General features: G+C 48.2%; 4 protein-coding genes across 6 annotated transcripts in view; 2 read left to right on the plus strand and 2 right to left on the minus strand.

Annotated features, from left to right (window-relative positions):
* Positions 1 to 15,060: 15,060 nt before the first annotated feature.
* UCHL5 (ubiquitin C-terminal hydrolase L5) lies at positions 15,061 to 49,461 on the minus strand. Its single transcript, XM_038758427.1, has 11 exons — positions 49,313 to 49,461; positions 37,164 to 37,227; positions 33,865 to 33,970; positions 29,734 to 29,859; positions 29,584 to 29,645; positions 29,365 to 29,495; positions 25,828 to 25,891; positions 22,658 to 22,760; positions 20,100 to 20,213; positions 18,400 to 18,498; positions 15,061 to 15,542 (listed from the first exon to the last, which is right to left on the minus strand). Exons 1-11 carry the CDS (start codon positions 49,386 to 49,388, stop codon positions 15,498 to 15,500), a joined length of 990 nt encoding a protein of 329 aa, XP_038614355.1. The 5' UTR covers positions 49,389 to 49,461; the 3' UTR covers positions 15,061 to 15,497.
* Positions 49,462 to 49,546: 85 nt separating this feature from the next.
* Positions 49,547 to 73,959, plus strand: RO60 (Ro60, Y RNA binding protein). 3 transcript variants are annotated; one of them, XM_038757651.1, is made up of 9 exons: positions 49,547 to 49,636; positions 54,506 to 55,111; positions 60,679 to 60,899; positions 63,678 to 63,824; positions 64,821 to 64,958; positions 67,590 to 67,706; positions 68,824 to 68,937; positions 71,099 to 71,245; positions 72,275 to 73,959. In XM_038757651.1, the coding sequence occupies exons 2-9, from the start codon at positions 54,526 to 54,528 to the stop codon at positions 72,425 to 72,427; spliced, it is 1,623 nt and encodes a 540-aa protein (XP_038613579.1). In that variant the 5' UTR covers positions 49,547 to 49,636; positions 54,506 to 54,525; the 3' UTR covers positions 72,428 to 73,959. The 3 variants fall into 3 exon arrangements, with proteins under 3 accessions (XP_038613579.1, XP_038613581.1, XP_038613580.1); XM_038757652.1 differs by lacking the exon at positions 49,547 to 49,636 and adding an exon at positions 53,466 to 53,610; XM_038757653.1 differs by lacking the exon at positions 54,506 to 55,111 and having other exon boundaries at positions 49,559 to 49,636.
* Positions 73,960 to 85,297: 11,338 nt separating this feature from the next.
* On the minus strand, positions 85,298 to 95,131 carry GLRX2 (glutaredoxin 2). The gene is made up of 4 exons (XM_038758364.1): positions 95,049 to 95,131; positions 92,919 to 92,982; positions 88,296 to 88,472; positions 85,298 to 85,641 (listed from the first exon to the last, which is right to left on the minus strand). Exons 1-4 carry the CDS (start codon positions 95,102 to 95,104, stop codon positions 85,513 to 85,515), a joined length of 426 nt encoding a protein of 141 aa, XP_038614292.1. The 5' UTR covers positions 95,105 to 95,131; the 3' UTR covers positions 85,298 to 85,512.
* A 12,809-nt stretch (positions 95,132 to 107,940) lies between these two features.
* Positions 107,941 to 142,746, plus strand: part of CDC73 (cell division cycle 73) — a 127,493-nt gene continuing 92,687 nt past the window's right edge. The window contains exons 1-7 of the mRNA XM_038758425.1: positions 107,941 to 108,082; positions 126,629 to 126,734; positions 130,768 to 130,837; positions 132,243 to 132,305; positions 132,393 to 132,445; positions 137,015 to 137,103; positions 140,219 to 140,435. Coding sequence (XP_038614353.1) covers positions 107,952 to 108,082; positions 126,629 to 126,734; positions 130,768 to 130,837; positions 132,243 to 132,305; positions 132,393 to 132,445; positions 137,015 to 137,103; positions 140,219 to 140,435 — 729 coding nt within the window. The 5' untranslated portion in view covers positions 107,941 to 107,951. The remainder of the gene's footprint in view (positions 108,083 to 126,628; positions 126,735 to 130,767; positions 130,838 to 132,242; positions 132,306 to 132,392; positions 132,446 to 137,014; positions 137,104 to 140,218; positions 140,436 to 142,746) is intronic.

A 142,746-nucleotide genomic window follows, 5' to 3' on the forward strand; every position in this document is an offset into this window, starting at 1 on the left:
GACCTTATAATGTAATAGGGGATGAGGAAAGACAGAATCCCTGTCCACAGGGACCTTATAATGTAATAGGGGATGAGGAAAGACAGAATCCCTGTCCACAGGGACCTTATAATGTAATAGGGGACGTGGAAAGACAGAATCCCTGTCCACAGGGACCTTATAATCATCAATCGTTTTTATTGAGCGCTTACTATGTGCAGAGCACTGTACTAAGCACTTGGGAAGTACAAATTGGCAATATATAGAGACAGTCCCTACCCAACAGTGGGCTCGCAGTCTAAAAGGGGGAGACAGAACAAAACCAAACATACTAACAAAATAAAATAAATAGAATAGATATGTACAAGTAAAATAAATAGAGTAATAAATATGTACAAAAATATATACATATATACAGCTGCTGTGGGGAAGGGAAGGAGGTAGGATGGGGGGATGGAGAGGGGGACGAGGGGGAGACGGAGTAATAGGGTACGTGGAAAGACAGAATCCCTGTCCACAGGGACCTTGTAATGTAATAGGGGACACGGAAAGACAGAATCCCTGTCCACAGGGACCTTATAATGTAATAGGGGACGCGGAAAGACAGAATCCCTGTCCACAGGAACCTTACAATGTAATAGGGGACGAGGAAAGACAGAATCCCTGTCCACAGGGAACTTATAATGTAATAGGGGACGTGGAAAGACAGAATCCCTGTCCACAGGGACCTTATAATGTAATAGGGGACACGGAAAGACAGAATCCCTGTCCACAGGGACCTTATAATGTAATAGGGGACGCGGAAAGACAAATTGTATTCTGTCAGTCGGTGGTATTTACTGAGTGCTTACTGCGTGAGTGCTTACCTGATTATTCAATTGATGAGGCATGCCTTATAGCCCTGTCTGCCTCCACTGGCTTCCTGAAATGGCTCGCACTGGCCATAGCCTCTGGACTTAGAACAGTGCTTTTTGACATATAGTAAGCACGTAAATAAAATAATAACGGCCTCACTCTGCCCCCGACTTTTCCCACATTGAAGCGCGCTTTCAAATAGTGAGATGAGTAATTTGCATTTGTGAAGGGCAACGAGTATAGCGGTAGCATAATCCTTCAAACCAATAATGAAAGAAAAAAGTAATGCAGAAATTGGCTTATCGAAACAAATCGCCTCCGACGTGGATTAATAAATCCTACGAGCTGGCTGCAGTTTGACAGGAAAGGCAGGCAGATTAAGCAGAACAGACAAAACTGGCTCCCGAGTTAAATGGCTTTGGCATCATCTGCGGACATTTGCTTTTTGCAGCTGCCTACTTCGGCTTTACCGATGATTAGACGAATGGGAGATGGTCACCGGACTCAGCGTCACGCTCTACCTTTGCTTCACCACTGGATCCAAAATTAAACTATTCCTTGACTCCAAAGCAGAGCCGTACGCTGCCAGCAAACTGCCTTCAGTGGCTTTGTCCTGATTGAAGCCAGGAGGAGGACAGCTCTTTTCACAAGCGCCTTTGAATTCGTGCTGGAAAAAAAGTTCTCTTTTCAAAAAAGAAAAAACAAAAAGACGTTAGAGACATTAAAGGACTCAATTCCTTTGGCTCGAGAGGGTCTCCAAAACCTGTTTTCTCCTTGCAGTTCTCTGTCCCCCAGGCCCGTGCTTGCCTTGCTAGGCCTTACTGCTTCCCTTTTGGCCGGGTTGATGCTTCCTCTTCTGGGATTTCAGTGAAGAGAAGTGGAATGATAAACTAGCCCCATCCCACAAGGCAGAAAAATGGAACATTTTAACCAAGGTCCCCAGAATCCCCGCAAAGCCCCACAGAGACAGTGTTTCTCCCTCCCTTTCTCTTTCCCTCTCTCCCTGCCCTCCCAACTACTAGGAAGGACTACACATTCTCTGAAGCTCATACTCTATTCCATTTATTTCTACAAATCTATTCTATATATCTATTCTATTTATTTTATTTCTTAGTATGTTTGGTTTTGTTCTCTGTCTCCCCCTTTTAGACTGGGAGCCCACTGTTGGGTAGGGACTGTCTCTATATGTTGCCAACTTGTACTTCCCAAGCGCTCTGCACACAGTTAGCGCTCAATAAATACGATTGATGATGATGATGAAGCAAAATGACCAGAAATAACTTCCAATTTCTCTCCTTGGTCACATATTTTCAAAACCTCATATTAAATACAATGGCCACATCCTTGTGGGTTTTCCATTTTAAACTGTTTCTAACCATCCTCTTAATCTCTAAAGGCCCTCTTTTTTTTCCATTTTCTACACGCTGAGCCGAACCATTATTTTTCTAAGAGTTGGGAGAGGCTTCAATCAGTTATGAGAAAAAAGAAAAGAAAGTAGGGTAATTAATGTTTCACCGACTTACCCAACCAGTGAGTTTTCAGTGATAGGCTCTCTCCTTTAGAGGACAGAAAAGGAAACTCGAGGCAGTCACTTGGAGAAAATACTGTTTAGAGAACAATGCTTGGCACATATAAGTACCATAATTATATAAGTACCACAATTATTATTAGTGAGAGTCAGGATTGAGGCGCGGCAAGTAGGTTGGTGTAAAACCAACAGAGTTGAGTGGGTAAAAAAAACTAGATTTCTCAGGGTAGGACACTGCAATAATCCCTGGATTTCGAGGAAATTTTTACTTGGGGGAAACTGGGAGAATATGTTTGCATTCTCTCCAACGCCCGGGGGGAAAGAAGACAGCAGCGGAGAAGGAACTGTGGAAAAATTCTCTAGCCACAAGGCTTTGCAAAACCATTTGCCAGGCTGTTCGTGGAACCAGGAGATATTCATTCATTCATTCAATCGTATTTATTGAGCGCTTACTGTGTGCAGAGCACTGTACTAAGCGCTTGGGAACTACAAGCTGGCAACATTACAAGTTGGCAACCAGATATTTATGCTTTGTGTGCACAAAATCACCTCAGCTTGGAACTTCTGGGATTCTATTTCAGGCCTAAAAACACATGGCTGTCTCCAAGAGATAATCAATCAATCAATCAGTCGTATTTATTGAGCGCTTACTGTGTGCAGAGCACTGTACTAAGCGCTTGGGAAGTACAAGCTGGCAACATTACAAGTTGGCAACCAGATATTTATGCTTTGTGTGCACAAAATCACCTCAGCTTGGAACTTCTGGGATTCTATTTCAGGCCTAAAAACACATGGCTGTCTCCAAGAGATAATCAATCAATCAATCAGTCGTATTTATTGAGCACTTACTGTGTGCAGAGCACTGTACTAAGCGCTTGGGAAGTACAAGCTGGCAACATTACAAGTTGGCAACCAGATATTTATGCTTTGTGTGCACAAAATCACCTCAGCTTGGAACTTCTGGGATTCTATTTCAGGCCTAAAAACACATGGCTGTCTCCAAGAGATAATCAATCAATCAGTCGTATTTATTGAGCGCTTACTGTGTGCAGAGCACTGTACTAAGCGCTTGGGAAGTACAAGTTGGCAACATATAGAGACAGTCCCTACTCAACAGTGGGCTCACAGTCTAAAAGGGGGAGACAGAGAACAAAACCAAACAATACCAAAGATACAAACAATACCAAACATACAAACGAACATAAAACAAATGGAGAAAGCAATTCAACCCCACTAAATTTCAGAGGCCCCGTTACTCGATTCACCTAGCAAAACTCCACCTTTTCGGCACAATTAAGGTTCTTTCACACAGGGTGAGTTTGAGATTTTAATAAATCTGCTTAAACAACCCTTACCCTATTAAAAAAAAATCAATATTCTCCTTCAGGAAAACCTGTACTCTGGGGTTACGTGGATTCTGCTCCCATCAATCCATAAATCGTTCTTATTGAGTGCTGGCTGTGAGCCGAGCGCTGTCATTATTATTACGGCACTTGTTAAGGGCTTGCTATGTCCTAAGCGCTTGGAGTAGATACCGGGTAATCCAGTTGGACCCAGTCCCTTGCCCCATTTTACAGATGAGTTAACCGAGGCTCGGAGAAGTGAAGTGACCTGCCCAAGTTCACCCAGAAAACAAGATTAGAACCCACGTCCCCTGATTCCCAAGCCCGTGCTCTTGCTACTAGCCCATGCCGCTGTGTACTCGGCACTTGGGAGAGAATAATATAACCGAAATATCTCCGTAATAATATAATATAATAAGGAGAAGCAACGTGGCTCAGTGGCAACAGCCCGGGCATGGGTCCCTCCAATTGTCAGCTGTGTGACTTTGGGCAAGTCACTTCACTTCTCTGGGCCTCAGTTGCCTCATCTGGAAAATGGGGATGAAGACTGTGAGCCCCCCGTGGGACAACCTGATTACCTTGTAACCTCCCCAGCGCTTAGAACGGTGCTTTGCACATAGAAAGCGCTTAATAAATGCCATTAAAAAAAAAACCCAGGGCCAAACTGATCAACCAAACCATTCAGAGCAGCAGCATGGCTCAGTGGAAAAGAGCATGGATTTTGGAGTCAGAGGTCATGGGTTCAAGTCCCGGCTCTGCCAATTGTCAGCTGTGTGACTTTGGGTAAGTCGCTTAACTTCTCTGTGCCTCAGTTACCTCATCTGTAAAATGGGGATAAAGACTGTGAGCCCCCCGTGGGACAACCTGATCACCTTGTAACCTCCCCAGCGCTTAGAACAGTGATTTGCACATAGCAAGCGCTTAATAAATGCCATTAAAAAAAAAAAAAACCCAGGGCCAAACTGAACAACCAAAACCATTTAGAGAAGCAGCGTGGCTCAGTGGAAAAGAGCCCGGGCTTTGGAGTCAGAGGTCATGGGTTCAAGTCCCGGCTCCTCCAACTGTCAGCTGTGTGACTTTGGGCAAGTTGCTTAACTTCTCTGTGCCTCAGTTACCTCATCTGGAAAATGGGGATGAAGACTGTGAGCCCCCCGTGGGACAACCTGATCACCTTGTAACCTCCCCAGCGCTTAGAACGGTGCTTTGCACATAGCAAGCGCTTAATAAATGCCATTAAAAAAAAAAAAAACAGGGCCAAACTGATCAACCAAAACCATTTAGAGCAGCAGCGTGGCTCAGTGGAAAAGAGCCTGGGCTTTGGAGTCAGAGGTCGTGGGTTCAAGTCCCGGCTCCTCCAACTGTCAGCTGTGTGACTTTGGGCTTAACTTCTCTGTGCCTCAGTTACCTCATCTGGAAAATGGGGATGAAGACGGTGAGATCCCCGTGGGACAACCTGATCACCTTGTAACCTCCCCAGCGCTTAGAACAGCGATTTTAGACTGTGAGCCCACTGTTGGGTAGGGACTGTCTCTATAAGTTGCCAATGTGTACTTCCCAAGCGCTTAGTACAGTGCTCTGCACATAGTAAGCGCTCAATAAATACGATTGATGATGATTTGCACATAGCAAGCGCTTAATAAATGCCATTAAAAAAAAAAACCAGGGCCAAACTGATCAACCAAAACCATTTAGAGAAGCAGCGTGGCTCAGTGGAAAAGAGCCCGGGCTTTGGAGTCAGAGGTCGTGGGTTCAAGTCCCGGCTCCTCCAACTGTCAGCTGCGTGACTTTGGGCTTAACTTCTCTGTGCCTCAGTTACCTCATCTGTAAAATGGGGATGAAGACTGTGAGCCCCCCGTGGGACAACCTTTTCACCCTGTAACCTCCCCAGCGCTTAGAACAGTGATTTTAGACTGTGAGCCCACTGTTGGGTAGGGACTGTCTCTATAAGTTGCCAATGTGTACTTCCCAAGCGCTTAGTACAGTGCTCTGCACATAGTAAGCGCTCAATAAATATGATTGATGATGATTTGCACATAGCAAGCGCTTAATAAATGCCATTAAAAAAAACCCAGGGCCAAACTGATCAACCAAACCATTCAGAGCAGCAGTGTGGCTCAGTGGAAAAGAGCCCGGGCTTTGGAGTCAGAGGTCATGGGTTCAAGTCCCGGCTCCTCCAACTGTTAGCTGTGTGACTTTGGGCTTAACTTCTCTGTGCCTCAGTTACCTCATCTGTAAAATGGGGATGAAGACTGTGAGCCCCCCGTGGGACAACCTGATCACCCTGTAACCTCCCCAGCGCTTAGAACGGTGCTTTGCACATAGCAAGCGCTTAATAAATGCCATTAAAAAAAAAAAAAACAGGGCCAAACTGATCAACCAAAACCATTTAGAGCAGCAGCGTGGCTCAGTGGAAAAGAGCCCGGGCTTTGGAGTCAGAGGTCATGGGTTCAAGTCCCGGCTCCTCCAACTGTCAGCTGTGTGACTTTGGGCAAGTTGCTTAACTTCTCTGTGCCTCAGTTACCTCATCTGGAAAATGGGGATGAAGACTGTGAGCTCCCCGTGGGACAACCTTTTCGCCTTGTAACCTCCCCAGTGCTTAGAACAGTGCTTTGCACATAGTAAGCGCTTAACAAATGCCATTAAAAAAAAATCCAGGGCCAAACTGATCAACCAAAACCATTTAGAGCATCAGCGTGGCTCAGTGGAAAAGAGCCCGGGCTTTGGAGTCAGAGGTCATGGGTTCAAGTCCCGGCTCCTCCAACTGTCAGCTGTGTGACTTTGGGCTTAACTTCTCTGTGCCTCAGTTACCTCATCTGTAAAATGGGGATGAAGACTGTGAGCCCCCCGTGGGACAACCTTTTCACCCTGTAACCTCCCCAGCGCTTAGAACAGTGCTTTCCCTTTTAGACTGTGAGCCCACTGTTGGGTAGGGACCGTCTCTATATGTTGCCAATTTGTACTTCCCAAGCGCTTAGTACAGTGCTCTGCACATAGCAAGCGCTCAATAAATACGATTGATGATGATGATGATGATGATGCTTTGCACATAGTAAGCGTTTAACAAATGCCATCATTATTATTATTATTATTTATACGTGCGTATAATGTGCTAAAACAGAGGGGTAGAGCCGAGGTTGAGATTGCGCCCAGTCCCTGTCCCATGTGGGGTTCACGGACTTTCAGTGGCATCCTTCAGAAACAAGCCCAGAGAGGGGAAGCAGCTTGCCCAAGGTCACACAGCAGGCGAGCGGCAGAGGCGACACCCGAACTCAGGTCTTCGGCCTCGCCGGCCTGGGCTTTCCGGTACCCGGGGAAGTGACGCTGACCTCCCCGCTGGAAACAGTTCGCGGAGCTGAACAAAGATCGGTGCGACCGCAGAACGCCAGCGGGAATAAAGAAGCCCCTTTCGCAGGGATGTAGGTTCCGATAAACATTTATTTTCAACCGCATAAACATTTGCATCGCGTTGGTTTGCCAACAAATATTTGTTTTATTTTGTTAGTATGTTTGGTTCTGTTCTCTGTCTCCCCCTTCTAGACTGTGAGCCCGCTGTTGGGCAGGGACTGTCTCTATATGTTGCCAATTTGGACTTCCCGAGCGCTTAGTGCAGTGCTCTGCACACAGTAAGCGCTCAATAAATACGATTGATGATGAGGAACTGGTGCTCTTTGAGAAGCCTCTGTCTCCTGCAGGGAAAGGTCTTTCTGCTTTCGTGCTACTCCTAGTAATAACTGCGGTATTTATTAATAATAATAATAATGATGGCATTTATTAAGCGTTTACTATGTGCAAAGCACTGTTCTAAGCGCTGGGGCGGTTACAAGGTGATCAGGTTGTCCCTCAGGGGGCTCACGGTCTTCATCCCCATTTTACAGATGAGGGAACTGAGGCACAGACACAGCTGACAATGGGAGGGGCCGGGATTTGAACCCATGACCTCTGACTCCAAAGCCCGGGCTCTTTCCACTGAGCCACGCTGCTTCTCTAAGCGCTTTGTTAAGCGCTTACTATGTGCCAGGCCCTGTACTAAGTGCTGGGATGGATCATCATCAATCGTACTTATTGAGCGCTTACTATGTGCAGAGCACTGTACTAAGCGCTTGGGAAGTACAAATTGACACGGTCCCTGTCCCACGTGGGGCTCACTGTCTCAATCCCCATTTTACAGATGAGGGAACTGAGGCCCCGAGAATAATGATGATAATTCTGGTGTTTGTTAATCGTTTACAACAACAATAATAATAATAATAATAATAATAATAATAATAATAATAATAATGGGATCTGTTAAGTGCTTACTACGTGCCAAGCACTGTACTAAGCACTGCGGTGGAAACAAGCAAATCGGGTTGGACACAGTCCCTGTCCCACGTGGGGCTCACTGTCTCGATCCCCACTTTACAGATGAGGGAACTGAGGCCCGGAGAATAATAATGATAATTCTGGTATTTGTTAATCATTTACTATAATAATAATTATGGCATCTGTTAAGTGCTTACTATGTGCCAAGCACTGTACTAAGCACTGCGGTGGAAACAAGCAAATCGGGTTGGACACAGTCCCTGTCCCACGTGGGGCTCACTGTCTTAATCCCCACTTTACAGATGAGGGAACTGAGGCCCAGAGAATAGTAATGATAATTCTGGTATTTGTTAATCGTTTACTATAATAATAATAATAATAATGGCATCTAAGTGCTTACTATGTGCCAAGCACTGTGCTAAGCACTGCGGTGGAAACAAGCAAATCGGGTTGGACACAGTCCCTGTCCCACGTGGGGCTCACTGTCTCGATCCCCACTTTACAGATGAGGGAACTGAGGCCCGGAGAATAATAATGATAATTCTGGTATTCGTTAATCGTTTACTATAATAGTAATAATTATTATTATGGCATCTGTTAAGTGCTGTGTGCCAAGCACTGTACTAAGCACTGCGGTGGAAACAAGCAAATCGGGTTGGACACAGTCCCTGTCCCACGTGGGGCTCACTGTCTCGATCCCCACTTTACAGATGAGGGAACTGAGGCCCGGAGAATAATAATGATAATTCTGGTATTTGTTAATCGTTTACTATAATAATAATAATAATAATAATGGCATCTGTTAAGTGCTGTGTGCCAAGCACTGTACTAAGCACTGCGGTGGAAACAAGCAAATCGGGTTGGACACAGTCCCTGTCCCGCGTGGGGCTCACCGTCTCGATCCCCACTTTACAGATGAGGGAACTGAGGCCCTGAGAATAATAATGATAATTCTGGTATTTGTTAATCGTTTACTATAATAATAATAATAATGATAATGGCATCTGTTAAGCGCTTACTATGTGCCAAGCACTGTACTAAGCACTGCGGTGGAAACAAGCAAATCGGGTTGGACACAGTCCCTGTCCCACGTGGGGCTCACTGTCTCGATCCCCATTTTACAGATGTGGGAACTGAGGCCCAGAGAATAATAATGATAATTCTGGTATTTGTTAATCGTTTACTATAATAATAATAATGGCATCTGTTAAGCACTTACTACGTGCCAAGCACTGTACTAAGCACTGCGGTGGAAACAAGCAAATCGAGTTGGACACAGTCCCTGTCCCACGTGGGGCTCACTGTCTCGATCCCCACTTTACAGATGAGGGAACTGAGGCCCCGAGAATAATAATGATAATTCTGGTATTTGCTAATTGTTTACTATAATAATAATAATAATACTAATGGCATCTGTTAAGCGCTTACTACGTGCCAAGCACTGTACTAAGCACTGCGGTGGAAACAAGCAAATCGGGTTGGACACAGTCCCTGTCCCACGTGGGGCTCACTGTCTCGATCCCCACTTTACAGATGAGGGAACTGAGGCCTGGAGAATAATAATGATAATTCTGGTATTTGTTAATCGTTTACTATAATAGTAATAATAATTATGGCATCTGTTAAGTGCTCACTATGTGCCAAGCACTGTACTAAGCACTGCGGTGGAAACAAGCAAATCGGGCTGGACACAGTCCTTGGCTCAGGTGGAGCTCAGTCTCAATCCCCATTTTACAGATGAGACAACTGAGGCCCAGAGAAGTGAAGCGTCTTGCCCGAGGTCACACAGCAGACAAGTGGCGGAGCCGGGATCAGAACCCATGACCTTCTGATTCCAGGGCCTGTCCGTGCTCTATCATTCATTCACTCAATCGTATTTATTGAGCGCTTACTATGTGCAGAGCACTGTACTAAGCGCTTGGGAAGTACAAGCTGGCAACATCTAGAGACGGCCCCTACCCCACAACGGGCTCACAGTCGAGAAGGGGGAGAAAGACGACAAAACAAAACATGGGGTCAGGTGTCAAGTCATCAGAATAAATAGAGAATAAATAAATATATAGAGAAGCAGTGTGGCTCAGTGGAAAGAGCCCGGGCTTTGGAGTCAGAGGTCATGGGTTCGAATCCTGGCTACACCACATGTCTGCTGTGTGACCTTGGCCAAGTCACTTAAAGTCTCTGAGCCTCAGTTCCCTCACCTGTAAAATGGGGATTAAGACTGTGAGCCCCACGTGGGACAAACTGATCACTCTGTATCCCCCCAGCGCTTAGAACAGTGCTTTGCACATAGTAAGCGCTTAACAAATGCATAAATAAATAAATAAATAAATAAATAAATAAATAAATAAATAGAAGTAAAGCTAGATGCACATCACTGACAAAATAAGTAGAATAGTAAATATGTACAAGTAAAATAAATGGAGTGGTAAATCTGGACAAACATATATACAGGTGCTGTGGGGAGGGGACAAAATAAGTAGAATAGTAAATATGTACAAGTAAAATAAATGGAGTGATAAATCTGGACAAACATATATACAAGTGCTGTGGGGAGGGGAAGGAGGAGAGGAAAAAGGGGGCTCAGTGTGGGAAGGCCTCCTGGAGGAGGTGAGCTCTCAGTAGGGCTTTGAAGGGAGGAATCAATCAATCAATCGTATTTATTGAGCGCTTACTGTGTGCAGAGCACTGTACTAAGCGCTTGGGAAGTACAAGTTGGCGACATATAGAGACGGTCCCTACTCGACAGCGGGCTCACAGTCTAGAAGGGGGAGACAGAGAACAAAACCAAACGTACTAACAAAATAAAATAAATAGAATAGATATGTACAAGTAAAATAAATAGGGTAACAAATATGTACAGACATATATACGTATATACAGGTGCTGTGGGGAAGGGAAGGAGGTAAGGCCGGGGGGATGGAGAGGAGGACGAGGGGGAGAGGAAGGAAGGGGCTCAGTCTGGGCAGGCCTCCTGGAGGAGGTGAGCTCTCAGTAGGGCCTTGAAGGGAGGAAGAGAGCTAGCCCACTGTTGGGTAGGGACCGTCTCTATATGTTGCCAACTTGTACTTCCCAAGCGCTTAGTCCAGTGCTCTGCACACAGTAAGCGCTCAATAAATACGATTGATCGATTGATTGATTGGCCAGTGACCCCAATCAATGGTATCGACTGAGAGCTCACTGTGTGCGGAGCACTATCCAAAGCGCTTGGGAGAGCACGAATAGAACAACAGAGCCGATTCCAAACGCACTGTGAAGGTACAACTTCGAAGCTGTTCTCCAGCCCTTGCTCTAAAGGGCAAAAGAGAAATCCAAGCCAAGTCCGCTCTCATCATCAATCGTATTTATTGAGCGCTTACTGTGTGCAGAGCACTGGACTAAGCGCTTGGGAAGTACAAGTTGGCGACATATAGAGACGGTCCCTACCCAACAGCGGGCCCTCGAAACTAAGCGGTCGAGGCTTATCCTGAGGGTAGCCAAAGCCCCGGCTTTTGCTACGGAAGTTTCTCATCGCTTTGCGGCCAACAAATAGCTCGTTCTCTGAAACCAACTGGCTGCTCCTCCTCCTCCTCCTCATCAATCGTATTTATTGAGCGCTTACTATGTGCAGAGCACTGTACTAAGCGCTTGGGAAGTACAAATTGGCAACATACAGAGACGGTCCCTACCCAACAGTGGGCTCACAGTCTAAAAGGGGGAGACAGAGAACAAAACCAAACATACTAACAAAATAAAATAAATAGGATAGGTATGTACAAGTAAAATAGAGTAATAAATATGTACAAACATATATACAGGTGCTGTGGGGAAGGGAAGGAGGTAAGATGGGGGGATGGAGAGGGGGACGAGGGGGAGAGGAAGGAAGGGGCTCAGTCTGGGAAGGCCTCCTGGAGGAGGTGAGCTCTCAGCAGGGCCTTGAAGGGAGGAAGAGAGCGAGCTTGGAGGATGGGCAGAGGGAGGGCATTCCAGGCCCAGGGGAATTTTTGTGCTCCTAAAGGATCGGGAAAAAAAATAGCCTGGAAATATCTCCGTCCATTCAGTCGGGGCGGGAGTTGGGGCTCCTGAAGAAAGGACAGAAATGATATCGTAGGAAATGTTTCCACTTTTTCCCATCGCTGGCCGGTGTTAACGTGTGGAGACCGCAACCTTTTCGACTGTGAGCCCACTGTTGGGTAGGGACCGTCTCTAGATGTTGCCAACTTGGACTTCCCAGGCGCTTAGTACAGTGCTCTGCACACGGTAAGCGCTCAATATGATTGATTGATTATCAATCAATCGCTGTGACTCTCAAGCGTCAGGCCAGAAGGCAATTTCCCCGAGGGCTTAGGAGTACTGTTTTGAGGAGGGAGCATCGCCGAAAGGCTCCTGGCCCTTAGACTTGTGTTGCCAATTTGCACTTCCCAAGCGCTTAGTACAGTGCTCTGCACATAGTAAGCGCTCAATAAATACGATTGATTGATTGATTGGTTGATTGATTAGACGTAGGACGTGATGGAATTTTTGCCTGAAACTACAAAATCGCCTTTCCTCGGTGCTTTAAAAAAAAAACCAACATATTTAAGAGCCAAGTGCAAGCAGTTTACCAAGTGCTTTGAGCCCCACGTGGGACAGCCCCCCGATCTGCCTGTATCCACCCCAGCGCTTAGTACAGTGCTTGGCACACAGGAAGTGCTTCAGAAATACCACGTGAGCCCACCGTTGGGTAGGGACTGTCTCTATATGTTGCCAATCTGTACTTCCCAGGCGCTTAGTACAGTGCTCTGCACGTAGTAAGCGCTCAATAAATACGATTGATGATGATGATGATGATGATTAAGCGCTGTGATGACAGAGGATACAGTTGGACGCAGTTCCTGCCGCGCAAGGGGCTCACAGTCTCAATCCCCGTTTGACGGACGAGGTAACTGAGGCGCAGAGAAGTGACTTGCCCAGGGTAACACGGCAGACGAGCGGAGGAGCCGGATGCGGAATCCAGGCCTCTGAGTCCCGGGCCTCCCTGCTCTCCTTCCACGAGGCCGGGCGGCTTCTCCAAATCATCTTCGCGATTCCAACGTGTCGCCGGCTTGTACTTCCCAAGCGCTTAGTCCGGTGCTCTGCACACAGTAAGCGCTCAATAAATACGATTGATTGATTCCAAGACTGCTCCCAAGCGGGATCCGTCCGACCGTGACAGTCCCTTCCCGTTCTCCCAAAAGCCGGGAGCCGCATTTGGTGAAGGAAAACGGGGGCCGAGGCATTTAGCGTGTCGCTTCTCCTAACCGACCCCATTCCCTGACACACCTTCTAGCTGAAACGCTAGCCGGAACGGGGTGTCCTCCTCACCCCCACCCCTCTACTTAAAATTAGTTGTAATTTTAATTTATTTTACTTTATTAGTATGGTTTTGTTCTCTGTCTCCCCCTTCTAATCAATCAATTGTATTTATTGAGCGCTTACTGTGTGCAGAGCACTGTACTAAGCCCTTGGGAAGTCCAAGTTGGCAACATACAGAGACGGTCCCTACCCAACAGTGGGCTCACAGTCTAAAAGGGGGAGACAGAGAACAAAACCAAACATACTAACAAAGTAAAATAAATAAAATAGATATGTTCTAGATATTTCAGATAGATATTTTAGACTGTGAGCCCACTGTTGGGTCGGGACCGGCTCTCTATGTTGCCAACTTGTACTTCCCAAGCGCTTAGTCCAGTGCTCTGCCCACAGTAAGCGCTCAATAAATACGATTGATTGACTAGTAGCGATAGCCGTGAAAGCGTCACGATGGGTCTGAGGCTCCCGGGAACCGGAATAAACCTCACGTGAATAATTGTGCAATGGAAAATTCAACCGAGTTGTCTACGTTGTGCAAGCCGAGGAGGCCGACCTCAGCTTCGGTTGACTGCGTTTCTTCCCGTGGTCTGGGCCCCGCGTCTCGGAATAGCTGAACCGGGGGACTCGGAAGAGAAGATCCCACTGGAGGAACTTCGTGGTTGGCGGGAAAAATGAGCAACGCTCCGGCTCTGAAAACATTCCTGTCTCCCCCAAGATCCCTTCCTAAACCGCTCGCTCTCAACCGCTCAAAGAATCCTTTTGTTCCTTAGCTGTCCACAGTTGGGAAATATACAATCAGCCACACAAATAAAGTTCCCACCGTCGATGGCCATCCATCAGTGCCATCTACCGAGTGCTTACTGTGTACTAAGCGCTTGGAGGAATACAACACTGTTGGTAGACATATTCCCTGCCCACAAGGATCGATCTGCTTGAGATCTTATTGTACACTCCCAAGCGCTTTAGTACGGTACTCTGCACACAGTAAACACTCAACACCATTGTTTGAGCGATTGCAATCCACTGCATTTGTCACATTACACTTCCCCTTTTAGACTGTGAGCCCACTATTGGGTAGGGACTGTCTCTATATGTTGCCAAATTGGACTTCCCAAGCGCTTAGTACAGTGCTCTGCACACAGTAAGCGCTCAATAAATGCGATTGATGATGATTACACCTCAAGGAATGCACGACTTCTAAAACAGTGACCCGCACTGCGACATCTCCATCAATCCACGGTGTTAACTGAGCGCTTAAACGTGTAGAGCACCGTACTAGGCGCTTATCTTCTGAACTTACGGGATCATTTCGAGGAGCATTTTCTTTCGCTGTGACTCTCAAGTGTCAGGCCAAAAGGCAATTTCCCCGACGGCTTCGGGGTATTGTTTTGAGGAGGGAGCATCGCCGAAAGGCTCCCGGCCCTTAGACGTTAGGACGAGATGGAATTTTTGCCTGAAACTACAAAATCACCTTTCCCAGACACAAGACCCGAGGTATCCACAACAGTTATTCGACCAAAACCCTTGAAAAAACTTGGCCCACGTAAAATGGGATATTTACCCGCTCAGCTGACTGCGGCGGAAGCCCTGGAGACGATCTTATTATTTCAAGGGCTCGGGGACGAGAAGCAATTTTCAATCATCGGGGACAGAAAACTGGGAATACGATGCCACAAAATCCCGAAAGAGAAAGTAGAGAACTGAGAGAAGCGCTCTGGGAGTGATGAGAAGCAAAGAAGGCTCAACTGTTTTCCGTTAGATCTGACATTTTCTGTTTTATTATAAAATCTTCATCTTTAAACGTGGGACCAAAACAAAACAAAACAAAAAAAACTTAGAAGATAAATTAGGAGAACAACTGAGAGATACAGAATACCATCTTGAGGTCCATAGCGGTAGTTCCAGTTCCAGAAGTTATTTGGAATGCTGTCAAATAACTGAATTTGGTCAAACAACTCTAAACGTGACTTTTTATTTAGTAACGCGCTACATGCACATGATGCAGGTAGGGGAAGTGTTTGTATGAACCCATGCATTCGACACGAGACAGACCGTTACAATTGTCAAAAGGGCATTGAACCGGTTAAGATTTTACTGAAAATACTCTATAGTCGTTCCTTTTGTGTTCACGAAAATAAAACCAGAAGCAGAAATGTGCGCATCTCCCACCGGCGGAATCAACTTCACTTGGTTTCCTGAGCTTTCTTCGCGTTCTGTTTTTCTTTCGCCTAGAAGGTGGAAACGGCAGGTAACGGTTTCTGTAGCACAGGCTGGGCCGAATCAGAGCGAGAGCCTTCTTTTGTGGGAAACGTGGAACAACCTCCACTTTCACGGTTACTCTAAGGTTTGTAGCGACTGAAACCTCGAGACGTGGAAAAGCACAATCTGCCTTCAATCGGTGGTATTTATCGAGCGCTTACTGTGTGCAGAGGCCTGAGCGGAGCGCTTGAATTTCCGCCGATACCTCAAAGTCAACAGGGCCACAACAGAACTCTTCATCTCCCCACCCAAACCCCGTCCTTCCCCTGACCTTCCCACCACTGTAGACCACGCCACTATCCTCTCTGGCTCACGAGTCTGGGCGTTATCCTCGGCTCATTTCTCCCATTCAACCCACGCGTTCTATGTCACCGATCAGTTCTACCATCGCGATATCGCTAACATCCACCCTTTTCTCTCTGTACCAACTGCTATCACACTGATCCAAGCACTTATCCCATCCCACCTTGACTACTGTGTCAGCCTCCTCGCTGACCTCCCTCCCTATCTCTCCCCCATTCGATTCCGCACTTCATTCTTCTGCCCCTGCCCAGATTGTTTTTCTTAAAAAACACCTCGCTGATATACAACCACTACCAGCCCACACATTTTGCTCCTCAACCTCACCTATCTCACTGCCATCCCCCTGCAAACACTGGAACTCCCTCCTGCATCACATATGCAGACGATCGATCGCTCTCCTCACCTTCAAAGCCTTATTAAAAACCCCATCTCCCTCGAGAGGCCTAACCCCAACTAAGCCCTCATTTCCCCTTTTTGGGATGCCCTTGGGCACTCGACATTCGCTCCACCCTCGATCCCCCGGCAAATGCGCACCTGTCTGTAAATTATTTTCAAAGGTCTCTGTCCCCCCACTGGATGGTAAGCAGGGAACGTGTCTACCAGCTCTATTGTGCCGACTCTTCCAAGCATTTAGACAGCGCTCTGAACACAGTAAGTTGTAAGTAAAGATCATTATTGATGGTTTTACTCTTCAGAAGCACTTTTATTCTGCAAATATCGTACCCGGAGTACTGATAAAAAAAAACACACTAATCCTCCTCACGAAAAAATGAAAATGCCCGGAAGGGAGTCTGTTTAAACACCTCTGCATCAAACAGAACCCCCTTACCTTTGGCTGCACACTTTGCTCTCTCAACATCCAACCTACTCAGCGTATCTTGTTACCATTTATCTCGCCACGGACCGCTTGCCCGTATCCTGATTCCATCCTGTTCCTTCCTCCCTCTTCACATCCGACGGATGATCACTCTCTCCCCGCCTTCAAAGCCTTCCTATCATCACATCCCCAACCAAGCCCTCATTTCCTCTTCTCCCCCTCCCTTCTGCATCACCTTTCCACTGGAATTGCATTTTTTAGGAGAAGCAACAGGGCCCAGGGGCTACAGCACAGGCCTGCGAGTCAGGAGGTCAAGGGTTCTAATTCTGGCTCTGCCACTTGTCTGTTGTGTGACTCTGGGCAAGTCACTTCACTTCTCTAAGCCTCAGTTACCTCATCTGTAAATGGGGATTGAGGCTGCAAGCCCCACGGGGGGCAGGGACTGTGTCCAATCCTATTTGCTTATATTTGCCCCAGCGATTAGTACAGTGCCTGGCACATAGTAAGCACTTAACAAATACCACGACTATTACTATTATCATTCACCCCTCCCTCAGCACTTATGTCCGTATCCGTAATTTTCATAAATACCACCTCCTCCCGACTGATTTTTCGTCCCCCTCCATAGGGGATTCCCTATCGTCTCACCATTGTGACGCCACATTACCACTTTGGGGCTCGCTATTTGTCGCTGCGCTTTCAAGTAGGCAATCAACCGATCGGTGGTATTTACTGAACGCTTACCGTCTGCAGAGCACCGTACTGAGCGCTTGGGAGAGTACGACACGACATAACAGACGCAGTCCCTGCCCACAATGAGCTTACGGTCTAAAAACACATACAGGGCTTTGCTAACTCCGCTTTTTGAACAGTTCTTTGTCCTTTTTGGAAATTACGGCAAGGCCGTCTCCCCCGCTGGATGGAACATCCTTTATGGAAGGGGATCATGTCTGTGCCTGGCATATAGTAGGCGCTTAAAAAATACCATAATTATTATTCTACTACTGTACCCCCACGAGCTATAGTACCGAACACAAGTGCTCAATAAAGACTACTGCCTGATTTACTTCTTTCACAGGCTCATAAAGCACTGGTTTCCTGCTTTTCAGGGAATGTGTCTGTTATATTGTTCTCTCTCCGGCGTTTAGTACACTGCTGTGCGCACGGTATGTGCTCGGTAAATATGATTGACTGCTGTTAATCAACTGTTTTCCAAAACTATACATCTCAATAAATATGATTGACTGCTGTTAATCAACTGTTTTCCAAAACTATACATCTCAATAAAATATGATTGACTGCTGTTAATCAACTGTTTTCCAAAACTATACCTCTCAATAAATATGATTGACTGCTGTTAACTGTTTTCCAAAGCTATACATCTCAATAAATATGACTGACTGCTGTTAACTGTTTTCCAAAACTATACATCTCAATAAATATGATTGACTGCTGTTAATCAACTGTTTTCCAAAACTATACATCTCAATAAAATATGATTGACTGCTGTTAATCAACTGTTTTCCAAAGCTATACATCTCAATAAATATGACTGACTGCTGTTAACTGTTTTCCAAAGCTATACATCTCAATAAATATGACTGACTGCTGTTAACTGTTTTCCAAAACTACACATTTTAAGAGGAAAGGCTATAAAGCCACGCAGACTCTAGCTCCTTCAGCAGCGGCTCTCGTAAACTGCTTACCTTTTCTACCAGTGGTATTAACTGTTGATGTTCTGCTAAAGTCTTTAACAACTCCATGATGAAAGGCAGATAATTATGCTTCCTTCTGATATTTTCAATCTGAAAGTCAACCGGGAAAAAAACGTTCAAGGGAAAGTGTCGGTTCTGGGGAGCTCCCGGAAGGCGGTATTCTCTTTGGGCGAGGCGAGAACACAGAAGGAACAGCAAATTTTGCAATCACGGTCCATAAGCACGATTCACCTTGGACAGAACCACCCTGAGTGAAATCAGTCCCTGCCTGGAATCCAGACCTTCAATAAAATCAACGGCACAAAGGTCCCTTTCAAGATCACGGTTACTGCGGCCGTCGGGTTCTCACAATCCTAGTTTCGGGCAGGGCAACTGAACCAGAGAATCCACTACCACGCTCTTCAGATCAGGGGCCGGCACTGCACCATAATAAGTGGATTAAATAAAGCGAATGGCGCGATCACACACCAATGATCGCCAACCCATGGTCTCATTTTCAAAGTGACCGTACCTGAAGAGAGAGGTCACTGTCTACTGTCTAGCAGGCTCGGGAGGGAATGGCAGAAGACGGACCAGCCTAGACAAATGTTGGAATCAAGAGCGTGGAGGGAGGGTTGGGGGTTTGTGTGTTGTCTGTGTGTGTCGGGGGGTGGCTGAGGGTGGAAGCCCCCCAGGGTCAGAGCAGAAAGGGGGTACGAGTAGAAAAGAGAAGCAGGGTGGCCTAGTGAATAGAGCACAGGCCTGAGATCAGAAGGACCTGGGCCCTAATCCCAGTTCTGTGACCTTAGGCAAGTCCCTCCACTTCCTCTGGGCCTCAGTTCCTTCATGTGTAAAATTCCCCATTAGGACTGTGAGTCCCGTGTGGGACATGGACTGTGTACGACCCGGTTAGCTTCTACGAACCCCAGAATGTAGTGAAGTGCCCGGCACACGGTAAGTGATTAACCGCCGTTAAAAAAAAAAATACAAAAAGCCGACCAAAATCAGCAAGACACGGAGCGGTGGGATCGGAAGGGTTATAGAGAAAAGCGACTAATAGCTGTACGGAGAGGAACTGATGGACTGTGTGGGAATCAAAAGAAAAGATGGAACAGAAAAGCAGGAAAGGAAGAAGCAGTGTGGCCGGGTGGACGGAGCGTGGGCCTGGGATTCAAAAGGACCTGGGTTCTAATCCTAGCTCCGCTACTTGTCTGCTGTGTGACCTTAGGCAAGTTCCTTCACTTTTCTGGGCCTCACTGATCATCATCAATTGTATTTATTGAGCGCTTACTGTGTGCAGAGCACTATACTGATCTCATCTGTAAAATGGGGATTAAGAGTGTGAGCCTCATGTCGGGTAAGGACTGTGTCCAACCTTTTTAGCTTGTATCTCCCCCAGTGCTTAGAACAGTGCTTGGCACATAGTAAGCACTTAAATACCATTATTATTATTATCTTCCTGAAGCATCTCTCTTTTGTACTGACAAAAAGAAATAAGAAAACACAGAAAAGCCCCCAGCGAGATGAAGCTGTCCAGACCGTGGCCTCAACTTCTCCGAACAGGAATAATCCAGAAGAACGGGCCGGAAGAGGATTTTGTACATTTGTTTCCAGAGACCGGACAGCCCGAGTCTTGTGCCGTATTATCCATTTGCAATTAACCGAATGTTGACCTTTATTCTGCACGTGTAGGAATCAAACCAAAGGCATACCTTATATCTCTTTAGCTTCTGAATTTCTTCTTCAATTAGCATCTGATTTTTGGCAACTTCTGACTGAATAGAACTTAGCATATTACTGCTCTGATCTGTATCCATAGGCTCCTCCTTGGAGAGAAAAAAAAAAAAGCCACACACACCTATTGTTAGTTGCTTGATATAATAAAATCAATCAGCGGTATTTACTGAGTGCTCACTGTGCACAGAGAGAACTGTACCAAGTGCTTGGGAAAATATAATCAACAGAGCAGGCAGATGCAATCCCTACCCATGAAGAGTTTTAGAGTCTACAGGGCAAGACTGAATAACGTTAAGTGTATGAAAAGCACCATGGCCTAGAGTCGAAAGGTCCTGGGTTCTAATCCCGGCTCCGCCACTCGTCTGCTGTGTGACCTTGGGTGAGTCGCTTCACTTCTCTGGGCCTCTGGGGAGACAGTGAGCCCCACAAGGGGCAGGGACCGTATCCGAACCGAACCGTAACCACTTAGTTACGGTTAGTACAGTCAGTTAGTTAGTCAGTTAGTACTGAGCTTAGTACAGTCCATGGCACATAGTAAGCACTTAAAAGCCATCACTATGCACAGCCATTTAAATGCACAGCACATGTGTCATTACTAATGCCTCAATATTTTCAGTACTTTTTTTCTCATTTTCATTATTAACGCCTCAATATTTCCCCTTTCTAGCATGTGAGCCCGCTGTTGGGTAGGGACCGTCCCTATATGTTGCCGACTTGTACTTCCCAAGCGCTTAGTCCAGTGCTCTGCACACAGTCAGCGCTCAATAAATACGATTGAATGAATGAATGAATGAAAGTACAGACATAAGGCGCTTAGAAACACACTGCAGAAGTCAACCTGAGTTACACCCTCTGTTTTCATTTTCAAATCTACGACTTCTGAAAGCAAAAAAAAAACAAAACACGCTGGGCCTCATCAAAAAGGCATGGGGGGAGAAAAAAGAAAAGGCAGTTTTGCCAAAGTGCATCCACACCTGGAAAGCTGCATACAATTTCAGTCGTGGCATGTTCGGAAGGACAAGGAAAGGAAGACTGTGAGCCCACTGTTGGGTGGAGACTGTCTCTATATGTTGCCAACTTGTACTTCCCAAGCGCTTAGTACAGTGCTCTGCACACAGTAAGCGCTCAATAAATACGACTGATTGATTGATTGATTGAAGAGTGGAGAATAGTCAAGGAGAACGGAAGGATTGAGCAGTTTCCTTATGAGGCCAGCTTCAACTAAGACCCTTCAAGTCTGGGAAAAGGCAGGTCAAGAGAAGACAGGTTTGAAACGTACGGAATTATCAAGGTGTGGACAAAGTGAATGTGGGATTCTTCATGCATCCCACAGCCCCAAACCAAGGTGCTTTGCACATAGTAAGCGCTTAATAAATGCCATCATTATTATTATTGAAAATGGAAGATTCAGAGGGGGAGGTGGGAGGAAAGCAGGGAGCTGTAATCCAGCAATTTGCAACTATATTGAGTTCTTTATAAACCAATCAATCAGTCAGTGGTATTTATCGAGCGCTTACCGCGTGCGGCTGGGAGAGAACCGTGCAACCGCAGAAAGTGGGGCAGGCCCGAATATCCAACAGGTTCACAAAGGGGTCAGATCCATTCCAGGTTGACGGCTCAATCGTATTTACAGAGCACGTAATGGATGCAGAGCGCTGTTCTAAGCACTTGGGAGAGTACGTGCTACTAGAGGACCAAGTTTTGGAGGCCTGAGGTGCAATCAGAACCACGAGGATGGTGTCACGCTGTTCCTTGGAACAGTTCCTGCTGCTACTGATGAAAAATAAGACCGAATCTGGCTGGATCATTAGTCTGAAAAAAGGATGGATTTTTCTTTTCTTGGTGTAGTGATTCAAGATTCCTCTCCAACTGGAAAATGAACCGATACTCCGCTCAAAATGCTTATAGAGAAGCAGCGTGGCTCAGTGGAAAAGAGCCCGGGCTTTGGAGTCAGAGGTCGTGGGTTCAAATTCCGGCTCCACCACTTGTTAGCTGGGTGACCTTGGGCAAGTCACTTAACTTCTCTGGGCCTCAGTTACCTCATCTGGAAAATGGGGATTAAGACTGTGAGCCCCACGTGGGACAACCTGGTCACCTTGTAACCTCCCCAGCGCTTAGACCAGTGCTTTGTACATAGTAAGCGCTTAATAAATGCCATTATTATTATTATTATTATTATTATTATTCCTAGTTTAAGGAAATGGCTCTTTGATCCACATTACTTGCAGGCAAAACCTGCTCTACCCTTAAAAGAGAGAATTTTCAAGTGAGCAGAGACTGTGGTAAGTTCCCTTTCATGTGACAAGTGCAGTTTTAAGAATGATTACGTGACAGTCCTCGCCTAAAATATTATGCTGGCAAATATACAAAAGGACCCTTAAAACGCAGCGGAGGTTTAGAGACGTGAGCCCACACTTGAGCACCTCTACTCGACCCATACTAGGCGAGTAGATATTTTTTTCCCCCAGAAAATGACGAGATTTGCCAAATGATGATTCCTAAATCTTGGATAGCTCAAACACCGGAGACCAACCTCTGCAAGCTGCCTTTGTAATTCAGCTATTTTCTGTTCATATATCATTTTCCTGTCAGACACAATAGCCATCAAGTTAAATCGTATCTCGCCTTCACTGTACCTGAAAGAGAAGATTTGGTAGAATCAAGTCTTCGTTAGAAAACACCAACATGCATGGCTCATTCCACAACTGCATCTATAAGACACTCTTCTTCACTTACCCCAGTGCTTAGTACACGCTTAGTGCTTGGCTCAAACGTCACAAATTTGAAAATAAAAAGGCACTGAGCCTCCCCACTTGGGTGGAAAATGACAAGGCAGCTACTACTTAGGCAACTGGCACAATCTGACGTTTAAAAACTCCAGGCTTCAAAAGTAGGCTGAGCGCCTATACTCAACTGACTTTAAAAGAATTCATAGTATGTTGTTAAAATCATCCTAGACCTCGGTTCTGTACGGCACTTTCAGTCCCAAAGTGCTCTGATGTGAATTATTATTATACAGCCGTTGCCAGCGTTAAATTACCTGCGGTAACAAGCGTTGTTGGAAATAATTTTTATAAAGAATACGGTGGAGGGAGCCTCCCGACTTTCTCTTAAAAGCCTCACAGGGATCTAATGAGGTTTTAAAAAAGACCCCAATATAACTGAGAGATTAACAGCATTCCATAGGAGGGAAAAACAAAACGACTTATTTCATTCTCCAATAATTACTCCAATTTTTTATGGTATGAATTAAGCATTTACTACACGGCAGGCACTGTCCTAAGCGCTGGGGTAGTTACAGGATGATCAGGTTGGACACAGTCCACTTCCCACTGTACTAAGCGCTTAACGATGCCTGGGAAGACAGGAAGAAATCCTCGGCAGTGTAAGGAAAACAAGAAGGAAAAATTACCGGCACCTTTCCTTGACTATGCCTGCCGTGTGACCTTGGGCAAGGCACTTTTTCATGGCGACAATTTGCATTTAAAAGAAAAAAAAAAGGACATAAATGCCACTCAGCTTCAAAAGAAATGCTGCGATCAATGAAATGACACTGGTGGGGGCGAGTGAAACTGACACCTGGACTAAGTCGGAATTTGGTTACAATAGAAATTACTTCAAATTAGATTAGTGGTTTAATAATAATAATTAGGGCAGATGTGAAGCGCTTACTTTGTGCCAGGTGCTGTACTAAGCACTGGGGTGGCTATGAGCAAATCAGGTTGGACACAGTCCACGTCCCGCACGGGGCTCGCAGTCTTAATCCCGTATTACAGATGAGGGAACTGAGGCACGGGGAAGTGATGTGACATAATAATAATAATGATAGCGTTTATTAAGCGCTTGCTACGTGCGAAGCACTGTTCTAAGCGCCGGAGAGGTTACAAGGTGATCGGGTTGTCCCACGGCGGGCTCACGGCCTTAATCACTATTTTACAGATGAGGTAACTGAGGCACAGAGAAGTGACTTGCCCAGAGTCACACAGCTGGCAATTGGCGGGGTCGGGATTTGAACCCATGACCTCTGACTCCAAAGCCCGGGCTCTTTCCACTGAGCCACGCTGCTTCCCATGCTGCTGAAATGCCTTTAAGAAGTGCAATTGTGTTTTGGGCCACCTAAGCGAAAAAGGCCTTCTTTGCTATGAAACTAAATCTCTAATAGTTGGCTCGGTGGAAAATCAATCAATCAATCAATCAATCGTATTTATGGAGCGCTTACTGTGTGCAGGGAACTGTACTAAGCGCTTGGGAAGTACAAGTTGGCAACATATAGAGACAGTCCCTACCCGACAGTGGGCTCACAGTCTAGAAGGGGGAGCCAGAAAAAGCAGAGAAAAAGCCCGGGCTTTGGAGTCAGAGGTCACGGGTTCAAATCCCGGCCCCGCCACTTGTCAGCTGTGTGACTTGGGGCAGGTCACTTCACTTCTCTGGGCCTCAGTTACCTCACCTAGAAAATGGGGATTGAGACTGTGGGACAACCTGATCACCCTGTACCTTTCCCAGCGCTTAGAACCGCGCTTTACACATAGTAAGCGCTTCACGTCATTATTCTTATTATAATTATAACATTCTCTCTATATGGTTCATTCATTCCATCTTATTTATTGAGCACTTACTGTGTGCAGAGCACTGGACTGAGTGCTTGGGAGAGTACAATATAACAACAAATGGACACATTCCCTGCCGGCAACGAGCCGGCTCACAGTCTTTTACCTTACCACACCGGCTCCAATCTATCAATCCATCAATCAATCATATTTATGGAGAGCTTACTGTGTGCAGAGCACTGTACTAAGTGCTTGGGAAGTATAAGTTGGGAACATATAGAGACAGTCCCTACCCAACAGTGAGCTCACAGTCTAGAAGGGGGAGACGGAAAAAGCAGAAAAAGCAGAGAAAAAGCCCGGGCTTTGGAGTCAGAGGTCACGGGTTCAAATCCCGGCCCCGCCACTTGTCAGCTGTGTGACTTGGGGCAGGTCACTTCACTTCTCTGGGCCTCAGTTACCTCACCTAGAAAATGGGGATTGAGACTGTGGGACAACCTGATCACCCTGTACCTTTCCCAGCGCTTAGAACCGCGCTTTACACATAGTAAGCGCTTCATGCCATTATTCTTATTATAATTATCATATTCTCTCTATATGGTTCATCCATTCATTCCATCTTATTTATTGAGCACTTACGGTGTGCAGAGCACTGGACTGAGTGCTTGGGAGAGCACAATATAACAACGAATGGACACATTCCCTGCCCGCAACGAGCCGGCTCACAGTCTTCTACCTTACCACACCGGCTCCAATCAATCAATCAATCAATCAATCGTATTTACGGAGCACTTACTGTGTGCCGAGCACTGTAGTAAGCGCTTGGGAAGTACAAGTTGGCAACATAACGGTGGGGCAGGGAGCGACACGGAGCAGAGAGGGAGGGAGACGGAGGGGGAAGGAGGGGAGAGGACCGGTAGAAGAGCCCATCCCAGCCCTCGAGACCCCCATGGACCCTCCCCATCCCGCGGCCCGAAGGCCAAGACTTGGCCCCTGCTTCCCATCTCCGGGCCTTCCCCCCTTCAAGGAACCAGATTTTCCTTGGATTCCTCTGGATCTTCTCAGAGCTTTTCCACCCAAATACACAGCGGCATAAAAGCTCGGCCGCCACCTACGACGGACGACGAAGGAACGTCCCCCTCAGCCGTTGCGCCCTTACTTTTGGATTCTCTTCTCTATAACCGGCCTGACGGCACTGATCCAGTCGTCTTGATTACAAGCACCTAGAAAATAGTCGGAAAGGAGACATATCAATCAATCAATCAATCAATCGTATTTACCGAGCGCCTACTGCGTGCACGGCACTGGACTAAGTGCTTGGGAAGTACGAGTTGGCAACGTAGAGGGACAGTCCCTACCCAACGGTGGGCTCACGGTCTAAAATCAATATAAATTCAAAATTCAATTCAGTATCAAAATCGAGTATCAATTTGCAAGCCGGTTCCGATTGAAAATACGACACAAAGCAGGTAGCCTCTAGACCGTGATCTTGTTGTGGGCAGGAATGTGTCTGTTGTATCGTACTCCCCAGGCGCTTAGTACAGAGCTTTGCACTCGGTAAGCGCTCACTAAATACGATTAAACCTCTCTATGCTGGACGCTTAGTGGGCAGGAAACACACCTGTCCACCGTATTTTACTATACTCTCCCACGTGCTTAGCATGGTGCTTTGCACACGGTAAGCGCTCAATAAATACGATTAACTGATTGATATTTTAGCCCAGCCAACTGCCCACCTGAAGGAGTTCATTCATTCAGTCTCAATAAATACAATTAAATACAATTCATTCATTCAATCGTATTTTATTGAGCGCCTACTGCGTGCAGATCACTGTACTAAGCGCTTGGGAAGGACGAGTTGGCAACACAGAGAGACGGTCCCTGCCCAACTAGCGGTATAGTTTGTAGAGCTGGAAAACGGTTTAAAATCAGCCTTTAGAACAAGATAAACGGAACAGGATAAGCACCTACTCTCCAAATGGCCAAACTCTACTGTGTTTGAATCAATCAATCAATCCATCAATCGCATTTATTGAGCGCTTACTGTGTGCAGAGCACTGTACTAAGCGCTTGGGAAGTACAAGCCGGCAACACATAGAGACGGTCCCTACCCAACAGTGGGCTCACAGTCTAAAAGGGGGAGACAAAGAACAAAACCAAACATATTAACAAAGTAAAATAAATAGATCTGGACAAGTAAAATAAATAAAAAATAAAGTAATAAATATAGTTATTTATTTATTTATAAATAAATAAATAAAAATAGAGTAATAAATATGTAGGAACACATATGCCCCTGCCCTCAGAGCACCAGAGCGGGAATTTCCGAGCTGTGGCGAGGCGCTGGGCCTGCTGCTCTGTCCATTAAAAATATCTCGCTCCCTCCCACCCCTTGCATTGCAGCGGCCGCAGCCGGAGTGTGTGACGATGATAGGATTCCTAGGGAAGGAAGGGAGAGGGAAGGGATAATAGAGGCAGAGGGGCCAGGAAGCAAAACCAGGAATGCCTCTTCCCCCTCCATCGGAGCAGGAGGAGGAGCGGGAGAAGACACGACCCTCGTTTTACCGATGCAGCTCGGGAGGAGGAGACCGGATACTGGGAGCCCTGCTCCAGATCTCAGAAAATCAATCAATCAATCAATCAGCAGCGTGGCTCAGTGGAAAGAGCATGGGCTTTGGAGCCAGGGGTCATGGGTTCGAATCCTGGCTCCGCCACATGTCTGCTGTGTGACCTTGGGCAAGTCACTTAACTTCTCGGAGCCTCAGTTCCCTCATCAGTAAAATGGGGATTAAGACTGTGAGCCCCACGTGGGACAACCTGATCACCTTGTATCCCCCCCCAGCGCTTAGAACAGTGCTTTGCACATAGTAAGCGCTTAACAAATGCCATCATTATAATTATTATTATTATTATTAATCAATCGTATTTATCGAGCGCTTACTGCGTGCAGAGCGCTGCACCAAGCGCTTGGGAAGTACAAGCCGGCAGCGTATAGGGACGGTCCCTACCCAACAGTGGGCTCACTGTCTAAAAGGGGGAGACGGAGAACAAAACCAAACATACTCACAAAATAAAATAGAATAGATAGGTACAAGTAAAATAAATAAATAGATAAATGCCAGCTTGGAAAGCACTTAGTCCAGCGCTCTGCACAGAGCGAGGACTTGATAGACACAGCTGATAGTGAGTCTCTGCATCCAATCGGGATTTTAGTCCCATATGGGAACGGGACTGCGTCCGGCTTATCTTGTTTCTACCTCAGTGCTTAGCACAGCGCTCGGCCCGAAGTGATTGCCGACCTGCGTAATTAGGCGGCCCAATATCTCGACTCTATATAACTCTGAGCGATCCGTGGATTTGGTGGGAACAAGTATTTGAATCGCCAATAATGAATTTATCTTCAAACATAAAAACGCAGTCTAATCGTAACATCGACAGAAGGTCTAAATACCATAGCAGTCTGCAAAAAAAAATATCTACTGGAAAAAGAAAAAAAATCAAAAAAACCCCAACTACCTCCTTGATATACTAAACGCTCCTGCTAGAACATGCTTATTTGAGAGTGATTTTGAGAAAATGCAAGAACAGAGGGCATTGGTACAAGGAGGTGTCCATTAAATGGACAACTTTTAGACTGTGAGCCCACTGTTGGGTAGGGACTGTCTCTATGTGTTGCCAATTTGTACTTCCCAAGCGCTTAGTACAGTGCTCTGCATATAGTAAGCGCTCAATAAATACGATTGATTGATTGATTGATTAAATGGCTATATCTCCATTTAACAGTGCTTGGCACATAGTAAGCGCTTAATAAATGCCATCATTATTACCTAACATCCTCGCCAATCATAACGGCGAGATGCGTTAAGTGCTTACTCATTTTTTTATATCAATGTTCATCTTCTCCTCCAGCCTGTAAGCTCATTATGTGCAGGGAACGTGTCTTGTTATATTATACACTCCCAAGCATTTAGTACAGTGCTCTGCCCACAGTAAGCGCTCAATAAACCCCACTGACTGATCCCCAAGGGGCTCCACCAGGAATGTTGTTTCTGGCAGATGAAAGGAGCCTATGCTACACCATTATCAGAAAGCAATTAGCATCTCAAAGGGAGTTAAATTGCGACGATTTAAAAGTCACGCTAACGGGCCATTTTCGTGGGTTATGAATCCATTCTATTGAGAATTAATACTAATTCATTCAATCGCATTTATTGAGCACTTACAAGCGTACTAAGTGTTAGGGAAGGGCAGATTGGGTGAAACCAGTTTTTCTAAGGCGTCCCTCCCACCCCCCTGCAAACCCATCCTGAATTTCTCCCAGCATCTTAGAGGCCATTCTCTATTTTGCCTGTTTTCCAACCACTTTCCCCCTTATTTCCCATTGGAATAGTAGTTGGGACAAAACATTTTTTTTTTATAACACAGGGGCTTTGTAGGCATGAAGTTGCCAAGCTGTAGAATAATAATAATAACAACGATGGTATTTGTTAAGCGCTTACTGTGTGCCAAGCGCTGCACTAAGCGCCGAAGAACTGCGTGCCCCTGCTCTATTTCAACCCATTTCCAGCCTCAATCCCTGGGATCTGTTTCCATTTTCTTCAGGAATTTCTTTTTCGAGGACTGTCGGTGCGCTGAGGAAGGGACCTGGGGTGCACCCGACCGGATTCGCTTTCAAAACGGAGAAAAGGAGAATCACCTAGATCGATCGGCCCCTCTCGTAAACCGTCTAACTCGTACAGTCTGCCGCTGACGGGAACGTAACTGACAAAATGGAAAGCATCTTCCTCCTTGGCCGACGTCTTCGCGTCGAATTCGAACATCTGCTGCCTGGGGTGAGCAAGGGGGAAAATGACCGTTGACAATTGAGAGAGGACGGAAAAAAGAAGGGAAGACGAATGCTGCCGTGTTCGCGTACCTGGCGAAGCTGTTGTGAACTTGTCGGATCACTTCTGAGTTGCTCAGCGCCAGACCTTTCATCTGAAACGGGTTGGAAAGTAGGCGCGTTAAGGGGAGAATCCACGGACCGAAAGCGGGAGTTTCCAAATCGAAGGAAGGCGAAACTTACAGCCGCGTCGAAACTTTGTGAAAACTCTTTAAACTCCGACAGCGTTTCCCCTAGGTGGACGTCCCGATGGGCGCAATTCAACAGGACGCTTACTATGGCTTGAGTGGCGCACGCGTTGTTTATTACCTTCGAAAGACACGACGACACCAAGAAACGTCAGAGAACGGCCCACCGATTAATCAATCAATCAATCAATCGTATTTATTGAGCGCTTACTATGTGCAGAGCACTGTACTAAGCGCTTGGGAAGTACAAATTGGCAACATATAGAGACAGTCCCCACCCAACAGTGGGCTCGCAGTCTAAAAGGGGGAGACAGAGAACAAAACCAAACATACTAACAAAATAAAATAAATAGAATAGATATGTACAAGTAAAATAAATAAACAAATAAGTAGAGTAATAAATAAAAAAATAGAGTAATAGAGTAATAAATAAATAAATAGAGTAATAAATAACATTTATTAAGTGCTTACTATGTGCAAAGCACTGTTCTAAGCACTGGGGAGGTTACAAGGTGATCAGGTTGTCCCACGGGGGGCTCACAGTCTTCATCCCCATTTTACAGATGAGGGAACTGAGGCCCAGAGAAGTGAAGGGGCTTGCCCAAAGTCACACAGCTGGCAATTGGGAGTACTACATACGTGTTTCTTTACCGCTTTGGCGAGAATACAACCCCGCTGTTGTTTAAGGAGAGTTGGGTATACAGCCTAGGTTTGATTCCCCTCCGTTATAGACGACCGTGAGCCCGCTGTTGGGCAGGGGCCGTCTCTATATGTTGCCGACTTGCAATAATAATAATAATAATAATAATAATGATAGCATTTATTAAGCACTTACTACGTGCAAAGCACTGTTCTAAGCGCTGGGGAGGTTACAAGGTGATCAGCTTGTCCCACAGGGGGCTCACAGTCTTCATCCCCATTTTACAGATGAGGGAACTGAGGCTCAGAGAAGTGAAGTGACTTGCCCAAAGTCACCCAGCTGACAAGTGGCGGAGCCGGGATTTGAACCCATGACCTCTGACTGCGAAGCCCGGGCTCTTTCCACTGAGCTACGCTGCTTCTCCGATAATAATAATAATTTTGGTGTTTGTTAAGCGCTTACTATGTGCCAAGCACTGTTCTAAGCGCTGGGGAGGATACAAGGTGCGCTTAGTACAGTGCTCTGCACACAGTAAGCGCTCAATAAATACGATTGAATGAATGAATGAAGGAATGAATGAATGACGGTAAGTAGGGTTTTTTTTAAGGAGAGTGCTGCCATCTGGTGGCACAATCAGGCACTGCCCAAAATATAGAGGAAAGGAAAAAAAAATCACCCAAAATCATCTCTTTTCTGCCCATTGAAAAACTACCTCTGCGCTTCTGCTTCTGATTGATTGATTAATAATGATGGCATTTGTTAAGCACTTACTATGTGCAAAGCACTGTTCTAAGCGCTGGGGGGGATACAATGTGATCAAGTTGTCCCACGTGGGGCTCACAGTCTTAATCCCCATTTTGACAGATGAGGGAACTGAGGCTCAGAGAAGTTAAGTGACTTGCCCGAGGTCATACAGCAGACTTGTGGCGGAGCCGGGATTCGAACCCATGACGTCTGGCTCCAAAGCCCGGGCTCTTTCCACTGACCCACGCCGCTTCTCTTTTGACAGTCTTCCATGAATAGGAAGCCTCTTTTGATTGACAGTCCAGAAGGGGTAAGAATTTACAGTAAGAATTTTCTGTAAGGGGTAAGAATTCACAGTAAGAATTTTTAGAATTCTTAGAATTTTTAGAATTTAATTTTTAGAATTCTTAGAATTTTTAGAATTTAATTTTTAGAATTTTTAGAATTTTTTTTAGTTTTTTTTTACAATTTTTAGAATTTAAGAATCAGAATCAACTGATTGATTGATTCTGCTATAAGTCGCAAATCCAAGCATTGCTATTTTCTTACTCAGAGTCCCATTCCGAATAAAACAGTGCCAGCTTCCGAGTCGCAACAGAAACCGCTGTGCTTCCTACGAGATTGAAAGGTTTGCTGCGGGCAGGGATGTCACCTTTATCGTGTGCTGTACTCTCCCAAGCGCTTAGCACAGCGCTCTGCACACCGTAAGCGCTCCATCGATATGACTGCATGAACGTGAACGTTTCCTTCATTGAGGGGTTTCAATTTACTCACTAACGAATTTGGGGGAAAGCTAAGTGTTTGTACCATGTGAAACTGTATAAAAAAAAGTCCCCTGAATTGGGACTTCAAGCTATTCGTTCATTCAATTGTATTTATTGAGCGCAGAGCACTGTAGTAAGCGCTTGGGAAGTACAAGTTGGCAACATATAGAGACGGTCCCAACCCAACAGCGGGCTCACAGTCTATTCGTGGAAGACTGTCAAAGAGGGGGTGCAAATCCTCCCTGACAACACTGTGCATAGTCTAAAAATTTTTACTGGGAATTCTTACCCCTTACGGAAAATTCTTACTGTAAATTCCCTTCTAGACTGTGAGCCCACTGTTGGGTAGGGCCTGTCTCTATATGCTGCCAGCTTGCGCTTCCCAAGCGCTTAGTACAGTGCTCTGCACACAGTAAGCGCTCAATAAATACGATCGATCGATTGATTGGAGTGCCGTTAACAGTCGCGGTATTTGTTAAGCGTGGGTAGAAGACGCGAGCTCGTCAGGTGGATCCAATCCCCGTCCCGCCCGGGGCTCGCCGGCTGAGGAGAAAGATGAACAGGCGCTGACCCTTCGTTTCAGAGTTGGGACACTGAGGCACGGGGAAGTGAAGTGACTTGCCCACGGTCACCCAGAGGGGAAGTGCTCTACCGTAAAGACGGTCTAACGGTTTTTCTATTTACCTTCTCCCCTGCAGAGCGGCCCTTGGGGGAGACGAGGGGGCTGCATCCCGAGGATGGGCCGGCAGTGATCCGGTCTACACCCTCGGCCACCCTACGGCTTCAAAACCGTGCCCAGGACCTGCTGAGTTGTGCTTTGCACGTAGTAATTGCCAATCTGCACTTCCCAAGCGCTTAGTACAGCGCTCTGCACCTAGTAAGCGCTCAATAAATACAATTGATGATGATAGCAAGCGCTTAATAAATGCCATTATTATTATTATTATCTTCCTCTTTCAGGGCCGAGGCCCCGCACGACGACGTCGATTAGAAGCAGTGTGGCTCAGTGGACAGAGCTCAGGCCTGGGAAGCAGCGGGGCCTGAGTTCCAACCCCGGCGCCGCCGCACGTCTGCCGTGTGACCTTGGAGAAGTCACTTCGCTGCTCTGGGCCTCAGTCACCGCACCTTTAAAATGGGAGTTAAGAGCGTGATGGGGGACAGGGACCGTTTCCAACCTGCCTAACTCGTATCTGCCTCGGTACTTAGTGTTTGTCACTTGCTTAACAAGTACCGTTATTATTATTATTATTACTATTATAGTGACAAGTGGTTGGGGCACTTTCTCGTCCCTGCTGGTTAACTTCCCAGGGGGAAGAGTGCGCGATGCACGTCTCGACGCTCACCGATCTTGGTCTAAACTCCCCTGAAACCGCACGCTGCAAAACCTAAGAGAGGAACTCAAGGTTACAACAGACTCACGGTTTATCGCTCCTTAACCTCCTTCTTGCGACATTTTGACCGAGCTGACTGGTATCGTCCTACGGTCACCATGATACAATCTTCTAGACCGCGAGCCTGCTGTTGGGTAGGGACCGTCTCTATATGTTGCCGACTTGGACTTCCCAAGCGCTTAGTACAGTGCTCTGCACTAAATACGATTGAATGAATGAATGAATGAATACAACTACTGAATGAGGCCAGAAACTGTGGAAAAAACTTAGGACTGACTAGCGTGTAGGGGTGCCAGGTGTAAGAGACTTTAAAAGTCCAGCCGTATCATTAATTGGCAGCAATGCCGACACGAAATAAAGCAACTACGGAACTGGAAATCCCCATAAATGCCGGGGTTCAAATCAGCAGCCAGACGGTACGCCTACGACAGAGACGCAGCTTTTACAGTGGAAAATTAGCCTCCTATCTTGACGAAACCGCGTTCTTCTGGCCGAGACAGTGACCGCGAGGGCTCGGACGATGAATAAGAGGGTCCAACAAGGCACCCCTCCGAGGCCTTTCTCACGGGGTGTCCAGGTATGTGTACCTGTTTGGCAAAAAAGATGGTATCCAGCCTGGAATCCTGAACCACAGAGCCTGCTGGTTCTTCTCCTGGCTGCCACTTGAAGAGGAAAATCAGCCCGTGAACTGGCCTGTAAAACAAAATGCAGCCTTGATACAAAACGTCACCATTTTTAAACACATTTGCCAGCCAATTTAACCTGTACAGAGGAACAATTACCGAACGATGAGCTCAAACTGCTTCTGAAAATAATAATGATGATGGCATTTATTAAGCACTGTTCTAAGCGCTGGGGAGATTACAAGGTGTTCAGAGTGTCCCACTGCGGGGGCGGCTCACAGTCTTAATCCCCATTTTCCAGATGAGGGAACTGAGGCCCAGAGAAGTGAAGTGCCTTGCCCAAAGTCACACAGCTGACAGTTGCCGGAGCCGGGATTTGAACCCACGACTCCTGACTCCAAAGCCCGGGCTCTTCCCACTGAGCCACGCTGCTTCTCTACACACACGCTGCTGAGGAACACAGCCAAAGATTTCAATTTTGAGCTTTCTGATTCTCTAACACTGGCCACGAGGCATAATCAGGGCTTGAAATAGTCTTTCCTTCATTTTAACAAACTATTTTTCCTTTCAAACATATGGTGTATATATATATATTTGTACATATTTATTACTCCATTTATTTATTTTACTTGTACATATCTATTCTATTTATTTTATTTTGTTAATATGTTTGGTTTTGTTGTCTGTCTCCCCCTTCTAGACTTGTGAACCCACTGTTGGGTAGGGACTGTCTCTACATGTTGCCAACTTGTACTTCCCAAGCGCTTAGTACGGTGCTCGGCACACAGTAAGCGCTCAATAAATACGACTGATTGATTGATTGATGATTGAAAAGTATCGACTCTGTGTTTCCTGGCATCCCCTAGACCGACATAGGGTTCCAAATGCGGTGCTAACTCCAAACTTGCAGCAAGGCAAAGAGCTTGCCCCAAGTTGCTTATGGAACAGTCCCCAAATTCGCTGAAATTACAGGGTGTTCAGAAGGTCATCTGCCTGTCTTTTCTTTTGGCCTTTTCCTCTTTCGGTACTCGGCTGTTTTTCCTGTTTCATTTTCTAAATAAATTTTCTAAATATCCCACATTACGTCCAGCAGGATCTTTCCATTTAGAAGAGCGGGATGGAAAAGGAAGAAACAAAAATTGGGTACAGACCTTGGCTTAACTGCTGTCGGAAAAAATAAAATCATCAGTGAGCTTTCTTAACCATGGGGCAAAGCACTATTTTTCTCGCTGAAATTCCCAGACTCCGCCACCTGTCTGCTGTGTGACCTTGGGGGAGTCACTTCCCTTCTCTGGGCCGCATCTATCAAGTGGGGATTAAGACCGTGAGCCCCCGGGTCCGACCTGGTTTGCTTGCATCCACTCCGGCGCTTAGTACAGTGCGCGGGACATAGTAAGCGCTGAACAAATCCATCATCGTCATTACTGCTGCCGTTGTGCTGTTTTCAGGGGCGCTTAAAGTGATGGGGAGGAGGTGTCCGGTACCGAGCAGCAGCAATTTGGGAGCCGCGACTTGTTGGATTTCTGTCCCGGTCTCCTCTCCTCTGCTGTCTTTGGATGCTGCCCTGGAGTTTGCGACCTTCCCGGTGTTCCCGGTGCCCAGACAACGGAGCCAAGCCAGGGGAGACGGAGAGGGCACGGCAACAAGGAGCCAAAAAGGGCGGCAGAGGGGAAATGGAGGCACGGCACGGCACGGCACGGATGGAGCCGTGGCTAACTGCCCTCTTGCACGGAGGCGAGGGGTGCCGGTGACTCGCAAGCCTTGCCCACTTCAATCGACGAATCATCATCATCATCAATCGTATTTACTGAGCGCTTACTGTGTGCAGAGCACTGTACTAAGCGCTTGGGAAGTACAAACTGGCAACATCTAGAGATGGTCCCTACCCAACAGTGGGCTCACAGTCTAAAAGGGGGGAGGCAGAGAACAAAACCAAACATGCTACCAAAAGAAAATAAACAGAATAGATAGGTACAAGTAAAATAAATAGAGTAATAAATATGTACAAACGTATATACAGGACGAATCACTCTGAGCGACTCGATGCTCCGCCCGGCTCCTCGTCCGCCTCGCTGCAGCCGTCGAGCCCCGATTGAAGGTTTTCAGGAGCCTCCAAAAACCGTCCGAGAGGCCATCCCGCTCTTGAAAAGCTTACGGCCTGGAAGACGCTCCTAGATCGGTGCTCGGCTTGAGTCGTCGGTCGTACTTACTGAGCGCTTACTGCGTTTATGCACAAAAAGCGGCCCGGACGGACTGTAGACAGGAAGCGCCTCGCAGGCAGGGAGCACGTGGACCAACTCGGCGCGGCTTGGAGAAGCCGCGTGGTTTAGTGGAAAGAGGCCGGGCTTGGGAGTCAGAGGTCGCGAGTCTTAATCCCGGCTCCGCCACTTACCAGCTGTGTGACTTTGGGCAAGTCACCTAACTTCTCTGTGCCTCAGTGACCTCATCTGTCAAACGGGGCTTGAGACTGTGAGCCCCACGGGGGACAACCTGACTGCTTGTACCTATCTGCCCCAGTGCTCAGAACGGTGCTTGGCACTGGAAAGAGCCCGGGCTTTGGAGTCAGAGGGCATGGGTTCAAATCCCGGCTCCGCCAGTTGTCAGCTGGGTGACTCTGGGCAAGTCACTTCTCTGGTCCTCAGTTCCCTCATCTGCAAAATGGGGATGAAGACTGTGAGCCCCCCGTGGGACAACCTGATCACCTTGTAAACTCCCCAGCGCTTAGAACGGTGCTTTGCACATAGTAAGCCCTTAATAAATGCCATTATTATTATTATTATTATCAACTCGGTTGTAACGTATTTTCCCAAGGGTTTAGTACACTGCTCTGCACGTAGTAAGCAGGCAAAACCAACTGACTGATTGGTCGTTGCCACGAAAACCTGCTCTCCTGGAAAAAAAGACAGTGACCTCCCGCTCGCAAGACTCAGGCAAATAGGAAATGACAGCATTTGGCCCATCTCTTAGCTTAGCTCTGCACACAGTAAGCGCTCAATAAATACGATTGATGATGATGATGATGATCTCTCTTTCTTGATTCCGAAAAGGTACCCACCGTTAGCAGATCTGGGTTGCCTCTGCTACTAAATATCCCGCAGAATCTTTCCATTTAGAAGAGTAGGATGGAAAAGGAAGCTACTCATTGCTGCTTATGAGAGTCGGTGGCCCAAATCAAATCTCATGGGACGAATCAAACTTGCTTTTTTTGGGGGGGGGGAGGCAGGGCAATAAAGTAGAAAATGCTGTTGGACAGTCAGACTTACTTCAATTTTTCAAAATTCTCAGGCTCCAAACTCCATATTTCTTCCACTTGGGCTCCTCGGCAACCTAAAATAAAAACATTTTCAGCATGGGGTTATATTGCGCCGTTTCCAAGACCTTGTTCAGTACGAAATGTGCCTTTCTAATTTTTCAAAAACATGGTATGGTCAATTTTAGAAATTCCCCCTATATGGGTATAGTTTCCTTATGGTTGTCAATCAATCGGTACTATTACTGGAGCGCTCACCATGTGCACAGCACGGGGCTCATAGCAAGCGCTTCACAAATACTACTATTTTTATTACTATGACAAGAGGGGCATTTGTTAAGTGTTTACTATAGACTAAGCACTGGGGAAGATAGACTATAAGCAGATCAAATGCAGTCCTTGTCCTTAAGAGGCAACATGGCAGAGTGGCTAGCGCCCAGGCCTGGGTGTCAGAGGTCATGGGTTCTAATCCCGGCTCTGCCGCTTGTCTGCTGTGTGACCTGGGGCAAGTCACTTCACTTCTCTGGGCCTCAGTTACCTCATCCGTAAAACGGGGACGGAGACTGTGAGCCCCGCTTGGGATAAGGCCTGCGTCCAACCCGATCTGTTTGCATTCGTCCCCGGGCTTATTACAGTGCCTGGCACATAGTGAGCACTTCACTACCACTATCAATCAATCAATCAATCGTATTTATTGGGCGCTTACTGTGTGCAGAGCACTGTACTAAGCGCTTGGGAAGCACAAGTCGGCAACATATAGAGACAGTCCCTACCCAACAGCGGGCTCACAGTCTAGAAGGGGGAGACAGACAACAAAACAAATTGACAAAATAAAATAAATAGAATAGATATCATGATCATAATACTCGTTATTATTATTAGCTTCTGGCCCCGGGCTGGCGATAGCGGATCACACGTGGTACTTTTCCCAGGAGGATGGAAATACAAGTCAAACACCAGCTTTGCTCTCAGCGAGCCCAGTCAAGGTTGGAGGGGAAGGGGAAGTTAAAAAGATTAGATGCGAGGTTTGGGGGAGTGCCCTCAGCGCCGCTCTAACCTACCATCCTAACCTACCATTGATTGATTGATTGATTGATTCCCCAGTGCCGACTCGGAGCCGAGCCGCTCCTCTTCGGCCCAGATCTCCAGAGGGATACGCCAAAGAGTCGGAGCGAGAGAGAAGAGGCCGTCTAAAAAAAAAATCTCAAAACCTCGACAATCTCTTCGCTACGTCCTTGAAAGTCTGCCTAATTCGATACGGGTAAGGGAGGGACCAGACCACAGATGGGTCCCCACTGTGAGCACCCGCTCAGAAAGAAAAGACTTCACTCGCTTCATCGTCTGCCAATGGGTTAAACAGATCAAAAGGCCCGTATTTCCGCCCCAATTTTTTCTACTAGCGGCATTACGAGCGAGCCACCGCTCGGGAGGAAATTCCAACAGTCAGAAATCCTGGTCCAGAAAGGTCAGTATGAAGATCCACGCCGACTTGGTAAATTAACAGGTTGCAAACCATGATACTTAAATCTCTTCTTCCAACTCTGTTGACATCTCCCTCCCCCCAGAATGAATAAAGAAGCCCTCAGCTAGTGAGTCTTTCCAAACAATGGCATACAAGATCTCCCACCCATTCTCCAAGTCTACGCCCCGCCATCCCTTCACGCCTTAACCTTAAAACTCGCCCCGGCCTTTCTTCCCTCCCTGGCCATCTTCAACCGTTCACTTTCCAGTGACTTCTTCCCCATTGCTTTCAATCAATCAATCGTATTTATTGAGCGCTTACTGTGTGCAAAGCACTGTACTAAGTGCTTTCAAATACGTCACGGAAGCGACTTGCCCAGGGTCACACGGCAGGCAAGCGGCGGAGCCGGGATCAGAACCCACGACCTCTGGCTCCCAAGCCCGGGCTCTTTCCACTGAGCCACACTGCTTTCCTCCCCTCCAAAACACGCATCCCATTCCCCAGCAGTATGTTCCCCGCGGGGAAGAGGCCGTTGTCTCCCCCTTCTAGACTGCAAACCCGCTGTTGTCTCTATATGTTGCTGACTTGTACTTCCCAAGCACTTAGTACAGTGCTCTGCACACGGTAAGTGCTCAATAAATACGACTGAATGAATGAATAAGGAGAGAAAAGTATTGCTGGGGGGCAGTGAAGGCCGAATTGAAGCAGATAATCAGTTTCAGGCGGACAAGGTCAGAGACGTCTGGATTTCCGCCAACAATATTCTGCAGGTCTGGCACAGAGGTGGAGGAAGGAGACGGCAGACTGTGGAGGTCATCGGGGTTAGGAGCACAAGACCGGTGGAGGGACAGGAAAGGAAGAGGGTTCGATTCGGCGAGGGGAGTCGAGGGTGTCGATCTGTGCATCAGAAGGTGGTTTAAGTACGGAGAATGAATGGGGTAGGAGGGCTAGAGGATCCCGGAGGAGGTCGAAAGGACGGACTTCTCCATGGGGGAGCAAGGCGGATTGGCGGAGGGGTGGGTGTGAGGGAAAGAGAGCAGGTGAGGAGGTTGTAATCCGATAAGGGGGATTTTCAGAATTGGGGAGGGGAGAGATTGCACAGTGACCAGAGATTATAAAATCTCATAGCGTTTGCCCGAGTTGGGGAGTGTGCGAGGTGAGGAGGAGCAGTCATCGGAGTAAAGGAGTGAGAGGAGGTGGAAGGTCACCCACATGGCGGTGAAAGTCCCCAAGGACCAGTGGAGGGGTGGAGAGTGAGAAGGGGATCAAAACGGAAAGCCGGAGGAGGGCCCTGGGGGGCAGCGGATTCATTCATTCATCCAACCATATTTATTGAGCGCTTACTGTGTGCAGAGCGCCGTACTAAGCGCTTGGAAGTCCAAGTCGGCAACATAGAGAGCCGGGGTCCCTACCCAGACCGGGACTAGTGGGCGGCAGAAGCTCCAAAGGAAGGGAGACGGAGCGATGGTGGAGAGGTGTTCGTTCAGCGCTTACTATGTGCCAAGCACTGTTCTAAGCGCTGGGGTAGATACAAGGTCCTCAGGTTGTCCCACGTGGGGCTCCCGGTATTAATCCCTATTTGACAGGTGAGGGAAGTGAGGCGCAGAGAGGTTAAGTGACTTGCCCAAGGTCACACAGCAGATGAGTGGCAGAGCCGGGATTAGAACCCACGAGCCCCCTCCTTCTTCTCCCCCTCCCCCTCCCCCCCACCTCACCTCCTTCCCCTCCCCGCAGCACCCGTATATACGTTTGTACATATTTATTACTCTATTTGACTTGTACGTATTTACTATTCTATTTATTTTATTTGGTTAATATGTTTCGTTTTGTTGTCCGTCTCCCCCTTCTAGACTGTGAGCCCGCTGTTGGGTGGGGACCCGTCTCTCTGTGTGGCCGACTTGGACTGCCCAAGCGCTTAGTACGGCGCTCTGCACACCGTAAGCGCTCAATAAATAGGACTGAATGAATGAATGAATGAATGAATGAATGAATGAATGGGGTGAAGGCAGCAGTGGGGAACCAGAAGGATGCCAACTCCTACCCCTCTCCCAGTGAGTCTGGGGGACTGGGAGAAGAGGGGACACACACACACACACACACACACACACACACAGATATATATATATACATATATATATATATATATATATATATATATATATATATATATATACACACACACACATCCCGGCCCCCGTAGAGAGAGCGGTAGGGGAGACTGCGTTATCTGGGGACAGTGAGGAGGACCTCAGGAACAGGTCGACGATGAAGGAAAGCTTTCTCCTGAGATGGGTTGGGGGGCGGGAGCAGGGGGGGCTTCCACGGGCTTTGGAGTCAGAGGTCAGGGGTTCAAATCCCGGCATTGCCAATTGTCGAGGGCGGCCCCCCCCCCAACAGTGGGGACCGAGGGGCAGGAGGGTGGCGTGCCTTAAGCGCTTACTGGGGGCCGACCACTGTTATTAATAATAAGAGTGACGGTATCTGTTCCCTTCGAGGCCCTACTGAGCGCTCACCTCCTCCAGGAGGCCTTCCCAGACTGAGCCCCGTCCTTTCTTTCCCCCTCGTCATCCCCCCATCTTACCTCCTTCCCCACAGCGCCTGTCTATATGTTTGTACAGATTTATTCCTCTGTTTTATATATTATTATTATTATTTATATATGGTTGTACATATTTATTACTCTATTTATTTATTTATTTATTTTACTTGTACATTTCTATCCTACTTATTTTATTTTGTTGGTATGTTTGGTTCTGTTCTCTGTCTCCCCCTTTTAGACTGTGAGCCCACTGTTGGGTAGGGACTGTCTCTATGTGATGCCAATTTGTACTTCCCAAGCGCTTAGTACAGTGCTCTGCACATAGTAAGCGCTCAATAAATACGATTGATTGATTGATTGATTTTACTCGTACCTATCTATTCTGTTTATTTTGTTAGTATGTTTGGTTTTGTTCTCTGTCTCCCCCTTCTAGACTGTGAGCCCGCTGTCGGGCAGGGACTGTCTCTGTATGTTGCCAACTTGTACCTCCCAAGCGCTTAGTACAGTGCTCTGCACACCGTAAGCGCTCAATAAATACGATTGATTGATTGATTGATTGAGGAGGGCGGGGGTGTGGAGTGGGCACGGGGCCGGGGGCAGGAATGGGCTGGACGGGACTTCCCAAGCACTCAGTACTGTGCCCCGCACACAGTAGGCGCTCAATAAATGCAACCGAATGAATGAATGAATGTTGACGGGGATTGCGGGGGGACTGCGGGGGGGACGGTTTGGATGGGAGGGAACTGAGAAGGTCCAGACTGTGGGGAGGGGGGTGAGGAGGGCTACTGGACGTAAGGGACTGCGTGGGCAGCACGGCCTAGTGGGAGTCGGAAGGCCCTGGGTTCTAATCCCGGGTCAGCCAGCTGTCAGCTGTGTGACCCTGGGCAAGTCGCTTCCCTTCTCTGGGCCTCAGTTCCCTCACCTGTAGGATCTCATCTCAATCAATCAATCAATCAATCGTACTTATTGAGCGCTTACTATGTGCAGAGCACTGTACTAAGCGCTTGGGAAGTACAAACTGGCAACACATAGAGACGGTCCCTACCCGACAGCGGGCTCACAGTCTAAAAGACTAAAGTCTAAAAGTCTCATGAGAAGCAGCGTGGCTCAGTGGAAGGAGCCCGGGCTTTGGGGCCGGAGGTCACGGGTTCAAATCCCGGCTCCACCACTTGTCAGCTGTGCGACTTTGGGCAAGTCGCTTGACTCCTCTGTGCCTCAGTTCCCTCGAAATGGGGATGAGGACTGTGAGCCCCCCGTGGGACATCCTGATCACCCTGTAACCTCCCCAGCGCTTAGAACAGGGCTCTGCACATAGTAAGCGCTTAATAAATGCTATCATTATTATTATTATTATCTGTAAAATGGGGATGAAGACTGGGAGCCCCCCGTGGAACAACCTACCTTGGCCGTACCCCGGGGCTTGGAGCAGAGCCTGGCACGTAGTAAGCGCTTATCAAATATCGCAATTATTATTATTACCATTACCCGTGCAGCAAGAGGGTTAGCACACACAAGGAACAGCACCGACTGATTGTCAGAGCCAGGATCTAGTCAGTGGAAGTTTGGGAAAAATCCCAAGACCTTCCAGATCGACAATCCTCTTTGCGTCGTTTCCGGCAAAGTGAAAGCCGAAGTGGGAGAGGTGACACCAAACATCAATTACTCAACGGCTTCTTCCCTGCGGGGGGGCATACTACGGGGGAAAGGGATCAATTAATCGTATTTATTGAGCGCTTACTGTGTGCAGAGCACTGGACTAAGCGCTTGGGAAGTACAAGTCCGCAACATAGAGAGACCCAACGGTGGGCTCACGGTCTAAAAGGGGGAGACGGAGAACAAAACCAAACGTACTAACAAAATAAAATAGAATAGATATGTACAAGTAAAATAAATAAAGTAATAAATCTGTACAAACATATATACAAATACACAGGTGCTGTGGGGAAGGGAAGGAGGTAAGACGGGGGGGATGGAGAGGGGGAGGGATGCGTGTTTTGGAGGGAAGCAGCGTGGCTCAGTGGAAAGAGCCCGGGCTCGGGAGTCCGGAGTCGTGGGTTCTAATCCTGCCTCCGCCCCCCGTCTGCTGTGTGACCCTGGGCGAGTCACTTCACTTCCCCGGGCCTCGGTGACCTCATCTGGAAAATTCATTCGTTCAATCGTATTTACCGAGCGCTTACTGTGTGCAGAGCACTGGACTAAGCGCTTGGGAAGTACAAGTCGGCAACATATAGAGACCCAACGGTGGGCTCACGGTCTAAAAGGGGGAGACGGAGAACAAAACCAAACGTACTAACAAAATAAAATAAATAGAATAGATATGTACAAGCAAAATAAAGTAAGAAATATACACAAACATATATACAAATATACAGGTGCTGTGGGGAAGGGAAGGAGGTAAGACGGGGGGGATGGAGAGGGGGAGGGATGCGTGTTTTGGAGGGAAGCAGCGTGGCTCAGTGGAAAGAGCCTGGGCTCGGGAGTCAGGAGTCGTGGGTTCTAATCCTGCCTCCGCCCCCTGTCTGCTGTGTGACCCTAGGCGAGTCACTTCACTTCCCCGGGCCTCGGTGACCTCATCTGGAAAATTCATTCGTTCAATCGTATTTACCGAGCGCTTACTGTGTGCACAGCGCTGGACTAAGCGCTTGGGAAGTACAAGTCGGCAACATATAGAGACCCAACGGTGGGCTCACGGTCTAAAAGGGGGAGACGGAGAACAAAACCAAACACACTAACAAAATAAAATAAATAGATATGTACAAGTAAAATAAATAAAGTAATAAATCTGTACAAACATATATACAAATATACAGGTGCTGTGGGGAAGGGAAGGAGGTAAGACGGGGGGGATGGAGAGGGGGAGGGATGCGTGTTTTGGAGGGAAGCAGCGTGGCTCAGTGGAAAGAGCCCGGGCTCGGGAGTCCGGAGTCGTGGGTTCTAATCCTGCCTCCGCCCCCTGTCTGCTGTGTGACCCTGGGCGAGTCACTTCACTTCCCCGGGCCTCGGTGACCTCATCTGGAAAATTCATTCGTTCAATCGTATTTACCGAGCGCTTACTGTGTGCACAGCGCTGGACTAAGCGCTTGGGAAGCCCGAGTCGGCAAGAGATAGAGCCGGTCCCTACCCAACAGCGGGCTCGCAGTCTAGAAGGGGGCGACAATCAATCAATCAATCAATGGTATTTATTGAGCGCCTACCGTGTGCAGAGCACTGTACTAAGCGCTTGGGAAGTACAAGTCGGCAACACATAGAGACGGTCCCTACCCAACAGAAGACAACAAAACACGGACACGGGGGTCAAAACCATCAGAACAAATAGAATTAAAGCTCTAGGCACATCATTAACAAGTCAAATCATCATCAATCGTATTTATTGAGCGCTTACTATGTGCAGAGCACTGTACTAAGCGCTTGGGAAGTACAAACTGGCAACACGGCAGCCATTCATTCAAATGGTGAATCTGTACCGGTAAAATCGGAGTAATAAATCTGTATAAATCTAGACAAGTGCCGCGGGGAGAGGAAAATGGGGATGAAGCCTGGGAGCCCCCCGTGGGACCACCTGATCACCTTGTATCTACCCCAGCGCTTGGCACATAGTAAGCGCTCGGCAAACACCACCGTTATTCTTACGATGACTGTTATGGGGGAAATCCGCAGCCCCGGCTGGAGGACGAGGAGGAGGAGAAGAGAGCAGGTGGAAAGACCCCGGGCGGCCGGGGTGCTGGGTTCTAATCCCGCCACCCGCCTGCGGGGTGACCTTGCGCGAGTCATTTCCCTTCCTGTGGGCCTCGGGTTCCTCAGCCGCCAAGCGGGGGGTGAAATCGTCCGCCCAGCGCCCAGAGAAGCAGCGTGGCTCAGTGGCCTCTAGACCGTGAGCCCGCCGCTGGGTCGGGACCGTCTCTATACGCCGCCAGCTTGGACTTCCCAAGCGCTTAGTACAGTGCTCCGCACACTGTAAGCGCTCAATAAATACGACTGAACGAATGAAAGAGCACGGGCTGGGGAGTCGGAGGTCATGGGTTCAAATCCCGGCTCCGCCGCCTGTCAGCTGGGTGACTTTGGGCAAGTCACTTCACTTCTCCGGGCCTCAGTTCCCTCATCTGTCAAATGGGGATGAAGACTGCGAGCCCCACGTGGGACAATGTGATCACCTTGTAGCCTCCCCAGTGCTTAGCGGCTCAGTAGAAAGAGCCCGGGCTTTGGAGTCAGAGGTCACGGGTTCAAATCCCAGCACCGCCGCTTGTCAGCTGTGTGACTTTGGGCAAGCCACTTAACTTCTCTGGGCCTCAGTTCCCTCATCTATCAAATGGGGATTAAGACTGTGAGCCCCATGTGGGACAACCTGATCACCTTGTAGCCTCCCCAGCGCTTAGAGCAGTGCTTGGCACATAGTCAGCGCTTTGTGGCTCAGTGGAAAGAGCCCGGGCTTTGGAGTCAGAGGCCATGGGTTCAAATCCTGCTCCGCCTTTTGTCGGCTGTGTGACTTTGGGCAAGCCACTTAACTTCTCTGTTCTTCAGTTCCCTCATCTGTAAAATGGGGATGAAGACTGTGAGCCCCCTGTGGGATAACCTGATCTCCTTGTAGCCTCCCCAGCGCTTAGAACAGTGCTTGGCACATAGTCAGTGCTTCGTGGCTCTGTGGAAAGAGCCCGGGCTTTGGAGTCAGAGGTCACGGGTTCAAATCCCGGCTCCGCCAACTGTCAGCTGTGTGACTTTGGGTAAGTCACTTCACTTCTGTTCCTCAGTTCCCTCATCTGTAAAATGGGGATGAAGACTGTGAGGCCCCCCGCCGTGGGACAACCTGATCACCTTGTAGCCTCCCCAGCGCTTAGAACAGTGCTTGGCACATAATAAGCACTTCGTGGCTCTGTGGAAAGAGCCCAGGCTTTGGAGTCAGAGGTCATGGGTTCAAATCCCGGCTCCGCCAACTGTCAGCTGTGTGACTTTGGGCAAGTCACTTAACTTCCCTGTTCCTCAGTTCCCTCATCTGTAAAATGGGGATGAAGACTGTGAGCCCCCCCCCCGTGGGACAACCTGATCTCCTTGTAGCCTCCCCAGCGCTTAGAACAGTGCTTGGCACATAGTCAGCGCTTTGTGGCTCAGTAGAAAGAGACCGGGCTTTGGAGTCAGAGGTCATGGGTTGAAATCCCTGCTCCGCCAACTGTCAGCTGTGTGACTTTGGGTGAGTCACTTCACTTCTCTGTGCCTCAGTTCCCTCATCTGTCAAATGGGGATGAAGACTGTGAGGCCCCCCGCCGTGGGACAACCTGATCACCTTGTAGCCTCCCCAGCGCTTAGAACAGTGCTTGGCACATAGTCAGCGCTTTGTGGCTCAGTAGAAAGAGACCGGGCTTTGGAGTCAGAGGTCATGGGTTCAAATCCCTGCTCCGCCAACTGTCAGCTGTGTGACTTTGGGCGAGTCACTTCACTTCTCTGTGCCTCAGTTCCCTCATCTGTCAAATGGGGATGAAGACTGTGGGCCCCCCGTGGGACAACCCGATCACCTTGTAGCCTCCCCAGCGCCTAGAACAGTGCTTGGCACATAATCAGCGCTTCGTGGCTCTGTGGAAAGAGCCCGGGCTTTGGAATCAGAGGTCATGGATTCAAATCCTGGCTCCGCCAACTGTCAGCTGTGTGACTTTGGGCAAGTCACTTCACTTCTGTTCCTCAGTTCCCTCATCTGTAAAATGGGGATGAAGACTGTGGGCCCCACTGGGGACAACCTGATCACCTTGTAGCCTCCCCAGCGCTTAGAGCAGTGCTTGGCACATAGTCAGCGCTTTGTGGCTCAGTAGAAAGAGACCGGGCTTTGGAGTCAGAGGTCATGGGTTCAAATCCCTGCTCCGCCAACTGTCAGCTGTGTGACTTTGGGCGAGTCACTTCACTTCTGTGCCTCAGTTCCCTCATCTGTAAAATGGGGATGAAGACTGTGAGCCCCCTGTGGAATAACCTGATCACCTTGTAGCCTCCCCAGCGCTTAGAGCAGTGCTTGGCACATAGTCAGTGCTTCGTGGCTCTGTGGAAAGAGCCCGGGCTTTGGAGTCAGAGGTCATGGGTTCAAATCCCGGTTCCGCCAACTGTCAGCTGTGTAACTTTGGGCAAGTCACTTCACTTCTCTGTGCCTCAGTTCCCTCATCTGTCAAATGGGGATGAAGACTGTGGGCCCCCCGTGGGACAACCCGATCACCTTGTAGCCTCCCCAGCGCTTAGAACAGTGCTTGGCACATAATAAGCACTTCGTGGCTCTGTGGAAAGAGCCCGGGCTTTGGAGTCCGAGGTCATGGATTCAAATCCCGGCTCCGCCAACTGTCAGCTGTGTGACTTTGGGCGAGTCACTTCACTTCTCTTCGCTCAGTTCCCTCATCTGTCAAATGGGGATGAAGACTGTGAGGCCCCCCGCCGTGGGACAACCTGATCACCTTGTAGCCTCCCCAGCGCTTAGAACAGTGCTTGGCACATAGTCAGCGCTTTGTGGCTCAGTAGAAAGAGCCCGGGCTTTGGAGTCAGAGGTCATGGGTTCAAATCCCTGCTCCGCCAACTGTCAGCTGTGTGACTTTGGGCGAGTCACTTCACTTCTCTGTGCCTCAGTTCCCTCATCTGTCAAATGGGGATGAAGACTGTGGGCCCCCCGTGGGACAACCCGATCACCTTGTAGCCTCCCCAGCGCTTAGAACAGTGCTTGGCACATAATCAGCGCTTCGTGGCTCTGTGGAAAGAGCCCGGGCTTTGAAATCAGAGGTCATGGATTCAAATCCCGGCTCCGCCAACTGTCAGCTGTGTGACTTTGGGCAAGTCACTTCACTTCTGTTCCTCAGTTCCCTCATCTGTAAAATGGGGATGAAGGCTGTGAGGCCCCCCCCGTGGGACAACCTGATCACCTTGTAGCCTCCCCAGTGCTTAGAACAGTGCTTGGCACATAGTCAGCGCTTTGTGGCTCAGTAGAAAAAGCCCGGGCTTTGGAGTCAGAGGTCATGGATTCAAATCCCGGCTCCGCCAACTGTCAGCTGTGTGACTTTGGGCGAGTCACTTCACTTCTGTTCCTCAGTTCCCTCATCTGTAAAATGGGGATGAAGACTGTGAGCCCCCTGTGGAATAACCTGATCACCTTGTAGCCTCCCCAGCGCTTAGAGCAGTGCTTGGCACATAGTCAGCACTTCGTGGCTCAGTAGAATGAGCCCGGGCTTTGGAGTCAGAGGTCACGGGTTCAAATCCCAGCTCCGCCGCTTGTCAGCTGGGTGACTTTGGGCAAGCCACTTAACTTCTCTGTTCTTCAGTTCCCTCATCTGTCAAATGGGGATGAAGACTGTGAGCCCCCTGTGGAATAACCTGATCACCTTGTAGCCTCCCCAGCGCTTAGGACAGTGCTTGGCACATAGTCAGCGCTTCGTGGCTCTGTGGAAAGAGCCCGGGCTTTGGAGTCAGAGGTCACGGGTTCAAATCCCGGCTCCGCCGCTTGTCAGCTGTGTGACTTTGGGCAAGTCACTTAACTTCTCTGTTCCTCAGTTCCCTCATCTGTCAAATGGGGATGAAGACTGCGGGCCCCCTGTGGGACAACCTGATCACCTTGTAGCCTCCCCAGCGCTTAGAACAGTGCTTGGCACACAGTCACTGCTTTGTGGCTCAGTGGAAAGAGCCCGGGCTTTGGAGTCAGAGGTCACGGGTTCGAATCCCGGCTCCTCCGCTTGTCAGCTGGGTGACTTTGGGCGAGTCACTTCACTTCTCCGGGCCTCAGTGACCTCATCTGGAAAATGGGGATGAAGACTGCGAGCCCCCCGAGGGACAACCTGATCGCCTTGTACCATCCCGAGCGCTTAGCACAGTGATGATGATGATGATGGCATTTGTTAAGCGCTTACTATGTGCAAAGCACTGTTCTAAGCGCTGTGCTTGGCACAGAGTCGGCGCTTACCAAATACCATCATTAGTACTATTCGCGGAGCGGGGGGGGGCCGCCGGCGCATGCGCAGAGTCCGCCCCCCATCCCTCCCCCCCTCCCTCCGGCCCGGACCGCCGTGGCGCATGCGCAGAGTGCGGCCCCCGGGGGGCAGCCCTCCGGCCCCCCCGCCGCCCCCCCCCCGGCTCGCCGCGTGTGTGTGTGTGTGTGTGTGTGTGTGTTGTGGGGGTGTGTGGGGGTGTGTGGCCGGGGTGTTGTCGTTCTGACCGAATCCTTTGATGAGCTCGGTGAAGACGCCCGGGTCGCTCTCCATGAGGCACCACTCTCCGCCGCTGCCCGCCATGGCCCGCCCCGGACCGGATCGGACCCGCGCCCGTCCGACCGACCGCGTGACGTCATCCAGACGCGCCGCGCCGCGCCGCGCGCCGCCTTCCCGGCAGCCTGCGCGCGCCCACCCGCCGCGGGGAGGGCGGGGCGCACGCGCGCACACACACACACACACACACGGACACACACAGACATCCGGGGCCTCCCCGCCCGACGCCTAGAAGCGGGGGGACGGCTCGGCCGCCGGGCCTCCCGTCAGGCGCGGTGAGTAGCCCCCTCCCGCCTTCCCTTCCTCCCTCTCCATCTTCCGTTCGTCGGTCGCCGTCTCCGCCCCCTGCCTGCCGGTCGGCCCAAGCGCGCACACACACACACACACACTCTTCCCCAGTCCGCAGCCCGCGGGGCCCGGCCGTGGGCCCCGTGCCGGCCCCGCGCTGAGGATGCCGGGACGGGCCTTGGCCAGAGTTTAGGTGTCTGATTGGGCCCCGCGCTGAGGATGCCGGGACGGGCCTTGGCCGGAGTCTGGCCCCGCGCGGAGGATGCCGGGACGGGCCTTGGGCAGAGTTTAGGTGCCTGAATGGGCCCCGCGCGGAGGATGCCGGGACGGGCCTTGGCCGGAGTTTTGGTGCCTGACTGGGCCCCGCGCGGAGGATGCCGGGACGGGCCTTGGCCGGAGTTTTGGTGCCTGACTGGGCCCCGCGCGGAGGATGCCGGGACGGGCCTTGGCCGGAGTCTGGCCCCGCGCGGAGGATGCCGGGACGGGCCTTGGGCAGAGTTTAGGTGCCTGAATGGGCCCCGCGCGGAGGATGCCGGGACGGGCCTTGGCCGGAGTTTTGGTGCCTGACTGGGCCCCGCGCGGAGGATGCCGGGACGGGCCTTGGCCGGAGTTTGGTCCTTCGTGCCCGGCTGGGCTCCGCGCGGAGGATGCCGGGACGGGCCTTGGCCGGAGTTTGGCCCCTCGCGGAGGATGTCGGGACGGGCCTTGGCCGGAGTTTGGCCCCTCGCGGAGGATGCCGGGACGGGCCTTGGCTTGAGTTTGGCCCCGCGCGGAGGATGCCGGGACGGGCCTTGGCCGAAGTTTGGCTCTTCGTGCTCGGCTGGGCCCCGCGCGGAGGATGCCGGGACGGGCCTTGGCCGGAGTTTGCCCCTCGCGGAGGATGCCGGGACGGGCCTTGGCTTGAGTTTGGCCCCGCGCGGAGGATGCCGGGACGGGCCTTGGCCGGAGTTTTGCCCCGCGCGGAGGACGCCGGAACGGGCCTTGGCCGGAGTTTGGCCCCGCGCGGAGGATGCCGGGACGGGCCTTGGCCGGAGTTTGGCGCTTCGTGCCCGAGTGGGCCCCGCGCGGAGGATTCCGGGACGGGCCTCGGCTGGAGTTTGGCCCCGCGCGGAGGATGCCGGGACGGGCCTTGGGCAGAGTTTGGCCCCGCGCGGAGGATGCCGGGACGGGCCTTGGCCGGAGTTTTGGTGCCTGACTGGGCCCCGCGCGGAGGATGCCGGGACGGGCCTTGGCCGGAGTCTGGCCCCGCGCGGAGGATGCCGGGACGGGCCTTGGCCGGAGTTTTGGTGCCCGACTGGGCCCCGCGCGGAGGATGACGGGACGGGCCTTGGCCAGAGTTTGGCCCCGTGCGGAGGATGCCGGGACGGGCCTCGGCCGGAGTTTGGCGCTTCATGCCTGACTGGGCCCCGCGCGGAGGATGCCGGGACGGGCCTCGGCCGGAGTTTGGCCCCGCGCGGAGGATGCCGGGACGGGCCTTGGCCGGAGTTTTGGTGCCTGACTGGGCCCCGCGCGGAGGATGCCGGGACGGGCCTTGGCCAAAGCTTGGCGCTTCGTGCCCGAGTGGGCCCCGCGCGGAGGATAGCAGTAATAATAATAACAATGATGGGATTTGCTAAGCACTTACTATGTGCAGTGCACTGTTCTAAGCGCTGGGGAGGTTACAAGGTGATCAGGTTGTCCCACGGGGGGCTCACAGTCTGAATCCCCGTCTTGCAGATGAGGTAACTGAGGCACAGAGAAGTGAAGTGACTCGCCCGAAGTCACACAGCTGACTGTTGGCGGAGCCGGGATTTGAACCCCCGACCTCTGGCTCCAAAGCCCGGGCTCTTCCCACCGAGCCACGCCGCTTCTCTGGCCTTGGCCAGAGTTTGGCCTCTCGTGCCCGAGTGGGCCCCGCACGGAGGATGCCGGGACGGGCCTTGGCCGGAGTTTGGCTCTTCGTGCCCGGCTGGGCCCCGCGCGGAGGATAATGATAATAGTAACAATGATGGGATTTGCTAAGCGCTTACTATGTGCAAAGCACTGTTCTAAGCGCCGAGGAGGTTACAAGGTGTTCAGGTTGTCCCACGGGGGGCTCACAGTTTTAATCTCCATTTTGCAGATGAGGGAACTGAGGCACAGATAAGTGAAGTCATCAATCATCAATGGTATTTATGGAGCGCTTACTGTGTGCAGAGCACTGTACTAAGCGCTTAAAGTGCTTAGTACTCAGTGACTCGCCCAGAGTCGCACAGCTGACTGTTGGCGGAGCCGGGATTTGAACCCCTGACCTCTGGCTCCAAAGCCCGGGCCCTTCCCACCGAGCCACGCCGCTTCTCTGGCCTTGGCCAGAGTTTGGCCTCTCATGACCGAGTGGGCCCCGCACGGAGGACCGGGACGGGCCTTGGCCGGAGTTTGGCTCTTCGTGCCCGGCTGGGCCCCACGCGTAGGGTAATAATAATAATAATAACAATGATGGGATTTGCTAAGCGCTTACTATGTGCAAAGCACTGTTCTAAGCGCCGAGGAGGTTACAAGGTGTTCAGGTTGTCCCACAGGGGGCTCACAGTTTTAATCTCCATTTTGCAGATGAGGGAACTGAGGCACAGAGAAGTGAAGTCATCAATCATCAGTGGTATTTATGGAGCGCTTACTGTGTGCAGAGCACTGTACTAAGCGCTTAAAGTGCTTAGTGCTCAGTGACTCACCCAGAGTCGCACAGCTGACTGTTGGCGGAGCCGGGATTTGAACCCCTGACCTCTGGCTCCAAAGCCCGGGCTCTTCCCACCGAGCCACGCCGCTTCTCTGGCCTTGGCCAGAGTTTGGCCTCTCGTGCCCGAGTGGGCTCCACACGGAGGATGCCAGGCAAGCCCTGACCAGAGTTTTAGACTGTGAGCCCACTGTTGGGTAGGGACCGTCTCTATATGTTGCCAACTTGGACTTCCCAAGCGCTTAGTACAGTGCTCTGCACACGGTAAGCGCTCAATAAATGCGATTGATTGATTGGTGGCCGCTGGCTCGCCCTTCTTTCCCAGCCTCGTCCTCATTGCCCCCCGGCGAGGCCCAGGACCCCCTCCACGCTCCCCTCCTCTTTTCCCCTCCCACGGCCCGTGCTACCGTCATCCCCCACGGTTACGGCCCAGCCTGACCGTTTCCACTGTTTCACTTCCTCAAGCGGAGACGGGCGGGAGTGGGAGCAATGAGAATAATAATGACTGTGGCATTTGTTAAGCGCTTACTATGTGCCAAGCACTCTTCTAAGCGCCAGGAGAGATACCAGGTAATCAGGTTGTCATTCATTCATTCATTCAATCATATTTATTGAGCGCTTACTGTGTGCAGAGCACTGTACTAAGCACTTGGGAAGTACAAGTTGGCAACATATAGAAACGGTCCCTACCCAACAGCAGGCTCACAGTCTAGAAATGATTGATGGGCCACTCTGGCATCTCTCCAGAAGCCCCATTGTGATCATGGGCTTTGGATCAGAGCCCGGGCTTTGGAGTCAGAGGTCATGGGTTCAAATCCCGGCTCCGCCACATGGGGCTCGCAGTCTTTGATCCCCATTTTCCAGATGAGGTGACTGAGGCCCGGAGAAGTTAAGTGATTTGCCCAAGGTCACACAGCTGATTAGTGACAGTCGGGATTAGAACCCATGACCGGCCCGCGCTCCTTCCACTGAGCCACGCTGACGAGCCGCCGGACACGGGCGACGACCCCGGCCCCTAAAGGCACCCAGACCGTCGGCGGGGGGGTCGGCCAACCGGGGAGGCCGGGCCGTCTCCCAAAACGGTGGTGGGGAACGACGACGCCGTTTTCCCCGTAGACGTAGTCCTGGGGCTAGCCGCCCGACGAGGGGAGAATCACGCATCCTCTTCGGAAATCCCCAAAGACCGAGACGGCGGAAAAGGGTTTATTGGCCCCGGACTAAACGTTCTCCGGGACGAATTCAAAAAGCGCTCAGCACGGGGCCCTGCGGCCGGTAAGCGCCTAAGAAATACGACCGAATGAAAAGAAGGCCCCGTCTGCCCTCAGAGGTTTCACCGCCTAAGACTGGGAAAATTCTTGCCAAACCCACTCCCGTGGGCGGTTTGCCGACGTCCGCCAGCTGCTCCTCCAAATGGCTGCAAATCACTAATAAATATTGGCGCCGGTACTAGCCCATTTAAACGTGAATTTGAGCCAGAGGGAACAAAATGAGCGAATAGACCGTATTAACGGGCTGCAGATAGAGGCCTATTCTTAGAAATGATAATATTCGTGGCAGACTGCTTCCTGAGGCGAGGTCAGATGCAGCATTTTTACCGTCACAACCGTCTGGAAGGTTGTTAATCACCGATGAACGCCGGAGGTGCGTTGATGTGTTTTACGTCGAGTCGGGGGCACGTCTCTCAACTCTGCCACATCGTGCTTCCCCACACGCTTAGCACAGTCCGCTGCATTGGGTCAGGCTCCCCAGTAGCAAAGCCACCCTTTTCTGCACCAGAGGGAAAGTGGGCATTTTGTCCTGCCCTGCTGACTTTTCCCGGTGATCCTGGCCTCTCCCTCCCTCCGTCTCGTTTTTCTGTGGCATTTGGTCAGTGCCGCTGCTGCCCGACACACGGGAGTTTTGACTTGTAGCAGATTGCCTGCCTTAACTAGCCACTGGCCAAGCTGGGAACGGAATGGGCGGGCCTCTGCTAGACTCTCCCTCCCATAGTCGGGACTGGCAGAGTACTGGAAACTCTGCAGGTGCGACCTTGAGAGGGGAACTTAAATATTATTATTATTATCACGGTCAATAAGCGGTTGACGTGGATTGCCCGATCGGCCGAAAGCCCCTCGCGGGCAGGCAGGTTTGTGTCCTGCGCGTGGTAACGTGTGACTGTCCTCGACAGGCTCCCCGCAGGAGAGGGAAATGGAGGAGGCGGCGGCGCCGGGCCAGACGCAGCCCCTGAACGCCCAGCAGATAGCCAACTCCGAAGGCGGCTACGTGTGGCAGGTGACGGACATGACCCGGCTGCACCGCTTCCTGTGCTTCGGCTCGGAGGGCGGCACGTACTACATCAAGGAGCAGAAGCTGGGCCTGGAGAACGCCGAGGCCCTCACCCGCCTGATCGAGGACGGGCGCGGAGGCCAGGTCATCCGGGAGATCGAGGCCTTCAGCCAGGAGGGCCGGGCGGCCAAGCAGGAGCCGCTGCTGTTCGCCCTGGCGCTCTGCTCCCAGTGCCCCGACGTGCCCACCAAGCAGGCGGCCTTCCGGGCCGTCCCGGCGGTCTGCCGCATCCCCACCCACCTGTTCGCCTTCGTCCAGTTCAAGAAGGACCTGAGGGCCGGCATGAAGTGCGGCATGTGGGGCCGGGCCCTGCGGAAGGCCGTGGCCGACTGGTATCGCGCCAAGAGCGGGCCGGCCCTGGCCCTGGCCGTCACCAAGTACAAGCAGCGCCACGGCTGGTCCCACCGAGACCTCCTGAGGCTCTCCCACCTCAAGCCCGCTAGCGAAGGTGAGGGGGCCCGCTCGGATTCATCGGCCGCTCGCTGGGGTGCCGACCACGCGGGAGAGTCCGGGGTGACGATACGACGGGCGCGTTCCCCCGCCCGCGGCGAGCTGGAGCTCTAGAGGCGAGCGTGGCCCGGCGGCCGAGAGTATCTGCGAAGCGCTGCCCGGGTGCGGAGCGCTGTGCTAAGCGCTTGGAAGGGCCCGGGACGGCAGGCGCGGTCCCTGGCTTAAATAGTACCGGGGAACCGCCCTACACGTGGGCGATTTTACCCCAAAAGCCGCACCGGGCGGCGGATGTTCCCCCCGGGGCCCACTGTGAGTTTAGGCTGACTGCGGGCAAGTCAGGCCTGGGGAGGAAGAAGAAGCATAATAATAATAATCATGGCATTTGTTAAGCGCTTACTACGTGCAAAGCACTGTTCTGGGGGGGGATACCGTGTGATCAAGTTGCCCCACAAATTGGAGAAAGAATTACGTGGTAAAAGGGGAGAAACTGGAGGTTTCAGAGAGAGAAGGAAGGAATGATAATGGCATTTGTTAAGCGCTTACTACGTGCAAAGCACGGTTCTAAGCGCTGAGGGGGATACCGTGTGATCGAGTTGCCCCACAGATTGGAGAAAGAATTACGTGGTAAAAGGGGAGAAACTGGAGGTTTCAGAGAGAGAAGGAAGGAATGATAATGGCATTTGTTAAGCGCTTACTACGTGCAAAGCACGGTTCTAAGCGCTGAGGGGGATACAGTGTGATCGAGTTGCCCCATAAATTGGAGAAAGAATTACGTGGTAAAAGGGGAGAAACTGGAGGTTTCAGAGAGAGGAGGAAGGAATAATAATGGCATTTGTTAAGCGCTTACTACGTGCAAAGCACGGTTCTAAGCGCTGAGGGGGATACAGTGTGATCAAGTTGCCCCACAAATTGGAGAAAGAATTACGTGGTAAAAGGGGAGAAACTGGAGGTTTCAGAGAGAGAAGGAAGGAATAATAAGGGCATTTGTTAAGCGCTTACTACGTGCAAAGCACGGTTCTAAGCGCTGGGGGGGATACCGCGTGATCGAGTTGCCCCACAAATTGGAGAAAGAATTATGTGGTAAAAGGGGAGAAACTGGAGGTTTCAGAGAGAGAAGGAAGGAATGATAATGACATTTGTTAAGCGCTTACTACGTGCAAAGCACGGTTCTAAGCGCTGAGGGGGATACAGTGTGATCAAGTTGCCCCACAAATTGGAGAAAGAATTACGTGGTAAAAGGGGAGAAACTGGAGGTTTCAGAGAGAGAAGGAAGGAATAATAAGGGCATTTGTTAAGCGCTTACTATGTGCAAAGCGCGGTTCTAAGCGCTGAGGGGGATACAATGTGATCGAGTTGCCCCACAAATTGGAGAAAGAATTACGTAGTAAAAGGGGAGAAACTGGAGGTTTCAGAGAGAGAAGGAAGGAATAATAAGGGCATTTGTTAAGCGCTTACTACGTGCAAAGCACGGTTCTAAGTGCTGAGGGGGATACAGTGTGATTAAGTAGTCCCACGTAGGGCTCACAGTCTTAATCCCCATTTTTACAGATGGGGTAACTGAGGCTCAGAGAAGTTAAGTGACTTGCCCAAGGTTACACAGCAGGGCTTGTGGTGGAATCGGAATTCGAACCCACGACCTCTGACTCCAAAGCCCGGGCTTACTCACTGTTCTAAGCAAGTTGGGTTGGACACCGTCCCTGTCCCACATGGGGCTCACAGTCTTCATCCCCACTTTACAGATGAGGTCACCGAGGCCCAGAGAAGTGAAGCGCCTTGCCCAGGGTTACCCAGCAGACACGTGGCGGACCCAGGATTAGGACCCAAGACCCTCCGACTCTAGATGGGCCGGTGCTCTATCCACTAAGCCGCACTGCGATAATCGGGTCGGACCCCAGTCCCTGCCCCGTGTGGGGCTCGCGGTCTTCACCCCCATTTTCCAGATGGGGGAACTGAGGCCCAGAGAAGTTAAGTGACTTGTTCCAAGTCGCGCAGCAGACAAGTGACAGAGACGAGATTAGTACCCACATCCTGTGACTCCCAAACCCGCGCTCTCGCCGACCCATTTTACGTGGCTAGGGCGTCTGGGCGGGGAGGAGGACCTGGGTTCTGTTCCCAGCTCCGCCACTCCTCCGCTGTGGGACCTTGGGCAAGTCGCTTCACTGCTCTGTGCCTCAGTTCCCTCATTGGTAAAATGAGGGTTAAGACTGTGAGCCCACTGTTGGGTAGGGACTGCCTCTATATGTTGCCAATTTGTACTTCCCAAGCGCTTAGTACGGTGCTCTGCACATAGTAAGCGCTCAATAAATACGATTGATGATGAGGATGATGACTGTGAGCCCCATGTGGGACAGGGACAGTGTCCAACCTGATTCGCTTAGATCTACCCCAGCGCTTAGTACGATGCCTGGCACATGGAGTGTGCTTTATAGATGCCATTAAAAGAAAACAACCCAAAAAGCACCTGGTCGAATTTAGCCGGAGCCCAAATCAGGCCGGTTTGAAGATCTGATCGGCGGTGGCGTCCCTCCTCTAGAATAAGGCGGTGGCGTTTCTGCAGAAGCCACGTGCTCGGCTTCCCTTCCCTCGCACCTGTACAAGGGCAAGTCTCTTCACTGCTCTGGGCCTCAGTTTCCTCAACCGTAAAGGGGGGACGAAGACTGGGAGCCCCGCGTGGGACGGGAACCTTCCCCCACCCGATCGGCTTGGATCTCCCCTAGAAACAGCAGGCGATGTGCAGATACAGATAATATAATATGCATCATATATATCACTGTAAATCCCCCCTCCGCAACAAAAAAAAATCACAGGAATTCAGGAAACTAAAAATTCCTATATCCTTACTATGGGGAAAAAAAAACCCCAGACTTTTGTAATGATGAACTGACCGACTAGTTTAATCAAAAGCCGGAGTTAGAGTTCCATCTGCATGCACCTGAGCTTTCTTTTGTTTTCTTTCTGAAAACTGGAAGGGAACTGAGATTATTTAGCCTAGTTGTTTCCAGCCACAGTTGAATACTGGGTCCGCAAGAGTTTCATCTGAAGTCGCCCCCCTCCTCTCTCAGAGCATTTGCCAGCAAATCCCGATGGGAATGGAAAGATTAATTACAGCCGGAATGAGAGCCAAATCCTTTCATTCAGGCAAATCCTCAGAGTTTTAGATTCACACTAATTAGGTATTGAAAATATTGCCGTTAAGAGTAAACAGAAAGTGTTAAGGTTGATCCGGTGTGGTTCATCTTTGTGTACAGGGACTTTAACGTCTCTCTCTCTCTAGAGAGGTACGACAGATCCCGATTCCCGGGAGTACCGATATAATAATTACCTGTGGCAATTTTGAAACCTTGGTCCCCCAGAATTGAACATCGCCGAACACCCTGAGCCCCATGTGGGGCAAGGATTGGGTCCGACCTGATTAGCGGGTATTTACCCCAACACTTAAAATAGTGCTCGGCACGGAGTAAGCGCAGTTCAGATGGCTTTTGAAGATGGAAAACGTTTCGTAGCAGAGATTCCCGGAGAAGCAGCGTGGCTTAGCAGATAAGGCTCGGGCCTGGGTGCCAGAAGGACACGGGTTCTAATCCCGGCCCCACCACACGCCTGCTGTGGGACCGGGGGCCCGTCGTGTACCTCATCTGTAAAATGAGGATTGAGACTGGGAGTCCCACGTGGGACGGGGACGGTGTCCAACCTGGTGACCTTGTATCACCCCAGAACTTAGAACAGTGCTTAGCACTTAACGGGTACTGTTGTTGTTGTTATTATTCACCTTAGCTCGAAATCGGGTCAGGGCTGAGGAAAGGGTTATTGGTTAAGGGAGGCGGGAATCATATTGGTAATGTCTGCTTTAGACTGTGAGCCCACTGTTGGGTAGGAGCTGTCTCTATATGTTGCCAATTTGTACTTCCCAAGCGCTTAGTACAGTGCTCTGCACACAGTAAGCGCTCAATAAATCCGATTGATTGATTGCTAAACTGTAAGTTCTTGGAGGGGCAGGGACCGTGTCTTCCCACTGTATTGGGTGGTAGTCTCCCAAGCATTAGTTCAGTACCCTGCACACAGTTAATGTTCAGAAGGTGCTATTCATTCATTCAGTCGTATTTGTTTATTCATTCATTCAGTCAGTCGTATTTATTGAGCGCTTCCTGTGTGCAGAGCACCGTCCTAAGCGCTTGGGAAGTCCAAGTCGGCCACATAGAGAGACGGTCCCTACCCAACAGCGGGCTCACAGTCTAGAAGGGGGAGACAGACAACAAAACAAAACATATTAACCAAATAAAATAAATATAATAAATTAAATGTGTACAAGTAAAATAGAGTAATAAATATTCATTCATTCAGTCGTATTTATTGAGCGCTTACTGTGTGCAGAACACCATCCTAAGCGCTTGGGAAGTCCAAGTCGGCCAGATAGAGAGACGGTCCCTACCCAACAGCGGGCTCACAGTCTAGAAGGGGGAGACAGACAACAAAACAAAACATATGAACAAAATAAAATAAATAGAATAAATGTGTACAAGTAAAATAGAGTAATAAATATTCATTCATTCAGTCGTGTTTATTGAGCGCTTACTGTGTGCAGAACACCGTCCTAAGAGCTTGGGAAGTCCAAGTCGGCCACATAGAGAGACGGTCCCTACCCAACAGCGGGCTCACAGTCTAGAAGGGGGAGACAGACAACAAAACAGAACATGTTAACGAAATAAAATAAATAGAATAAGTATGTACAAGTAAAATAAATAGAGTAATAAATATGTACAAACATGTATACATATATCCCCGGGCCGGGACAAGTAAAATAAATAAATAGAGTAATAAATATGTACAAGCATATATACATATATCCCCGGGCTGGGCTGGGGCTGCGGTGCTTTGGGCGGGGGTGTCCTGCTGCGTGCAGAACAGTGTACTAAGTGCTCAGAAAGTAAAGTTCAGCAACGAATAGAGACAATCCCTACCCAACGGGCTCACTGTCTAGAAGGGTGGACAGACATCAAAACAAGTAAACAGGCAACAGTAGCATCAATATAAATATCAATAGTATTTCTCGAGTGCCTGCTATGTGCAGAGCACTGACTACAGCTCCCTCCCAACCTTGGAAAAAATGCAATAAGAGAGACAGTCCCGTCCCTTGAGGAATTCACAGTACAATAATAATAATAATAATAACGCTGTTTGTTAAGCGCTTACTATTCGCCAGGCACTGTGCTAAACACTGATATAATGGGACATTAAAATATGATTTCCTATGTAACGAAGCATCAAAGCAAAATCATACCTTCATTTTTACAGGTCCGTCAGTCCTCTGCCTGAATCTTGGACGATGGCAGCGCCTTTTCTCTAATTTAGCTCTGAATTCAGTGAAAACTCACCAGAATGTGTCAGATTTGAAGGGACTAATAGGTATGAATGTAGTCAGCCGTTAAAGAAAGGTATTTTTGGTTGATTTTAAACCAGATAGATGGTAACTACTTGGGTATAGATGTTGATTGAAGGGCGTTAGCCTAGTCTCTTGCGAGCCCAAATTGTCTCACCTGCCTTTTTTGCTATCTTTGTATTCCCTGGAAGGCCTCGCTTTGTTGACGAAGTACATTACGAAGGGCTGGAAGGAGGTTCAGGAGATGTATAAAGACAAAGCCCTTTCAGCGGAGACCGAAAAACTCTTCCAATATCTGGAGGCTGTGGAGAGGGTGAAGCACACCAAGGATGAACTGGAAGTCATTCATCTGATAGAAGAGCATAGATTAGTGAGGGAACATCTTTTGACTAACCACCTGAAATCTAAAGAGGTGAGTCGTCTTCTGCGGTTAACGGCCTGGAAAACGTCGCTCGAGTTTTGAAACAGACTCCGGTGACGTGCATACCTTAGATGGTTCATCTGGCGGGCTGTACCCGGGGGAGGGAAGTGCCATTTCTGCAACCGATTCACTCTGCCTGTGTGGAAAGTTAAACCTCCGAAGGTTCGGAAAGCTCTGAACCAGACCGAGGCCCGGAACGTGATTTGGCTCGAAAGCGGTGGCTTGTAGGAGCCTCAGCGACTGGAGTCCGTGCAGACTTTTCCAGAAATTAATCTCCGGCCGTTGCCTTCTGCATCGAAACGGAAGGAGACGGCCCCCTTAATCAGGGGCCGCTCTAAGGCCTGGCTTTTCCCACCTCCGTATCACCCCCATTCCCGTCCTTGTTCCTGCTGCCCTGGGGTCCTAGTGGGTTGGAGAGATCACCGGTCCTGGTCCTCTGTGGGTCATGCCCCCTTCCCCCTCCCTCACCGCCGTAGAAGGCGATTTCTCTAAAATGCCGAGCTCCGGTGGGAGCGTCGGCTCCCGGGCTGTTATTCTGCTGAGCTAGCCCAAAGAAATCATCCTGGAAGGAAACACGGAGGAAGCATCTCGGGGAGCGGCCAGGCCTAATCTATCCCTCGGTCGGATTTATCGAGCACTTCTCGCGTATGTGCGGAGCACCGTACTCTGCCCTTGGGAGAGCACCCCGGAACAGAGTCGGTAGACACGTCCCCCGCCCACAGAGAGCTTCCAGTCTCGAGGGGACCGAAGGCCGAATTCGGGCCCCGGAAGGCTCTGGACGCCTGGAGGGAGGACAAAGCGTGGGAGGTGGTGGGCTGGAGCTGCGGATTGGGATCGCCCGTTGGTGGGAGCGGAGCTAGGCTCCGGGCTTCTGGGAAGCAGCAGGCCGAGATGCAACCTCCTGGTGCCGATCAAACCTTGGGGGAAGGAGAGACCCTCCCCGTTAGCTTTGCTCCTGACGCTGCCCAGGCCGATCCCGGGCTTGGGGAGATGGGCGACCCACCCAAGTTGGCATAAGCCCGGCGTGGGCTGACCACGACCACCATCCCGGCCACGGCAGCCTGCCACCCTCAAACCTTCCCCGGAACGACAGCTACAACAACGGCATCAGATGAAATTGATCCTTTTGTTTGTGGTATTTGTTAAGGCGCTTACTATGTGCAAGCACTCTTCGAAGCGCCAGGGTAGATACAAGTTGATTGGGTCGGACCCGGTCCCTGTCCCTCGTGGGGCTCACGGTCTAAGCAGCAGGGAGAACGGGTTTTTAAGTCCCCATTTTACAGGGGGAGGAAACTGAAGCAGAGAAGAGTGAAGTGGCTTGCCCAAGGTCACACAGCAAGCAATCGACAGAGCCGGGATTAGAACCCATGTCCTCCGACTCTTAGGCCCCTGCTTCTTCCAGTAGGCCAAGCAGATCTGTTTCTGGTAGGACCCACGGAATTCTTGTCTCCACCAGAAAACCCGGGATCCAGAATCCCAGTGCCATAGCCTTTTCCTTCCTTCCTTCCTTCCTTCCTTCCTTCCTTCCTTCCTTCCTTCCTTCCTTCCTTCCTTCCTTCCTTCCTTCCTTCCTTCCTTCCTTCCTTCCTTCCTTCCTTCCTTCCTTCCTTCCTTCCTTCCTTCCTTCCTTCCTTCCTTCCTTCCTTCCTTCCTTCCTTCCTTCCTTCCTTCCTTCCTTCCTTCCTTCCTTCCTTCCTTCCTTCCTTCCTTCCTTCCTTCCTTCCTTCCTTCCTTCCTTCCTTCCTTCCTTCCTTCCTTCCTTCCTTCCTTCCTTCCTTCCTTCCTTCCTTCCTTCCTTCCTTCCTTCCTTCCTTCCTTCCTTCCTTCCTTCCTTCCTTCCTTCCTTCCTTCCTTCCTTCCTTCCTTCCTTCCTTCCTTCCTTCCTTCCTTCCTTCCTTCCTTCCTTCCTTCCTTCCTTCCTTCCTTCCTTCCTTCCTTCCTTCCTTCCTTCCTTCCTTCCTTCCTTCCTTCCTTCCTTCCTTCCTTCCTTCCTTCCTTCCTTCCTTCCTTCCTTCCTTCCTTCCTTCCTTCCTTCCTTCCTTCCTCTCTTTTTCTCTTTCTTTCTCTCTTTCTCTCTTTCCTTTCTTTCTCTCTTTCCTTTCTTTCTTTCTTTCTTTCTTTCTTTCTTTCTTTCTTTCTTTCTTTCTTTCTTTCTTTCTTTCTTCTTCCTTCCTTCCTTCCTTCCTTCCTTCCTTCCTTCCTTCCTTCCTTCCTTCCTTCCTTCCTTCCTTTCTTTCTGTTTCTTTCTCTCCTTTTCTCTTTCTTTCTCTCTTTCTCTCTTTCCTTTCTTTCTTTCTCTCTTTCCTTTCTTTCTTCCTTCCTTCCTTCCTCCCTCCCTCCCTCCCTCCCTCCCTTCCCTCCTTCCTTCCTTCCCTCCTTCCCTCCTTCCCTCCTCCCTTCCTTCCTTCCTTCCTTCCTTCCTTCCTCCCTCCCTCCCTCCCTCCCTCCCTCCCTCCCTCCCTCCTTCCTTCCTTCCTTCCTTCCTTCCTTCCTTCCTTCCTTCCTTCCTTCCTTTCTTTCTGTTTCTTTCTCTCTTTTTCTCTTTCTTTCTCTCTTTCCTTTCTTTCTTTCTTTTTCTCTCTCTCTCTTTCTTTCTTCCTTCCTTCCTTCCTTCCTTCCTCCCTCCCTCCCTCCCTTCCTTCCTTCTTTCTTCTTTCTTTCTTCCTCTCTCTCCTTCTCTCTCTCTCACACACACACACCTGATGACAATGGATAATTTGGCCTTTTGACACTGTTTTTTGGTGTCCACCTTTTCTGTTGCACACACAGGTATGGAAGGCTTTGCTTCAGGAGATGCCCCTTACTGCCTTACTGAGGAATCTAGGGAAGATGACTGCTAATTCAGTCCTCCAGCCGGGAAACTCCGAAGTCTCGTTAGTCTGTGAGAGGTTGTGCGATGAAAAACTGTTGAAGAAGGTACCTATTTCTACTGATTTTGTCCTTAGGCTTCTTAACTGAAAATGCATCGTGCAGTTTTTTGAAGTCGGTACAATTAAGAGGCGAACAGTTGGTATTTTCGGCGGGGGGTGGAGTACTTACAAAATATTGAAGTATCTTTTGAAATTTTAATGCATCATTTAAATGGACTTCTTTTTATTATAGTCAATTACTTAATTTATAATGTGGATACCATCCATCAGTGGTGCATATTTTATTTTTAATGGTGTTTAAAGAACTTACAATGTGCTAGGCACTGTACTAAACCCCAGGGTAGATAGAAGGTAATCAGGTTGGACCCAGTCAGTGTCCCATATGGGGCACACAGTGTTTATCCCCATTTTTCAGATGAGGTAAGTGACTTTCCAATGGTCACAGAGCAGACAAATGGCGGAGCCGGGAATAGAACCCAGGTCCTTCTGACTCCCAGTCCTGTGCTCTGCTCACTAGGCCATGCTACCTCATTTGTGTTTGACATTTTTGTGTGTGTATGTGTGTGGAAAATTAAAATTTGAAGTCATCAATGGTATTTAATAATAATAATGATGGCATTTATTAAGCGCTTACTCTGTGCAAAGCACCGTTCTAAGCGCTGGGGAGGTTACAAGGTGATCAGATTGTCCCACGGCGGGGGTCACAGTCTTAATCACCATTTTACAGATGAGGTCACTGAGGCACAGAGATGTTAAGTGACTTGCCCAAAGTCACACAGCTGACAGTTGGCGGAGCCGGGATTCGAATCCATGAATTCTGACTCCAAAGCCCGTGCTCTTTCCACTGAGCCATGTATTTTTTGAGCACTTACTGTGTGCGGAGCACTGAACTAAACGTTCGTGAGAGTAGAACACAAAAGAGTGGCAGATACGTACCCGTCCCACAGCGAGCTTACATTCGGGAAGGGGAGGCGGTCATTAATGTTAAATACATAATTTACCATATAACATTTTTAATTTTTTTTTTTAATCCCACTTGAAGGCTCGGATCCATCCATTCCATGTCTTGGTGGCTTTAGAAACGTACAAAACGGGGCACGGGATCCGAGGAAAGCTGAAGTGGCAACCGGATAAGGATATTTTAGAAGCTCTTGATGCTGCGTTTTATAAGACTTTTCAGGTAAGGATCTGATTTCTTTTGAATGCCAGCTTAGCCGGATCACAAAGGGTCAGGAGTCTGTATGATTGGACTGCTCCAAGAAAAATGTAAAATTATCCACCCCCACCCCCCCTCCAAAAAAAAAAGTGAATCCATGATGGGTAACCCCAACCTGAGTCTCTTTCATGATCTCCAGGGAAATTCTAAAACGAATGGAATTAATTAATTCAGTCAATTGTGTCTATTGAGCGCTTACGGTGTGCAAAGCACTGCACTAAGCACTTGGGAGAGTACACTATAATAATAGATACGTTCCCCGCCCACGACGATCATTCCAAATTCTGTCTCCATTTCCTTGGGAATCAGAGGTCATGGGTTCTAATCCTGGCTCTGCCACTTCATCATCATCATCGTCGTCAATCGTATTTGTTGAGCGCTTACTGTGTGCAGAGCACTGTACTAAGCGCTTGGGAAGTACACGTTGGCAGCATATAGAGACAGTCCCTACCCAACAGTGGGCTCACAGTCTAAAAGGGGGAGACAGAACAAAACCGAACATACTAACAAAATAAAATCAATAGAATAGATATGTACAAGTAAAATAAATAGAGTAATAAATATGTACAAACATATATACATATATACAGGTGCTGTGGGGAAGGGAAGGAGGTAAGATGGGGGGATGGAGAGGGGGGTTCAAATCCCAACTCTGCCAATTGTCAGCTGTGTGACTTTAGGCAAGTCGCTTCGCTTCTCTGGGCCTCAGTTCCCTCATCTGGCAAATGGGGTTTAAGACTTTGAGCCCCACACAGGACAGCCTGACTACGCCGGCACTTGGAACGGTGCTTGGCACATAGTAGGCGCTTAACAAACACCATGATTATCATTATTATTATTATTATTATTATTAATTCCTCCAGTCTCTTCAAGACCCAGCAGTGGAGTTGTTGTACACTCACCATAGCTCTTATTTCATACACCCTCACAAAGGTTCTGGGAAATAGAAGGTGAAAATGTCACCGTCATTTTATAGGTAGGGGAAAAGACGTACCTTCCATAGGAATTTCAACTGGGACCCTGTTCTGGGCTTTAATTTACAGATGAAACAGCAAGATTCACGTGGTCCGTCCCGGAGTGGCCCCCTCGGGTAAAAATAAGAACTCATCGCTCCCGCCGCAAGCGAAGGTCCAAATACTGACATAAAGTAACACTTCAGTTTCAGTTCAGGCATATTTATTGAGCGCCTACCGCGTGCAGAGCACTGCGTGGCTCAGTGGAAAGAGCCCGGGTTTGGGAGTCAGGTCGTGGGTTTGAATCCCGGCTCTGCCGTTGGTTCAGCTGTGTGACTTTGGGCAAGTCACTTCTCTGTGCCTCAGTTACCTCATCTGGAAAATGGGGATTCAGACGGTGAGCCCCCCCCGTGGGACAACCTGGTGATGATGATGATGGTATTTGTTAAGCGCTTACTATGTGCAAAGCACTGTTCTAAGCGCTGGGGGGGAACAAGACGATCAAGTTGTCCCACGTGGGGCTCACGTCTTCATCCCCATTTTACAGATGAGGGAACTGAGGCTCTGGGAAGTTAAGTGACTTGCCCAAGGTCACACAGCAGACAGGTGGCAGAGTCGGGATTCGAACCCATGACCTCTGACTCCCAAAGCCCGTGTTCTTGCCACTGAGCTACGCTGCTTCTCAGCGGTGATACCTGGTCACCTGGTTATCCCCCCCCCCAGTGCTTAGAGCAGTGCTTTGCACATAGTAAGCGCTTAACAAATATTATTATTATTATTACTAAGCACTTGGGAGAGTTCAGTTCAAACGTAAACAGACACATTCCCTGCCCGCAGCGAGCGTACGGTCTAGAGGACGAACTTCCATCCTTGATTTTACCCCCGTACCCCTGACGCATTTTCCAACCTTGCAAGTGCACCGGTTGATGTGGAGTGAGACTGTAAGCCCGTTGCGGGCAGGGCAGGTGTCTATTTATTGCTACAGGGAACTCTTCCCAAGTGCCTAGTACAGGGCTCCGCACACAGTCGGCGCTCAATAAGTACGACCGAAGGAATTAAATTGAAGATGACGAGGCTGAAGCATTCCAGAGCCCCTGGTGTGCTTTGGAAACTACGGGACGCGATGTTGCAGGGTCTGTTCAACGCTTTGAATTTTTTGGTTCCCGTACCAGGCTACTGCTGCCATTAACTTAGAAGAATTCAACCTTAAATTTATGCCTAAATTAATGCAGCGCCTGGCACCTAGTAAGCGCTTCACAAATACCATAATTAGAATTATTAAGCAAGTGGTGAGCGTCACTGTAACTCCAAGGTGAGTAGGCTGGTTTGTATGTTTTGAAAAGGCCTTTAAAAAAAAAAAGTATCTACCGACCTCTTTGAGTTTCAGTGCTATCTCTTGGTGTTTGTTTTATAAAGTTATGTTTTGTTACTTTCCCGTATGGCGGAGTTCAAACAATCCTGCCTTTCTGTCTTGCGAGAAAAAAGCTTATGCAAAGTCTTTACAATTAGAAATTCATTTTATGGTAGGTAGCTTGGTTTTATTACCAAACGTTTTTGTAAAGCTTCAGAGCCATTTCATCCAACGATACGTAACCCTCTTTGGATATTTAGTTTTAATTTCTCCGTCTTTCCTTCCCTTTAGACTGTTGAGCCGACTGGAAAACGATTCCTGCTTGCCATTGATGTTAGCGCTTCCATGAACCAAAGGGTTTTGGGGAGTGTACTGAATGCCAGTACAGTTGCAGCAGCTATGTGCATGGTAAGAGCCCCGGATCATGTGAATGCTCCGTGTCTGTAAGACATTTATTAGAATATTTGGTTTTTTAAAGCATGTAGAATTGTCACTTTTCCCAATTTGGAAAACATTGGGAGATTCCCCCCCCCCAAACCCCTTTGGTCAAATTTTTACTTGTATTTTTTTTTTGACATTTGAAAAATAGTTCCAGAGCCTGGAAATTTGAAACAGTCAGTCCTAAAATGGTGCAAAATGATCCTGTTTCTCTTTCCTTTTGAGTGTGAGAAGGCCTTTTGATAAACACTGAATAAGAATCAAGGTCAACCAAGATTGTTTCATTTTAGGAGAAAACAGGTTAAGGATTAGGGAACTCTACAAGGTCAGCAAAATAAAAACTTTGAGATAGTCACCCTCAAAATGAAAGACAAGAGAGAGGCAAAGTTAATTTTTTTTAGTACAGCGCTCTAAGCGCTTAGTACAGTGCTCTGCACATAGTAAGCGCTCAGTAAATATGATTGATTGATTGATTGATTAGCATGTTGCTGTTGGATGAGATAATACGTTGTGCTGTCTGCTAATTCTGTTGTACGGTAACAATAATTTTGGAACTTGTTAAGCGCTTACTGGGTGCCAAGCACTGCTGTAAGCACTGAGGTAGATACAGGTTAATCTGGTTGGGCACATCCCCATTTTACAGGTGAGGTAACTGAGGCCCGGAGAGGTGATTTGCCCAAGGTCACGGAGCAGACATGTGGTAGAGGTGGGATTAGAACCCAGGTCCTTCTGACTCCCGGGCTCCAGCTGTATCTTACTCGTACCCTCACGGTACTCTCCCAAGCACTTAGTACAGTGCTTTGCACACAGTAAGTGCCCAGTAAATACCGTTGATTGATGACCATCTCGATCTTATCCACCAGAAAGGGTCAGCATTAGCATCGTCGGTATTTATCGAGCGCTTACAGCGTGGAGAGCACGGTCCGTCGGAGTTGGCGGACACGTTCCCTGCCCACAGCGAACTTAGGAACCGTAAAGAAATAAACGGAGGTTCACTCTCCCAAGACTGAGGAGTCCTGACGGCGTGGCTTTTCGCGATGCGAACCCCGCGCCGTGTCCTCATGAGCATTTCAATCCCGTCCCGCAGGTCGTCACCCGGACAGAGGAAGATTCCCACGTGGTGGCTTTTTCAGACGAGATGGTTCCGTGCCCGGTGACGGCTGACATGACACTGCATCAAGTGTTGACCGCTATGGAGGAAGTGCGTCCGCCCGTTTTCTCGTTCTCCCGCTGGGACCGACATCGGGAAAATCCCGAGAGGAGGGCTGCCCGTTTCCCCCACCTGCTTCCCGGCCCCGCTTTGGCCCATCCTCCTGCCGCGACCAAGAGTTGACCCAGAACGTACTTATAATAATAATACTAATGACACCAGTGCTATTTATTAAGCGCTTACTGTGTGCCAGTCACTGTAATAAGCGCTAGGGTGGTGCAAGCAAATCAGATTGGATGCAATCTCTCGTCCCATGTGGGGGTCACGGTCTCGATCCCATTTTGCAGATGAGGGAACTGAGGCCTAGGAAAGTCAAGCGACTTGTCCGAGGTCACGCAGCAAACAAGCGGTGGGGCCGGGATTATTCATTCATCCATTCAGCCATATTTATCGAGCGCTTACTATGTGCAGAGCACTGTTCTAAGCGCGGGGGAGGATACAGAGTGATCCGGTTGTCCCACGTGGGGCTCACAGTCTTCACCCCCGTTTTCCAGATGAGGGAACCGAGGCCCAGAGAAGTGAAGGGACTCGCCCAAAGTCACCCAGCAGACAAGCGGCGGAGGCGGGATTTGACCCCACGAGCTGTGGCTCCCGAGCCCGGGCTCTTGCCCCTGAGCCACGGGATTATCATCATCGACAATCGTATTTATTGAGCGCTTACTGTGTGCAGAGCACTGGACTAAGCGCTTGGGAAGTCCAAGTTGGCAACATATAGAGACAGTCCCTACCCAACAGTGGGCTCACAGTCTAAAAGGGGGAGACGGAGAACAAAACCGAACATACTAACAAAATAAAATAAATAGAATAGATATGTACGAGTAAAATAAATAAATAGAGTCATAAATATGTACAAGCAGGACTTATTTATGACCTATTTAGGATAGAATTTGCGAAGCGCTTCTGTGTGTCCCGCTCCATTCTAAGTGCTGGGGACAGATAGGAATCGAACGGGTCAGGCCAAAGCCGCCTCCCACGTCAGCGTTTAAGGAGGAGGGAGAGCGGGTTTGGACTCCCCATCTTGCCGAGGGGGAAACCGAGGCCCACAGCGGTGAAGCCACCTGCCCGGGGTCACCCGGCGGACGAGCGACGGAGCCGGGAATTTGGTCGCGCGGCAGAGCGGGGCGATGGGCCGCGTGACGGCGGGGAGGAGGTTGTGGAAATGGCGGGCGGCCCCCTGCCCGACAGCGGTCCGCACCGCGGCATCCTGGAAAAACCCTCGCGAAAGGATATAAGCCAGCCCACTTTGGGGTGATGGAATAGCTAAATGAATCCCTAGGGCATTCTCGAGTAAAGAGCCGGTCGTGGGTTTTTTTTCCCTGTTTGTTCGTTCTTAACGGTATTTAAGCGCTTACCGTTTGCCAGGTGCTCTACGAAGCACGGTGGCCGCAGACCCTGCCCTGCATGGGGCTCACAGTCTTACTCCCCTTTTTACAGATGAGGGAACCGAGGCACGGAGAAGTTACGTGGCTTGCCCGAGGCCACACAGCCAAAGGGCGGCGTTTGGATTAAAACCCAGGTCCTCCGACTCTCAGGCTCTTGCTCTTTACGCTCCGTCTCTGTCTTGTATCGCGGTTCTCGGCAGGCACAAACCGATCAGCTTCATTCAGTCGTAATAACCGTGTGCAGAGCACCGTACTAAGCGCTTGGGAGAGTACAATATAACAATAAGCAGACACATCAGACGGATAATTGCTCTCCCCCACTTCAAAACCTTATCTAAGGCATGTCTTCAAGAAGCCTTCCCCGACTAAGCGTTCCTCTCCTCCCACTCCCTTCTGCATCGCTCCTACTTGCCCCTTCGTTCACCCTCCCTCCCAGCCCCACAGCACACACGTATATATCTGAATGTATCTGTCATTTATTTATTTATATTAGTGTCTTTCTCCCCTTCCGGACTGTGAGCTCGTCGTGGGCAGGAATATGTCTGTCTGTTGTTATACTGCGCGCTCTCAAGCTCTTATTACGGTGCTTTGCACTCAGTGAGCGCTCAAGAAATACGATCGAATGAACGAATGAAGATTCCCTGCCCACGACGAGCTTACGGTCTAGAGGGTTTGCAGCTCCGGGACTGGTTATTGTTGGAAAGTAGCTGTATTGTTCCTCCTCAAGATTTTTAAGCTGTCATCTCCGTTTTTTCGCTCCCCGGGTTTAGATTCCGATGGGGGACACCGATTGTTCTCTGCCAATGGTTTGGGCCCAGAAGACCAACACGGCCGCCGATGTCTTTATTGTGTTCACCGATAACGAGACCTTTGCTGGGAATATTCATCCAGCTTCCGCTCTGAGGGACTACAGAAAGGTATATCGGTTAAGTGTTTTGTTTGGGTTTTTTTAAAAAAAAGAAAAAAAAAGAATGCGACACTGTACCGCAAATGTGTGACAAAATAAGAGTTTTGCACAACGTGGATAACTGAGATGAGTATACTAGTAATAATAATTGCGGTACTTGTTAAGCGCTTACTATGTGCCAAGCACTGTTCTAAGCACTGGGGCAGATGCAAATTCAGTACTGTGCTGAAAAGGGGAAAGTTCTTGAACTTGTTCTGAAAATTCCTGAATTTTGAACCCAGTCAGCTTGCCACGCCACCCGTTAGAAAATCCACTGTTTAGGCTTAATAATAAAAATCACATTTGACAGGCCGGCCAAACGCTTGCAAAATTGTTTCCGGGCCTTGGGCTGGATAATCAATCGGTCGGTGCGATTTGTTGAGCACTTAGTCTGTGCGGAGCCCTGTACTACAACTGTTACGAGCTGAGATTTGACGAATTAAATCGGAAGGGTGTATTTTGCAGAACCAGGCAAGCGTTCAGATCATTCAGACTCCTGTAGACCGAAAGCTCGTTTACGGGCAGAGAACGTGACTGCTTATTCTGTTGTACTCTCCCAAGTGCCTAGTACTGTGCCGTGCACATAGTTAACACTCGATGAATGCCATCGACCGATTGATTTCATCTCGAGACGAGTCAGTTGATTCCGTGGTTTTAATAGAATAAATATTCTGCTAAATGCGTTTGCCCCAGATTGACTTGAGCGGATCCGTTCTATTGGAGAGAAGAGGTTTCTCTGGAGAAAATCTGGCTTTACCGGGGAAAAGGAATCTATTCGTTCACAATGGGTTCAGTACAACGAAATTAGAGAGCAGGTGGGTGGAAAGGGAGGACTTGATTTCCAGATCTGGCTGAAGTCAGATTTCTGAGAAACCCATTCGTAATGGTTGTGCGAGTGAGTTGCTCTGGCAAAGCTGTGGTTTTAAAAGGCTTCACGTTGTCTTATATTAACAATATATTGATAGTAACTAGTAGTAATCTTAATGATTTCTCGCTTTAGAAAATGGATATCCCCGCTAAACTGATTGTTTGCGGGATGACGTCGAATGGCTTCACCATCGCGGACCCCGATGACAGAGGCATGTTGGATATGTGCGGCTTCGATACGGGAGCCCTGGATGTCATTCGAAACTTCACCTTAGACGTGATCTAACCCTCCCGCGCTGACATTTCCCGACGAACCCCCGGCCAGCGGTGCACTTGGCTAGAAAGGCCTCCTTCTTAGCTGAGCGGAACAGAAATGAGACAGCATATTATGCACGTGTCTGAAAATTGCCCCTTTTTTGAAAGGGAAAATAAGGTGAAACAGAAGAACTTTTTGCCGTGCTCGGCGTATAGCTAAGAACGGCTATATAGGATGAGGGCTGAACTAGCTAGGGGGGAAACGGATCACACGAAACAGGGCAAACTGCTTTACGTGAGAGAAAACGTGCTCATTTGATAACATTTCATCAAACGTTTTTGGAGAACGATGTTTGTGGTTGACTCTCCGCCACGGGGCAAAGGCGTTCGAATGTTTCGCATCCCGTCAGTTTCGTGACAGACTTGCCAAGAGGCGTTTGAGGGAAAACATTTGGACATCTTGGCATTTGAAGAGGACCCTTCCATTCTTCAGTTTCTAGAGTGCACGTTCTAGACCGTGCAACTGTGATGGAGTGTAAAAATGATCTAAAGGAGAAACACCGAGGAAGAGCGTATAGTGGGGAGGGTTTCTCCGCCCCGAAATAATGCCCATTTATGGTCTTCTGAGATTAGAAATTTAACATTTTGGAGTACCGAAAGAAAGGGCATTTATCCAGTCCGGTGTTCCTAACTAGAATCAACTGCAAATTTCTGAAGCAGAAAAACAGGTGTGTTTGTTCTTTTGTCCGGGGGGAGATGACTTCGAGGCCTATTTCTCTAAGTATAGCACTACCAGCAACGCTGACACGCATATAGTACTCCTGAAGGTAGTCGGTGGCATCTTGGCTTCAAAAATAATCCAGTTTTTCTCTTTGAAAATGATCGAAAGCACTTGCAAGTGATAGGTATCTGGCAAAGCCATTAGCCCAAATAGGTCGGTACCTTCACCTGAACTGGTTTCCGGTGGCGGCGAAACGTTTTGCTCTGGGCTAATTAAATGTTTAAAAAGTTTCTAATGCCGTAGCTTATTGTATCGTACGTCAGCCTTCTGTCCTCTGGTCCACCACGTCCCGGGATCCCACGAGCTGCGTCAGAAGACGCTTGGATCCGATAACGGAACGAGATCATAAAGGAATCTAGGTTCGCAAGAAAACAGCTTTTCTACAGGAGCTGTAACAGCCTATATTGTACATATGTTGTTTAAGAACTGTAATATCACTGACCCGGGGAAAAAACAAATCTTTAGGGAACTGAGTCCTTTTTCATGTAGGAATGTTAAATTTTCTGCCGAGTCCACTTAAGGGGATTATTTTACAAGCGCAAGTGTGATCCTTCGTTCAGAGGAAGCTTGATTCTTGGTCGTAAGAGAAGTTCCTGCCTGAATGCCTAAGACATTCTGGCTACTTGTTTGTCGATTATATCTGAGAGCAGCTTACATTTAAATTGCCTTTTATAAGCATCGTTCTGTGTACTTTTGAGTTTTAATTAAGGATGGGGGCCCAACCCTATTTTACACTGTGTGAAAAGCAAAATAAGTAAATACTACTGATTACTTTTGGGCGAGCAAAGGCGTCGCTTCCTTCATCGGCGGAAATCTTGGAAGTCGAAACGAGGCTCATCTGGAAACTTAAGCGTCCGAAGGCTTGCCGGACCTTTTGCTTCGAAGAAATCGGTCGCGTCTTTCGGTGGCGAGCGGTCCGTGTCTCTGGAACCGCCGGGGAGGTCCAAGACCCTCTCGGAGGAGAGAAACTGAACCGGTAAAAGCAGTGCGGTTTAAACGAGGACAAGAGGTCGGTTTTCATCAACAAGGAGATTCATTTCTCCGGAGATCACGCCTTGAGTCTGCTTCGCAGAGCAGCCGAGGGAAGTTTTTAGCGATGGGAATAAATACCGAAGCTCAGCGAGACAACTCTAGCCCTGGAATTTGGGCGGGTATTAGTCTAGGCCAGCACCTACCTGGGAATTAGGTTTTCCCGCTCGCTCACGGGGCAGAAGTGTGCATGCGTGCGGGCGGATATTTTTCCCCACCTCACCGCCACCGTGGGCAGTTTGTGACCCCGGTTGAGGAGCTATCCGTATCTCTCGGACCGCTACCCCGGGCGACTTTGGGGTTTTACCGCATCTGGATTGTTGATAAATCGAAAACGGCTCACGGATGTTACTTTTACGAGTCTTAACTACAAAGTAGCTAGCGTTTGAGCTGAAAATTTAACCGAGGCGGCTCGTCGGGAGCCGCCGGAGGGTGAAAAGGCTAGGTCTGTAACTGTGTGACAAGTTAACCAGTTGGATTATAACGGAATTTGGTGGTACGGGATAACGGTGTATATCGAGTATGGATACGGCACGTTCAAAACTGGCTGAGCATTAAGTGGGGATTCCAGGCCATATTAGTGAGGCAAAAATGTAGGCTTAGTGGCTAAGCATTAAGTAGGCAGGCAAAACTCAGGCTTTGACTTCACTCCTCCTTTCTTTGTGTCCCTAGACACCCCCTTCTCATCTCTCGGTATCTCAGTTACTACATCTGTTAAAAGACATATTTATAACAAATTCTTAAGCGCATCGCGGGCAGGGAACTCGCCTGCTAATTCCGTTGTACTCTCCCAGGCTCTGCACACAGTAAGCGCTCCATAAACAGCATTGATGATGATAATCAGAATCAGTGAAACAGTACTTGGATAGTAAAGTACTTTGAGACCTGTGGAATCATCTACTGTATATTTTTTTTTATTTTTAAAAAGCTCCACTTGCTAGTTTAGGACAACTATTTTCCAATATCTGGGATGTAAAATGCCGAAGGTTGGCTATCCTGACATTCTATATGCAAGAGATGCCAAGGAATTGCTCGTTGACAGGAAAGAGAGAATTAGGAACGTGATACTTGCCAAGTCCCCCGTTTCAAGTAATCAAAAAGACCGCAGAGATGAAGTTTAAAAAAAGAACTTGGGTCCTTCTTGGGGAAACATTACCAGAAAAGTGTACTTATGTTTGAAAAGGAAATGAGGAGAAGGGGCCAGTGATGGAGGTATTTGTCCAAATCGAAAACACAAGCTTTTGCATGACCTAAAGAAATGAATTTTAATCATTTGTAAGTGATTTTAATTTCTAGTTGATGGGACAAAATCCTTAGTTAAAAAAAATTCAGGGCAAACTAATACTGAGCTGTACGATCACTCCCTCCCTGTGAAAATGAAATCCAGTAATGCGAGTTCTTGATAACCTTGAAACCGCAAATAAGGAAAGAGATTTCCGACTATCAGAGTTAGAGTAAGAGGACATACATCTCCCTTTCTTTTTCTCTGTATTTTCCCACCTACTCTGTTCCTCTCCCGCTCTCTAGGGCAGCCATCCTTTTCAGAGATGTAAAGTGACAGGGAGGAGAATCAGCTGAATGTAGGATCAGTCTATATGATTTTGATTTTCACAGGGATCATTTTTCAGAATCTCTAGAGACCGCACACTGCAAAAATGTTTTAGTTTTCTAGTTCTGCATCACGCGTGAACTAGAGTCCACGTGAGCAGGGATCGTGTCGTCTTCAATTGCCCTCTTCCAAGCGTTTAGTATAGTGCTTTTAATAAATTGTACTGATGGATAGGCAATTTTGAATGAGTCCCGGGAAAACTGCCTTGGGCGTGAGCTTAGATGACCTCTGTGCCGGAACGACCTTTATAAACCAATCTATTTCTGAGTTACCGTACCCTGATGTTATTTAAAAAGCACGCCGCCATAGTCTGTGTCAATACTGCAGTAGCATAAGCCCCCCTTGCTCTGTAAAATGTCGCCTGGGGATGGTCGCTTTTATAAAGAGATCTTACGAACGGATCCGTAGTAACCTAAGTTCTGAAAACAACCGATCGAGTAAATTTGTTTTCCAGAAAAAGCGACGGAAAACAGATTGGGGGCGGGAGACGACTGTCGGACATTTCTCATATCCGGGCTCTGCGGTTCGGAGGTTGAAAGTAACGGACCTCGGAGCAACCTCCGCTGTTGGAATTACGTTGCAGCGGGTGATCGGCTCCAGAGGGTTGTCCTGGAAATCGAGGTACACGGTGTACGTGCTTTAGATGGGTTTTCAAAAGGCAGGTAGAATGGGTTTATCTGTAACCGGGGTTCGTGTCTCTTCATTGTCGATGGAAGGCATCGGACACGAACGTGGGCATCGCGTCCTTGTAGACTAGAAGCCTCGCGGACAGGGACAGTCTCCACTGATTCGATCGTACCGTATATTCCCAAGCGCTTAGTACAGTGCTCTGCACACAGTCGGCGCTCAATAAATTGAGTCTGGCGCGATGGTCTTTCCTGCCCTGCCTTTCGACGGATGTTAGTGGCAAAAAGGAGTTTGGAGGGACCGGTGATGAAACGCTTCAGTGTCCATCCTAGAGGTTCGGATTGGACCGCGGGCATGCAGTCGTTCCAAATATGCCGGCACATTCCCGTTGTCTTTGCCCGATTCAGGTGGGAACGAAGCTCAGAATCGTCACGGCATCTGTTGCACGCTTACCGGTCGGCTAGGTGCTCTGCTTCTTCAGCATCGTTTCATTTTATTAAGAATAATAATAATGTCGGTATTTGCTAAGCGCTTACTAACAGAACAGAAGCACTGTTCTAAGCGCTGGGGAGGGTCCAAGGCGATCAGGTTGTCCCACGGGGAGCTCACGGTCTTCATCCCCGTTTTCCAGTTGAGTAACTGAGGCTCAGAGAAGTGAGTGGGTAGAGCCGGGATTAGAACCCACAACCTCCGCCCCGGCACTTTCCACTAAGCCACGCTGCTTCTCTACACGCTGCTTGTTTTCGCCCCAAGTGCATTCTTTAAACTTTGAACTACAGGGTGACTACTTTTCTGGTAATTACTAGCAGACGCCGATTCGTAATTGAGCAAAATGCCGCTTAACCGCACTGTCCGGTCGTTGGGTTGCTTTTTTTTCCAACTGGGTAAAGTCGTACGGTCTGATTGTGTCAGCGGGTGGGGACTGTGACTTTTATTGTTCTAAGCGACGGACAGAGTTATTAATCGGGTCTCCTCGGAGAGCCCTGAGAAAGCAATTGCAGAAACCGAACAGCCCCATCAAAAGTGCGGTCCGACGTAAAATTTCACTAGTAATGGGGACCCGAAATAGCCCCTAATGATTTGCAAGCGTCTAATGAAGTGCCGCACTTTTAGCTCAACTAGGTTACTTTCCTCCCTTCGCTTTTTCTTTCCTTTTGCTCATAAAAGCTCCTTCTGCCTTTTCCTTCTCTACAAATGATCATCAGAGGTCGCAGTAGAAAGAAGGGTGGAGATAACCCTGCCCTCCGCAACTGAGAATGGATGTGAATTGGGTAAAAACTCATCTCGGATGGCTTTAACAAGACGCTCTTTGTGCGCCGGTTAAACTTCCCGTAGAAGAAAACTCACTCGCTTTGAAAAAGTTCTTGGAACGAAGAGCCTTAAACACAGAAAAAATCTAACGGGCCCCCGTGACCGCCTTAAAACGGGAATTTTATTCCAGCATCCAGGCACTCGCTAGAAACAGGCGTACAGGGTACTTCCAATTTGTCTGCTGGTTAATACTGCCTTAAATAATAGCGCCGTGGTGCTTGATAGACCATATGATGTTTTCCAGTTTTGTAGAGTGAAAAAATATGGTCTTAGAAACTCGGCTGCACACTCGAGCGCGCAAGTTTTTTGCACATTTTCTTTCAAATGCAACGAACGGTTGGTGATTGAGGTCTTCTACTCTTATAGCCGTTTTTTTTTTGGGCGGGGGGGGTCCCACAAATTGGTCATTTAGAGGTGCTTCTAGGCTTATTGGATGATTTGTGAGTTGTGTATTCTAGAGTATGGAAAATAACCCATTAATCTTCAAGGCTGTGTCTTTTTTAGAAAAGGGACTCGGGCCGCATTGGGGTAAAAAGAACTATTTATACGACTAATAAAAAGATGTGCTTTGTAACCGGTAAGCAGCAAAAAAAAAGAAAAATCCAGGCCAGCATTTTGATTATCTGTATGAAGTTAAAGCTGCCTCTGCGGTTTTCAACTGTATAAAATTTTAAAATGAATTCAAATGAACAGGTTCGGGGCGTGCTTTAAAACGCATCTTATCTTTTTGCCTACCTAAAATATTGGAGAAAATGTGTTTAGGTCCCGAATGGGGCAGGAATTATTTCCGAGTCCGTCCTCTTTTGGTGATAAATTAATGCCTTTCATATCCCTTTTGGATCTTCATGATAAAAAGCATTCTTTTAATGCCATAATTTGCGCTGGTTTTTCAATGGGTATACGTGCTTCTGTAGTCAACTGGTTTCCTTCCTCACTATTTCCCTGAGATACCGTATCGGTCCCCGTCTTCAGCCCTTCCCCTGCCTTGCGTGTCCGTTAACACTATAAAGTAATCTCTGATTTCAGGCTTTTAAAAGCACTAATGAATAATGCCGGTCCAATTGCATTAGCGTGGTAGGGCTTGGTGTGCGTGCTCAATAAACTATGCATACGAGGCTGTTGTGTTCGTTTTATTTAAAACTGCAAACGCCGAACGGATTTGCGGCTGTGGGGTGGTGGTTTTTCATAAGAAACGGCCATCGTGGGAGGCAGAGGGGTGGCCACATACCTATTCTATTTATTTCATTTCGTTAGTATGTTTGGTTTTGTTCTCTGCCTCCCCCTTTTAGACTGTGAGCCCGCTGTTGGGTCGGGACTGTCTCTAGATGTTGCCAATTTGTACTTCCCAAGCGCTTAGTCCAGTGCTCTGCACATAGTAGGCGCTCAATAAATACGAATGATGATGATGATAATCAGTCGCTTCAGTGCGGCCTCATGGAAAGAACCCAGACCTGAGAGTCGGAAGACCCGGCCTCTTATAATAATAATAATTAATAATAATAATAATAATAATAATAATGGTATTTGTTAAGCGCTTACTATGTGCCAAGTACTGGGGTAAATATAAGGTTATCAGGTTGTCCCACAGTCTTAGTCCTTCCCAGACTGAGCCCCCTCCTTCCTCTCCCCCTCCGCCTTGCCTCCTTCCCTTCCCCACAGCACCTGTATATATGTTTGTACGGATTTATTACTCTATTTTACTTGTACATATCCATTCTACTTATTTTATTTTGTTAATATGTTTGGTTTTGTTGTCTGTCTTCCCCCTTCTAGACTGTGAGCCCGCTGTTGGGTAGGGACCGTCTCTATATGTTGCCGACTTGTGCTTCCCAAGCGCTTAGTACAGTGCTCTGCGCACAGTAAGTGCTCAATAAATACGATTGATTGATTGATCAGTCCCCATTTTACAGATGAGGGAACTGAGGCCCAGAGAAGTTCAGTGACTTGCCCAAAGTCACACAGCTGACAAGGGGCAGAGCCGGGACTCAAACCCATGACCTCTACTTTATTACTCTTATTTTACTTGTACATATCTATTCTATTTATTTTATTATGTTATTATCATCATCATCAATCATATTTATTGAGCACTTACTATGTGCAGAGCACTGTACTAAGCGCTTATTATGTTCTGTTTTGTTGTCTGTCTCCCCCTTCTAGACTGTGAGCCCGCTGTTGGGTAGGGACCGTCTCTCTATGTTGCCAACTTGTGCTTCCCAAGCGCTTAGTACAGTGCTCTGCACACAGTAAGTGCTCAATAAATACGATTGATTGATTAGTCCCCATTTTACAGATGAGGGAACTGAGGCCCAGAGAAGTTCAGTGACTTGCCCAAAGTCACACAGCTGACAAGGGGCAGAGCTGGGATTCGAACCCATGACCTCTACTTTATTACTCTACTTATTGTACATATCTATTCAATTTATTTTATTTTGTTAATATGTTTGGTTTTCTTCTCTGTCTCCCCCTACTAGACTGTGAGCCCGCTGTTGGGTAGGGACCGTCTCTATATGTTGCCAATTTGTACTTCCCAAGCGCTTAGTACAGTGCTCTGCACCCAGTAAGTGCTCAATAAATACGCTCGATTGATTGATTGATTAGTCCCCATTTTACAGATGAGGCCCAGAGTTTAGTGACTTGCCCAAAGTCACACAGCTGAAGGGGCAGAGTTGGGATTCGAACCCATGACCTCTGACTCCAAAGCCCGGGCTCTTTCCACCGAGTCATCCCAGCTCCTGCTGTGTGGCCTTGGGCACGTCCTTTAAGGTCTCTGGGCCTCCTTTCCCTCCTCTCCAAAGTGGAAATTCCTCCTTTCCTTTGTTGGGAGCGTGCGGGAACAAAGGCCTGGAGGATGACCGTTGGCAGGGATTCTTTTAATGGTACGGTACCGATTCCTTCCCCTTTGGATGAAAATAGAGGTGAACTCTTGCCTCGAGTCCTAAGCACTGGGGCAGATCCAAGCTAATCAGGTCGGACGTCGTCCCTGTCCCACAAGGGGCTCACAGCAAAAATCCCTGTTTTACCGTAGGGGAAACTGAGGCACAGAGAATAATAATAATAATAGCATTTATTAAGCGCTTACTCTGTGCAAAGCACTGTTCTAAGCGCTAGGGAGGTTACAAGGTGATGAGGCTGTCCCATGGGGGGCTCACAGTCCTAATCCCCATTTTCCAGACGAGGGAACTGAGGCCCAGAGAAGCGAAGCGACTCGCCCGAAGTCACACAGCTGACGAGCGGCAGAGGCGGGATTTGAACCCCGGACCTCTGACTCCAGAGCCCGGGCTTTGGAGGGAGTGGAGGGACGTGCCCGAAGTCACACGGCAGACAGGCGGCGGAGGCGGGATTAGAACCCGGGTCCTTCTGACTCCCAAGCTCAGGCTGTATCCGCTAGGCCGCTCCGCTTCTAGTCCTGGGAATACTGCGGCTTTGAGAGCAGAGATGGAGCCAACTAGGGAAAACAACGGATATTCAGCGATATCCGAAAGGGTGTATGGTGTTCCCCTCAGCTCCGTTAGTTCCTTCATTCATTCCGTCGTCTTGATTGAGCGCTTACTGTGTGCAGGGCACTGTACTAAGCGCTTGGGAAGGACAAGTCGGCAACGTAGAGAGACGGTCCCTACCCAACAACGGGCTCAAGGCCGTAAGGAGAGAAGCGGCATGGCTCAGGAGGAAAGAGCCCGGGCTTTGGAGTCGGAGGTCAGGGGTTCAAATCCCGGCTCCGCCAATTGTCAGCTGTGTGACTTTGGGCAAGTCACTTCACTTCTCCGGGCCTCAGTTCCCTCATCTGGAAAATGGGGATGAAGACTGGGAGCCCCCCTGTGGGACAACCTGATCACTTTGTAAACTCCCCAACGCTTAGAACGGTGCTTTGCACATAGTAAGCGCTTAATAAATGCCGTTATTATTGTTGTTGTTGTTGTTGTATGTCCGTGGCGAGCAGGGAATGTGTTTGCCGAATACTCGCCCAAGGACAGTGCTCTGCACACGGTAAGTGCTTAATAAATGCCATTATTTTTGTTGTTGTTGTAAGTCCATGGCGAGCAGGGAATGCGTTTGCCGAATACACGCCCAAGGACAGTGCTCTGCACACGGTAAGCGCTTAATAAATGCCATTATTGTTGTTGTTGGTGGTGGTCCGTGGCGAGCAGGGAGTGTGTTTGCCGAATACACGCCCAAGGACAGTGCTCTGCACATGGTAAGCACTTAATAAATGCCATTATTGTTGTTGTTGTAAGTCCGTGGCGAGCGGGGAATGCGTTTGCCGAATATTCGCCCAAGGACAGTGCTCTGCACACGGTAAGCACTTAATAAATGCCATTATTGCTATTGTTTTAAGTCCGTGGCGAGCAGGGAATGCGTTTGCTGAATACACGCTCAAGAACAGTGCTCTGCACACGGTAAGCACTTAATAAATGCCATTATTGTTGTTGTTGTAAGTCCGTGGCGAGCAAGGAATGCATTTGCCGAATACTCCCCCAAGGACAGTGCTCTGCACATGGTAAGCGCTTAATAAATGCCATTATTGTTATTGTAAGTCCGTGGCGAGCAGGGGATGCGTTTGCCAAATACTCGCCCAAGGACAGTGCTCTGCAAACGGTAAGCACTTAATAAATGCCATTATTGTTACTGTTGTTGTAAGTCCGTGGCGAGCAGGGAATGCATTTGCCAAATACTCCCCCAAGGACAGTGCTCTGCACACGATAAGCGCTTAATAAATGCCCTTATTATTGTTGTTGTAAGTCTGTGGCGAGCAGGGAATGCGTTTGCCGAATACTCCCCCAAGGACAGTGCTCTGCACATGGTAAGCACTTAATATAAATGCCATTATTGTTGTAAGTCCGTGGTGAGCAGGGAATGTTTGCCGAATACTCGCCCAAGGACAGTGCTCTGCACACAGTAAGCCCTTAATAAATGCCATTATTGCTATTATTGTAAGTCCGTGGCGAGCGGGGAATGCGTTTGCCGAATACACGCCCAAGGACAGTGCTCTGCACATGGTAAGCACTTAATATAAATGCCATTATTGTTGTAAGTCCGTGGTGAGCAGGGAATGTTTGCCGAATACTCGCCCAAGGACAGTGCTCTGCACACGGTAAGCACTTAATAAATGCCATTATTGCTATTGTTGTAAGCCCGTGGCGAGCAGGGAATGCACTTGCCGAATACTCACCCAAGGACAGTGCTCTGCACACGGTAAGCACATAATAAATGCCATTATTGTTATTGTTGTTGTAAGTCCATGGCGAGCAGGGAATGCGTTTGCCGAATACACGCCCAAGGACAGTGCTCTGCACACGGTAAGCACTTAATAAATGCCATTATTGCTATTGTTGTAAGCCCGTGGCGAGCAGGGAATGCACTTGCCGAATACTCACCCAAGGACAGTGCTCTACACACGGTAAGTGCTTAATAAATGCCATTATTGTTATTGTTGTTGTAAGTCCATGGCGAGCAGGGAATGCGTTTGCCGAATACACGCCCAAGGACAGTGCTCTGCACACGGTAAGTGCTGAATATAAATGCCATTATTGTTGTTGTTGTAAGTCCGTGGTGAGCAGGGAATGTTTGCCGAATACTCGCCCAAGGACAGTGCTCTGCACATGGTAAGCGCTTAATAAATGCCATTATTGTTGTTGTTGTAAGTCCGTGGCCAGCAGGGAATGCGTTTGCCGAATCATCATCATCATCATCAATCGTATTTATTGAGCGCTTACTGTGTGCAGAGCACTGTATTAAGCGCTTGGGAAGTACAAGTTGGCAACATATAGAGATGGTCCCTACCCAACAGTGGGCTCACAGTCTAAAAGAGATGGGGAAGGAGATGGGAAAGGAGGAGGGAAGGAGATGGGGAAAGAGGAGGAAAGGAGAAGGGAAGGAGATGGGAAAGGAGGAGGGAAGGAGAAGGGAAAGGAGGAAGGAAGGAGAAAGGAAAGGAGGAGGGAAAGAGATAATAAAAAAATGGCATTTGTTAAGTGCTTACTATGTGCAAAGCACTGTTCTAAGTGCTGGGGGGATACAAGGTGATCGGGTTGTCCCACGCGGGGCTCACAGTCTTAATCCCCGTTTTCCAGATGAGATGGGAAAGGAGGGAGGAAGGAAGGATAAAGTATAAAGATACTTGCCCAAGGACAGTGCTCTGCACATGGTAAGCGCTTAATAAATGCCATTATTGTTATTGTTGTTGTTGTAAGTCCTTGGCGAGCAGGGAATGCGTTTGCCGAATCATCATCATCATCAATGGTATTTATTGAGCGCTTACTGTGTGCAGAGCACTGTACTAAGCGCTTGGGAAGTTGGCAACATATAAAGACAGTCCCTACCCAACAGTGGGCTCACAGTCTAAAAGAGATGGGAAAGGAGGAGGGAAGGAGATGGGAAAGGAGGAGGGAAGGAGATGGGGAAGGAGGAGGAAAGGAGAAGAGAAGGAGATGGGAAAGGAGAAGGGAAGGAGATGGGAAAGGAGGAGGAAAGGAGAAGGGAAGGAGAAGGGAAAGGAGGAAGGAAGGAGAAAGGGAAGGAGATGGGAAAGGAGGAGGGAAGGAGGTAATAATAATAATAATAATGGCATTTGTTAAGCGCTTACTATGTGCAAAGCACTGTTCTAAGCGCTGGGGGGATACAAGGTGATCGGGTTGTCCCACGCTGGGCTCACAGTCTTAATCCCCGTTTTCCAGATGAGATGGGAAAGGAGGGAGGAAGGAAGGATAAAGTATAAAGATACTCGCCCAAGGACAGTGCTCTGCACATGGTAAGCGCTTAATAAATGCCATTATTGTTGTTGTTGTTGTAAGTCCGTGGCGAGCAGGGAATGCATTTGCAGAATCATCATCATCAATGGTATTTATTGAGCGCTTACTGTGTGCAGAGCACTGTACTAAGCGCTTGGGAAGTTGGCAACATATAAAGACAGTCCCTACCCAACAGTGGGCTCACAGTCTAAAAGAGATGGGAAAGGAGGAGGAAAGGAGGAGGGAAGGAGATGGGAAAGGAGGAGGAAAGGAGAAGGGAAGGAGAAGGGAAAGGAGGAGGAAAGGAGAAGGGAAGGAGAAGGGAAAGGAGGAAGGAAGGAGGAGGGAAGGAGAAGGGAAAGGAGGAAGGAAGGAGGAGGGAAGGAGATGGGAAAGGAGGGAGGAAGGAAGGATAAAGTATAAAGATACTTGCCCAAGGACAGTGCTCTGCACATGGTAAGCGCTTAATAAATGCCATTATTGTTGTTGTTGTTGTAAGTCCGTGGCGAGCAGGGAATGCGTTTGCCGAATATTTCCCCAAGGACAGTGCTCTGCACACGGTAAGCGCTTAATAAATGCCATTATTGTTATTGTAAGTCCATGGCGAGCAGGGGATGCGTTTCTGCACAGGGTAAGCGCTCCATCAACGTGACTGACTACAATTCCCCTCGAAGCCGCGGACTCCCACCGCCCTACCTCGGCCCAAAAGGATCATCGTCATCAATCGGATTTATTGAGCGCTTACTATCATCATCATCATCATCATCAATCGTATTTATTGAGCGCTTACTATGTGCAGAGCACTGTACCAAGCGCTTGGGAAGTACAAGTTGGCAACGTATAGAGACAGTCCCTACCCAACAGTGGGCTCACAGTCCAAAAGGATCCCGCCCCGATGAGCGGCGTCCAGAAAGGAATCTCCGCCCGGAGATGGGGATGCGGGAGGTTTGAAGAACGGCTTTATTTTCCGGTCCCGACTGCCGCTTGGCGTTTTTCCCGCTTCTGGAGTCGGCCGTTTCGACGGCTGCGCTTCAAAATTCCCCGCCCTTCGTGTTCGCTCTGCACTGCCGGACTAAGGGAAGCAGCTTGCCTTCCCGGTGAAGCCTGTGAGTGTCTGTGGCTCCCCCGATAAATGTCCCATTGACAAATATCCTGGGAACCTGTCGGGAGAAACGCAGGGAAGGTCATTCCTGCTTTATCTTGGCAGCATATGGTAATAATAACAATAATGATGGTATGTGTTAATCAATCAATCGTATCTATTGAGCGCTTACTGTGTGCAGAGCGCTGTACTAAGCACTTGGGAAGTACAAGTTGGCAACATATAGAGACAGTCCCTACCCAACAGTGGGCTTACTATATGCATATATAGTATATCTGTATATATCTGTATATATCTGTACGTACTTATTACTCTATTTTATTTATACACATTTATTCTATTTATTTTATTTTGTTACTATGTTTTGTTTTGTTCTGTCTGTACCTCCTTCCCTTCCCCACAGCACCTGTATATATGTGTATATGTTTGTACATATTTATTACTCTATTTATTTGTACATATTCTATTTATTTTGTTAATATGTTTTGTTTTTTCTCTGTCTTTACCTCCTTCCCTTCCCCACAGCACCCGTATATATGTATATATATTTGTACATATTTATTACTCTATTTTATTTGTACATATTTATTCTATTTATTTTATTTTGTTACTATGTTTGGTTTTGTTCTCTGTCTGTACCTCCTTCCCTTCCCCACAGCACCTGTATATATGTGTATATGTTTGTACATATTTATTACTCTATTTGCACATATTTATTCTATTTATTTTGTTAATATGTTTTGTTTTTTTCTCTGCCTATACCTCCTTCCCTTCCCCACAGCACCCGTATATATGTGTTGCCAATTTGTACTTCCCAAGCGCTTAGTACAGTGCTCTGCACATAGTAAGCGCTCAATAAATACGATTGATGATGATGACGATTTATTTTGTTAGTATGTTTGGTTTTGTTCTCTGTCTCCCCCTTTTCGACTGTGAGCCCGCTGTTGGGTAGGGACTGTCTCTATCCGTTGCCAATTTGTACTTCCCAAGCGCTTAGTACAGTGCTCTGCACATAGTAAGCGCTCGATAAATACGATTGATGATGATGATAATTTATTTTATTTTGTTAGTATGTTTGGTTCTGTTCTCTGTCTCCCCCTTTTCGACTGTGAGCCCGCTGTTGGGTAGGGACCGTCTCTAGATGTTGCCAACTTGTAATAATAATAATACTAATAATAATAATGGCATTTATTAAGCGCTTACTACGTGCACTGTTCTAATAATAATAATAATGTTGGTATTTGTTAAGCACTTACTATGTGCAAAGCACTGTTCTAAGCGCTGTGGGGTAGATACAAGGTAGACAGGTTGTCCCACAAGGGGCCCCCAGTCTTCATCCCCATTTTCCAGGTGAGGGAACTGAGGCCCAGAGAAGTGAAGCGACTTGCCCAAAGTCACCCAGCTGACAAGTGGTGGAGGCGCGATTTGAACCCGTGACCTCCGACTCCAAAGCCCGGGCTCTTTCCACTGAGCCACGCTGCTTCTCCATCGCCGGGGAGGTTACAAGGCGATCAGGTTGTCCCGCGGGGGGTTCACAGTCGCAGCGTGGCTCAGTGGAAAGAGCCCGGGCTTTGGAGTCGGAGGTCATGGGTTCAAATCCCGCCTCCGGCAACTGTCAGCTGTGCGACTTTGGGCAAGTCACCTCACTTCTCTGGGCCTCAGTTCCCTCACCTGTAAAATGGGGACTAAGACTGGGAGCCCCCCGTGCGACAACCTGATCACCTTGTAACCTCCCCAGCGCTTAGAACGGTGCTTTGCACATAGTAAGCGCTTAATAAATGCAATCATCATCATTATTATTAAGTCACTTCACTTCTCTGGGCCTCAGTTCCCTCACCTGTAAAATGGGGACGAAGACTGTGAGCCCTCCATGGGACAACCCGATCACCTTGTAACGTCCCCAGCGCTTAGAACGGTGCTTTGCACGTAGTAAGCGCTTAATAAATGCCATCATCATCATTATTATTAAGTCACTTCACTTCTCTGGGCCTCAGTTCCCTCACCTGTAAAATGGGGACGAAGACTGTGAGCCCTCCGTGGGACAACCCGATCACCTTGTAACGTCCCCAGCGCTTAGAACGGTGCTTTGCATGTAGTAAGCGCTTAATAAATGCCATCATCATCATTATTATTAAGTCACCTCACTTCTCTGGGCCTCAGTTCCCTCACCTGTAAAATGGGGACGAAGACTGGGAGCCCTCCGCGGGACAACCCGATCACCTTGTAACCTCCCCAGCGCTTAGAATGGTGCTTTGCACGTAGTAAGCGCTTAATAAATGCCATCATCATCATTATTATTAAGTCACCTCACTTCTCTGGGCCTCAGTTCCCTCACCTGTAAAATGGGGACGAAGACTGGGAGCCCTCCGCGGGACAACCCGATCACCTTGTAACCTCCCCAGCGCTTAGAACGGTGCTTTGCACAGAGTAAGCACTTCACAAATGCCATCATCATTATTCTTATAAACCCCCATTTTCCAGATGAGGGAACTGAGGCCCAGAGAAGCGAAGTGACTCGCCCACAGTCACCCAGCTCGGCGGAGCCGGGATCCGCCCCCGTGAACTCCGACTCCAAAGCCCGGGCTCTTTCCAGCGGGCCGCGACTTCCCAAGCGCTTAGTCCAGTGCTCTGCACACGGTAGGCGCTCAAACAATGCGACCGAATGAATGAATGAATGAATGAATGAATGAATGAAAGAGGATGGCCGCTCACCGTTCTGGCCCCCGTCATCCGGTGAAGGGCGTCCTGAAACTGACTCCCGTATTCGTGCAGGTCCAGCTCCACGGCGGTGTAATTCACGTTCATGTCACGGAAAAGCTTCTTGGCCACGTCGCAGTAGGAGCAGGAGGTTTTCGAGAAGATGACCACGCAGTTGGCCGACACGGTTTCCTGTCACGGGGCAAAAGTTTGACATTTTTTTTCCTCTCTTAATAACAATAATGACGATGATGGTATTTGTTAAGCGCTTACTACGCACGCCGGCCCGTCAGGGCCTCCCTCGGCAACCGGTCGAGCGCTCGGCACGTGCAGAGCCCTACCCTGAGCGCGAACTGGTCCGGATCCTGGCCTTTGTCATATATGTTTGTACATATTTATTACTCTATTTATTTATTTTACTTGTACATATCTATTCTATTTATTTTATTTTGTTAGTATGTTTGGTTTTGTTCTCTGTCTCCCCCTTTTAGACTGTGAGCCCACTGTTGGGTAGGGACTGTCTCTATATGTTGCCAACTTGTACTTCCCAAGAGCCAAGTACAGTGCTCTGCACACAGTAAGCGCTCAATAAATACGACTGATGATGATGATGATGTGCAAAGCACCATTCTAAGCGCTGGGGAGGTTACAAGGTGATCGGGTTGTCCCACGGAGGGCTCACAGTCTTAGTCCCCATTTTACAGGTGAGGGAAGTGAGGCCCAGAGAAGTGAAGTGACTTAACAATAATAATAATAATAATGGCATTTATTAAGTGCTTACTATGTGCAAAGCACCGTTCTAAGCGCTGAGGAGGTTACAAGGTGATCAGGTTGTCCCACGGAGGGCTCACAGTCTTAGTCCCCATTTTACAGGTGAGGGAACTGAGGCCCAGAGAAGTGAGGTGACAACAATAATAATGATGATGTATTAAGCACTTACTATGTGCAAAGCACCGTTCTAAGCGCTGGGGAGGTTGCAATCAATCAATCAATCATATTTATTGAGCACTTACTGTGTGCAGGGCACTGTACTAAGCGCTTGGAAAGTACAAGTTGGCAACATATAGAGACAGTCCCTACAAGGTGATCGGGCTGTGCCCCAGAGGGCTCACAGTCTTAGTCCCCATTTTACAGGTGAGGGAAGTGAGGCCCAGAGAAGTGAAGTGACTTAATAATACTAATAATAATAATGACGGCATTTATTAAGTGCTTACTATGTGCAAAGCACCGTTCTAAGCGCTGGGGAGGTTACAAGGTGATCGGGTTGTCCCACGGAGGGCTCACAGTCTTAGTCCCCATTTTACAGGTGAGGGAAGTGAGGCCCAGAGAAGTGAAGTGACTTAATAATAATAATGATGGCATTTATTAAGCGCTTACTATGTGCAAAGCACCGTTCTAAGCGCTGGGGAGGTTACAAGGTGATCAGGTTGTCCCTGATCACTTAATAAAGTGATCTTTACGACTTGTTAGTCGTAAGTGACTTGGTCTTCACCCCCATTTTACTGACGAGGTCACTGAGGGCCGGCTAAGTGACTCGTTAGTCGTAAGTGACTTGATCTTCATCCCCATTTACTGTCGAGGTCACTGAGGGCCGGCTAAGTGACTCGTTAGTCGTAAGTGACTCGGTCTTCATCCCCATTTTACTGACGAGGTCACTGAGGGCCGGCTAAGTGACTCGTTAGTCGTAAGTGACTTGGTCTTCATCCCCATTTTACTGACGAGGTCACTGAGGGCCGGCTAAGTGACTCGTTAGTCGTAAGTGACTCGGTCTTCATCCCCATTTTACTGACGAGGTCACTGAGGGCCGGCTAAGTGACTCGTTAGTCGTAAGTGACTCGGTCTTTATCCCCATTTTACTGACGAGGTCACTGAGGGCCGGCTAAGTGACTCGTTAGTCGTAAGTGACTTGGTCTTCATCCCCATTTTACTGACGAGGTCACTGAGGGCCGGCTAAGTGACTCGTTAGTCGTAAGTGACTTGGTCTTCATCCCCATTTTACTGACGAGGCCGGCTAAGTGACTTGTTAGTCGTAAGTGACTTGGTCTTCATCCCCATTTTACTGACGAGGTCACTGAGGGCCACCTAAGTGACTCGTTAGTCGTAAGTGACTTGGTCTTCATCCCCATTTTACTGACGAGGCCGGCTAAGTGACTTGTTAGTCATAAGTGACTTGGTCTTCATCCCCATCTTACTGACGAGGTCACTGAGGGCCGGCTAAGTGACTTGTTAGTCGTAAGTGACTTGGTCTTCACCCCCATTTTACTGACGAGGTCACTGAGGGCCGGCTAAGTGACTCGTTAGTCGTAAGTGATTTGGTCTTCATCCCCATTTTACTGACGAGGTCACTGAGGGCCAGCTAAAAGTGACTTGTTAGTCGTGACTTGGTCTTAATCCCCATTTTACTGACGAGGTCACTGAGGTCCATCTAAGTGACTTGTTAGTCGTATGTGATTTGGCCTTAATCCCCATTTTACTGACGAGGTCACTGAGGGCCGGCTAAGTGACTCACTAGTTGTAAGTGATTTGGTCTTCATCCCCATTTTACTGACGAGGTCACTGAGGGCCGGCTAAGTGACTCGTTAGTCGTAAGTGACTCGGTCTTCATCCCCATTTTACTGATGAGGTCACTGAGGGCCGGCTAAGTGACTTGTCAGTCATAAGTGACTTGGTCTTCACCCCCATTTTCCTGACGAGGTCACTGAGGGCCGGCTAAGTGACTTGCTAATCAATCAGTCAATCAATCGTATTTATTGAGCGGTTACTGTGTGCCGAGCACTGTACTAAGCGCTTGGGAACTCCAAGTTGGCAACATCTAGAGACGGTCCCGTGACTTGTTGGTCGCACACAAGTGGCGGAGCTGGGATTGGAGCCCGCCTTTTGGGCCTGTGCCCTGGCCCTGGGGCTGCCTAAATCTGCTACCCCGGAGGAGGAGGAGGATGAAGACTCCCAGGATGAAGGGCTCCCAGACTGAGCCCCCTCCTTCCTCTCCCCCTCCATCAATCAATCAATCAATCGCATTTATTGAGCACTTACTGTGTGCAGAACACTGTACTAAGCGCTTGGGAAGTACAAGTTGGCAACATATAGAGACAGTTCCTACCCAACAGTGGGCTCACAGTCTAAAAGGGGGAGCAGCACCCGTATATCTGTTTGTACGGATTTATTACTCTATTTTATTTGTACATACTTATTCTATTTATTTTATTTTGTTAATGTGTTTTGCTTTGTTGTCTGTCTCCCCCTTCTAGACTGTGAGCCCACTGTTGGGTAGGGACCGCCTCTATACGTTGCCAACTTGGACTTCCCAAGCGCTCAGTACGGTGCTCTGCACACAGTCAGCGCTCGATAAATACGATTGATTGAATGAATGAAAGGAGGGGGCGGAGTCAGAGGTCGTGGGTTCAAATCCCGGCTCCACCGATTGTCAGCTGGGTGACTTTGGGCGAGTCGCTTCGCTTCTCTGGGCCTCAGTTCCCTCATCTGGAAAACAGGGATGAAGACTGGGAGCCCCATGTGGGACAACCCGATCACCTTGTAACCTCCCCAGTGCTTAGAACAGTGCTTTACACCTAGTAAGCGCTTAACAAAGGCCATCATTATTATTATTATTAAGTCACTTCACTTCTCTGGGCCTCAGTTCCCTCATCTGGAAAACGGGGATGAAGACTGGGAGCCCCCCGTGGGACAACCTGATCACCTTGTAACCTCCCCAGTGCTTAGAACAGTGCTTTGCACCTAGTAAGCGCTTAACAAATGCCATCATTATTATTATTATTATTAAGTCACTTCACTTCCCTGGGCCTCAGTTCCCTCATCTGGAAAACGGGGATGAAGACTGGGACCCCCACGTGGGACAACCTGATCACCTTGTAACCTCCCCAGTGCTTAGAACGGTGCTTTGCACATAGTAAGCGTTTAACAAATGCCATTATTATTTATTATTATTATTATTATTATTATTATTATTATTATTATTATTATTATCATGACACTTCTCTGGGCCTCAGTTCCCTCATCTGGAAAACGGGGATGAAGACTGGGAGCCCCACGTGGGGCAACCTGATCACCTTGTAACCTCCGCAGCACTTAGAACGGTGCTTTGTATATAGTAAGTGCTTAACAAATACCATCATTATTATTATTATATGCTACCAAGATAAAACACTAATAACCTTCCCTCCGTTTCTCTCAGTACGGTGCTTTGCACATAGTAAGCGCTTAACAAATGCCATTATTATTATTATTATTATTATTAGGGGACTGGCTTGCAAAATCCAGCTTTAAACTGGAGGAGGGTGGGGGGGAAGACCTCTCTACTTTTCCCACTTCTAAGGAGACGCTAGACACGGGGGGAAAATGAGGAAAACGGCCTGACTCCCACGTGCGTGCACACACAATCCCACTCCCACTCATTCAGTCGTACTTAGTGAGCGCACACGGAGCGCAGGGCCCTGTAGTGAGCGCTCGGGGGAGTCCAGTAGGCCGGCCCCATTCCCTGCCCTGTCACACTGTCCCGCACGCAGGGGACCTCTCTCACCCTTGTGTGCAGGTGTGTGCGCCCACAGACGCACACACAGACAGACACACACACACACACACACACACAGAGGACCCCCGCCCCCCCCCCCGCCCCCTGACCTGAATCTGGGTGGCGGCTGCGGCTTCTGCATTGGTGGTGGGGGCCGATGCCCTGGTCCCCATCCTAAGGAGGGGGGGAAACAAACACACATGGGCCACAGTGACAACCTCCTCTTCTTCCTCCTCCTCCTCCTCTCCTCCTCCTCCTCCCCCTCTCCTCCTCCTCCTCCCCTCCTCCCCCTCTTCTCCTCCTCCTCCTCCTTCTCCTCCTCCTCCTCCTCCTCCTCCTCCCCCTCTCCTCCTTCCCCTCTCCTCCTCCTCCGCCTCCTCCTTCTTCTCCTCCTCCTTCTCCTCCTCCCCCCTCCTCCTCCTCCTCCTCTTCTCCTCCTCCTCCTCTTCCTCCTCCTCCCCCTCTCCTCTTCCTCCTCCTCCCCCTCTCCTCTTCCTCCTCCTCCCCCTCTCCTCTTCCTCCTCCTCCCCCTCTCCTCCTCCCCCTTCCTCTCCTCCTCCTCCCCTCCTCCTCCTCCCCCTCTCCTCTTCCTCCTCCTCCTTCTCCCCTCCCCCCCTCCTCCTCCTCCTCCCCTTCAATCAATCAATCAATCAATCGTATTTATTGAGCGCTTACTATGTGCAGAGCACTGTACTAAGCGCTTGGGAAGTACAAATTGGCAACACATAGAGACAGTCCCTACCCAACAGTGGGCTCACAGTCTAAAAGGGGGAGACAGAGAACAGAACCAAACATACCAACAAAATAAAATAAATAGGATAGAAAATAAAATAAATAGGATAGAATCTTCCTCCTCCTCCTCCTCCTCCTCTTCCTCCTCCTCCCCCTCTCCTCTTCCTCCTCCTCCCCCTCTCCTCCTCCCCCCTTCCTCTCCTCCTCCTCCCCCCTTCCTCTCCTCTTCCTCCTCCTCCTTCTCCCCTCCCCCTCCTCTCCTTCTCCCCTTCCTCCCCCCCTCCTCCTCCCTTCATTCATTCAATCATACTTATCAAGCGCTTACTGTGTGCAGAGCACTGCACTGAGCGCTTGGAAAGTACATTCCAGCAACAAGCAGGGACAATCCCTGCCCACAACGGGCTCACAGTCTCGAAGGGGAGAGACGGGCCTCAAAACAAACAGGCATCAATAGCATCAATATAAAGAAGTAGAATTCATATAGACACATCATTAATGCAAACGAATAAAAATTCCTCCTCCTCCTCCATTCATTCAATCGTACTTATCAAGCGCTTACTGTGTGCAGAGCACCGCACTGGGCGCTTGGAAAGCACAATTCAGCAACAAGCAGGGACAATCCCTGCCCACAACGGGCTCACAGTCTAGAAGAAGGGGAGAGACGGGCCTCAAAACAAACAGACATCAATATAGATAAGTAGAATTCATATAGACACATCATTAATGCAAAGGAATAAAAATTCCTCCTCCTCCCCCTCTCCCCTCTCCTTCATTCATTCAATCTTTTTTATCAAGCGCTTACTGTGTGCAGAGCACTGCACTGAGCGCTTGGAAAGTACATTTTAGCAACAAGCAGGGACAATCCCTGCCCACAACGGGCTCACAGTCTAGAAGAAGGGGAGAGACGGGCCTCAAAACAAACAGGCATCAATATAGATAAGTAGAATTCATAGAGACACATCATTAATGCAAACGAATAAAAATTCCTCCTCCTCCCCCTCTCCCCTCTCCTTCATTCATTCAATCTTTTTTATCAAGCGCTTACTGTGTGCAGAGCACTGCACTGAGCGCTTGGAAAGTACATTTTAGCAACAAGCAGGGACAATCCCTGCCCACAACGGGCTCACAGTCTAGAAGAAGGGGGGAGACGGGCCTCAAAACAAACAGGCATCAATAGCATCAATATAAATAAGTAGAATTCATATAGACACATCATTAATGCAAACGAATAAAAATTCCTCCTCCTCCTCCTCCCTTCATTCACTCAATCGTATTTATCAAGCGCTTACTGTGTGCAGAGCACTGCGCTAAGCAATTGGAAAGTACAATTCAGCAACAAGCAGGGACAATCCCTGCCCACAACGGGCTCACAGTCTAGAAGAAGGGGGGAGACGGGCCTCAAAACAAACAGGCATCAATCGCCTCAATAAGTAGAATTTATATAGACACATCATTAATGCCAACGAATAAAAATTCCTCCTCCTCCTCCTCCCCCTCTCCCTCCAGACCTGCGGTGGTGAGGCGGTCCGGCCCGTGTGGCCCAGAGCCGCCGCCGTGCCCACATCGCCCGCCGGGGGGCGGTACAGCGCGGGGGGCGGGGCGGTCACCGAGCGGGGCACCGCCCGGGGACGGGGGACGGAGAACCGTGGGGGCAGAGCGGCGCGCGCGCACGCGGGGCCCGGGCCGCCGCCGCCGCCCCCTCCCGGCGGGAGGCCGCCACGCTCCGGCCCGGGCGCTGAGCCCACGCGGCCCTCCCCTCCCTGCGAACAGTAGGCGCTCCATCAATCAATCAATCAATCAATCGATCGTATTTATTGAGCGCTTACTGTGTGCAGAGCACTGTACTAAGCGCTTGGGAATTACAAGTTGGCAACATCTAGAGACAGTCCCTACCCAACAGTGGGCTCACAGTCTAGAAGGGGGAGACAGAGAACAAAACCAAACATATTAACAAAATAAACAGAATAGATGTGTACAAGCAAAATAAATAAATAGAGTAATAAATATGTACAAACATATATACATATACGTATACATATATATGTGTGTATATAATAATAATGGCATTTGTTAAGCCCTTACTATGTGCAAAGCACTGTTCTAAGCGCTGGGGAATTACAAGTTGGCAACATATAGAGACAGTCCCTACCCAACAGTGGGCTCACAGTCTAGAAGGGGGAGACAGACAACAAAACCAAACATATTAACAAAATAAAATAAACAGAATAGATATGTACAAGCAAAATGAATAGAGTAATAAATATGTACAAACACATATACATGTACGTATACATATATATGTGTATATAATAATAATGGCATTTGTTAAGCCCTTACTATGTGCAAAGCACTGTTCTAAGCGCTGGGGAATTACAAGTTGGCAACATATAGAGACAGTCCCTACCCAACAGTGGGCTCACAGTCTAGAAGGGGGAGACAGAGAACAAAACCAAACATATTAACAAAATAAAATAAACAGAATAGATATGTACAAGCAAAATAGAGTAATAAATATGTACAAACATATATACATGTACGTATACATATATATGTGTATATAATAATAATGGCATTTGTTAAGCCCTTACTATGTGCAAAGCACTGTTCTAAGCGCTGGGGAATTACAAGTTGGCAACATATAGAGACAGTCCCTACCCAACAGTGGGCTCACAGTCTAGAAGGGGGAGACAGAGAACAAAACCAAACATATTAACAAAATAAAATAAACAGAATAGATATGTACAAGCAAAATGAATAGAGTAATAAATATGTACAAACACATATACATGTACGTATACATATATATGTGTATACAATAATAATGGCATTTGTTAAGCCCTTACTATGTGCAAAGCACTGTTCTAAGCGCTGGGGAATTACAAGTTGGCAACATATAGAGACAGTCCCTACCCAACAGTGGGCTCACAGTCTAGAAGGGGGAGACAGAGAACAAAACCAAACATATTAACAAAATAAACAGAATAGATGTGTACAAGCAAAATAAATAAATAGAGTAATGAATATGTACAAACATATATACATGTACGTATACATGTATATGTGTATATAATAATAATGGCATTTGTTAAGCCCTTACTATGTGCAAAGCACTGTTCTAAGCGCTGGGGAATTACAAGTTGGCAACATAGAGAGACAGTCCCTACCCAACAGTGGGCTCACAGTCTAGAAGGGGGAGACAGAGAACAAAACCAAACATATTAACAAAATAAAATAAACAGAATAGATATGTACAAGCAAAATAAATAAATAGAGTAATAAATATGTACAAACATATATACATATACATATATATGTGTATATAATAATAATGGCATTTGTTAAGCCCTTACTATGTGCAAAGCACTGTTCTAAGCGCTGGGGGGATATAAGGTGATCAGGTTGTCCCACGGGGGGCTCACAGTCTTAATCCCCATTTTACAGGTGAGGGAACTGAGGCACAGAGAAGTGAAGTGACTTGCCCAGGGTCACAGAGCTGACAATTGGCGGAGGAGGGATTCGAACCCATGACCTTTGACTCCAAAGCCCGAGCTTTTTTCACTGAGCCACGCTGCTTCTCTGTATGAATGAAAGAAAGCACAGCAACGGTATTTACTGAAGCAATGAATGAATGAGTGAGTGAGTGAATGAATGAATGAATGAATGAATGAATGAGTGAATGAATGAATGAATGAATACATATCTATTCTACTTATTTTATTAGTATGTTTGGTTTTGTTCTCTGTCTCCCCGTTTTAGACTGGGAGCCCACTGTTGGGTAGGGACTGTCTCTAGATGTTGCCAATTTGTACTTCCCAAGCGCTTAGTACAGTGCTCTGCACACAGTAAGCGCTCAATAAATACGATTGATGATGATGATGATGATGAGACAGACGACAAAACCAAATACATTAACAAAATAAAATAAATGAAATAGTAAATACCAATCAATCAATCATATTTATTGAGCGCTTACCGTATGCAGAGCACTGTACTAAGCGCTTGGGAAGTCCAAGTTGGCAACATACAGAGACGGTCCCTACCCAACAGCGGGCTCACAGGCTAGGAGGGGGAGACACAGACAACAAAACAAAACATATTAACAAGATAAAATAAATAGGTACAAATAAAATAGAGTAATAAATCAGTACAAACATATATACAGGTGCTGTGGGGAGGGGAAGGAGGTAAGGTGGGGGCTCACAGTCTAGAAGGGGGAGACAGACATAAAACAAAACATATTAACAAAATAAAATAAATAGAATCAATATGTACAAATAAAATAGAGTAATAAATCCGTACAAACATATATACATATATACAGGTGCTGGGGGGAGGGGGAGGAGGGCTGTTTGTATCTGTGCCGTCTGTTAACCGCTTACTAGGTGCCAGGCACTGTACTAAGCGCCAGTGTAGATAAAAGCTAATGAGGTTGGAGTAAAAGAGTCCCCGTCTCATTCAATTGTATTTATTGAGCGCTTACTGTGTGCAGAGCACTGTACTAAGCGCTTTGGGAAGCCCAAATTGGCAGCATCTAGAGCCGGTCCCTACCCAACAGCGGGCTCACAGGCTAGAAGGGGGAGACAGACAACAAAACCAAACATATTAAACAAAATAAAATAAATAGAATAGATATGTACAAGTAAAATAAATGAATAAATAGAGTAATAACCTGTCTCTGCCACTTGTCAGCTGTGTGACTTTGGGCGAGTCACTTCACTTCTCTGGGCCTCGGTTCCCTCATCTGCAAAATGGGGATTAAAACTGTGAGCCCCTCATGGGACAACCTGATCACCTTGTAACCTCCCCAGCGCTTAGAACAGTGCTTTGCACATAGTAAGCGCTTAATAAATGCCATCATTATACATACATATATACAGGTGCTGTGGGGAAGGGAAGGAGGTAAGGCGGGGGGGATGGAGAGGGGGAGGAGGGGGAGATTTTATTATTATTTTATTATTTCATTATTTTATTATTTTATTATTTTAAAGGCTCTTGGGTCAGTACCCTCCCTAGGAAGTAAATTATCCAGTTGTGAATGGAGACAAAAGGAGAGTTCTCACTGTTCCCCAAGCAGAAAGTCCTTCACAAATCATCAATCAATCAATCAATCAATCGTATTTATTGAGCGCTTACTGTGTGCAGAACACTGTACTAAGCGCTTGGGAAGCCCAAGTTGGCAACATACGGAGACGGTCCCTACCCAACAGTGGGCTCGCAGTCTAGAAGGGGGAGACAGACAACAAAACCAAACATATTAACAAAATAAAATAAATAGAATAGATATGTACAAGTAAAGTAAATAGAGTAATAAATCCGTACAAACATATATGCATATATACAGGTGCTGTGGGGAAGGGAAGGAGGTAAGGCGAGGGGAATGGAGAGGAAGAGGAGGGGGAGATTTTATCATTATTTTATTATTTTATTATTTTAAAGTGCTCTTGGGTCAGCAGCCTCCCTAGGAAGTAATTATCCAGTTGTGAATGGAGACAAAGGGAGAGTTCTCACTGTTCCCCGAGCAGAAAGCCCTTCAGAAAGAAGCGTCGGCCTCCTCCCACCTCCTCTCAATCAATTAATCAATCAATCGTATTTATTGAGCGCTTACTGTGTGCAGAGCACTGGACTAAGCGCTTGGGAAGTCCAAGTTGGCAACATCTAGAGACGGTCCCTACCCAACAGCGGGCTCACAGGCTAGAAGGGGGAGACGGAGAACAAAACCAAACATGTTAACAAAATAAAATAAATAGATATGTACAAGTAAAATAAATAAATAAATAAATGGAGTAATAAATATGTACAAACATATATACAGTGTATATACATATATATACTTCCCAACAGTGGGCTCACAGTCTAGAAGACAATGACAAATTCCCCCCAGACAATGATTCTCCCCATTTCAGAGCCTTATTGAAGGCCCATCTCCTCCAAGAGGCCTTCCCTGACTAAGCCCCACTTTTCCTCATCTCCCACTCCCTTCTGTGTTGCCTTTCCACTTTGATTTTACCCCTTTAATCAATCAACTGCATTTATTGAGCGCTTACTGTGTGCGGAGCACTGTATTTAGCGCTTGGGAAGTACAAATTGGCAACATATAGAGACGGTCCCTATCCAACAGTGGGCTCACAGTCTAGAAGGGGGAGACAGAGAACAGAACCAAACATACTAACAAAATAAAATAAATAGAATAGGTATGTAAAAGTAAAATAAATAAATAGAGTAATAAGTCAAATAAATAAAGTACAAGCTGGCAACATATAGAGACAGTCCCTACCCAACAGTGGGCTCACAGTCTCAAAGAGGGAGACAGAGAACAAAACCAAACATGCTAACAAAATAAAATACATAGAATAGATATGTACAAGTAAAATAAATAGAGTAATAAGTAAAACAAATAAATATAGAGAAATAGAGTAATAATAAATAGAGTAATAATAAATAGAATAATAAATAAATAGAGTAATAGCGCATAAGCGATGCAGAATGGAGGGAGGATAAGGAGGGGGTGAGATAATAATAATAATAATAATAATAATAATGGCATTTATTAAGCGCTTACTGTGTGCAAAGCACTGTTCTTAAGCGCTGGGGAGGTTACAAGGTGATCAGGTTGTCCCTCGTGGGGCTCACAGTCTTCATCCCCATTTTCCTGATGAGAGAACTGAGGCCCAGAGAAGTTAAGTGACTCGCCCAAAGCTGACAATTGGCGGAGCCGGGATTTGAACCCATGACCTCCGACTCCAAAGCCCCGGGCTCTTTCCTACTACTGAGCCACGCTGCTTCTTCTGGCCCCAAGATCCCACACCAATGGTTAAAAGCGGCGAGGCCTAGTGGCTCGAACACGGGCCTGGGAATCAGGAGGATCCGGGTTCTAATCCCAGCTCCGCCGCTTGTCTGCTGGGTGACCATGGGCAAGTCACTCTACTTCCCTGGGCCTCGGTTCCCTCATCTGTAAAATGGGAATAAGACTGTGAGCCCTGTGTGGGACAGGGAGCTTGTAGCTCTGATGCAACCTGGTGACCTTGTATCTACCCCAGTGCCTGGCACATAGTAAGCGCTTAACGAATACCATTAAAAAACTGCGTTGAGGGTGGAGGGGGATGGCAAAAGAGTAAATTTATTCATTCAATCGTATTTATTGAGCTCTTACTGTGTGCAGAGCACTGTACTAAGCGCTTGGGAAGTCCAAGTTGGCAGCATATAGAGACGGTCCCTACCCCACAGCGGGCTCACAGTCTAGAAGGCGGGCTCAATCAATCAATCAATCAATCAATCAATCAATTGTATTTATTGAGCGCTTACTGTGTGCAGAACACTGTACTAAGCGCTTGGGAAGTACAATCAATCAATCAATCCATCAATCGTATTTATTGAGCGCTTACCATGTGCAGAGCACTGTACTAAGCGCTTGGGAAGTCCAAGTTGGCAACATATAGAGACGGTCCCTACCCAACAGCGGGCTCACAGTCGAGAAGGCGGGCTCAATCAATCAATCAATCAATCGTATTTATTGAGCGCTTACTGTGTGCAGAGCACTGGACTAAGCGCTGTGGAAGTACAATCAATCAATCAATCATATTTATTGAGCACTTACTGTATGCAGAGCACTGTACTAAGCGCTTGGGAAGTCCAAGTTGGCAGCATATAGAGACGGCCCCTACCCCACAGCGGGCTCACAGTCTAGAAGGCGGGCTCAATCAATCAATCAATCGATCAATCGTATTTATTGAGCGCTTACTGTGTGCAGAGCACTGTACTAAGCGCTTGGGAAGTACAATCAATCAATCAATCAATCAATAGTATTTATTGAGCGCTTGCTGTGTGCACAACACTGTACTAAGCGCTTGGGAAGTCCAAGTTGGCAACATACAGAGACAGTCCCTACCCAACAGTGGGCTCACAGTCTAGAAGGCGGGCTCAATCAATCAATCAATCAATCAATTGTATTTATTGAGCGCTTACTGTGTGCAGAGCACTGGACTAAGCGCTGTGGAAGTACAATCAATCAATCGTATTTATTGAGCACTTACTGTATGCAGAGCACTGTACTAAGCGCTTGGGAAGTCCAAGTTGGCAGCATATAGAGACGGCCCCTACCCCACAGCGGGCTCACAGTCTAGAAGGCGGGCTCAATCAATCAATCAATCAATCAATCCTATTTATTGAGCGCTTACCATGTGCAGAGCACTGTACTAAGCGCTTGGGAAGTCCAAGTTGGCAACATATAGAGACGGTCCCTACCCAACAGCGGGCTCACAGTCTAGAAGATCACTGAGGGCTCTGTATCATTTCTCCCAGAGAGGGTTTGGTTTAAAACACAATGTTCTCGAGTTCCCAGAAGAAACTCGGAATTTCCCACGGACCCGAAGAAAAATAGTCACTTGTAATCAAGTGAAAAAGAGATAAACACGTGCAGATGGGAATTTCTCCCGCAGCAGCTGTCTAATTTCCCTAACTGAAAATCCAGGGTGAGGATGAAAACATCGCAACCCGAATTCCGCTCCAACTGTTGACAGTAAACATGGAATGGGGTGGTTTGCTTGCCATTTTCTCCTGATTTTTCCTTCCGGTTTGCTCATCTCTCAAAGTACTGTTTGTTTTTTTAATCAATCTATCAATCAATCGTATTTATTGAGTGCTTACTGTGTGCAGAGCACTATACTAAGTGCTTAAATTTTTAATTATTTTTAATAGTATTTGTTTATTTATTTATTTATTTTTAATGGTATTTATTTATTTGTTTGTTCATTTATTTTTAATAGTATTTATTTATTCATTTTAATGGCATTTATTTATTTGTTTATTTCTTTATTTTGAATAGTATTTATTTATTTGTTTGTTTACCTATTTATTTTTAATAGTATTTATTTATTTGTTTATTTATGTATTTATTTTGAATATTATTTCTTTATTCGTTTGTTTGTTTATTCATTTATTTTTAATGGTATCTATCTATTTATTTATTTATTTTTAATGGTATTTATTTATTTTTTGTTTATTGATTTATTTATTTTTAATAGTATTCATTTATTTGTTTATTTATGTAATTATTTATTTTTATTAGTATTTATTTATTCATTTGTTTGTTTATTTAGTTATTTTTGATGGTAGGTATCTATCTATTTATTTATTCATAATAGCATTTATTTATTTATTTGCTTATTTATTTATTGTTAATGGTATTTATTTATTTATTTTTAATAGTACTTATTTATTCATTTGTTTGTTTGTTTATTTATTTTTAATGGTTTTTATTCGTTTGTTTACTCATTTATTCATTTATAAAAATAAATATTTATAAATAAATAAATGAGTAAATAAATATTTATAAAAATAAATAAATATATAAAACACCTATAAAATTATTTATTTATTTATTTATTCGTTTTCACTAGTAGTTATTTATTTATTTTTAATAGTACTTATTTATTTGTTTATTTATTTATTTTCAATGGCATCTCTTTATTTATTAGTTTGTTTATTTACTCATTTATTTATTTTCAATAGTACTTATTTATTTATCTGTTTATTTATTTATTTATTTTTAATAATATTTATTTATTTATTTGTTTGTTTATTTATTTATTGGACTTCCCAAGCGCTTAGTACAGTGCTCTGGTTTTGTTCTCTGCTTCCCCCTTCTAGCCTGTGAGCCCACTGTTGGGTAGGGGCCGTCTCTAGATGTTGCCAACTTGGACTTCCCAAGCGCTTACTACAGTGCTCTGCACACAGTAGGCGCTCAATAAATACGATTGATTGATTGATTGATTGATTGATTAAGCGCTTACTCTGTGCCGGATGTTGTTCAGATATTTCAGTCTCCTCTGCTGTCCTCATGAATCCTGTCCAATATTCAATCAGGGATATTTACTGAACGCTTACCGTGCGGAGTGTACTGAACTGAGCTCTTGGGAGAGTACAGTAAACTTCCTTTTCCCCTCTTCTTCTCCCCCGCCTTACCTCCTTCCCTTCTGCACAGCACCTGTATATATGTTTGTACAGATTTATTATTCTATTTATTGATTGATTTTACTTGTACATATCTATTCTATTTATTTTATTTTGTTAATATGTTTGGTTTTGTTCCCTGTCTCCCCCTTCTAGACTGTGAGCCCGCTGTTGGGTAGGGACCGTCTCTAGATGCTGCCAATTTGGACTTCCCAAAGCGCTTAGTACAGTGCTCTGTACTAAGGAGCCCGGGCTTTGGAGTCACAGGTCATGGGTTCAAATCTCGGCTCCGCCAACTGTCGGCTGCGTGACTTTGGGCAAGTCACCTCGCTTCTCTGGGCCTCAGTTCCCTCATCTGTAAAATGGGGATTAAGACTGTGAGTCCCCCATGGGACCACCTGATCGCCTTGTAATCTCCCCAGCTCTTAGAACATCATCATCAATCGTATTTAATGAGCGCTTACTGCGTGCAGAGCACTGTACTAAGCGCTTGGGAAGTCCAAGTTGGCAACCTAGAGAGACGGTCCCTACCCAACAGCGGGCTCACAGTCTAGAAGGGGGAGACAGACAACAAAACCAAACGCATTAACAAAATAAAAGAAATAGAATAGCTATGTACTAGTAAAATAAATAAATAAATAAACAAACAAATAAACAAATACCATTAACAATAAATAAATAAGCAAATAAATAAACTAATACTATTAAAAATAAATAAATAGATAGATAGCTACTATCATACATAGTATGATAGTATACAAATAAATAAATACCATTAACAATAAATAAATAAGCAAATAAACTAATACTATTAAAAATAAATAAATAAATAGATAGCTACTATCAAACATACTAACAAAATAAAATAAATAGAATAGATATGTACGAGTAAAATAAATAAATAAATAGGGTCATAAATCTGTACAAACATATATACATATATACAGGTGCTGTGGGGAAGGGAAGGAGGTAAGAACAGTGCTCTGCACATAGTAAGCGCTTAACAAATACCATCATTATTATTATTATTATTACTAAGCGCTCGGGAAGGCCGAGTTGGCGACATATAGAGACGGTCCCAACAGTGGGCTCACGGTCTAGAAGAATAAATGCCAATGAATGAATGAAAATTGTTATATTGTACTCTCCCAAGTGCTTAGTATGGTGCTCCACATACAGTAAGGGCTCAGTAAATGTGACTGAGCACTGTATTCGAGATAAAAAGACAACGGTCCTTGCTCTAAGCAAGGAGATGATATTTTTTCCTCCAGTTGACAGAGGTGACGGAAGAAAGACAGGAACATCCACTTACCTCCGATCCTGAGGGACTCACCCTTCCTCTGGAACAGTGCTCGGTATATAGTAAGCGCTTAACAAATGTGTACAGATCTATAATTCTGTCTGTTTTGATGCTGTTGTCTCACTTTGTTGCTGAATTGTACTTTCCAAGCGCTTAGTACAGTGCTCCGCACACAGTAAGCGCTCAGTAAATGCCATTGAATGAATGAATGAATGAATGAATTAGAACCCAGATCCTCGGACTCCCAGGGCCGTGCCTCTATCCACTAGGCCACACTACTTCCCTCTTGACAGCAAACACCATCAACAAACACCGGCAAACACCAACAGTGGGCTCACAGTCTAGAAGGTGGGCTCAACAATCAATCAATCAATCAATCGTATTTATTGAGCGCTCACTGTGTGCAGAGCACTGTACTAAGCGCTTGGTAAGTACAAGTTGGCAACATATAAAGACAGTCCCTACCCAACAGTGGGCTCACAGTCTAAAGCCCCACGTGGGACGTATTGTACATACTTATTCCTCTATTTATTTTACTTGTACATATCTATTCTATTTATTTTATTTTGTTAATATGTTTGGTTTTCTTCTCTGTCTCCCCCTTCTAGACTGTGAGCCCGCTGTTGGGTAGGGACCGTCTCTAGATGTTGCCAACTTGGACTTCCCAAGCGCTTAGTACAGTGCTCTGCACACAGTAAGCGCTCAATAAATACGATTGATTGATTGATTGACAACCTGATCACCTTGTATCCCCCCAGCGCTTAGAACAGTGCTTTGCACATAGTAAGCGCTTAACAAATGCCATTATTATTATTATTATTATTAAAAGGGGGAGGCAGTCCCACATAGTATTACTCCTATATGAAGCGGAGAGGGTTGCAAATAGTAAATAATAATAATAATAACAATAATAAGAATTCAAAGAGTCTGGACTCCCATTCTAGGCAGGATTTCGTAAGGACACCAAAGGAATCCAGGATCTGGGGTTAGAAGGCAAGTCGTTGAGAGGTTGAGAAGTTGAGAAGCAGTGTGGCTCAGTAGGAAAGAGCCCGGGCTTTGGAGTCAGAGGTCATGGGTTCGAATCCCGACTCCGCCAACTGTCAGCTGTGTGACTCTGGGCAAGTCACTTCACTTCTCTGGGCCTCAGTTCCCTCATCTGGAAAATGGGGATTAAATCTGTGAGCCCCACGAGGGACAACCTGATCACCTTGTAACCTCCACAGTGCTTAGAACAATGCTTTGCACATAGTAAGAGCTTAATAAATGCCATTATTATTACTATTATTATTTTTATTATCATCCTCCTAGGGGCGGGGCCTATTCAAGGGGGCGGGGCTCCGTGAGGGGGCGTGCCAGGGCAGACAGCCAATCAGGGGCCAGTCCCGGACCGGTGGGCGGGGCTAACGCGGAGAGGGGCGGGGAGGGGCAGGCAGCCAATCAGGGACCGATCCCGAACCTGGGGGCGGGGCCAACGCGGAAAGGGGCGGGGCTCCCTGGGAGGGGCCGCCGGGGCAAGCAACCAATTAGGGACCGGTCCCGGATCGGGGGGCGGGGCTAACGCGGCGAGGGGCGGGGCTCCCTGGGAGGGGCCGCCGGGGATGCAGCCAATCAGCGACCGATCCCGGACCAGGGGGGCGTGGCCAACGCGGAGAGGGGCGGGGCGGGGTTCCTAGGGAGGGGCCGCCGGGGCCTAACCCTAACAGAGAAGGAGCGTGGCTCAGTGAAAAAAGCTCGGGCTTTGGAGGCAGAGGTCATGGGTTCGAATCCCGCTCTGCCAATTGTCAGCTCTGTGACCTTGGCCAAGTCGCGTCACTTCTCTTTGCCTCAGTTCCCTCACCTGTAAAATGGGGATGAAGACTGTGAGCCCCCCGTGGGACAACCTGATCACCTTGTAGCCCCCCAGCGCTTAGAACAGTGCTTTGCACATAGTAAGGGCTTAATAAATGCCATTATCATTATTATTATTATTATTATTACCCAGGGGGCGGGCCTTATTCAGCGGGCCCAGCCAGGGGGCGGGGCTCCCTAGGGGGAGAGGGTGCCTGGGCAGACAGCCAATCAGGGACCGATCCCGGGCCAGGGGGCGGGGCTCCCTGGGGGCCGCCGGGGCAGGCAGCCAATCAGGGACCGATCCCAGACCGGGGGGCGGGGCTAACGCGGAGAGGGGGCGGGGCTCCCTGGGAGGGGCCGCCGGTACAGGCAGCCAATCAGGGACAGATCGCGGACCGGGGGGCGGGGCTAACGCGGAGAGGGAAGGGGCTCCCTCAGGCCCGCCGGGGCCTAACCCAGGGGGAGGGGCCCTATGCTGGGGGGCTCAGCCAGGGGGCGGGGTTCCCTGTGGGCCGCGGGGCAGACAGCCAATCAGGGGCCGATCCCGGACCGGGGGGCGGGGCTAACGCGGAGAGGGGCGGGGCTCCCTGGGAGGGGCCGCCGGGGCAGGCAGCCAATCGGGGACCAGTACCGGACCCGGGGGCGGGGCCAACGCGGCGAGGGGCGGGGCTCCCTCGGGGGAGCCGGAGCAGGCAGCCAATCAGAGACCGATGCCGGACCGGGGGGGCGGGGCTAACGCGGCGAGGGGCGGGGCTCCCTGGGCGGGGCCGCCGGGACAGGCAGCCAATCGGGGACCGGTCCCGGACCCGGGGGCGGGGCCAACGCGGAAAGGGGCGGGGCTCCCTCGGGAGGGAGCCGGGGCAGGCAGCCAATCGGAGACCGATCCCGGACCTGGGGGGCGGGGCTAACTTAGAGAGGGGCCGCCGGGACAGGCAGCCAATCGGGGACCGGTCCCGGACCCGGGGGCGGGGCCAACGCGGAGAGGGGCGTGGCGGGGCTCCCTGGGGGGGGGAGCCGGGGCAGGCAGCCAATCAGGGACCGATCCCGGACCGGGGGGGCGGGGCCAACGCGGCGAGGGGCGGGGCTCCGTCCGGGGGTGTGCGCGTGCGCGGGCGGCGGCGGGAGTGGTGCCGGGCGCAGCGGCGTCGCCGTCGTCGTTGTTGTTGTGGGGCTCGCGTCAGGCGCGCGGGCGGGCAGCCCCGGCCGGGGGGGGGGGGGGGTCCTTCCTCAGGGGGCCGCCGGGCTGCGCCGCGCCTCAGCGCTCCTCACAGCACAGCACGGGGAGGAGGAGGAGGAGGAGGAGGAGGAGTCGCCGCCGGTCGTTCCGGGGAAGATGGCGGACGTGCTGAGCGTCCTGCGGCAGTACAACATCCAGAAGAAGGAGATCGTGGTGAAGGGGGACGAGGTGATCTTCGGGGAGTTCTCCTGGCCCAAGAACGTCAAGACCAATTACGTCATCTGGGGGTGAGTCCGTCCGGCCGCCCGGCCGCGCGCGCGCGCGCCCCCTCCCGGCGGGGGCCGGCACCCGCAGCGCGGGGAAGGCTCAGCCGGCCATTCATTCATCCATCCATCCATCCATCCATTCATTCATTCATCCAGTCCCATTGACTGAGCGCTCACTGTGCGCCCAGCACTGCCCTAAGCGCTGCGGGACCTCCAAGGGGATCGGGGTGTCCCACGTGGGGCTCACGGGCTTCATCCCCATTTTACAGGTGAGGTCACTGAGGCCCACGGGCATAGTCGTTCATTCATTCAGTCTCATTTATTGAGCGCTCACTGTGCGCCCAGCACTGCCCTAAGCGCTGCGGGACCTCCAAGGGGATCGGGTTGTCCCACGTGGGGCTCACGGGCTTCGTCCCCATTTTACAGGTGAGGTCACTGAGGCCCACAGAGAAATAGTAAGAGTAGCATTGGTTAGGCGCCCAGCACTGCTCTGAGCGCTGGGGAGATCCAGGGGGATCGGGTTGTCCCACGTGGAGCTCACGGGCTTCATCCCCATTTTACAGATGAGGGAACTGAGGTCCTCAGACATTCATTCATTCATTCAGTCTCATATACTGAGCACTTACTGTGTGCAGGGCACTGGACTAAGCGTTCGTTAAACGCTTACTGTGCGCCCAGCACTGCCCTAAGCGCTGGGGGACCTCCAAGGGGATCGGGTTGTTCCACGTGGGGCTCACGGGCTTCATCCCCATTTTACAGGTGAGGGAACTGAGGCCCTCGGACATAGTCATTCATTCATTCAGTCTCATTTATTGAGCGCTTACTGTGCGCCCAGCACTGCCCTAAGCGCTGGGGGAGATCCAAGGGGATCGGGTTGTCCCACCTGGGGCTCACGGGCTTCATCCCCATTTTACAGGTGAGGTCACTGAGGCACAGAGAAATAGTAAGAATAGCCTTGGTTAAGCGCCTACTAGGTGCCCAGCGCTGCTCTGAGCGCTGGCGAAATCCAAGGGGATCGGGTTGTCCCACCTGGGGCTCACGGGCTTCATCCCCATTTTACAGGTGAGGGAACTGAGGCCCACAGGCATAGTCGTTCATTCATTCATTTATTCAGTCTCATTTACTGAGCACTCACTGTGTGCGGAGCACTGGACTAAGCGTTCGTTGAACGCTTACTGTGCGCCCAGCACTGCCCTAAGCGCTGCGGGACCTCCAAGGGGATCGGGTTGTCCCACGTGGGGCTCACGGGCTTCATCCCCATTTTACAGGTGGGGGAACTGAGGCCCTCAGACATAGTCATTCATTCATTCATTCAGTCTCATTTGCTGAGCACTCACTGTGTGCGGAGCACTGGACTGAGCGGTCGTTAAACGCTTACTGTGCGCCAAGCACTGCCCTAAGCGCTGAGGGACCTCCAAGGGGATTAGGTTGTTCCACGTGGGGCTCACGGGCTTCACCCCCATTTTACAGATGAGGGAACTGAGGCACAGATAAATAGTAAGAGTAGCATTGATTTGGCGCCCAGCACTGCTCTGAGCGCTGGGGAGATCCAAGGGGATCGGGTTGTCCCACGTGGGGCTCACGGGTTTCACCCCCATTTTACAGATGAGGGAACTGAGGGCCTCAGACATAGTCATTCATTCATTCAGTCTCATATACTGAGCACTTACTGTGTGCAGAGAACTGGACTAAGCGTTTGTTAAACGCTTACTGTGCGTCCAGCACTGCCCTAAGCGCTGGGGGACATCCAAGGGGATCGGGTTGTCCCACGTGGGGCTCACGGGCTTCGTCCCCATTTTTCAGATGAGGGAACTGAGGCCCACAGGCATAGTCATTCATTCATTCATTCAGTCTCATTTACTGAGCATTCACTGTGTGCGGAGCACTGGACTAAGCATTCGTTAAACGCTTACTGTGCGCCCAGCACTGCTCTAAGCGCTGGGGGACATCCAAGGGGATCGGGTTGTTCCACATGGGGCACACGGGCTTCATCCCCATTTTACAGGTGAGGGAACTGAGGCCCACAGACATAGTCATTCATTCATTCAGTCTCATATACTGAGCGCTTACTGTGTGCAGAGAACTGGACTAAGCGTTCGTTAAACGCTTACTGTGCGCCCAGCACTGCCCTAAGCGCTGAGAGACCTCCAAGGGGATTAGGTTGTTCCACGTGGGGCTCATGGGCTTCGTCCCCATTTTACAGGTGAGGTCACTGAGGCACAGATAAATAGTAAGAGTAGCATTGATTTGGCGCCCAGCACTGCTCTGAGCGCTGGGGAGATCCAAGGGGATCGGGTTGTCCCACGTGGGGCTCACGGGTTTCACCCCCATTTTACAGATGAGGGAACTGAGGGCCTCAGACATAGTCATTCATTCATTCAGTCTCATATACTGAGCACTTACTGTGTGCAGAGAACTGGACTAAGCGTTCGTTAAACGCTTACTGTGCGTCCAGCACTGCCCTAAGCGCTGGGGGACATCCAAGGGGATCGGGTTGTCCCACGTGGGGCTCACGGGCTTCGTCCCCATTTTTCAGATGAGGGAACTGAGGCCCACAGGCATAGTCATTCATTCATTCATTCAGTCTCATTTACTGAGCATTCACTGTGTGCGGAGCACTGGACTAAGCATTCGTTAAACGCTTACTGTGCGCCCAGCACTGCTCTAAGCGCTGGGGGACATCCAAGGGGATCGGGTTGTTCCACGTGGGGCACACGGGCTTCATCCCCATTTTACAGGTGAGGGAACTGAGGCCCACAGACATAGTCATTCATTCATTCAGTCTCATATACTGAGCGCTTACTGTGTGCAGAGAACTGGACTAAGCGTTCGTTAAACGCTTACTGTGCGCCCAGCACTGCCCTAAGCGCTGAGGGACCTCCAAGGGGATTAGGTTGTTCCACGTGGGGCTCACGGGCTTCACCCCCATTTTACAGATGAGGGAACTGAGGCACAGATAAATAGTAAGAGTAGCATTGATTTGGCGCCCAGCACTGCTCTGAGCGCTGGGGAGATCCAAGGGGATCGGGTTGTCCCACGTGGAGCTCACGGGCTTCATCCCCATTTTACAGGTGAGTTCACTGAGGCCCACAGACATAGTCATTCATTCATTCAGTCTCATATACTGAGCACTTACTGTGTGCAGGGCACTGGACTAAGCGTTCGTTAAACGCTTACTGTGCGCCCAGCACTGCCCTAAGCGCTGGGGGACATCCAAGGGGATCGGGTTGTTCCACGTGGGGCTCACGGGCTTCATCCCCATTTTACAGGTGAGGGAACTGAGGCCCTCAGACATAGTTATTCATTCATTCAGTCAGTCAGTCTCATTGACTGAGCGCTCACTTTGTGCAGAGAACTGGACTAAGCGTTCGTTAAACCCTTACTGTGCGCCAAGCACTGCCCTAAGCGCTGGGGGACATCCAAGGGGATCGGGTTGTCCCACATGGGGCTCACGGGCTTCATCCCCATTTTACAGGTGAGGGAACCGAGGCCCACAGACATAGTCGTTCATTCATTCATTCATTCATTCAATCTCATTTATTGAGTGCTCACTGTGTGCAGAGCACTGGACTAATTGTTCGTTAAACGCTTACTGTGCGCCAAGCACTGCCCTAAGCGCTGGGGGACATCCAAGGGGATCGCGTTATCCCACGTGGGGCTCACGGGCTTCATCCCCATTTTACAGGTGAGGTCACTGAGGGCCTCAGACATATTCATTCATTCAGTCATAAACTGAGCACTTACTGTGTGCAGAGAACTGGACTAAGCGTTCGTTAAACGCTTACTGTGCGCCCAGCACTGCCCTAAGCGCTGGGGGACATCCAAGGGGATCGGGTTTTTCCACGTGGGGCTCACGGGCTTCATCCCCATTTTACAGATGAGGTCACTGAGGCCCTCAGACATAGTCATTCATTCATTCAGTCTCATATACTGAGCGCTTACTGTGTGCAGAGTCTTTTAGACTGTGAGCCCGCTTTTAGACTGTGAGCCCACTGTCTCTATATGTTGCCAATTTGTACTTCCCAAGCGCTTAGTACAGTGCTCTGCACACAGTAAGCGCTCAATAAATACGATTGATGATGATGATGGTACAGAGAACTGGACTAAGCGTTCATTAAACGCTTACTGTGCGCCAAGCACTGCCCTAAGTGCTGGGGGACATCCAGGGGGATCGGGTTGTCCCACGTGGAGCTCACGGGCTTCGCCCCCATTTTACAGATGAGGGAACTGAGGCCCACAGGCATCGTCGTTCATTCATTCATTCATTCATTCATTTAATCTCATTTACTGAGCACTTACTGTGTGCAGAGAACTGGACTAAGCGTTCGTTAAACGCTTACTGTGCGCCCAGCACTGCCCTAAGCGCTGGGGGACCTCCAAGGGGATTAGGTTGTTCCACGTGGGGCTCATGGGCTTCGTCCCCATTTTACAGGTGAGGTCACTGAGGCACAGAGAAATAGTAAGAATAGCCTTGGTTAAGCGCCTACTAGGTGCCCAGCGCTGCTCTGAGCGCTGGCGAAATCCAAGGGGATCGGGTTGTCCCACGTGGGGCTCACGGGCTTCATCCCCATTTTACAGATGAGGGAACTGAGGCCCACAGGCATAGTCGTTCATTCATTCATTTATTCAGTCTCACTTACTGAACGCTCACTCTATGCGGAGCACTGGACTAAGCGTTCGTTGAACGCTCACTGTGCGCCCAGCACTGCCCTAAGCGCTGCGGGACCTCCAAGGGGATCGGGTTGTCCCACGTGGGGCTCACGGGCTTCATCCCCATTTTACAGAAGAGGTCACTGAGGCCCACAGGCATAGTCATTCATTCATTCAGTCTCATTTATTGAGCGCTCACTGTGTGTGGAGCACTGGACTAAGCGTTCATTGAACGCTTACTGTGCGCCCAGCACTGCCCTAAGCACTGCGGGACATCCAGGGGGATCGGGTTGTCCCACGTGGGGCGCACGGGCTTCATCCCCATTTTACAGGTGAGGTCACTGAGGCCCTCAGACATAGTCATTCATTCATTCATTCATTCAGTCTCATTTGCTGAGTGCTCACTGTGTGCGGAGCACTGGACTAAGCGGTCGTTAAACGCTTACTGTGCGCCCAGCACTGCCCTAAGCGCTGCGGGACATCCAAGGGGATCGGGTTGTCCCACGTGGGGCTCACAGGCTTCATCCCCATTTTACAGGTAAGGGAACTGAGGCCCACAGACATATTCATTCATTCAGTCTCATATACTGAGCACTTACTGTGTGCAGGGCACTGGACTAAGCATTCGTTAAACGCTTACTGTGCGCCCAGCACTGCCCTAAGCGCTGGGGGACCTCCAAGGGGATCGGGTTGTTCCACGTGGGGCTCACGGGCTTCATCCCCATTTTACAGGTGAGGTCACTGAGGCCCACAGGCATAGTCGTTCATTCATTCAGTCTCATTTATTGAGCGCTTACTGTGCGCCCAGCACTGCCCTAAGCGCTGGGGGACCTCCAAGGGGATCGGGTTGTCCCACGTGGGGCTCACGGGCTTCACCCCCATTTTACAGGTGAGGTCACTGAGGCACAGAGAAATCGTAAGAATAGCATTGGTTAGGCACCTACTAGGTGCCCAGCACTGCTCTGAGCGCTGGGGGAGATCCAAGGGGATCGGGTTGTCCCACGTGGAGCTCACGGGCTTCATCCCCATTTTACAGATGAGGGAACTGAGGCCCACAGACAGAGTCATTCATTCATTCATTTATTCAGTCTCATTTGCTGAGCGCTCACTGTGTGCGGAGCACTGGACTAAGAGTTTGCTAAACGCTTACCATGCGCCCAGGTTAAGCACTTACTAGGTGCCAAGCGCTGCTCTGGGGGAGATCCAAGAGGATCGGGTTGTCCCACGTGGGGCTCACAGGCTTCATCCCCATTTTACAGGTGAGGTCACTGAGGCACAGAGAAATCGTAACCCATTCATTCAGTGGTATTTAGTGAGCGCCTACTGTGTGCAGAGCACCGGACTAAGCGCTCGTTACGCGTGCCAAGCAATGTCCTAAACGCTGGGGGAGAGCCAAGGGAATCGAGCTGTCCACGTGGGGCTCACGGGCTTCATCCCCATTTTACAGATGAAGGAACTGAGGCCCACAGATGTAGTAGTAATGCCATTCGTTAAGCTCTTACTGTGTGCCCAGCACTGTTCTAGACGCTGGGGGAGATCCAAGGGGATCGGGTCGCCCCGCGTGGGGCTCACGGTCTTAAATCTCCATTTTACAGATGAGGTAACTGAGGCCCAGAGAAGTGAAGCGACTTGCCCCAAGTCACACAGCTGACAAGGGGCCGAGTCGGAATTCGCACCCACCACCTCCGACTCCCCAGCCGGGGCTCTTCTCCCCGAGCCACGCTGCTTCTCGTTTGTTGAGCGCTTCCTAGGTGCCGAGCACTGTTGTAAGCGCTGGGGAGGGTACAAGGCGCACGTGGGGCTCGCAGGCTTCACCCCCATTTTACAGATGAGGGAACTGAGGCACAGAGAAATAATAATAGCATTTGTTAAGCGCTCAGTAGGTGCCAAGCACTGCTCTAAGCGCCGGGGGGAGGTCCGAGGGAATTAGGTCGTCACACATGGGGCTCACGGGCTTCAACCCCATTTTACAGATGAAGGAACTGAGGCACAGAGAAATAATAATAATAGCATTTGTTAAGCGCTCACTAGGTGCCAAGCACTGCTCTAAGCGCCGAGGGAATTGGGTCGTCACACATGGGGCTCATGGGCTTCAATCCCATTTTACAGATGGAGGAACTGAGGCGCACAGAAATAGTAATAATACCATTCTGTAAGCGCTTACCGTGTGCCGAGCACTGTTCTAAACACCGGGGAGGATATAAGGTGGTCAGGTTGTCCCACGTGGGGCTCATAGTCTTCACCCCCGTTTTCCAGATGAGGTGACTGAGGCCCAGAGAAGCGAAGTGACTTGCCCAAAGTCACCCAGCTGACAAGGGGGCGGAGCGGGATTCGAACCCACGACCCAGCCCGGGCTCTTCTCCCCGAGCCACGCTGCTTCTCGTTTGTTCAGCGCTTACTAGGTGCTCTAAGCGCTGGGGGAGATCATCATCATCATCATCAATCGTATTTATTGAGCGCTTACTGTGCGCAGAGCACTGTACTAAGCGCTTAGGAAGTACAAATTGGCAACATGTAGAGACGGTCCCTACCCAACAGTGGTTGTCCCACACGGGGCTCACAGTCTTAAAATCTCCGTTTTACAGAGGAGGGGACTGAATCGCCCCGAGTCACCTAGCTGACAAGGGGTGGAGGCGGGATTCGAACCCACGACCTCGGAGTCCCCAACCCCGGGCTCTTCTCACGGAGCCACGCTGCTTCTCGCTCTTTCGGGCCGTCCCCAGCGCTCAGTACACTGCTCTGCACACCGTAAGCGTCCGGCGCACACCTCCAGTGGGTTGTGGTGTGCTCACCCAGGCCCCCCCACACCGTAAGCGCTCAGTACATAGCCTCGAGGGGTGCTTAGAACAGTGCTGTGCGCATTGTGAACGCTTCGTAAGTGCCGTTACCATTATTATAGCACGCTCTCTCCCAAGCGCTCCATACGCGCCATGGAGGGGTTCGGTTGGACTCGCCCCAGCGCTTAGAAGAGTGCTCTGCACGCAGGAAGCGCCTAGTACATCCCGCTCATTCCGCCAAGCGCTCAGTACAGTGCTCTTGCATGGCGTAAGCATTCAGTACGCACCTTTGATCGCTTCTATTGTAATAATGATGATATAGTGATAATAGAATGATAATAATAATTGTTGCCAATCTGTACTTCCCAAGCGCTCCGCACATAGTTAGGCGCTCAATAAATACGATTGATTGATTAATGATGGCATTTATTAAGCGCCTACTCCGTGCCAAGCACCGTTCTAAGCGCTGGGGAGGTTGCAAGGTGATCAGGTTGTCCCACGGTCTTCATCCCACCAATTGTCAGCTGCGTGACTTTGGGCAAGTCGCTTAATGTCTCTGTGCCTCAGTTACCTCATCTGTAAAATGGGGATCGACTGGGAGCCCCCCGTGGGACAACCGGATCATCCTGTGACCTGTACTCCCCCAGGCGCTTAGTACGGCGCTGTACACAGTGTAAAGCGCTCAGCGCACCCCATTAATTGGCTATAGTGCACGACCCCGACCGCTCAACACAATCAATCAATCAATCAACCGTATTTATTGAGCGCTTACTCTGTGCAGAGCACTGTACTAAGCGCTCTGCACACGGTAAGCCTTCACCACCGATGGATGATATTGCGCTCCGCACACGGGAAGCGCTCAGTATATCCCGTTCATCCTGTCGGCCTCTCCCAAGCGCTTAGCACAGTTCTCTTACACGCCTTAAGCGCTCAAGAAATACCATTGCTCGGCTGATTTTTATCGTACTCTCTCAGGCGCTTAGTACAGTGATCTGTGCTCAGTAAATAATAATAATAATAGTAACTGCGGTGTTTTTTTAAGCGCTTCAACCCGTGCCAAGTTGAGGGCCAGTTCTGTCGGCCTCTCCCAAGCGCTTAGCACAGTTCTCTTGCACGCCTTAAGCGCTCAAGAAATACCATTGCTCGGCTGATTTTTATCGTACTCTCTCAGGCGCTTAGTACAGTGGTCTGCGCTCAGTAAATAATAATAATAGTAACTGCGGTGTTTTTTTAAGCGCTTCAACCCGTGCCAAGTTGAGGGCCAGTTCTGTCGGCCTCTCCCAAGCGCTTAGCACAGTTCTCTTGCACAGCTTCAGCGCTCAAGAAATACCATTGCTCGGTTGATTTTTATCGTACTCTCTCAGGCGCTTAGTACAGTGATCAGTGCTCAGTAAATAATAATAATAGTAACGGTGGTACTTTTTTAAGCGCTTCAACCCGTGCCAAGTTGCGGGCCAGTTCTGTCGGCCTCTCCCAAGCGCTTAGCACAGTTCTCTTGCACACCTTAAGCGCTCAAGAAATACCCTTGCTTGGCTGATTTTTATCGTACTCTCTCAGGCGCTTAGTACAGTGGTCTGCGCTCAGTAAGTAATAATAATAGTAACTGTGGTGTTTTTTTAAGCGCTTCAACCCGTGCCAAGTTGACGGCCAGTTCTGTTGGCCTGTCCCAAGCGCTTAGCACAGTTCTCTTGCACGCCTTAAGCGCTCAGGAAATACCATTGCTCGGTTGATTTTTATCGTACTCTCTCAGGCGCTTAGTACAGTGGTCTGCGCTCAGTAAATAATAATAACTGTGGTATTTTTTTAAGCGCTTCAACCCGTGCCGAGTTGCGGGCCAGTTCTGTCGGCCTCTCCCAAGCGCTTAGCGCAGTTCTCTTGCACGCCTTCAGCGCTCAAGAAATACCATTGCTCGGCTGATTTTTATCATACTCTCTCAGGCACTTAGTACAGTGGTCTGCACTCAGTAAATAATAATAATAGTAAGTGTGGTATTTTTTTAAGCGCTTCAACCCGTGCCAAGTTGCGGGCCAGTTCTGTCAGCCTCTCCCAAGCGCTTAGCACAGTTCTCTTGCACACCTTAAGCGCTCAAGAAATACCACTGCTCGGTTGATTTTTATCGTACTCTCTCAGGCGCTTAGTACAGTGATCTGCGCTCAGTAAATAATAATAACTGTGGTATTTTTTTAAGCGCTTCAACCCGTGCCAAGTTGCGGGCCAGTTCTGTCGGCCTCTCCCAAGCGCTTAGCACAGTTCTCTTGCACACCTTAAGCGCTCAAGAAATACCATTGCTCGGCTGATTTTTATCGTACTCTCTCAGGCGCTTAGTACAGTGGTCTGCGCTCAGTAAATAATAATAATAGTAACTGGTATTTTTTTAAGCGCGTCAACCCATGCCAAGTTGAGGGCCAGTTCTGTTGGCCTCTCCCAAGCGCTTAGCACAGTTCTCTTGCACGCCTTCAGCGCTCAAGAAATACCATTGCTCGGCTGATTTTTATCATACTCTCTCAGGCACTTAGTACAGTGGTCTGCACTCAGTAAATAATAATAATAGTAACGGTGGTATTTTTCTAAGCGCGTTGCCGTGCCAAGTTGAGGGCCAGTTCTGTCGGCCTCTCCCAAGCGCTTAGCACAGTTCTCTTGCACGCCTTAAGCGCTCAAGAAATACCATTGCTCGGCTGATTTTTATCGTACTCAGGCGCTTAGTACAGTGATCTGTGCTCAGTAAATAATAATAATAATAGTAACTGTGGTGTTTTTTTAAGCGCTTCAACCCGTGCCGAGTTGCGGGCCAGTTCTGTCGGCCTCTCCCAAGCGCTTAGCACAGTTCTCTTGCACACCTTAACCGCTCAAGAAATACCACTGCTCTGCTGATTTTTATCGTACTCTCTCAGGCGCTTAGTACAGTGGTCTGCGCTCAGTAAATAATAATAATAGTAACGGTGGTATTTTTTTAAGCGCTTCAACCCGTGCCAAGTTGCGGGCCAGTTCTGTCGGCCTCTCCCAAGCGCTTAGCACAGTTCTCTTGCACACCTTAAGCGCTCAAGAAATACCATTGCTCGGTTGATTTTTATTGTACTCTCTCAGGCGCTTAGTACAGTGGTCTGCGCTCAGTAAATAATAATAATAGTAACGGTGGTATTTTTTTAAGCGCCTCAACGCATGCCAAGTTGAGGGCCAGATTAGAGGTCAGTCAGAGGGAACGGAGTTGGGGTCCCATGTGGGCTCCATCCCCCCATCTAAAGGGATGGGGGGGGACAGGATGGTTAAGTGACTTATCCAAGGTCTCGTAGCAGGTAGTTGGGCGCTGGGATTCGAACCCAGGTCTTGAGCTTCGTGGTCCCCTGGATTGTGGGGCTGGGGATGGAGGGCCCGGGGACCGCAGCCTTCTAGAGAAGCGGCGTGGTGGGTTCAAATCCCAGCCCCGCCACGTGTCTGCTGGGTGACTTCGGGCCAGTCACTTCCCTGGGCCTCAGTTCCCTCATCCGGAAAATGGGGATGAAGACCGGGAGTCCCACGGGGGACAACCCGATCACCTTGTAAACCCTGCAGCGCTTAGGACAGGGCTTGGCACAGATTCGGCGCTTAACAAAGAATAATAAGTAGTCCATCGGTCTGTGGGATGCCTTGAGAAGCAGCGTGGCTCAGTGGAAAGAGCCCTGGCCTTGGAGTCAGAGGGCATGGGTTCGAATCCCGACGCCACCACATGTCTGCTGTGTGATCTTGGGCAAGCCACTTCACTTCTCTGGGCCTCAGTTACCTCGTCTGTAAAATGGGGGTTGACTGCGAGCCCCCCGTGGGACAACCTGATCACCTTGTTTCCCCCCAGCGCTTAGAACAGTGCTTTGCACATAGTAAGCGCTTAATAAATGCCATTATTATTGTTATTATTATTAAGTGACTTGCCCAAAGTCGCACAGCTGAGAATTGGCGGAGCCGGAATTTGAACCCATGATCTCTGACTCCAAAGCCCGGGCTCTTTCCACTGAGCCACGCTGCTGCTTCTGCTTTGCTTTGTCTTGTTTCCTTCTTTATGGTTGTTAGGTCGTGGGCCATTGTGTGCAGAGTATTTTGGATGTTTGTCCATGTTTAGGGGGAACTTTTCCTTTTGTTTTCCTTTCTAATCTTTCTTTTAACTACCTGTTGTCTTCCTTAGATGGTTGTTCTTTCCTTCCCAGTTTTTCAGCTTCGTGCGGAATTAACATTACATCGGATTGATTTCAAACACCTTGTTTCACCTTTTTATTACTCCGGTTTTCATTTTTTGTAATTCCCAACTGGAGATGGGTCATTCATCAGACCCGATATATTTTGGGTTTTTGTTTTTTTTTTTTTTACACAAAAAGGGTATCAGTCCCCCACTTATTTCCTCCCCACCGCCTTCCACCCAAGTGTGGCGGTCCTGCGGATGAGGGCCTAGTAATTTAGTTATTTAATACTAAATACTAAATTCTAATCCCGCCTCCACCACTTGTCAGCTGTGTGACTTTGGGCGAGTCCCTTCTCTTCTCTGTGCCTCAGTGACCTCATCTGTAAAATGGGGATTAAGACAGGGAGTCTCACGAGGGACAACCTGAGAACCTTGTATCTACCCCAGCACTTAACAGATACCATTATTATTATTATTATTATTATTATTAAGGTGGCAAGTGCTGTCATAGATGTCATCAGAAGCAGCTTGCTTTTTTTTCTCATCAGACACATGTTGTCTGAATTCATTGGGAAAGACTGAAGTCTCCACATAATAAAATACAACCTTTAGCCCGTAGTGTATGTAACCTTTTGTCCAAAACTGATGCCAGAGCGGCTAATGAGTAGCAGAATGAACTGATCTAACACTCTGTCCCTACATCTAGCCTTCATTAATGCAAATGTAATTTTTTTTTTGTCGGGAGGGGCTCGTTTAATATAAATTTGGTGTTCTGTAGTTATTAGTGCACTATAGCCTGGGGTGGGTTTAAAAGTGGGAGAAAGGACATATCCCAGACTGAGCCCCCTGCTTATCCTCTGCTCCTCCTCCCCTCCCCATCACCCCCACTCCTCCCTTGCCCTACCCCCTTCCCCTCCCCACAGCACTTGTGTATATTTGTACGTATTTATTACTCTATTTTATTAATGGTGTGTATCAGGCTAAAATTCTATTTGTTTTGATGGTATTGACACCTTGTCTAATTTTTCTGTTTTGCTGTCCGCCGCCCCCTTCTAGACTGCGTGTCCGCTGTTGGGTAGGGACCGCCTCTGTTGCCGAATTGTACTTTCCAAGCGCTTAGTCCAGTGCTCTGCACACAGTAAGCGCTCAGTAAATACGAATGACTGAATCTCAAGGGTGGGCAAAGTAAGGCAGGGAATTGCTGACCTCCAGTCGATCCTATCTGGTTCCCTGCTGGGGTGGTGGGGTTCCCTGCCTAAATGCTTAGGTGACGAGGAAGTTCTGAAGTTGCAGCCGGGGAGAGGAGAGCTGAAGCGAGGAAGTCCTCCTTGGAGGAGCGTTTTATGATGTTTGTGAAGCGCTTATGATATGTCAGTCAATCAATCAATCGTATTTATTGAGCGCTTACTATGTGCAGAGCACTGCACTAAGCGCTTGGGAAGTACAAATTGGCAACACATAGAGACAGTCCCTACCCAACAGTGGGCTCACAGTCTAAAAGGGGGAGACAGAGAACAGAACCAAACATACCAACAAAATAAAATAAATAGGATAGAAATGTACAAGTAAAATAAATAAATAAATAAATAAATAGAGTAATAATGTCAGACACAATGTCAGACACTGTTCTGAGCGCTGGGGTAGGTAAAAGGCAGTTAGGTCAGATACAGTGCTTGTCCCGCACGGTTTCAGTCGAAACAGATATCGAGGCCCTGTTTTACAGTTGAGAAAATGGAGGCGCAGAGAAGTTAAGCGACTTGCCCCAGGTCACACAGCTAATAGTCGGTGGAGCCGCTGATGGAGCAGGATTAGAACCCGGGCCCTCGGATTGCCGTGCTCGGGCTCCTTCCGGCAGGCCACGCTTCTTCTCCGGATGATTTCAGAAGGGCTCTGAAGATGGGGGAAAGGGGCGTGCTGCCTAATGGGAAGGAGGAAGGATGTCTGGACAGGAGGGAGGGTTGTGAGCCGGAGGCCAGCAGCAGGAGACGCGGAAAGGAGATCGGTTTAAGGGGAAAGAAGCGTGGGAGCTGGGGCTCGGGAAGCAGCGGAGCCCGGCAGCCAGAACACAAGCCTGGTAGAGGACCTGAGTTCTAATTCCGCCTCCTGCCACTCGTCTGCTGTGTGACTTTAGGCCAGACTTCACTCCTGGGCCTCATTACCTCACCTGTCAAATGGGGACGAAGGCCGTGAGCCCCCACGGACTGGGTCCAGTCTTCTTGGCTGGCCCCTACTCCAGCGCCCGGTACAGTGCCCAGCCCATAGTAGACGCCCAACGGCTGCCATCAGAGAACAGGGATCTGGGCAGCAAAGCAAAGTACGGATTGGACGAGGGAGAAACAGTCGGAATCACGGGAGTCAGTAAAGTGGCTCATTCGGTAAGAAGACGAGCCCAGTTATGACGTGCGTCCAGACGAACGTTTGGGCGGAGAGGACGGGGCGGATCGCCGAGATGTTGTGGGAAGCGATCCCTAGAGGATTCGGTGACACTCTGGATATGGAGGGATTGAAAGGGAGAGAGGAGTCAAGAGCAATGCCAAGATTATAGGCTCGAGAGACAGGGAGGAGCGTGGGCTCTAATCCCGGCCCCACCGCTTGTCTGCCGTGTGACTTGGGGCAAGTCACTTCAGTCAATCAATCAATCAATCAATCGTATTTATTGAGCGCTTACTATGTGCAGAGCACTGTACTAAGCGCTTGGGAAGTACAAATTGGCAACACATAGAGACAGTCCCTACCCAACAGTGGGCTCACAGTCTAAAAGGGGGAGACAGAGAGCAGAACCAAACATACCAACAAAATAAAATAAATAGGATAGAAATGTACAAGTAAGATAAATAAATAAATAAATAAATAGAGTAATAAATATGTACAACCATATATACATATATACAGGTGCTGTGGGGAAGGGAAGGAGGTAAGATGGGGGGATGGAGAGGGGGACGAGGGGGAGAGGAAGGAAGGGGCTCAGTCTGGGAAGGCCTCCTGGAGGAGGTGAGCTCTCAGCAGGGCCTTGAGCACTTCACTTCTCAGCACTTCACTTCTTTGGGCCTCAGTTACCTCATCTGGAAATGGGGACTAAGACTGTGAGCCCCACATGGGACAACCTGTTAACCTTGAATCTACCCTGGTGCTTAGAACAGTGCTCAGCACGTAGCACTGAAAAAATACCGTTATTATTATTCCCAGACTAGGCCCCCCTTTTCCTCAGCTCCCCCCACCATCGCCCCAACTCTCTCCCTTTGCTCTACCCGCCCCCCACCCCACAGCACTTGTGTATACGTGTACATATCTATAATTCTATTTATTTAGGTTAATGCTTGTTTACTTGTTTTGATGTGTATCATCATCATCATCAATCGTATTTATTGAGCGCTTACTATGTGCAGAGCACTGTACTAAGCGCTTGGGAAGTCCAAATTGGCAACATGTAGAGACAGTCCCTACCCAACAGTGGGCTCACAGTCTAAAAGGGGGAGACAGAGAACAAAACCAAGCATACTAACAAAATAAAATAAATAGAATAGATATGTACAAATAAAATAAATAAATGAATAAATAGAGTAATAAATATGTACAAACATATATGCATATATACAGGTGCTGTGGGAAAGGGAATGTATTTGTATGTGTATGTATTTATGTATTTATAATTCTATTTATACCATTGCTACTGATGCCTGTTTACTTGTTTTGATTTCTGTCTCTTCCCCCCTTCCCCCCCTTCGAGACTGTGAGTCCGTTGTGGGCAGGGATTCCATCTCTCTCTCTTTCTCTTGCTGAATTGTAGTCTCCAAGCACTTAGTACAGTACTCTGCACACTGGAAGCGCTCAGTAAATGCGATTGAATGAGTGTATGAATGATTGTCAAGAGAAGGCGAGGTGGAGGAGATTTGGGAGGGAAGGTGAGTTCAGTATCGGGCATGTTGAGTTTAAGGGACCGGTGACACCGGAGCGAAGTCACGCAGGCAGGAGGAGATGGTGGAGGAGGAGAGAAGTTGGGACTAGAGGTAGATTTGGAAGACACCCCCCCACCCAGAGATGGTAGTTGAAGCTACAGAAGCGAATGAGTTCTCCATGGGAGCGGGGATAGAAAGGGACCCAGGACTGAACCTCGAGGCAGAGGAGGAGCCCACGAAAGAGACGGAGAAGAGAAGAGCCGCGGCTCGTTAGTGACGCCGGGAGAAGACAGAAGTCTGCAGGGGCGGAGGCGGCCGAGAGGTCCGGCACCAATGGATCGGACTGGGGTCTCTTAGATTTTGGGGCAAGAAGGCAGTCACCGCTGCCGTCGGAGCGCACGTGGACTCGGCCGAGTGAAGCGGAAGGGATTGCGGGGGCTTGGGCAGTGGGTCGGTGGGTGTGACCCTTCTGAGATGTTTGGGCAGGAGCGGGAGGGCGGACGGACATGGTGGGCTAGTTGGACGCTTTCCTGGGGTCCCGAAAGGGGTTTTCCACTGGGGGGGGATACGTGGGGCTCTTTGAAGCCAAAAGGAAAAAAGTAATGAGAGTGAGCTTTTGAAGGCAGCGCTCTGGGGTGGAAGCAGCGTGAGGGCCTATAGTTTTAAGAATGGGATGGGGTGAGAGGCTCAATCAATCAGTCAATCAATCAATCGTATTTATTAAGCACTTACTGTGTGCAGAACACTGTACTAAGCGCTTGGGAAGTACAAGTTGGCAACATACAGAGATAGTCCCTACACAAAAGTGGGCTCACAGTCTAAACGGGGAAGACAGAGAACAAAACCAAACATACTAACAAAATAAAATAAACAGAATAGATAAGTACAAGTAAAATAAATAAATAAGTAGAGTAATAAATATGTACATACAAATATACAGGTGCTGTGGGGAAGGGAAGGAGGTAAGATGGGGGGGATGGAGAGGCCCAGGCGAGCACCTTATGGGCAGGGAACGTGTCTGCCGATTCTGTCGCATCGTCCTCTCCCAAGCGCTTAGTACAGTGCTCCGCACATAGTAAGGGCTCAATAAACACGATCGACGGGTCGATTGAGGTGGAAAGGGGCGGATTTAAAAAGCACGCGGGAGGTGGCTCCTGCAGCAGCCAAGAAGGACACGGGATAACGGGTTAGGTGGGTGCTGGAGAGGTGAGGGGCTGAACTCGGGGGGCGGTCACGTCCGAAAGGCTGGGAGTTTCAGGGGGAAAGTTAAAGTTGGAAGCGGTCGATGGGGATAGTGGTCATGGAAGGCAGTAAGGAAGGAGAAGTCATTGTCCACTTCTCTAATTTAAGACACAAAGTAAATCAGCTCTCCAGTGGAGAAATGCTCGGTCGAGTTCAGAGTGGTCTTAGTGAATTAATAATAATAATAATAATGATGGCATTTATTAAGCGCTTACTACATGCAAAGCACTGTTCTAAGCACTGGGGAGGTTACAAGGCGATCAGTTTGTCCCACGGGGGCTCACAGTCTTAATCCCCAGAGGTAACTGAGGCCCAGAGAAGTGAAGTGACTTGCCCAGAGTCACCCAGCTGACAATTGGCAGAGCCGGGATTTGAACCAGTGACCTCTGACTTCAGAGCCCGTGCTCTTTCCACTGAGCCGTGATAGTTTTTTCTCAAGTCAGAATGTCATCTATTTATGTTTCTCTACGTACCACGGGACAGATTTCTATGGTTTTTTTATTCTTTTCATTTTGTTTCCTGATTCTTGGTAAAAGATGCATGCATTTGGTCTTTACCTCCTCAGACGTGTCTTGCTAAGAGAATACGGGAGTCGTGGAAACGATCTGTTGAATAATTTTTGTGGAAATAAGATTTTTGGCTCACACGCTGTCGGTGCACGTGCAGGGAGGAGCAAGTGACTTGAATCGTCTATTGCAAGATTGTGGCAAGAATTGTGCGCTCCACATGTCCGAAACTGGACTCGACTTCCCTCCCAGATCTTTTCCACCTCACCCCACCTTGGCAATCATTCATTCAAATGGGTTTTTGTAGTTTACTTTTTAGAGTGAGCTAGGGAGATGAAGGTAAGAAATAAAGTTCTTATTTTAGCGCCAGATACTTGCTAGGAAAACAAGGAAATAGTAGCCCATTCTCCCATAACGTGGAGATGATTTTTTTTTTCACCAAAGCTGCGCCCATGCACAGAACCATTTGTCCTGAAACGGTCACACTCGATTTAAAGAAATTGTGCATTATCATCAGATGAGCCCCCCTCCTACATCATTTAGCCCAAAATGTGTAGTTTTATCCCATCTACGAGGACTGACCATAATAGATTCCAATGAGCGTGGTCATTCAAAGAATAAAGGAACCGCGAGGATTCAAGGAAAACTAATAAAAAAAAAAAATCTCCAAAAGCCATCCACTGTTGACACCCTTGGGTGTGCCTCTGTTTGTTAGAAGACTCTTTTATTGCAGCTCAGTTAAAAGAACTTCATTTCTTTATTTAATAGTAATAATAGTAATGATGGCATTATTTGGAACCATGACTGAAGTCCTGACATTTTTCTCAATAATTACAGAATGTAGACTAGTGACCATGTCTCTAGACCTGTCTCTCAGGGTGACTTGCAGATATGTTCTCAGCACGTAATTGCTAGGAATACTCAATAGTTGTCCTTTCATTGCCTTGTCAGATGCTGATTGTGTTTACGGTTGTGTCAGCAGTATTTGTGAATATCATTTTTGGTGGTGCTTATTCATCATTATTATTATTGTCGCTGTCTAGCAGATGTTCCTTTGGAATATTTGAAGGGAGCTATGTTCAAATGGGTGGGACTGTGGTAGTTCAATTAATATTACCCAGCCCCTGTATGTGGCAGAACGTCTAAGTTTCTGGATAGTAATGTGATTTGGCTTTTCTAAATTCACTGTTTTCTCAACTATAGTTTTGACCCTACAAAATAGTACCGTGAAATAGTTTGGTGGCACGACTATGTCCAAAGGCCTGCCGCTCTTAGAAAAATATGTCAGAATCATTTCCCCGAAGGGATGTGTGACGTGAAATAAAATGGTTGTATTCTTACTCTTTCAGGACAGGGAAAGAAGGCCAGCCCAGAGAGTACTACACTTTGGATTCTATCCTGTTCCTGCTGAATAATGTGCACCTTTCTCATCCCGTGTATGTCCGGCGGGCGGCTGTAAGTTGGACGTTGCTGCTGGTCTCGTTCGTTTTCTAAACTCCCACTTAATCTAGTTGAAGTGAAGTATAGGACTTCACCTCTTTAGTGTCTCCAACGCGTGCACGGGGGAAATTAATGGTCCGCGGACCGAGCCACACAAAGTGACCCCAGGTAGAGCGTACCTGAAATAAAACGAGTTAGAGAGATATGTTGCCCTCGCATTGGCAGTCAGTAACTTCTGCCGGCCAGCGTGGCAACTAGATGTTTTGTGAGTGCACAAAGGAGGCCAGTTTGAGACGTCTCTACAGAGATAAGAAAATGGTTTTGTACCACAGCCTTGCCCCTCACGAACAGGCAACAATCCCTGTGGACGTTTTGAATCGGCGTCAACCCGTTCCTTGCGTTCTCTGCGACACTGGCAACTCCATTTGATTCTCTTGGCTCTTAGACCCCTCGTTTCGAGGGAATTTTCAGAGGCTCTAAAACCGGTGTCATGTAGACCACGATACCGAGTTGAGCTTTTTATGCTAGTTTTGTGTCTTTTTGGAGGAGTGAGTTCCACGCCGTGTTGTCTGACAGAGAAAGCAGGGAAGCGCAAGGGACGGTCAAAAACTGTTTTTCCCACTGAAATTGATCGACAACTGCAGAGTCTCAGTACTGCGGTATCCGTTCTCACCCATAGAAGTAAATAATCATTTTTCACTTTGAACTACGATGAAACTCTCCTTAGCTGCGTATATCACGGTCATTCGGTCACTAAGAAAAAAGCGAAGGTGTTTCATCGAAGATGTACGGCAGGAAACTTCATTTGGCAATTTAAGACCCAGTTTGTAGTGGAAAAGGTATAGGAAGTTGGCCGTCCCTACCGCCGCCCCTTTCTTTGAACAAAGTTGCCTCGACGGCCGTTGTGACGATTGCCTCGTGCACAGAATTATTTGTAAGCTTAAGAAGTCATGAAGGTTAGGATTTAAATGGAAGTAGTTCTCTATGTTTTTGAAAAACCGTTTGCCAAGGGCACACGCACGTTTCTTTTTTGATTTAGCTTCGTGCCGTACTCAGACAGATGCACGGCGCTGCAAGAATGTTTTCTAATCTTGCTTTCATAGTGTGTCCAGAACCCATAGTGGAAGCCCGCACCGTGGCAGAACAGACTGTACCAGATGTAGCTTTCATAAACTATTTGTTTTCTCGGTCCTGGAAGCAAAATGTTGCCGATAGCGGCATTTCAACAGCCTTGTAAATGGCACACTCAGATCCCGAGGCGCAGGAAGATAAGAAGAACGTGTGACACACAGTCGATTTTAGTTCCCCCCTTTAGAAGGGCGGATGGGTACTCTGTTCTTCTTTAATAATAATAATAATAATAATAATAATGTTGGTATTTGTTAAGCGCTTACTATGTGCAAAGCACTGTTCTAAGCGCTGGGGTAGATACAAGCCTTTACTAGGCTGACCTAAAACTTCAAACGTGTAGTGTCTTGAACAGAAATGAGTTCATTTTGGAAAACGGAGAAGCAGTGTGACCTGGTGGAAAGAACACGGGCGTGGGAGGTGGAGGAGCTGAGTTCTAATCCCGGCTCTGCCTGAGGTTTGGTATGGGACCTTGGGCAAATCGCTTCACTTCTCTCCATGCCTCAGTTCTCCTGTCCCCCCTCCTACTTAGATTTTGATCCCTAGAGGGGCAGGGACCGTGTCCAAACCGATCATCTGGTACCTATCCCAGCGCTTAGTACAGGGACCGGCACATAGTAAGCGCTTAACAAGTACCTTTTTTTATTTTAAAGAAAAGGTTAGATTTGTTCTTTCATCACCATCATCAAATTATTCTCATCGGGTGGTTTCCCAAAATATGAAGTCTCTTGAGAGCCAGTTCACAGAACAAACACGGTATAGGACGGCATTTATTGAATTCAGAACTGTTGGCTCAAAGCTAAGAGGAAACATTTCTTCACCCAGAGGGTGTTAATCAATCAATCAATCATATTTATTGAGCGCTTACTGTGTGCAGAGCACTGTACTAAGCACATGGAAGCTGTACAAGATGAGACTGTAGCAGATTCGAGATGGATATGGAGAAACTCCTGGACAGAGAGGTCCGTGGAGGTCAGGCAGGCCCAGCATCGTGCTTTTTCTCCAATTAATCATTTTATGGTTGTTGGAGCTAGAATCCCGAGTTAGATCGGACCCTTGCCCTGACCCGATTAAAAAGAAGTTTCTTACCTTCTGTGGCCTAGACACTGTAAATTATGATGGTCTCCGTCCATAATCGACTGGTTGCAGAAGCAGCGTTATCTAAAAACGGATGTGTTTACACAAGGCAAGAATTTTATTGTTGTTGTTTCTGTTTGTGTAGAAAAGCACATCTCTTCCTGTATTGGGTAGTGCAGGTCTACTGCTAAAGGCTGTACTAGAGCCTTGTGAAACCAAGAGGGTCACGTTCCGCTTCGGAGCCTGGGATTAGGAGGTTTGTCGGAGTGAATCCTCCATTTGGCCCTGGCCCTCCTTGCCTCCTCTCCTGGTTGCTCGGAGGAGAGTCAGGAGAAGTCAGGAAAGTTGGCCAGGAGGTTGGCTGGGGGAAGGGAGAAGGGGGAGAGGGAGAGAGCGGGAGAAAACACGGGAAGGAAGAAAAAGAGCAAACACAGACTGCCGTTTGCCAAATGTCTGAGCCAGCCGGGAGATGGACAGGAAGATTCACCACCAAAAGCTCCTTCGTCTTGCCTGATGTCAACCTTTAGCTCTTTTTTTTTTATGGCATTTATTAAGTGCTTACTATGTGCAAAGCACTGTTCTAAGCGCTGGGGTAGATACAAAGTAATCAAGTTGTCCCACGTGGGGCTCACAGGCTTACTCCCCGTTTTCCAGATGAGGGAACTGAGGCCCAGAGAAGTGACTTGCCCAAAGTCACCCAGCTGACAAGTGGCAGAGCCGGGATTTGAACCCATGACCTCTGACTCCAAAGCCTGGGCTTTTTCCACTGAGCCACGCTCTCTAACCAGTGACCTCGAGTTTCAGCAAGTTGGCAGAATCCCAGAGCCGCAGGTTCCCCTTTCCCAATCAGGAGACAGCGGGGGCCGGAGCCGGGAAGGAAAGGGGAATGACGGAGCGGAGAGGAGCGGTGGGACAAGGAGGGAGGAGAGGGGCCTTCCAGTAAAAACGGAGAGAATGGGGGAGAAGGAACAGGAGGAGCGGCCCGGGAAATACAGAGAAAGAAAGGAAGAGGAAATCCCAATGAATCTATTTTAAACAGTTCCAAACTTGCTGGGATAAGGTGGTCCCAAACCACTGCATCGTATTCCCTTTTTTACTTTAACATGCTGGGATAAGGTGGGCCCAAACCACTGCACTGTATTCCCTTTTTTACTTTAACATTCATTTTAAATTAGTATCACTAATAATTAGTAATCATTCAACGTCAATAACAATCATTATTATAGTTATAATAATAATTATTAATAATAATGGATCTGGGGCAAAGCATTCTATCTAGGATGAAAGGCCACTCTTGCTAGCTGACTAATGTCTAGTACTATTAGACTTGGAAGCCCAAGTAGGTTCCAGTATATTTTTCCAACCTTCTGTTAGATGATAAGTGCTTACTACGTGCCAAGCGCCGTTCTAAACATTTGGGGGGAGCGGGGAAACAAGGTGAACAGGTTGTCTCGTGTGGGGCCACAGTCTTAATTCCCATTTCACAGATGAGGGAACGGAGGCCCAGAGAAGTGAAGTGCCTTGCCCAAAGTCACACAGCTTAGTGGCGGAGCCAGGGTTAGAACCCATGACCTCTGCCTCCCAAGCCCGGGCTCCTTCCATTGAGCCGCGCTGCTTCTCCTTAGTGCCGCTCAATATTTGAAGTTTCCCCAGGCACCAAGGAGGATTTAGTCAACGTTGAATGCCCTTTCGATAAAACTTTAAATGTATCCGTGAGGATCTTTGCCACGCTCGAGACCAGTTGCCGTTCCGGTGAATTTAGAAGTAATTTGACTTGGAATTAAGTATATCTCAGTTTTGGTAGAGATGATTTCTAATGCCAAAAATGACATGTTCCCTTTAGACCGAAAATATTCCTGTGGTTAGAAGACCTGACAGAAAAGATCTACTTGCATATTTAAATGGCGAAACATGTGAGTAAGCTACTTTGTTTACTTGAGGGCATGCAGAGTGACTGCAGGCGGGTAAACTGAGGTTATTGGCCGGTCAGACTGGAACCGTAAGGATGTAGTCAGCCTGATTGAAGGGTGTTCACCTCCCTGCATTGTTAGCAGCTCTAGTGTCACCTAAATTGTTGCATGAGTCAGACCAGGGATGGGGACTGGGCGGGCCGGGGTGTGGGGGTCCCATCAGAGCTCGATCTCTCATGAGTACCGGAGTATCACCATTAACAAAGTCATTCTGGCCTTCAAGCGACTAACTCCAAGACTGCTATTAGAAGGAAGCCACCTTCTGTCGCCAATGCTTACATTAAATCGACTTAAATGAAATTCTTCCTTGGCCAGTGGATTTCTGTTTCAGATGAAAAAGCCACCAAAATCATTCCCCTTCACTTGCCAGTGGTTGCCCCTAGTTTCGGGAAGAAAAATCGACTGAGGCTTAGTTCTTAGAGGGTTTATTTTGGTACCATGTGCTACAGTAACAGGGCTAAATCAAGCAACATGAAAGTACTTTGAAGCATAGCTAGATGATCGATCATCAGAAACTCATTGAAGGTTCCTCTGAGGACCTGCAGATGATTAGAGATGATCTGTTGTATCTTCCCGAGCGCTTAATACAGTGCTCTGCACACAGTAAGTACTCAATACATATGATTGAATGAATGAATAAATAAGTTAGGGAGAGAGCCAGCTTCAGGGAGGATCCATAATGAGGCGAGGTAGGGACCTGCCCTTTTCCTTGCCTTGCCTTGCCCTGTTTCAGAGAGATGAGTTTAAAAGTGTGAATTGAGCAATAGCGTACTGAGCTAGTCTGGAGTTGTTATTTTGGTGACACAGTTTGTTAAAAGTCCTTAGACAATAAAGTTTCTATTCAAGCCCTTTGTAGTTTATTTTGGGGAGGGCATCACTTAACACAGTCCCGTCGCTTGAAAAAAGAAAGCAAGGGTAATCAAAAAGGAAGGCAGTCGATCATTTGTAGTTTTCGAGCACTTAATGTGGGCCGAGCACTGTACTAAGTGCTTGGGAGAGGACATCATAGCCGTTCGTAGACACTTTCCCGACCCACAGGGAGCTTTCGATCTAGAGGGGGAGACGGGCGCTGAAACAGATAAGTCACGGATATGGACATAAGTGCCGTGGGGCTCGGGAGGGTGAATGAAAGGCGCAAATCCACTTTGTGCTACAGAAAGGAGTGAGAGAAAATGGCAATAAGAGCTTAGTTGGGGAAGGCTTCTTGGAGGAGATGGGGGTCTGTGGGAGGCACAATTTTACCTGCTATGCCAAACCTCCAGGGTGGTAAGTCAATTTAGTGGGGGGCTCCTGTACTCTGTATTGTTGAGTTGTTAAATTATTAATGCGAATATTTTTAAATCTTCAGCGACGTCGTCAAGTATAGATAGGAGTGCGCCACTGGAAATCGGCCTTCAGCGGTCCACACAAGGTACTTTTGAAGCCTTAAGCATTTGGAAAACAAATTAGGACTAAGCTGTCCAGTTTCGTCTTTTAAAATTACCTTTGTCCCTTACAGTTAAAAGAGCAGCGGATGAAATACTAGCGGAAGCAAAGAAACCAAGAATCGAGGTAACGGGGTTGATTAAAAATGCGGTCATTTAGGTGATGATTTAGTTATTTCTTAGGATCCTCCTCTGCTTGTTATCGTAATATGTGTCTACAGAACCGATCATTTTGCCTTGTGGATTTAAGGCACTTGTCTCCCACAGGTCCATCGTAGTCAGACCACTCGTTGTGGGCAGAGAACGTCACCGTTTATTGTTGTATTATATTCTCCCAAGTGTTTGGTACAGTGCTCGGCACACAGTAAGCACTTAATAAATATGACTGAATGAATGAATGACTCAGTGAGAGAAGTTCCTAAACTGGAAGCTGTTCTTTTGAATTCATTTTTCGGGGTATGTCCTTAAAGGGAGAAGTCATCAGTACTAGGTTTGTCAAGTGCTTAACACAGTGCACTGCCGTGTTAGGCACTGTAGTAAGCGCTAGGGTAGTAACAAGCTAAGCAGGTTGAATATGGTTCCTGTCTCACGTGGGGCTCATAGTCTTAATCCACACTTTATAGATGAGGTAACTGAGGCCCAGAGAAGGGAAGTGACTTGCCCAGGGTGACATAGTAGACCAGTGGGGGAGCAGGGATTGGAACCCAAGTCCTGTGGGCCTCAGGCCCAACATCTTTCCACTAGGCTTCTCTCCTAACCCCTCTCAAACCAATCAGTGGAATTTGTTGAGCACTTACTGTGCAGAGCACCGAACTAAAACGCGGGGAAGAGTTCAACGCAGCGGAGTTTACCCCTGTTCAGCCATACTACCTCTGATTTTTTTGAATTCTCAAGTTCTTTTCCTTCCCAAACCCAATCCCCTTTCTCCTTCCCACCCCATGTCCTTTAGGGACCTCCACCCCTTCCAACGCTCTTTGTGTCACCAAAAGTGTTACCCCGACAACCCGAATCAAGACCAACACCCAACACTTCTGAGCAAGTCTGTTCATAGTTGCAACTCGGTGCTTTGCAACTCTGCTCCCCACCCTCCCCCTGGTCACACAGAGGGAAAGAGAAAGGCAGAGGAAACCAGGAATAAGTTCATTTTTTCTCCTTCTCTTTCTACTCTTCTTGTCCTCCGCTCCGTTTTTTTTCCCCCTAGGTGTTGTCGCAAATGAAATAAACTGTGTTCTAGTTAAGCTGAAGTAAGGTGTATTCTAGTTTCGCTCGATTGGCTCTTGGAGCTCCAACTGCTCGGAGTTTTTATTTTGTTCTGCTCACCTGGACAAAAAGGATGCCTACTCCTGCCTTAATGGATAACTAGTTGGGTCACTAACTCCCTTATTGAAACTGATTAAAACTGCGGCATTTTCTATTCCATTTTGTGAGAATTCCTTATTTAACTACCCAGCCAGAGGCATACCTGTTTTATGGCATACTATAAGCGACTTGGTATTTTAGTGAAATAAATGTAAGCGTTTCACATTCACTTAGTACTTAGTGCACAGCGCTTAGGACAGTGCTCCCCGCACCGTGAGCGCTCACTAAATAGCATTGATTGATTCACAGTAATTTATAAAAGCAGGAATTCACATGAGAACAGTGCTTTGCACATAGTAAGCGCTTAATAAATGCCATTATTATTATTATTATTATTATTATTATTATTATTATTATTATGAGAATGTTAAGCATCATGCCGTGGTGGATAGAGCACAGGCCTGGGAGTTGGAAGGTCCCGGGTTCTTATCCCAGATCCGCCACGTGTCTGCTGTGTGACCTTGGGTAAGTCACTTCCCTTCTCTGGGCCTCAGTTACCTCATCCGTAAAATGGGGATTGAGACAGGGACAGTGGCCAACCCAATTTGCTTGTATCCACCCCAGCACTTAGAACAGTGCTTAGCACATAGAAGGCGCTTAACAAATGCCACAAGTAGTAGTATAATTAATTACAACACATTTTTTTAGGCACTAAATTTTAAAAATAATACTTATGGAAAACATGAAAGAGTAAAATCGGTGTTTTTAAGCCTAGTTTTTTTAAAAAATGTTTAACAGCAGAATGTTAAGTAGTGGAAGCAGCTTTTGAAATGGCTTCATTGCCTACCCCTGATCAACTTGAGAAGTCTTCTAGTCTGAAATTTCGAGCTTAATTACTCTTTCCCCTGTAATGAACTATCTGAATCTGAGCTTTTTACAAAGCACTTTTTGGGCATGTCATATTTACCCCACCGATTCAACCGATGAGATAGATGCTGGCCTGATTGAATTCCCTTTTAAAATGTCCATTCATTAAGCTACCGACCCCCAGATAGTAGGTGCCGTCGATTTCCCCTATCATTCCTATTTCTTCTTGGCATCTGAATGGAGGCACAGGTGCATATTCATGCACATTTATCGCCCTTCTAAACATCTGCATTTTTGAATGAGGAGCAGTGGTAGAACTGATGGGATTTACTACGTGTTGATTCATTTATTCCTTCAGTCATATTCATTGAGCGCTTACTGTGTGCAAATCATGATTCTGAGCGGTTGGGAGAATACACTATAACAGACACATTCCCTGCCCACATGAGCAAAGCCTTAGAGTAAGTTTTGGGTCAATCAGTCATATCTTTTGAGCATCTGCTGTGTGCAGAGCACTGTACCAAAGCATCTGGGAGAGTTCAGTAGAAGAGAGATGGTAAACGCGTTCCCTGCCCACCACAAGCTTACGGTCTAAAGGGGATATTGAGGCACACCGTTTTCCTGGTCCTCAGAGACTTCTGCAATTCAGAAGTAGGGAGAAAACGTCCACGGGGACAGAATACCAGGGTAAATAAAAATAAGCAGCTGTAGCCATTGATTGGTTTGGGGAGGGAACAGTCCCTTGGTTATTCACAGCTTTATACAGGACCATTCTTGATCAAAATTCCAACACCACAACTGTTCCAGCATTCTTCAAATTAAGAGAACAGGATGGTAGAATTTCTTGGCTTTGGCTTATGCTGTCGAGTCGTTTCCTACTCGCAGCGACTCCTTGGACGCATAAGCGCTCAGTAAATATGATTGAATGAATGAATGAATCTCTCCCAGAACGCCCCGTTCTCCATCCGCGGTCGTTCTGGTAGTGTATCCATAGGCTAATAAAATCCTCATGGATGTATATATATATATATATATATATATATATATTTTTTTTTTTTTTGCGGGGTAGGGGACAGTGTCTTACTCTCTAGGGAGTGGGCAGGGAATACGTCCACCAACTCTGCCGGAGTGTACTCTCCCCAGCACTTCCTGCACCGTTCTGCACATAATAAGCGCTCACCAAAGACCGTACTCAGTTTTCTACTTCGGTATTTAGTTGACAGATTTTGTGACGGTGGTTGTCAGAGCTTACTGGTCAAGTCTTCAGGTTTCAGAGTCGTATTGCAAATTCAGTACAGTCAGTTCTGCCACAGTCTGTGCTTTCATTATGGGATTGGAATAGTGACGATGTTTTCCCCCCAACAGGCACATGTGCATGATGTCAGTAACAGCTCAAGTATCGCAGCTCTGGTTTTCCGTAGTGCTAAGTTCCTCGGGAAAACAATTCCTGCATTATAAGGCAGTCTGGAGTAATAACAGCAAGCATGCCCCATGCTATTTTATTTGTAACCTTGGTGAACAAAGCTGTCTGATTAAAAATGCCCGTGGGTGTCCGAACATTATTCAGTGGAGGTGAGCCCAGCTGCACAGGAGTGAAGGAAAATAATTTTGTGGTGGAAGAGTCTGTGCCTCCATCATTTGAGGCAGTTGATAGAAAGCAGATTTTATTTTCAGGTGATGACCCAGGGAAAAAAAATATCAAGGGGACCAGGGAGCAGCATGGCATAGTGGAAAGAGCAGGGGCTTGGGAGACAGAGGACTTGGGTTCTAATCCCTGGCTCCACCAGTTGCCTGCTCTGTGACCTTGGGCAAGTTACTTAACGTCTCTGGGTCCGTTCCCTCATCTGAATAATGGGGCTTCAGTGAATATTCTCCCTCTTCCTTAGACTGTGAGGGGCTGTATCTTGCCCGATTAACCTGTATTTATTTACCCAAGGGTTTAGAACAGTACTCGACACACAGTAAGTGCTTAACAAGTACAATAATAATAGCAGTGATGATATATCAGTAAAACGCATCATCAATAATCATTTCATCTCTGCACCTAACGACCTTAAAATATTCTTTATGCCGATCATCAGTTTCAAAATAATGCAGGCTTTTTAGCACAGGACACTCCGCAGGCAGTAAGGGCTCAATAAATACCACTGACTGATTGCAAGTTTTATTTCTGCATTGTCCAAAGTGCATATAATGTCAAATAATGCTCTGGTTAATTGTAAAGAGAGGAGGGGGATCGGCACACATGTTGAAATGATACGTTTTGATAGTTTCAGTTCAGGCTGTGAACTCTAGCTAACTCCTGGCAGGTCGTTGTATGATTTTTGGTTCTTGCTTAGCTACTGTGCTGTGAAGCAGCTCAAGTCAGGCTGGAGTCTGCTATTAAGTCTGGCTAATGATACCTGAAGTTTAAGAAGAGTCCCTGTAAGTCAGAGAGAATGCTACTAAATGCCCCTGTCCGCGTTAAAAATAGAAATCAAGCCTTATGCCAAAGGTAGCTTTTCCTCTCATCATTTATGTTTTCTTCTAGGATGAAGAGTGTGTACGTCTTGACAAAGAGCGATTGGCTGCTCGCTTGGAAGGTCATAAGGAAGGGATTGTGCAGACAGAGCAGATTAGGTAAGAAATCTCATTAACGTGCGCATTGTGGCTAGAAGACTTTGGTATTTTATTGCTATCAAATTTACCTAGTCAGGACATAGACTGTAAACTCTTGTACTAGAGTTGGTAAGCCCTTTGTGGGGCGGATCATGCTGTCGTCTTCTACTGTACTCTTCCAAGGGCTTATGACGGTGCTCTGCTCGCTATAAGTACTCAGGGAGTTCTCCTGAGAAGATTCAGGTGAGGACTTTTCCGACCGTTTTGGTCCCAGAAACATTTGTCAGGAGGGTCAAGGGACCCAGAAGCCCTCGTCTGCTTCTTGGACAGGCCAGATTTTCAAGAAGTGAGGGCCCTAGCCATTCTTTCTAAGGAGAGTATGTTTGTATTGCCGGATGTCTCTCTCCCATCTCATTTTCCTTTTCCTTTTTTTTCCGCTACTCTTCCCACCCCCCCTTTTTTTTTTTTAGAGAAGTTAGTTGCCGCTAGATCAGCGATGCTCCAAAATTTGTCCTTAGCTAGCTATTCTTAGCTAGCACAATTATTAGGTACACTGTTTTAAATTAAGTTCATAGTATGTGATTGTAAGGGGAAAATGGCTTGGCGAGCAGAATATCATCAGTGGTATTTATTGAGAGCTTACTGTGGGCAGAGCGCTGTACTAAGCTCTTGGGAGAGTGCAGTACAACAGAGTTGATAGATATGTTCCCTGCACGTAACAAAATTCTGAGAAATGAAATTTCAAAGCAAGCATTTTTTTTGTGTGATTATTCTCTGGGTTGTCGTGCTTGAGAATCATGGTCCTCGAAAATGCTGAGAGCATCTGAATATATGTCGCTGTGAGTGGAAAGGTTGACATTGGGGAAGGAAACGGTGAAGCAGGCTGTTGGTTTCTGTTAGTTTCCCTTAGACTGTTGATCCCCATGTAGGACAGGGACTGTGTCCGACTTAATTATCCTGTATTTTTCCCAGTCCTTTGGACTGCGCTTAGCATATACTACATGCTTAACAAATAACACAGTTATTAGTATTCTTGTATTAGGGTAGTAGATTTCCATATTTTTAAGACAAAGATTTTCCCCCTTTCCCCCTGCCTATCATTTAACTTCTCCATCCCTTTGCCTTCCCATCAGGAATCCTCCCTTATAGACACCCACACATCCATCCCCTCACCTCACCTCCCGGTCTGTCTGTCTCTGTCTCTTTCCCCCTCTCCATAAAGGCCTCACTCATATGTATTTGACGGTGATTTTAGCCTCTCCTACCTTGAGGAGAGAAGAAGAGAAGCAGTGTGCCCAAGTGGATAGAGCGTGGGCTTGAGAGAAGGACCCGGGTTCTAATTCTGGCTCTGCCGCTTGTCCGTTGTGGGACCTTAGGCAAGTCATTTAATTTCTCCGTGCCTTGGTTACCTCCTCTGTAAAATGGAGACGAAAACTGTGAGCCCCATGCAGGACGGGGACGGTGTCCAACCCGATTAGCTTAATAAGTTCTTCGTTATTTTGGATGAGCATGAAGCCACACGTTTAGGAAATGTTACTGGTCTTGATCCCAGTGATTTTTTTTTTTCTTTTGAGATTACTAACTTTTAAAGGTAACGTGGTGAAAATGTGCATTGGGCAGCATTTGTAACTTTTTTTATAATATGTAACAGTAAGAATAAAAATCAATCATAAACTCACTTCTCTGTTTCTCTTGTGACTTAAGACCCTGTAGAAAATTGGCTGGTTTGGCTAAATGTTTGAACCCACACTTTCTCCAGCTATCTGAAATGATTAAATAGGTTCTTTGGACTGCCAGTAGTGTACCTCAGGGGTGCTGACTTTTCATTTTCGTGGTGGAAGTGAGCTTGCAGGTGGGCATTAGGTGTTGAGATGGCGACGCGATGGGATGGATCTTTGATTGGAGACGAGGAAGGGTTAGAGGGCAAGAAGAGAGACGAGAAATGAGGCAAAGAAAGGATAGGACAAGGTAAAGGAAAGAGAAAGGGGGAGGAAGAGGAAGGAAAAGACCCTACAGTACGTGCTGTAGGATCTCCACTGTCACCACTGCTTATATCTTCCCGGAATTTCGGGGCTAAGCATAATAATTGTGGTATTTGTTCAGGATTTACTGCATGTCAAGGATTGTACTAAGCGCTGGGCTAGGTAGAAGATAATCGGGTTGGACACCATGTCCCCGTCTCACACGGGTCTTCCAATCTAAGCAGGAGGGGGAGCAGGTTTCGAATCCCCATTTTCCAGATGAGGAAACTGCGAGGCCGAGAGAAGTTAGGCGACTTGGCCGAGATCACCCAGTAGGTAGGTGGCGGAGCCGGGATTAGGTGCCAGCTTCCCTGACTCTCCCGCCGGGGCCCTTGCCACCGGTTCGCCCTGCTTCCTGGAGGGACGGTTCCTCCTGCTAGGGTTCCAGGGTCTCCGGAGAAACCATCCGCCGTCCTTCCCTTTTCCTCCTCTGCCTCAGTGGCCCGGGGGATCCTCCGGGGATGGAGCGGGGGTCACAGGTCCGGAGCCGCCGTGGCCGGCACCTTGCAGGGCTGCACAGGCGTGCCACTGTCCTACCCTGGCCCCGAACTAAAAGGGTCAAACTACGGGATCTACCCCTCCGGCGCCAGCCTCGTGGTGCGATCTCACCCTGGCACGGTCGGCACGTATAGGCCGCGTGGATTTGACCCGTCACGTATGTAGTGCAACCTGAAGTTGTCAGACTGGGCTTATAGAGAATTGTGAAGAAAATTTGGGGAAAAGCCACCAGAGGCTCAATATGAAACATTCATCTTGCCACTTAGATGGACTGAGCCAGAACAATGCCCAGGAAGTGGAAAGCGAACTGTTTCTTGGAAAAGGACTCACATTTAATAAGTGTTTTTTTGGTCAGGGGGAGGAGGGTAATACTTGCGGTCACTTTCTGAGAAGCTACTACTTTATTGTACAGTAAAATTTTGTCTATTAACTCAGTTCAGATAGGACCAAGAGGTAATGAGTAGGTGGGTACCTCCTACAAGGAAGTTTTTGAACGTCCCGCGTTTTAAAATGATAATATCCTTGTTAAAAAAAGGTTTTAAATTTGAAGGTAGACGCATTGCTCGTTAGGTAATGGTTTTCTTGAGGCGTTAAAAGCAAAAATTATCTCCTTTCAGATCACTGTCCGAAGCCATGTCTGTGGAAAAAATTGCCGCCATCAAAGCCAAAATCATGGCTAAGAAAAGATCAACTATCAAGACCGATTTAGATGATGACATAACTGCCCTTAAGCAGAGAAGTTTTGTTGATGCAGAGGTGGATGTGACCAGAGATATTGTTAGCAGAGAGAGAGTGTGGAGGACAAGAACTACCATTTTGCAAAGCACGGGCAAGGTAATCTTTCTTAAATGGTAAAATAAATTAAGTGTGACGCCTGTAGAGTCGTACTCAAGGTGAATCCTTTACTTGCAAAAAATTCAGCACTTTGGTAGTATAATGGGTTTTTCAGGGGACTGACTTCCCCTATCATGGCATCATCTCTTTATTCTGGGAGAGCTTTAAGCTAGAAACCGCACACTTCAGAAATGAAACTTATGTATATTGAAGTTATTATTATGGTATTTTTATTATGGTACTTATTAAGCACTTTCTATGTAACCTCTCAATAAATATGATTGAATGAAGACTGCCTCCCTCTATACTAAGCGCTGGGGTAGTTACGAGATACTCAGATTGGACACAGTCCCTGTCCCATACGGGGCTCACAGTCGAAGTAGGAGAGAGTAGAATTGAATCCCCATTTTACAGGTGAGGGAAGTGAGGCACAGATAAGTCAAGCGACCTGTCCGATATCCCACAACAGACCGGTGGCAGAGCCAGATTTAAAAGCCAAGTCCTCTGGCTCTAAGCCCTGGCTGTTTCCACTAGACCGCACCGCTTCCCTATCCATAACAATTATTTTTATCACTCTTTCAGTACCATCAGAACTCAGAAAAATTCTATAGCTACATCCCCGCCCAGTTAGCTTACCGTGGAAGGTATCTTCCTTTTGCGGTTTTAAAGGGACTAAACCGCAGGAAGAAGAGCCCTCCTCCATTTTCTCTTTTACTCTCTCTTAAAACTGGCCTTGGGTTCAGTTTTAGTGGAGAATCGCAGCGAAAGCTTTAGTTGTGAGCACAACAGTGTACCTTGGAGCTCCCACAAATGCTTCTCTCCATTGTGTGTGGGGCATGGCGGGGACGGGATGGAGAGAGTGGAATTACGGTGGCAGAAACTGTCAACTGTAGTTTTTTTATGGTATTTAAGCGTTTATACCAGGCACTGTACTAAGCACCGGTGTAGATACAAGATAATCGTTTTGGACGCAGTCCCTGTCCCACATAGGGTTCACAGTCTTAATCCCCATTTTGCAGATGAGGGAACTGAGGCCCAGAAAAGTGAATTGACTTGCCCAAGGTCATACAGCAGGCAAGTGGCCGTGCTAGGATTAAAATCACGCAATCCTGCCTTGCTTTTGGAACCACCCACTGTAGCAAAATTAGCTTTCTGCCGTTTTTTAGCCGTGGAGAAAACCCATTGTCCCCTGGGCTCATTGTAATGTGCATATTATAAAAGCTAGACAGAGAACAGGATTCATTTAAATAGAACCATCAAATCTTTCATGCCTTAAAACCCCTTTAGTCTTTTCTCCCTTTGGACTGTAAGCTTGTAGTCAGGGAACGTGCCTTCCAACTTTGTTATATTGTACTTTTCCAAGTGCTTAGTACTGTGCTCTGCACATATTAAGCATTCCGTAAATGCCATTGATTATCACTGCCACCACTCTTGAATGTTTAATGGTGTTTTTGAAATACGGAAGTTTGTCAGGTTTAACAGCAGTGAAAGTTCTAGGCTTATAAATCCTTTTTTCAGTAGTATGATTTGAGTACCGGCAGAGCATCATATCTAGCACTGGGAAAAAGTTCAAGGGTGATAATTTAATAAAAGATGATGGGGAGAAAGAGATTTGGTACAAAATGAGGAAAATTTAAAGTGATAAAAATAGTAGAGCAACACCAGGTCACAAGAACAGCAATGCAAATGAATTAAATGAAAAGGTTTTGGATTTTTCATTGCTCGAGCAGGCTGATTCTAGGGAAGGGGGATTTTAGGAAGTAGACTTCTTTAAGAAATAGGTTACACAAGCAAAATTTTGGGCAAAATTGGGGAAAAAATGCCCTGTATCATGATGGTAAATTGAGCCCAGGGCAGGGTAAACACTATTAAAATGTTAACTTGGTGGTAGTGCTCTGAAGTAATTTGTTTACCCCTAGAAAGCACAAATTATGCAGCCTCTTGAAATCCACCAAGGGCTTAGTACAATGCTCTGCACGTAGTAAACATCAAGTAAATACCACCCATCGATCAACTGAGATCATTCTTTTCTGATACCTTACTATGTCCAATGTTTATAGCTGTTCAGTAGGTACTAGAGAGAGTACCTCTCTATAATAATGATGGTATTTGTTAAGCGCTTACTATGTGCGAAGCCCTGTTCTAAAAAGTCAGTCCAGAAATCGGTCAGAAAGATTTTACAAAATTTTTTAAAAACCGTCTTTTTTCCGAATAATCATTTCATATTCATGTTTCATATTTCACATTTGTTCATATTTCGTTTTTCGTTTTCACTAACTTGTACACTAGGCCTGCCATCAATCATTTAGTG

Source organism: Tachyglossus aculeatus, chromosome 16, assembly GCF_015852505.1.
Source record: "Tachyglossus aculeatus isolate mTacAcu1 chromosome 16, mTacAcu1.pri, whole genome shotgun sequence".
NCBI classification, from domain to species: domain Eukaryota; kingdom Metazoa; phylum Chordata; class Mammalia; order Monotremata; family Tachyglossidae; genus Tachyglossus; species Tachyglossus aculeatus.

What these genes read in the sequence shown, in the direction of transcription:
- UCHL5 (XM_038758427.1), bottom strand. Translation starts at nt 49,388, where the DNA reads ATGGCGGGCAGCGGCGGAGAGTGGTGCCTCATGGAGAGCGACCCGGGC. An exon ending in CCATCTTTTTTGCCAAACAG is followed by an intron (nt 29,860 to 33,864) that starts GTACACATACCT and finishes TGTCTTTCGAAG; the next exon opens with GTAATAAACAACGCGTGCGC. An exon ending in ATAGAGAAGAGAATCCAAAA is followed by an intron (nt 22,761 to 25,827) that starts GTAAGGGCGCAA and finishes CTTCTCTTTCAG; the next exon opens with GTACAGTGAAGGCGAGATAC.
- RO60 (XM_038757651.1), top strand. Translation starts at nt 54,526, where the DNA reads ATGGAGGAGGCGGCGGCGCCGGGCCAGACGCAGCCCCTGAACGCCCAG. An exon ending in ACCACCTGAAATCTAAAGAG is followed by an intron (nt 60,900 to 63,677) that starts GTGAGTCGTCTT and finishes TTGCACACACAG; the next exon opens with GTATGGAAGGCTTTGCTTCA. An exon ending in CGTTTTATAAGACTTTTCAG is followed by an intron (nt 64,959 to 67,589) that starts GTAAGGATCTGA and finishes CCTTCCCTTTAG; the next exon opens with ACTGTTGAGCCGACTGGAAA.
- GLRX2 (XM_038758364.1), bottom strand. Translation starts at nt 95,104, where the DNA reads ATGTGGGCACGGCGGCGGCTCTGGGCCACACGGGCCGGACCGCCTCAC. An exon ending in GGACCGCCTCACCACCGCAG is followed by an intron (nt 92,983 to 95,048) that starts GTCTGGAGGGAG and finishes CCCCCTCCTTAG; the next exon opens with GATGGGGACCAGGGCATCGG. An exon ending in GGATGACGGGGGCCAGAACG is followed by an intron (nt 85,642 to 88,295) that starts GTGAGCGGCCAT and finishes TTCTCCCGACAG; the next exon opens with GTTCCCAGGATATTTGTCAA.